The sequence below is a fragment of the Clarias gariepinus genome, chromosome 13 (assembly GCF_024256425.1).
Source record: "Clarias gariepinus isolate MV-2021 ecotype Netherlands chromosome 13, CGAR_prim_01v2, whole genome shotgun sequence".
In the NCBI taxonomy this organism is placed as follows: Eukaryota; Metazoa; Chordata; class Actinopteri; order Siluriformes; family Clariidae; genus Clarias; species Clarias gariepinus.
In genome coordinates this window covers 12,733,593-12,877,771 of record NC_071112.1, presented here as the reverse complement: position 1 = coordinate 12,877,771, position 144,179 = coordinate 12,733,593, and the positions used below count along the sequence as shown (strand labels likewise).

Sequence of the window (144,179 nt, the reverse complement as noted above, 5' to 3'; positions counted from 1 at the left end):
TATTATATATATAAAAAAGATTTTTAATACCAGCACCCTATGAGACCCCCCCCAATACTTAAATACATCCTTCTCATTTTCCAAAGTTTTATTTAAATTTGTGTTGTTTCTCTCTGGCCTATTCTCATATTTTATGTGCATTTTGTGTGCAGATGTCAAGAAGGACTGGTCAGACCATGCACTGTGGTGGGAGAAGAAGAAAACGTGGCTGCTGAAGACGCACTGGACCCTGGATAAGTACGGCATCCAGGCCGATGCCAGGCTACTCTTCACGCCCCAGCACAAGCTGCTGCGCCTGCAGCTGCCCAACATGAAGCACATGAAGGTCAAAGTGAACTTCTCAGACCGTGTCTTCAAGGCTGTGTCGGACATCTGCAAAACCTTCAGTAAGTGAAGTTGGTACTTTTTCTTTTTTATATATATATGTAGGTGGAAACATGTATGTGGAATCAGTCCTGTTCACTCCTCATTTATTTCTAACAATTTATACCTCCTGCTTTACAATCTTGTTCTTGTTTACGGACTGTCATGGGCCTCTGGTGTTGCATTAGTTTTGAAGGTTTGGTTTGCAGAAGTAGATATGTCCTTCAACAGCTGTTTAATGATGATCTAAGTTCGGTTTTGCAAAGAATGTCCGCATGCTATTGGTCTATATTACACTGTCCATATTTAGCCCATGCCTAGAGGTCAGAGGTTAAATGTAGGCTCTATCAATATCCATCTGTGTCAGAAATCTAAATCTGCTGGACATGGGGTCGAAGGTCAAATGCTAAATCTTGACTAGTAAGTTAAACTACCTTGCTTTACACAGGGTGTGTCCCCTAGTCAGTTTACAATTTTCTACTTCAGTTGTAGGTTAGTGTTAACAATAGTTATTATTTCATGTTAACGAGCACTTAAGTGATAATACACTTGCATTGACTACTAACTGAAGGGGTTAAGATGAAATTCACTCACTCGCTCTCAGTAACTGCTATATCCTGGTTGGAGACATGGTTGATACGAGCTCTATCCCAGGAGCACTGGGCATAAAGCAGGTGAAAATATGAACAACTACTTGTATGTAATAATTGCTAACATGTTTTTTCAAACAAGGCGTATACGTGTATATGTAATGTAAGCATAAGTAACTTTGGTATTTATGGTGTATTAATACTGGTTTGCCTACGTCAGTAAATCAATGTGTGTGTTTCAGGTGTGCAGAGTAGTATTAGAAATTCATTTTACTTTCTTTAAATTATTATAATTATTATTTACTCATTCATGTAGATAGATGTATGTCAAGATAGATAGCATGGGGATAATATTGGGTTGTCCATGTCCTTTTCCAAGTTTGGCATGCCTCTGTCTCTGCCATAACAAATCTTATTTTAGCCTCAGCGTGATTCAGGACAAATTGCTCTTGGCTGACTTTACACATGACTGAGTGACATGCTGTAACTTACAATGGCTAGTGAGGTTGTACATCTGTGCACTATAGATGGAGGTGCTTATACTCTTACCTTAAGTCTTTTTTTAGGATCATCTCCCTAAATGGCAGCAGTTTCATTCTTTTACAGGTCATTCTGCACAGTAAAAACTACAAGTTGTCGTTCTAACTGTTCTAGACTCCATTTAACAGTTTCCTGTTCTTTTGCCTGTTTCTTGCTGTGTTGCCCAGTTTTTTAAACGGGATGTGGACAGGAAGTTTACAGCCTCCAACTGGCTGCAGCTCCAGACAGACAGACAGACAGAATGGTGGATTCTTCTTGCAGCTGTGTATTAGACAGTCACCATTCAGTCTTGGGGTCTCTCAGGCTCCTCCTCCACACCTAGTGATGGATTTTTCTGAGAAATGTCTAGTGTTTTAAATCAGTTGGTCATGCAACAGCAGATTCCCAGAGTTCAGTCCCTTGTTGGAATTATTAATGGATCATTACAGAAGGTTGCAGTTTTGATTGAACGTGCCACATTTATTTTTTATAAAATAACCTTAATTCCGAGCTCTGGCACCCTCTCTGTTACACTGTCTGATTAGAACCTTTTGAATTGTGGGAAAGTGGAACATTATTTAAATGGGCACTTTTACAGCTGTTAGGAGTCGTCTTTTAGTAAATTATTAGGCTCCCAAGTGGTTAAAGAATTTGGTCTATTGTCAGGTTGTGAGCTTAAATCCCAATGATGCCACAGTCTTCAGCAGTCAGGCATCCAGGAGAACATAATTCAGTCTGCTCTCTGGGTGGGAAAGACGACATTCCTGGCTCTCTCATCAATCAGTATCGCGTCCCTTATTGTCTATACAAAAAAACGGTCAGAGGAATGTCATTTTAAAGGGTGTGGTATAGCTAGAAATCAGCATATTTATTGAAGTACAACTTTTTAAGCAGCCTCTATGTATTTTTTTTGGGGGGACACACAATTGTAAAAGGAAAAAAAATGGGAAAAGGTTAAAAGTAAAGACTGAAAGTATAACTCAGTGTCATGTTTGATTCAATGCTAGTTTCATTAGTGCTCGCTTGTTTGCTTATTTGTTTATCGGTGGTTGTGGAAACCTGACTTTAAGGCACTTTGGCTGCTTTTTGAGATGCTCAGTCACTCTTTCTTGCAGCTGTTTTTCTGTGTGAGGGCACTGTAAATTGGGGGCACTGCCGCAGCCAGTGACTTGTGCATGACTTGGTAGAGCTGGGAGCTACAAGCACACCACAACAGTGTCTTATTGTCCTCTTTCAAAGATATATTAGCTTACAGGATGTTTGTCCTTAATGTCGGTCATGCTGGTTTACTTAATGGCTCCGGGAGGTCCTGCTGTCTACTGACGATTATTGTATTTATTTTAATCATGCTGTTTAAAAAAAAAAAAAAAAAAAACTTGTTCGAGTGTTGCACACTCTGATGTTTTGGGATTTCAGTCGAGATGCCGTTCAGGTCAGAGTTCAGGCCTTAAATTATCCGATATGCTAAATCATGAACAGTATAAAAGAGTCTTGGACTAGTTTCGGTAGACTCATTGAGTTCCAAGAAGATTACAGTATGTTGGAACTTTCCAGTGATTATTTTGAACAAAGCGTTGAAAGAACCTAAACTGACAAAAAGTGGAATAAATTAATTTATTGGTATAAATGAGCAGTTTCCTTAATAATAATTATGTAGAGAGTGTAATTGGATCCGTGCGTTTGACTGGGATTTTTTTACACCATTGGGAATTCCAGCACAATAATACACATAGGAAGATGATGTCCAGCATTCTGTGATGCATCATTATTCCCTTTTTTTTTTTTTTGATTTTTTTTCCTAAATTTTCTCCCTAATTTAGTTGTTCAATACCTCCCCAACACTAGGGGGCTCCGACATTACGGCTACTACTACCACCACTCAGTCGGGAGGGCCGTAGACTATTAAATGTTACCTTCGAACTACGTGACACCAGCCGACTGCATCTTTTTTCGAACTGCTCGCTCACGCACCGTTGGGGGCGGCATAACGCACTCGGAGGAACAGCGCTATCCGCTCCTTCCGCATGCTTAAGCTCACAGACGCACCTGATTGGCTGTAATTAAGTCGTGATTTATGTGGGAGCACCAAGTACCTCTCATCCCTCCCCTCTGAGAGAGCTCGGCCAATCAGCTCACTCTAGACCTCCGGCTGCGAGAGGTTACAGCATCACCCGGGAATCGATCTCTCGATCTCCGGATGAGGTATCGTTATTCTTGTGTGTATTCCTGTATAGGCACACTAACTTTTATTTTTTGTTTTTAATGTTTGCGTTTAAATTGATATACCTGCAAGTGGTGCATTTTAAACTATTGACACATCGACAGGCAGCACAACATGCAGTTTGGTTGAAGAAAATTATTTGCCAAATCTGTTTATAATTATCAAAAAAAATTATAAATATCGAATCAGGATGTTTATAAAACGTGATACTAACAGAATACAGGCAATACAGATCAAATTAGCATCTAGATATCGGAATAATATTGTATCGGGGTGTTTTACCGAGGTCAAGTTCCAGAACACTTGACCTCAAAGTTTGGTTCATTTTGATCAGTGGGAAAAAAATCATTTCGCATTTGGGAACTGGCACGCCCAGTCTTCACATGACGACTAAAGACCTATCTGTTTTTTAAAAAATGCACACGCACAAAAAAACACACCTTCCAAACAGGGTTTGACTGATGGTTATGTCTAATGACATAAACTTACAAAAGTAAGTTGCTCTGGATAAGATTATCTGCCAAATGCAAAAATGTAACGAACGATGGAGAATAAATGATACAGATATGATGGCCAATCGTACCTGAGAACATAAGTAGATTGCTGTTTAGACGCAGCGTCATGTACAACGTCATCAGTAGGAAGCCACATGAGACTGTTGCTTTGACATTTTTTCCAAAATATTATTAGGCATTGAATGAAAGTTAACTTTCTTGTTTTGTCCCTCATGTGTGTTTAATGGTGGCTCAGAAACCAAATAGGTGTATACTGCTGTATCGACGGGTGAAAATACGCAAGTGTTAGGGAGAACATTCCTGAGCACGTTGCAAATGAAACTACCTTAAATGACTAATATCTTTTTACTCTAATCTTTTTAGGTGGTCATGAGCTTCACAAAGCTCTCTTTACCTCCATGAATATGCACTCCTGTGCAATAGTTTTCAACAGGAAAACAGTCCAGCTCTTGAACGTGGCGACACAACAAGGATTTCGGAGTATTACCGTTGGTGGTAAGCGCGTGTGGTCAGCCGTTTGCAACAGCAGCAGGACAGCTTGTTCCAGTGAAGGCATGTGGTTCATGGCCACCTTTAGTCCCTGTGGTTAAAAAATAGAAGTCTAGCTTGCAGGACTATAAAAGCTGACTTCAATTTATGACAATGAATCTTGGAGATGGAATAGATTGTCTACTTTCTATACTCTCTAGTCCAATGACCTGCCTGGCTTTAAAAACGTTGCATAACCTCAGTTTGTGAGTTACCAGGTGCTCCGGGCTGTGCTTTATTGTCAGACTGTTAAATTCTGCGTTCTTGTCATGACGGTTACTGTCTCCCCCCCATCATATGATAGATGAAAAGAATATCTTTCTGTGAATTATTTACCCCCTTAGTCTTCCAGAAGAGTGTGGAGAAAACTACTCCCATTGGACTGGCTGCTGCTCAAACAGGTACTTCTGCTTTGAATGCAAGAGGGTAGCCAGGAGGTTATTTGTTCTTCTCTTGAAGTGTGTACGTGTAATCAACTTGTACAATGTCACTACTGCTTTTTAATTCCGATGAAATTTTAAAAACTTTTACATGAGCTTTAATTGCCAGACACCAGCCTTAGCTGTGACCAAACCTCTTCCTCCCTCCTCCAGTCAGCATGCTTGTCACAGCCTTGCTTGCTCACATGGCTGTATAAGGCCAGAGTGAGTACAGCGTGAGAGAGAATACTACCATCTGGTAGTCCTTAAAACCTCTGGAATGCTTTTGCTTTAGTAACACAAACTAAACAAGCATTTCGCGCCAAGCCAAGACGTCTCTCCTCCCCCTGACACACAATCGTTCTCCTCCCTGGATGTCTGGCTGTGGAAAAGTGAGGGGGAGTTCAGGCCGTCTTGCAACAGTGCTTTTAACGCAAACTAATATAGAACAAAACATTTTAGAAGACAAAGGGCACCAGTCAAAAAAATTGTACTTCAAATACTCCAAATCTTTTCAAAGAATCTTTTAGCAGGACTTGTAGACAGTAGATTATTATTATTATTATTTTTTTAATCTTTGTTCTGCCCAACTTTAAAAGCTCACTAATATCTATTCTCCTGCTGGCTGAGCTGAAAGAAGGAGAGGATCCATCACATGGCAAGAGGAATGCTCGTTTTCTGTACTTCCGCTCGGATCTTTCAAAGAACCTTAGAGCTTAAAAAGAGGGTTTTTATGAAGACTTCATACACAACAAACTATGATTTAGGAGAGTCTAAAAAGGTTGTATTGCATGAGCAGGGATTTTTTGAGTTTTGTAATTGGTAATGGAGCCAGAGTATCCTCATAGGGTGGTGCCGTCGCGTTTTTATGTGGCCCAAATGTGCAGATTTCTGATGCAATAGGATTACGGATGGCCTGTAAATGTTCTCTTTCTGAAACAAGTATGTTTTAAGAAGATGCCATGTATATTGCAAATTATAGTTTTATAGGCTGTTTGTTTTACACAATGTGCTGCTGATTATAAAGCAATAATAAGGGAAAATTATAACATTAAGTAAAAATTAAAGCCGTTTACAGGCCTTAAAAAAGGAGTGCTGATCTTAATGTTTTTGTGCTGAGTTTTTAGCTTATGTTCTCAAACAGTTTTCTGCAAAAAAAAAAAAAAAAGAGGAAAAATCATACATTTATTAGCTATCCCACTGAGGAAATGACATTACTTGTTTGTTTTTGGTTACCCAGGTACTTATCACTCTATTGTACGAATAGTTAACCTAATATAATAAAACATGACAAACTAGTTAAGTGCATTTATACAAGTTAGTTCTGACCAAGCTATTTGTTTGGATGAGAGGCATCGTTGTATAAAACACAACAGGGATGTTCTGGTATGTTCAACTACTGTATATGCACCACTGCACATCATAGGTGTTCTAATAATCTTTAACCCCTAAACAAGGATGATGCTTAGTGGGTGGGACAATGAATTGTATACCCTATACTGTATACAGTAGTACACTAGTTTCCCATTTGATGTTATTTGCAATAACAATTTAAACTTGGAAAAGTTAGTTAGCTTAATGCAAGTTCCACCAGTTGTGAAAGGATGTGTGTTAGCAGAGCAAAATAATTTATCAACAGCTGACGATTAGTTTGTTGAACACACCTGGTATAATTCAGCAATATTACCCTCGAGGTCGCGCTGTTGTACTAAATATCAGCACGACTGTGTTATCAACGCTGATATTCAGTACTGGAGGGTCAGTGTCCGTGAATTACAAATTGAGGCAAACACTTGAACCTGGCATTTAACAAAAGAGAAGAAAAATCACCTTTCCTGGACACTGGCCCACAATGACTTGATTTAAATTTACCATGTGACATGAAATGGAAGCATCTTTTATTTTAGGAAGTTAATAAGGGCTAGGGTTTTTCTTTGTCTGGTTCTTAGATAGGAGAGAGAAAATGCCAGTCACCATTAGCCTGCTAAGCCTACTCGTCTGCTTAGTAGCTATCTGTTTTAAAAAAAAATACCCTGCACTTGTTCCAGCTATCTGGATTAGAGATTTGCCCAATCTTGAGCAGAATTCTGAAAGCTAATATTCTCTTAAGAGGTATTTTTAATATTCCCTTTTTTGGGCACAGTGCTTTGATTGATCTTCAAAAAATGTATTTTCATGACTTTTCTTTTCCCTTCACAGTAGGCTAAGCTTTATTGTGATTCTACCCATAACCATCTCAGTGTGCTGCCATTACACACAAGTGATACGCCTGCTGTACTGTAGATCAAGAGGGGGAAAAAATGAAGTTTCTGTTTTGTCTTGCAGATATCCGCCATCCTGAGGAACTTTCTCTGCTGCGTAAGCCCCGTGACCCCAAAAAGAAGAAGAAAAAGCTGGAGGACTTTGAAGAGGAGACCCTGGAGCTGGAAGGCCCTCTGCTTACTCCTGGATCAGGTACACGTTCACGCCAGTGTAATAGAATAGAGCATATTGAGACACCTGAAGCCTATTAGAAAGTTCTTATGCATATTCATGACATATTGGCATTTAGTTCCTCAGCCTGTAGAGCCCATGTCGCTCTCTTTACCCTGTTGTAGATGCTGTTGAACATGGTAATCTGTTGTCATTGAGCTTGGAATAGTTTTTTTTAACCAAACATGCATATAAAGCATTAAGATGATGATGATGATAAAGTTCAATGCTTTGTAATAATAAGAAATTCTTTAACAGTGCTAGGATTGCAATTTTCATAAAGTCTTCTTCTTTAGCATTGTATTGTCAAAAGGTTTTGGGTTTGGTTAATTTTTTTTTCCATTTAATGATTAACCTTGTTTTTCTGATATTTTTGACATATTTGAACCCCCTGCTTTTAACTTATGTTTTTACTTCTAAAGATTCTTTTAATGGGGACATTGAATTGCAGACACTACGTACATTCTGGTACCAAACCCGTAGGCTACATTCATGGTCTGCCCAAACTAGATTTGTCTTGGCTTAGTGATGTACTATGTAATATACAGTATTTTTTTAATTTTTTTTATTTATATATAGGTTAAGATGTTTTTAGTGTGCGTGGTTAAATTACAGTGGAACAAAAGCAATATTATTCTGAGAGTGCTGGAATAAAAACGTGGGCATGGAACAAGCATTTGATTTTTAATCATATTGCATGGGCTTTGGCTGTTGTGACCAAATGCTTAAGATTCCGCACATACTTGGTCACACTGCCATTTTGAAACAGACTGGGCAGCCATCATGCAACGGCCCATGGCGATGAAGTAAACCCACTTTGAGAGCCACTGTGGCAAGCCACTATCTCTAGACAGAGCTAGTTGCCAAGAATCTATGAATGGAGCTCATTGTCCCACCCATGCCCCACCCAGGGCCCCAGAACAGCAATCACCCACACAGATTCAGCCTACAGGCCTAGGACACGAAGCAGAGGGGTCGCAGAGGCCCAGTGTGCAGGGTTACTGTTTCTGATCTCAGACCTTCACTGTCAATCCTGTCCTTGTTCTTTTATTATTAGCATTTAACCCACGGCTGACCCTTATTAGAATAGAGCAGGGGTCCTGCATGGTGTGTATAAGAGATCTCCATGTTTCACACTACAAAAGCTCTTTTTGAGAACGAGTGGATGTAATTCTACCCTTTCATGCACAAGCTGCTGAGGGCCATTGCTCCACAACAGGAAACGAGTTCACTACTGTTTACCGCCCACCAGGAAGGGCTTGAGCAGATAAGGACAACTGCGTTGCAATCAAGATGGAGTGGGCTCTCTTCATTTATTAGCAGGACGATTTGCTTACACTACCTTTCTAATACACTGATGTCCTGGCAAAAGAAAAGTAAGGCTTTGCAAGTAAAGGTAACCTCTGCAAAACGAGGGGTAATGTATGGAATTCTGCAATGATGTACTTGGTCTGGTAGGATGAAGCTGGGAGTGGAGCACCACCCTAGTGCTGAGTGTGTTGGCAAAAATGACCAAGCTTAACCTAGTCTGGCTGATGTACTCTTCAAACTGAATCATTAACCGTAGAGGATGACTAGCACTGTGTACAATATACGTATTCGTACCACATCCTCTCTCTATCTTGCAGCCAGTCAAGGCCGAAATGAGTCACAATCTGACGTTTGATACTGATTTCCATCAGTGGGTTGTTCTCCTTCTTCTCCATGTATTTTAACATTTTCCTTTCTTCCTGCCTGTTAATCTCTTTATTCTGTCCAATCTTTTTCTCATTTCTCCCTTTCTTCTGCTTTGTCCTCATCCCTCTCCCTTAGCTTCTGAGGTAATATACATCGGACCGGTTAAAGGTAAGACTGTTTGTCTGTGCCTCTCTGCACCGCTTCTTCCACGTCTCCCCCATTATAGCACTGGAGCCTATGCCTGCAGGCTAGTGTGCAGACAAGCTCCCAGCTTGGGTCCTCAGAATCTCAGAAATTGATAATGGACAAGGGAGAAAAAAAAAATAATTCTCATAGTTCTTATAGTGCATTTTGTTTTTTGCTTTTCCCTTTCCTCCACTAATTCCCTTGGATATTCCTACAGAGTTCATTTCCCTGACTGTTATGAACTGCGAGGTCAGGATAACTGAGTGAGTGTTAAGAAATCGGAGGAGGTCCAGAGTTAGCTTGCCTCTTTTAATCATTTTATTTCTTTATTTTAAAGGAGCTTTTCATTCCCCTAGGTCATGACCTCCAAAATAATATTTACTCACCTGAACATAAAAAGCTTTGGTACACCGAAGAGGATTAAGACCCCTATATATTGAGTACATCTATTCAATGGCAAAGAAATCCCACCCATGTCTCAGTGTGTGTGGTGAGGATTTAAGATGTAAACATTCCTACAGCCAGAATGCGTTGACTATCTTCAAACCGTAAACTGGGTAAAATAAACACTTCGACCTGCTGCTCTCTCTCTAACAGAGCTGCCGTCCTTATCAGCTTTCTCTGCGAGTTTAGCATTCCTTTAGGGAGCGGAAAACCCTTGTGTGACCTCCTTCTTAGTTTATGAGAACCTCCACAAGCTCTCCCCATAGGCCCGAGGATGCATTGCCCCTTTGGATATCCCGGGTTTTTCTCATGACCTCTCCCCCCCTTTCCACAAGCCATTTCCTGCCTGTGGCTTCACACTGCTATGCTGGCAGCTTGGCGTGCCCGCATCTCAGTCAAATGGCTACGATGTTCCTGCTCCTTTAAGCAGTAAACTTAAAATTATAATACGGTGGGGTACGAAATTTGTAGTTCTTAATGATATTCATAGCAAATGAGTCACATGGGATGGTAAGGGGTTGCCCTGACCACACTTACATGCATGTTGTCATTTTGACCTATTTTGGTTCTGTTGATGAGATAACTACCAGTTCATTGTTTTAAGTGTAAATTCAGTGATTAAGTAAAATCATTCAGAATTAAATTTTAGTTTCAAGCTTTACATGCCAAACAATAAACCAAGAATGTTCAACAATAGGCTAATTTATTTATTTCTTGTTCAGAGCAAAACGTATCTTAAAGTGAATTTTATATTTGCTCTGCACAAATAATGCATAGAATATAAATTTGCATGTAAATGTGCTCACTTTGCAGTTTTTTTTAAATCATGCATAAGTTTTTGTTTGTTTGTTTGTTTGTTTTTTATCCAGAAGGAGGAGGGTCAAAAAACTTAAAATTTGCCTCCTTTTGGTAGCTTTCTGAACATTTATTAAATGTGGTGGAGGAAAATTAAGTTTTTGTAAAGTTGTAATTATCATAGAAATATATTAACATATATAAGGTTTGGGATAACCATTTATTTATTTAGTTATTTATTCCCATTTTCTCCTCCAACTTAACATGTTGGCACAATCGTTTTTTGTAGCATTTTTAAAAAATATTTTATTTTCTCCCACTGTGTTGTAAGCCATGCTGGCTGTCACAGCCTGAGCTCCAGAATCCCTCATGCTTCTGGTCGTGCTGTTTGCTGTGTTTTGCACCCATGTGTTGAAGAGTGTGTATTAATGTGCATCAGCATGTTGCCTTATATTGCCTAAGGTCGCCACGCATTTAAGGCGTTACATCAGTAATTGTGTGTGAAGTGTTTAAAAAGTTATTTTTTTCATTTATTCATGTATTTATTTTAAATTGTTACGTTGTCGTGTTCTACCACAATATGGAATTATGTTTCCTAAATACTGGTTAAGATTAGTCTTGGGCTTAAAAGTTCTTTATTTTGGGAAACATCTGTAGTCCTTGACTAATTTTAAACTGCAGCCACATCAAGTATAATAAAGGGCATGCACCAAAATCTTTGAAATTAAAATAAAGAATGAAAATTAATGAATTAAAAATCAAAATGCTGATGTACATCCTTAATTTCAGGGAGTATCTATTCGAGTCCTGGCCTCTACAGTAAGACAATGACTCCCACCTACGACTCTCGAGATGGCAGCCCCCTTTCCCCCACCTCAGCCTGGTTTGGAGACAGTCCGCTGTCTGAAGGTAATCCCAGCATCCTCGCTGTGAGTCAGCCCATCGCCTCGCCTGACATATTGGTTAAGCTCTACAAACCGCCCTCCCTCCTCGATAAAGCCAAAATAAATCAGGGGTAAGTCCAGAAACTCGTCTATAATGATTAGGGATTTTTTTTGTTTACGTTGATTTGGGTTGTAATTCAGCGTTCTTGTGTGTATGTTTTGAAGGTGGCTGGACTCCTCCAGGTCTCTAATGGAGCAGGACGTTAAAGAGAACGATGTTCTTCTTTTGCGGTTTAAATATCATAGCTTTTTTGATCTCAACCCCAAGGTTAGTATCTGTGGCTTAATTTTGTACTTTTACAGTATAAGCTGTTTTTCTAGAGTACACTGCTGTACCTGAATGTTTTTTTTTTGTATAATTTTAACTATGATGCAATGCTGAAAAGCTTTTTTTTTTTTTTTTTTTTTTTTTTTAAAACATTCTTGACACATGGATGTTCTGTAGTCTCCTGGGCTAAATTCTTTGCAGTCAGGTAGTTTCTGCAGCTGGCACAGTGGATGTTAGGTGGAGGAAGTGGCTTTCAGACATGTCCTGTTTGCTCAGCTGGGATGAACAAGCTGTGTTGTCTCTCCCTCCCCCCCACAGTACGATGCTATCCGGGTTAACCAGCTCTACGAGCAAGCCAAATGGGCCATCCTGCTGGAGGAAATCGAGTGTACTGAGGAAGAGATGATGATGTTTGCGGCTCTCCAGGTAAATAAGAGTGAAAGCTGGTGTGTGCTTGCTTGCTTGTGTGCATGTCAGTGGGAGGTGCATCTCCAAGGCCATATTAGGCAGCGGGATTGCTTACTAAGCCAGTGATGAGAGAGTGCATGCAGTGTTTATGTTGGGCTCTCTGCCCTCCTGCGCTGTTAATGGATTGACAAGGCTATGTGCCTGTAGTTGGCTAGGGTTAACGTCTGTCCATAGATGTGTGATAATACAGCTCCTTTTTGCTTTATCGTGATGTTCAAGGTTAGCTTTTCAAACTTTCTTAAAGCTTGAGTTTATATACGGTACATCTTAGAAGATATTTGCTTGCTCAAGCTTAAGACTGTGTACAGGCTTTAGATCCGAATGTGGATACACAGTTTACAATTCTGCGCATACAAACATTAACACAGACTCTCTGCTGAAAGTGGCAGTTTGTCTATTTGCTTGTCTCTATGTATTTGCATATCAGAATTTCAGGTGTGATTCGTTGAACCAGACAAGAAAGTTGTAAAATACTCATTTAACTTGCAAAGCTTCTAAGCTGCACTAAGCTCGTGCACCAGGGCAGTTTGGCCCAGGATGTAACAAGGAGACTTGAGAAGGTATTTAAAGTTCTAGGTGTGATATGAACCCCCTTTGGAAGTCTCTTAGCCTTTGGGTGCATTGCTATTTCAGACCATCGTTAAACTTGGGTGACAAGACCTGGGGACGCCAAACTGTCTTCACTCTCGTGTGTGTATATATAGAGTGGGTACCAGCTGAATGGGTTGTACGACCACCCAGCCTAACATTCATCCATCTCCAGCAGTCGTACTTAAGAGGTGTTAGTTTTTCACCATGGGATTTATTGAGTTGTATCCGGGGTCTAGTGTTTCCTGCCCAGAGATGCTAGCTGTGCCGAGTTTAAATTAGTCCAGACTGCCTCTACGTCAGAGCTGGGTTTGGTTGGCTGGTTATTATCGGGATTGGGTTTCAGGCTGGCATGGGAAGATTTCTTTAAATTTTAGTCTAAGTTCCTATAGCCCTTATCTTGAGTTATCACAGTGTGCGAGTGTAGTAAGATCTATTAATCTCAAGGTTTTTAAATGAAAAGAGAGAGCCGATGTGACTTTAAGAATCCACTTAACCTCTTAAACCAGCCTTGTATTTGCATGCAAGGGCAGCGGTGTGATCTTTTGTCAGCAAGTTTTATTTAGGGCTGAGTGTCCATTGTCATCTTTACCATAGCCTAATGACTATCAGGAAGCAATGTGGAAAATGATAAGTACTGAAAATTGTATTTTCTTATTCAAATATTCCTTGGTGTTGAACCTGCTCTGATTCTGAATTACTTGTTTCGTTTGCAGTATCACATCAACAAGCTGTCCATCATGTCTTCAGACAATCACATGAACAACAGTGAGAAGGAGGTGGATGAAGTTGATGCTGCACTCTCAGACCTGGAGATTACCCTGGAGGGTGGAAAGACCTCTAACACACTGGTAGCCTCACATCCGCGCGCGCACACACACATGTACACACTCGTGGGTCTCATGTCTCTGATGCATTGTTTCGCCTTTTGTGGTGTGTGTGCTTTGTTTATATACATGTATAAATGTGTGTTTATGCATGTGTATCTTGGTCATACAAATTTCATTTGTTCTTGAGGCGAGTTCATAAGGTGAAAAAAATGGCGATACAGATTTTACCATTAGAAATAATGTAAATGCAGAAAATCCATTCCTACTCACCCAAAAGTATTACCAATATCAACAATTTCCAACACTATAGTCAAGATATAAAATTTAGTAAAATATTAAATAAATAGAAATTAAACCTCACTTAACCTTAATTTATGATTCAGTAGGCACCGGCTACTTCTTTTTAACATTTTTTTCCCCTCCCTTTTCTTCTTGCTACCATCCATGCTACTTGCTTGGGATCCATGGTGCTGTAAATTCATTAAATCTGGAACAAAATGCAAAATGACAAAAAAAAAAAACTTTTTTTAATCCATTAAAATTTGTAAACTCACTTCACTTGGCTTTCCACTGGCGCAAACAAGTTTTCAAATTCAAATAAAATTCAAATTTTATTTGTCACATACACAGTCATACACAGTACGATATGCAGTGAAATGCTTATACGACCGCCGGTGACCTTAAAAAGAAAATAAAAAACTATATATAAGGAATAAATATTAATAAAGAAATAAAATACAAAGGAAAATAAATTAACAACTGTACAAATAACAGTTTCGGCTGGTGTTTGCTTTATTTGTATGTCATTAGTGTCTGTGTGTGTGTGTTTAAATTAACTCTTCAGCTAGTCCTCAGAAATGTTTTTGTTCCATCTTCATTCCCAGGGTGACATCACATCCATCCCTGAACTTGCTGATTATGTGAAAGTTTTCAAGTGAGTTACCCACAGCGCAGCTTCTCAATGTTCTGCCTTTATTCATTTTTTAGTTTATTTATTTATGTATAGATTTTATGAGCTTGATAATTTTATATTTTATACAAATGTTATGTTTGACATGTTCAGCAGAAGCTTTGTTTTTAGTGGGCTTGGGAACTGATGTAAGGCATAAATTCTCACATTGTTGGAAAACAAGCAGACAATAATAAAGGATACAAAATTGAGTAAATATTAACAAAAGATTTAACCGCTTTGGCTTGTCCCATGTAATCAATGTTCATAGTTTTGTGTATATCAGTTATGTGTTTGGTCATGTTAACTGTACTTAAAAACACCATACTGATAATTGCTTCCTTCTTAGGCCGAAGAAATTGACACTGAAAGGACCCAAGCAGTACTGGTGCACATTTAAGGACATCACAATCTCCTGCTACAAGAGTCGCGAGGAGGCCCATGGCATACCGGCCCACCAGATGAACCTGAGAGGTGAGGACTACCTTCGGATCAGTTTTCTAGAAATAATCAATGACGTATTAAAAGCTGACGTGGTCAACTCTTGTGCTTTTTTTTCCTCCCCATAGGCTGTGAGGTTACACCAGATGTAAATATTTCTGGTCAGAAATTTAACATCAAGTTGTTAATTCCAGTCGCGGATGGCATGAACGAGATCTGGCTGCGATGCGACACTGTGAGCAAATTACCACACATCCTGCCAACGGCTAAACAAATGTTCAGTAAATATAAATTTGAATCATACATCTCACTGCATACAATAGCTGACGTTTTTATTCGGCGTGTTTAGGAGAAGCAGTACGCACAGTGGATGGCTGCTTGTCGTCTGGCCTCCAAAGGGAAGACTATGGCAGATAGCTCCTATAACCTGGAGGTCCAGAACATTCTGTCCTTCTTAAAGATGCAGCACATGAACCCAGATCCCCAGATTATTGAACCAATCACCACAGATATTAACCCAGAGTGTCTCGTCTCACCAAGATATCTGAAGAAATACAAGAACAAGCAGGTAAATGGAGAAAAGGTGGTTCGAACACATTGCTGCCCAGAAAAAATAGTCGAAGATATGTGAAGATTACATGCTTAAACCTTCTAATCTACTTTTGCAATTCTTATTCATCTAGCTCATCCATGTTATGAAATGGGTTAGAGCCCTACGAAGACAGAAAGATACAGATAAAACCGAGATAAAGAATGTGTGTAACTGAGTGAAAGGGTTTCAAAGAGGGGGGAGTTGACGTCCGATATACTCGCCAGTGTACAGAGAGAGAGTCCTCCCAAATGGCCTCCTAGCACCAGTGTGCTTCCGAAGAATGCATGGATCTGATCCACTTATCTGTCTCACACTTCTTCCTTCAAGGCCTACTGCAGCGCAGTAAGACCCTGAAAACGATTTTCCCCATTGTTGTGCTGCTAAATCGGGCCTAGGACATGCCTAATAAAACGATAGGAAGTGAGTCAACAAGCTTTCCGTGCATATAATAAAAGCGGTAGTTTTTCTTCATTTGTCGCATGGCAATGTGGAAGATTTGGAAAGTTTGGATAGAGTTTTGGTACCAGCGTACTTCTACTCTTCAGGATGCTAACTGTTGGCAAGATAATTTTTTTTTTTTTTTTTTTTTCCCACTAATCTGACGGTATATTTAAAATGAAAGAACTAATTTATTTTTACATACAAATTGAGATTTAAATTATGTTTTGTCCAGTTAAATACATCAGCAATGCTCAGTGTATCAACTGGTCTCAGATAGCCAGAAAACTTTACAGAAGGCGGCAGAAGGACCTGCTTCACCATAACCATCAAGTATAAATGCGAAGACCCTATTTTGCCATACCACTGGGGATGGCTTATGCTCTATGATGGATCGTTGGATACTTTAATGATTCTGTAGGAAATTCCTTTTTAGAATAGAAACAGCTGGTTAGCTGCTAATACGCTTCATCAGTGCATTTTTGCCTGGCTGCTTTCCTCCTCACTGTTCAGTTCCTGTGTACTTCACAGTTCAGAAGTTCATTTCTCTCAATTGGGGCTGTTCAATGTGAGAATGTCCTGCTTCCCCACACTGATTAAAAACACAATCATTTTACATTGTTGGCAATTCTTGTCAATACCAGTAACTAATAGACTATATGACAAACATTGTGTGGACCTCTGACCATTACATCCATATATGATGCTTCCGCTAAAGTGTTGCCACTTAGTTGGAAGCTCACAATTGTATATTGTGTATTGTCTTTGGATGATGCAGCATTGCAGTTGTTTTTCACTTGAACTAAGATGACTGAACCGTTGGCATCGTTGGAGTGGTAGAACTCAAGTGGCCTAAACAAAAAGCCTTGACCATCAACTCCTCAAACACCTTTGGGGGTGACTATACCCCATTCCTCCTCGCTCATCGGCACCTGTTCTCAGAACTCCTTAACCCTGCACTGGGAAAGAGGCTTTGTGCCAATATAAGCCTGACATGTGGAACAAGGTGTAGCACTTCTGATTAGTGTAAACACGAGTATTCGTGTAGAGAAAGCTTTTGTGCTGAATCGTATAGCGGAGACTTGTGCATGGAACATCATGTGCTAGAGATTAAACTGTAGCGTAGCACATGTGGGTATATTTTGGCTGATATTGTGTGACTGTTGGAATGTACTTAGTGTGTAAGTGATTAGAAGGTGGGAGGGGGGGTTTGAATGAGGAGGTATAACTGCTTTAAATGATGAGTCAGAAATGTGCAGGGTATGGGAGTAAGCCAGATGTAGTGTGGTGTGTGTACTCCTAGTGGCCAGCTTCTCCGCACCCTGCTGAGAAGGCTGTAAATTAGCAGCGCAGGAAATGCCAGGAAATGCCTTATTAAAAAGGTAGGGCGTGCATCGTAGCAGTTTGATACAAGTGCGCAATACACACTCACAACCCCAGCTTCGGAAACGTTGAATGGAAAACCTAAGTGCACAGTGTTGTTGTTTAAATGATATTCAACATTATTTTAAAATCCATTAAGAAACAGGAAGATGGTTTAGGGCACACAGATGGCCATGAGTGAGGCCACTACAGCGTTATGTGTGTGTGGTGGTAGTAAGGGGCAATGGTTCTGGCTAAAGTTCAGAGATTGCAATGTTTGGAAGGGTAGTGGCTTGTAATATGACCAGGTCTTCCCAGCTGCTCTGCACCCTGTCGTCACTACATCAAAGCTCCAAGCCATCTGATCCCCCGAGTCTGTGTTTGGAATTAAGGGGGGTGGGGACGTACGAAACAGGCGGGAAAGCAGCAGGAAATGAGAGCCGCATGTGAACGTACTGTAGCTTAGGACAAACACAGCCAGTGGTCTCAGCTGTGCAGGAGATGCTGGGTTTACTTTTTGCCTATTCCAGCCTTTCTTTCACCAACAAGCACGGCATTTCCACACTTTTAACTTTAATAGGGAAATGTTTTAATTAGCAGAACGATGACTAGAAATTGACTATTTGCTTTTATTTATGCTGTGTGTGACATTATCCAACAAAACACATATTAGAATTACTTTGGGAGGTAGCTCCCTCTTGTGGAAATGGAGAGTATCTATTAGTTGAGAATAAGGGTAATTTCTATATACAGTACAGTATGAGTGTGTGGATATGCATGCATGTATACAGCATTATATATTATGTCATTTTCTGTATGACATTGTCTGTAGGTATTCCATTTTTTACATTTATCTAAGGTTCACTAAAAGCAACCTATCTGTATTATCAAATAATTTCAACTTCAGTCTTCAAGCAAGTAATGATTAAATTGGTGCATCTCCTTCTAAAATGTTTTTCTCACAGTTTTGTTTTTCTTAATATGCTACACACTGCGTGTCACACACCTCTCTTTTATCTTGTGCTTTCAGCTCGAGACTACAGCATGAGCTTCGCCTGTCATGCGCTAACCTTTTGTTTAGCATTATTTTGCACTGATTGATGAAGGCCAATTTGTTTTGTTTTGAACTTGTCTGCTTACTTGTTACACTCTCAGCTGCTTTATTTATGCATTTATTTATTTATTTTACATTTTTACCTGTTTTCCTTCTTTTGCTCTTCTCCTGCCCCTGACCTTCTCAGCCAGGCTATATCAGGGACCTGGTAAGTCAGTTGCTTTTGCAGTGATGTCTTTCAGTTTTTATTTTTTTCTTTCTAGATATACATTACTAGATATTTTCTAGTAAACTAATTTGGTGGTTTAAAGTAGGGCCCAACTGATTAAAAAAATACTAAAAAGGGAAATAAAATCAGTATAAATAATATATGAAATAAATGACATAACCCTTTTTATGATTCTTTGTGTACTTCAGTTTTTTGGAGCGTAGTGTGTTGATGAGCTAATACAGCTGGGAACTGACACATTACTGGCTATATAAAGAATATATAAAAATTCCTGTTTGGCTAAATAATAATGTTTGAGTAAACAAGTCAGGTAATGTCACAAAAAAAAATAAAAAAAATAATATATATATATATATATATATATATATATAATATTAAGTAGTGTTTAATTGGAATTTATCCAATTAAACACTACTTATTTTCAGCCCGAATTAGGAAAAGGGGAAGCTGTTTGTTTAGTATGCATTAGTATGGTGTTGTATGTAACAAACTCAGATTGAATGAAACTGTCTGCTTAAAAATCGCCCTGATTTTTATCTTAAGTAGTTCACCTAGCTGCAAAGTACCCAGTTTGCCTATGAAGTTTAGGAATCCCAATATGTTTGGATGTAGTTCAAATAATCTCCACTCATTTTTTGTTGCCGTAGGGAGATTTTGTTTGGGCCCTAATTTAAATCTCACTAGCTTGCTTGGTTGGTTGGTTTCTTGGCTTTCTTTGCTTTTTCCTACTAACCCATGTAAACATTTTTAGAAACGTAATGGTGGTGGTGTCAGTACTGTATGTTACAAATCTAAAATAGGAAAGAAAGGTTTTTAAAATGGGCAGATCTGGTTTCTTGCACTGTCTGGTCAGTCATGTTGTCTAAAGCAGCACTTTAGTGTGGTTAGGAGTGACTGAACCCCACCACTGAGCACTCTCACTGAGAACGAGAGCCTCTCTGCTTCATCTCCTCTCCCACTCGGCTGCATTCACTTCTTGTATCGTGACAGGGTTTTTTTTAACAGCATGACGATTCATGATCTCTATTTCTTAAAGTTGGTGTGCGTTGGTTTGTGTGCGCGCTGGGGAGGGTGAGACTAGACGAGCATTTGTGTTGAATATCTTTTGTGTTGGGTTTTTATTATTATTGATTTAAATCATTTTTTATTACTTTTTTTTTTAGATCTCTGCTCGTATCCTAGAGGCCCATCAGAATGTGGCGCAGATGAGTCTCATAGAGGCCAAGATGCGCTTCATCCAGGCCTGGCAGTCGCTGCCAGAGTTTGGGATCACTCACTTTTTGGCCAAGTGAGTGTGTTGTGCATAATCTTCTTAATAATTTTTCTTTCTAAACTCTTTGATTCCTGCAAATATTTCTGCAAAAGAGTTTAGGGATACCCATTTTATTATTTATGATTTTCCATTTTACATAAAATGTAAATTAAGTAAAGCATAAAAAGCTGCACTCAAAACATATATTAATGTTTTGTGTTCTGAATGAGTTTTGTTTATTTATTTGATGTTTTTCTAAGGTTCCAAGGCAGTAAGAGAGAGGAGTTGATTGGTATCACCTACAACAGATTGATCCGCATAGACGCCAGCAGCAGAGACGCCATTAAGACCTGGCGCTTCGCCAACATGAAACAGTGGAACGTCAACTGGGAGATCAAGATGGTAAGGTGTCCTACTTAACCTAAACCTGTGCGTTTTGTACACAGTAAATTGTATAGTGTATATGAAATACGACATGCATACTATAAATTAATTTATAGGACAGTTGAAAGCACCTTTTTTTCTTTTTTTTGTAGACATGGACAGCTTTTAATAGATAAAATAAAACAAGTATTATAATCCTGTAGGTATTAGAATAAGGTATTATGCATCAAAATGTGTTTAGGTAAACGTTCTGTATATATGCTGCAGCCTTGAGTGCCATCCAGAGGGTGGTTTCAGTGTAAACATAGGACGTCAAATTAGATATTAGACACTGCCCATTGGTTACCCATGCTTTTTTTAACTTCATTTTGATGTACATATTCCTAAAATCTTCTTAAAACAGGAATTATACAACTTTATCCTTTTTTTTGAGCAACCTTAAGCTTTGATTACGGCACTATGTATGTTGGCCAATTTATAAGTAAAACTAATTTCTCATGTTCTCAGGAGCCCTCTTTGACTATTTGAGCCTGACTAGTATTGTCATTATTACCTTGTAATATGCCTGTATCATCAAGGAATGAAAGAAACTATACATACAGTAGATGTGATAGCCTGATCATTCACTACATTCAGGTCGGCAGCTGACTTCATTTTATTGCCACATAATGTTGCTGTGTCTAGACCTGACCAACTAAAGGAATCCCAGATCATAACACTGCCTTTTTTTTGTTAGTCTCACTTTTTTTTTTTTCCTCAAGCCACACAGCTGTGAGATCTCTTCACATTACGTCTATAAAAATTTTTCTTATTTTTACTGTCCATTGTTTTAATGATGCAACTTCACCAAGGTCTTAAGTAACCTACAATCTGTTATTCGCGTTTTTTTTTTAATTATTATTATTTTATGACTTGTGCAGAGTTAATGGTTCAGCACTATCCCTCCAGGTAGTAATAATGTGTTGTATAGTTTCTTACCAAATTCCAGTAATTTTAATGTTTTCTTTATGCGGGTCAATAAATAAAAATGTATTGACCCATCATTTAAGAGGGTTTTTTTTGGTGCGTGCGTGTAGAAGATGGGATTACATTGAAAATGCGACAACATTTCTTCATGGAGATCCATACCAGTCATATTCTGAAAATCAGTTATCTATATTTTCTCCTCTAGGTTACAGTGGAGTTTGCTGATGAGCCCAGTCTGGCGTTCACCTGTGCCGAGGTGGACTGTAAGGTGGTGCATGAGTTCATTGGTGGCTACATTTTCCTGTCCACGAGGGCGAAGGACCAGAACGAGTCTCTTGATGAGGAAATGTTCTACAAACTCACCAGTGGCTGGGTTTGAGAGAACCTCTGGGCTTAGCAAAAACCGGGTGGGGAAGTAGGGCTGTCATGGGCTGCCTGGGATTTTTGTTCATTTACTCGTTTTCTTGTGGTGGTGTTTTTTTTTTTTTTGTTTTTTCAACCCTTCCATATGTCTGGCCACAGTGATTGTTTGAAAGCTGCCATCTTATATATATATTTTTTAATTTTGATTCTGCCTTAATGCTTATGAACACCTTTGTAACACTTATGAGCTGACTTTGAGGAACGTTGAAAATGTTCTTCCCTTTCGCCCAAAGCTTCACCTTTTAGCTGAGAATTAATTGTTTGCTGAAGGCGAGCAGCTACTTTCACAGAGACGGCTGCTTCTTGTTTCTTTCCCAGAGGTGCTTCATGTTTGTGGTTGCTGCAGTTTTGGAAGTTTGTCACCACTTCAGCATACTACAGGGGGGTTAGTGTGACATTTCACCCTTGCATGCTTATACTCAAGCTTGTCTTAAATGTCACTTTTAGTGTTCTGATCCGATTGTTTTGAGAGGTCTTGTCTTGGTGTGCATTTGCCTTTATTCTAATGCAGTTCTTGTACTGCTTCACTTATTTTATTATAATTTTTTTTTAATGTCATAACTTTAATTTATGCTCCGTTTATCGTCCCCATGTCGTTAACAATATGTTTGGCAACAGCTGCCATTTTATGAAGGACATATCCAGCACGAAGAGTGTCGTTCTACATGAGTTAGGGTCTTTCTGGATCAGTGTGAAGTCAACCAGAATACTCAGAACTACTTGCAAGTAGCTAAGACTAGGCTTTTGTTTTAGTGCGATCACTTGGCAAGATAGGAAGCACTTCTTTATTGAAGAAAAGATCTGTACATGAATAAGCTGTAGTTTACTTTTTTGCCTCACATCCTAAATCAGCATGAGATTGTGTATTGATCATCACTATAGCCATTAGTGGATGGATTTTAGGCTTCTTTTCCCACTAAACACAACACCTTTTCGGGTTTATTCTCACACCAAGCAGTTTGCAACGCACGTAAACAGGATGCTGAAAAGCTACACAATGAAGGAATGATTCCAGGGATCTCAACCTGCTAACTCTCTCCAGTAATGGCGTCTTGAAGAAAATGGTCTGTCTGCCAAGTGAGCACAGCCTTTACCCTCCTGTTCAGTATGAAGTCAGTGAAGATGACCTCAGATGTGCTCTGGAGCCTGCTTGCTCTCGGCTGAAAAAAAAAAAGTGTCGTGATGCGTTTGTTTAATATTTTTCTGTACAGCCTCCTCTTCTGTCGTTCACACTTTTGCCTAAACCATAAAGTATTATTCAAAGTTATATTGTTATGCACCAGCAGTAGGTTATTATGTTTTGAAGGCAGTACATGCAATGTTCATCTTTATTTCCATGAATATGAAGGAACTAAATGAAGTATTAGTTTTTGTAACTAATGTAAAAACAATTTTATAGAATTGTACAGGTATTTTTTTTTTTTTTTGCTCCTTTTCTCTCTTTTTTTAAATGCTTTTTTTTTTCCAGAAGAGAAGGAAAAAGCCATTTTTTTGAGCATTGCTTGGAATGATGTGTACCTGCCTATGTTAAGGTCTTATTAAGTTTTTAAGAGTAAAAATATATATAAGTATATCTAATGTGGTGAAGCATGTCTCAAGCTCCAGGTTTAGCTGCTGCACATTTCAGCACTCACGTGGAAGGGCTTGTTTCATTTTCTGTTACTTTTATCCAGTCTTTAAATTAAACACGGTATGTAAATTTGACTTCCTGTTTGATGCATTGGAGTATTTGATGTTTACGTTTTGTTTTTATGATTTTATTTGTTAGCACACAGGAATGAATTATCTTTTAGCAGCATTTTTTTGTCCTCGGTGTCATTTATAGCAAGTTGCAAGTAAAATAATAGACCCTGTTTTTTTTTTTTTTTATTAATACTGTATGAATGCTAATTTTAAGAGATGAATTATGAAGGAGAACTATCGCCCCCTGGAGTTTGAGACAAAATTGTCATAAAATGAAGTACAATAAAAGCTACTTTGGTATATCTTTTGCTAATTCTATTATTTTTATTATTATTGTATTTGTTTCAATATTTTTTTATTATTATTTTTGAGCAGGGAGAATAACTATGATGGTGGGGTGATGATCATAATCATTTGCTCTCACCAGCAGAGGTCGCTGGTGATGTACTGCAATCCTAAAAAAAGACTTTAAGGTTTATCAGGGAGAGAGCGAGAGAATAGTTTAACTCCAACTCTGCGGTGCTTTTCCTTGTATCTGCTCGTCTTTCCTACAGAGAAGGCGTGAACATGTGCTGGATGTGGAGCATGTTCTTAACCATCTGACCCCCCACCACACACATTCCATTAGGTACCATAGCACCTAATGAGAGTGGGTTTCAGGGTTTCAGATCAGTCGTGACCTGTGTGTCAACACACTTTTATTGTGCATGTGTATACAGTGAGTCAATTTATAAGTTGTGCTACATTTCACATAAGTACAAACTTTGTTCTTTTCTTAACACAAGTAGTGGTTTAAGTTAGTAAATTTCCTGAATCTGCCAGTTGCAAAGCTTAAACATTGACAAATGTTTCACAATGTAAAGGATGCTTTCACTACTCAGTTTTGTCAGTATGTACTAACATGCAGCTCAAAAATGATTTGTCCCAGTGCCAAGTGACCAGCATCAAATGATCTCAGTTTGTTTTGTGGTACACATTTTGATCACACTTGAGCTGTGCTTCTCTCTGCTTCTCCATATAAACTCCCATAGCCAGGACTTTACCTCCTCTTTTTATCTATTCAAAATAATTAATTTAAAGTAAACGTGTATCCATATGAATTATGTGTGCTGTGACATATTTAGACTGATGACATTAATAACTAGGGATGGGAATCACCACTGACCAATTGATACAATATTACGATAACTACTGTATGTGCCGATTGATTTTGTAAGTATCCTGATAATTTTTTAGGAAATTTGCTTTTGCCTCACAGGATGTTTTGCTGCCTGCCAATGTGTGGTTAGTTTAGAGTGCACCACCTGTAAAGGATTATAGAGTAATCAACACTTTACCACCTTAAATGCAGGCATAAATTAATTAATCTATTTTTGAGTCTGTGGGGCAATACATAAATTGCCACACAAAAGAATCACGATACATTACTGAAACGATGTTTCTCCCATCTCTAGTTATGATGTCTGAATGATGTTTGTCAACTATGTTACCCAGTAGCGTAACAATTTCTATATTTTGACCCATAATGTCAATGGCAGGGCTCATCTGGCAAAGCACCTCCCATTTTCATTAGCAGTTTAATAGAATATTTAAACAAATAATTTAGTTTAAATCATAAAGAAGCTATAAACCATAAAATTGAATAAAAAAACTTTGTTTTAGTATGTGTTATAGTTGTTAACTCTTATTCATTATTTTGAAATCTTCAAATGCAAAAGCAGAAATGGTTATTTGGTAGCATTATGATAAAGTGAAACAGAATGCATATAATGCTTGTGTAATAATGTACCTTCACTTAATAGGTGAAATGTTTTTGTTACACACTTAAATTATTATAAAATATGAGGTTTAAATAGAATATTTAGAATAGTAATAAAAAAACAATCTTTCAATTAAAACCTTCAAAAATATGACCTTGCTGTGACCTTGACCCTGTTAGGATCGATTCCAAACTCATTTCATATCCTGGTTTTCATAATTATTTCTATAAATAGGTTTTTACATACAGTACCAGTCAAAAATTTGAACACACCTTCTCATTTAGGGCTTTATTGTAATTAATTTCATCATTAATGCTGAAAACATCCAAGCTATGAAAGAACACACATGGAATTATGTGGTAACAAAAAAAGTGTTAACAACAGCTTGGGACGCTTATTGCATTATCTAATGAGATTCACAAGGTAGTCACCTGGAATAGTTGTTATTTATTTATTGGTGCTTTAGACAGTTGTCTCGTGCAGAGGAAGGATAGGAGTCGATAGCCCTATTAGTGTTACTACAGCTACTGTACAAATCCATATTATGGCTTGAAAAACATTATTACTGTTAGTTAATCAGAACAATCCCAAGAACTTTGATTGTTCTCCAAGTGCAGTCACCAAAACCATCAAATGCTATCATGAAACTGTCCTAAGCAAGGCAGACCAAGAGCTACCTCTGCTGCAGAGGATAAGTTTATTAGAATGACCAGCCTCAGAAACTGCTGATTTACATCTCCTCTGATTACAGCCCACACAAATACTTCTTGTAGGTCAAGTGACAGACATCCACTGTTTAAAGAAGACTGTTGAGTCAGACCTTCATGGTCTAACTGTGGCAAAAAATTACTTTGGAAGAACAACAAGCAGAAGAGACTTGCTCATTTGCAGTTGAGAACTTTCCTTTGGTTTAAGTCCAAATAAAAAAAATTTGGTTCTAATCATCATGTCTTTAGTAGACCTAGAGTGGATGAACAGAAGGTCTCTGCATTTTTGCTCTCTACTATGAAGCATAAGGGGTGATACCGTTTAACAGTGTGATACTGTTTGTGACTTAGGGCACACTTAACCAGTATATCTACCACTGCATTTTGCAGCGACATGCCATTCCGGTTTGCACTGACCCAAACATGTCTCTAGGTTACATAAGAACTATTTGTCCAAGAAGAAAAGTAACGGAGTGCTGCATCGCATGACCTGCCCTCCACAATCACCTATTCTAAACCTAACTGAGATGGTTTGGGATGAGTTAAAACATGGACTGAAGGGAAAACCAACAAGTACCCAACCCATTTGGGAACTGATGCTGAATGAGAGAATGCAAACAGTCGCCTGAATCTGTGAACCCACATGGGCTTGTAGCTACAGCCTGGGCTGTGTAGGAGGGCTATTTGAATAATTGGTAGGGCTGATGTAAGAACATTTATATTCACATCTTTTTTCAGAAACTGAATGCATATTTATTTGCTTTTTACATGAAAAATGTCTGTTTTTAAAAGCCTTTAATTAGGTTGTATGGCAGAGTGGCACATCTCTCACCAGCATACTGATGGCCCAAAGATTGGAGGAGTCTGTCACACCGCTGTGCGATCAATATCGGAGAAAAAAAAAACCCCTGATGTCTGTAGAATCCTCAGGCTCTGTCAAAATCAACAGAATGCAAGCAATAAGGGCAAAGAGGAAAACGTGCTTTTATTTGCAGTGTGTGTTCAGGAGTTTTGTAAAGCTTGGGGACTTCTAGTAAACAATGGGATCCCATTTAAATGGAATATTTACTTAGTGATCTTGGGTAAATTTATGTCAAGCTCGTAACTTTTAAACTCACACCACAGGCCCAAAAGCTTTACAACAATTTGAGAGATTGTTGTGCACAAAAAAAAAACCAGGATATCAGTGGTTTCTGAAACGGTGAAACACCAACCAACCTCACACAGAAAGTCACCGAGATAACATTTTCGCCATTCCAATATTGTCGGTGAAAACTCCAGCTGTTTTGGTTTGTTGTTTTTTTCTATTGGCCTGATTCCACATGGTTAATTGGCTGATGAATGAGCAGTGTTTTCCAAACTTGTCTAAAATCCCTGACACAAGGCCCATTCTTAGTGAACATGTTTAGGTTATAAGCTTATATAAGCCAAGCAACAGAATTTTGCTAATGATCAGAGGCCTGCAGTCCCGCAACTTGTTATATACAGTTGTGTGACCATGACAAAAAGCTTGCACTCCTTTCAGCACCACATGGCTTTAGTCTTCTTTTCTATCTCATTTCGTGCCTCAGCAGTAATGACCGCTTGCTCTGTCGGGATATTCGTGCATTCGCTGTTACAGTCTCCTCAAAACAAAGTAGGATCTTTACAACTCCCTTTGTGCTCCTGGTTAAAACCAGCTTCGTATGATGTCTTTTCAATTTGTGCTGAAATCTTCGGGCCAGCTGTAAAGGAGAGAAAACAGAGGCAGAGAGGTTTTGGACAGTGTAAAATAATAATAAAAAAGACATCTTGTATTGTAGGAAGATTTTGAAGAAAGGCGATATTTAATATTTTTATTTTTCTAATGCTCTGCAGTTTAAGGTCTAGCTTGGCTGTTAGAGCCAGTTTCATGAACTAACAAAATGTCTCGTGCTCTTTGTCTGATTGTTGCGCCTCTGCTAACACACTAACCTCCACCGATGATAAAGTCTCTGTCTGCTGACCTTGAAATGTTCTCAGATAGTAAGTATGTAATACAAATGGGAAGCAGCTGCTGTGCCGATAAGGTCATGACGTCCGGTTTAAAAGCATGGTCTCTGCCTCATTCATCAACCTGTTCTGTAAGAAACAACACCAAATGTGTTGTCTGGTTTGCTTTAAAACTGCACAGGGAAACGAACAAAAAAAAAAAGCTAATCTGCAATTTAGATGAGTTGCTTCTGTATTCTTATTGAATTTCAACTTCATAGCTGCTAACCTTGATTTAATCCAGCTTTGATTATCCTTGCATTTGCATTCCGGCCCAATTTTCTCCCCAAAGCTAGAGAGTGTAAAGCAGTACTTTGGTTTGGAATTAGTAGTCTTCTTGTTGGTGGCAGGAGAGCTTGAGCCGGTTTTGCTGAAAGCTCCTAAAGCCACAACGTTTCTGTTTCTCTTTTTGCCTACAACTGTTTGATGGAAACAAACAAAAAATAAATAAATTACACCAAATGCAGAAATTCATACATAAATACATACATAAATGTCAATTCTGGCCAAGATAGAAATGTACCAGAGCACTGCACCATGCCCAAAGACCAGCAGACAAACACTCCAGGGCCACCAACCAAGCACGATCCACAGAGGTCCCTGCAAACCAGACCACAAAAGGATCTGCATCCAGAGGAGGGTAGTGTAGCTAAAAATTGTACTCAAGTAAGAGTAGCTGTACTTTCAAATAATATTACTCAAGTAGAAGTAAAAAAAGTATTTAGTGAAAAGACTACTAAGACTAGTACTAAGTAACTGTTTCATCATAATTTTAGAAATTATGTAAGCAACCAGACAAAATGATGAAATAATATACAAATTCGGACATTTCCAAATAATACAATGAATGAAATAAATGTAATAAAAGAAATGAGTAAAACTAAATATATTTACAAAATAGAAAATTAAGGAACACAAATTTCCTGATCTTACTTTTTTCACAACATAAATCTTCAAAAATAAATACCTACTGTAGGGAACATACACTCACCTAAAGGATTATTAGGAACACCATACTAATACGGTGTTTGACCCCCTTTCGGCTTTAGAATTGCCCTAATTCTACTTAGCATTGATTCAACAAGGTGCTGAAAGCATTCTTTAGAAATGTTGGCCATATTGATTGCATAGTATCTTGCAGTTAATGGAGATTTGTGGGATGCACATCCAGGGCACGAAGCTCCTGTTCCACCACATACCAAGGATGCTTTATTAGGTTGAGATTTGGTGACTGTGGGGGTCATTTTAGTACAGTGAACTTATTGTCATGTTCAAGAAACCAATTTGAAATGATGTAATGAGTGGTTATTTCAGTCAAAGTCAAAGCTCTTCTATCAGCTTGAATCAGTCGGCCCATTCTCCTCTGACCTCTAGCATCAACAAGGCATTTTCGCCCACAGGACTGCCGCATACTGGATGTTTTTCCCTTTTCACACCATTTTTTTTTTGTAAACCCTACAAATGGTTGTGCGTGAAAATCCCAGTAACTGAGCAGATTGTGAAAAACTCAGACCAGCCCGTCTGGCACCAACAACCATGCCATGCTCAAAATTGCTTAAATCACCTTTCTTTCCCCTACTGACATTGAGTTTGGAGTTCAGGAGATTGTCTTGATCAGGACCACACCCCTAAATGCATTGAAGCAACTGCCATGTGATTGGTTGATTAGATAATTGCATTAATGAGAAATCGAACAGGTGTTCCTAATAAGCCTTTAGGTGAGTGTACTGTATGTTTAAACAGTGTAAACTATTTCCAGTGTACGATATACTGTACTGTATATACAATTGCCCTCCAAATGGATACGAACATTAGAATATACTGTATGTACAAGAAGTCTCACTTTACCATAAACTGTGTCCAGTAGAACAAATGTAAGAAACTTATATTTTTCATCCTCTAGCTTTTTGCTAATTATATATTTTAACATTACAACATTAAATAAAACAGCTAAACTAACCGTGACATGTTTCCTTCTCTGGCTAGCTACAAGAGCTAAAGTTTCTGTGTGGTCATGTGACTACATCTGGTTATTGTTGTTGGTCATTTGTCAAACGGAGTCATGTGATTATTATTGCTATGTCTGATTGGTGAATCACAGTCGCGTGGTAGCTCCACCAGCTGCTTTTCTCTGGCAAACATTAAGAATATCTAATGTATAGAATAAATGGTTAGAAAAGTAACGAGTCGAGTGTAGCCGAATATAGCGGAGTAAGAGTAGTGTTTCTTCTTCACAAATACACTCAAGTAAAAGTAAAAAGTATGGTGCATTAAGAATACTCATAGAAGAATTTTTTTTCTTTACTTACTTTTTCTTAAAATTTACCATGCCATAAAGTACCATGACCCTCTCAGTGATGCTTAAACATACAGTATGTAATAAAAGACAGTCATAGTCTGGGATCTGTACCAGTCATATTCAGTCACTGACATATAGGGATTGTTTCAAAACACTTTTATTTGCGCATTCATTTGTGCTCTCCTCTCTGCATTATTAATGCTGTCGGTGCTGTGTCAGAGCTTCCTTGCTATAACCTTTCAATTTAACTTTGGAAAACTGAATTGGAGCCTGTGCTGCTGCTAAAGACCATGGGCGACAGACCATTGATCGGATAAATTAGCGAGATTTGAAGGTTATCTGCCACACAATAAAGCAGTGAGACTGAGAGGTTACTGGCCATAAGGGACACATGTACACACCTTAGTGAGATAGAAGATCAGACCCATTTTTAAAAGGTTACTGCTACAAACTGAGTCTCCTTCAAATGATGCTGGGAGAATGATGGGAGATTTACTGTACAGTTTGGAAAATGGAGAAAGATGGAAATTCTCGGGATGTTAATGAAGGCTGTCAAAACAAAAAAACTTTTGCACTATTTGGGTTTCCATGAGTGAAAGTGTAATCCTCATCTGACCACGACTGAGATGAGAGGGGAGATAACATATTTATATTTTTTATCATTGCGCTTTCTTGCTCAGAATCTATTTGAATAAAATCTGACAGAATGCTCCACAGATTTCTTACTGACATGAACAGGTTGAATTAATCCGAGGGGGTTGGTTGCATTGAAACAATTCCATTGGTACTGTCCTAATTTCTTTCAGCAAAAAAATAAAAAATCCTCGTTTGAATTGTTAAAGCCTGAAACCATTCTTGTATTACTCTGTATTAAACTTAAACTAATTTAATTTTGGGCATCATTCCAGCCTAACAAAGACAAATGTCTGGTTCTACTCTTTTAAAGAACGGTTTCTTTCTGGTTTAACACCAAATGCTAAGCCTGTGTTTGTTTGCTCTTGTTGAGCATGACTGCTGGGTGTGTGTGTTTAGCCACTAGGAAGAGGAGCAAAGTGGTGTGTGTGTGTTTGTGAGAGTGAGTGAGTGTACAGATGGACATTGTTTACCTTGCTCTTCATACAGACCGGGGCTTGTTCCCCGTCTCTGTGCTGATGTCATGGGAAGAAAGCATATTTTCACATTTCAATGCCTGGTTTTATGTGTGGGTTATGTGTGCTGTATAACATTTCTCCCCAAGCCTAAATTTCTATTCACTGAACTATCGGTTTGTTCTTGTTTGACTGGTTCTGTAAATCTCAGTTTCGTTTTTCAGACCCCCTTGATCAATTTCCCAGATGGATGCAGCATGTAATTACTCCCTCACCTTACAAGCCAGCATTGTTCTTGCCACATAACTCCCTGGCATACTCACTGGCTCACTGACATTTGTTTTTAGGCTCCAGGTGGAACCTGCCCTCTCATGCCAACTCATAACCGCCCTCATTATCTCATATCTGCCACAGACAGGATCACAGACATATGCCTTTTGACATATGCTTAACTAACAAGCAGAGCAACTTTTTTTTTTTTTGCATTTAATCTTTAAATATCTATTTAAATAGATAATTTTTTTTAAATCCACTGGCAATACAATTTATCAAATTATCAGTTGAATAAATCTTGGAATCCTGTATAAAAACTGGATCAAACAAACACATTGGGTTAACACTTACATTAGAGATCAATGTGTTATTCTTCTATACAGTATGTGACCTCCATGTGTTCTCCTGCTATAGCAATACACTTAGATGCAGAGCACAGTGTAATGGTTAATATTTTATGATTTGTACTGCAAAAGCTAACAGCTGTCTCACAGCAAACATGCAAAAACAGGCATGGTTAAGCTCGCATTTCATTTAGTAAAGTTTAAACACATTATCAAGACAAGATGTTGGATTATAAAATGAGCTTTTGGATTTGGTAGAAGCATAAATTGTAATTGAGCTCTTCCTGGTTAGGATTTATTGACTATTAGGCAGCTTTTAAAACATAGACTTGACATCACCGCTGTTGTTATCAGCCATTTAATTAAAAAAAGATTGTGATGAATGCAGCAAGTCAATAGGATTGTGTATTTGCAAAAATCTCAAAAATCTCTTCTCAAAAATCACTTAAGATCCATGAATTTGTTATATACATTTAAAACAAGAAATCAAAATGATTGTGCATCGAAGGCTTTCCGTCCATTAACTGTAGTGCTTAGGATTGCAGGGATCCTGGAGCCTATCTAACGGCACAAGACAGGGCTCAAAACATGATGGCAAAACATCACAGGCCAAGGGCAATCACACATTATGGGCAATGTGGAAACATGAATCTGGCTACAATGCATGTCTTTATACTGTGGGAGGAAACTGGAGTAACTTGGAGAAATCCACTTAGCATTGGGAGAACTTGCAAGCTCCTCAAGTACACAGACCTGAGGTGAGATTCAAACCCCCTATTCTGGAGATGTGAGGTGGCAGCGGTCACCACTAAACCACATGCTGCCCATGCCTTCAGGAACTAATTTACAGGCAGTAGTGTTGAAGATACAAAACACTCTGCTGGAATTAAACATTTGTGACAGTAGCTTAATACACTAGCTAAATATAGAGAAGCCTATTTCAGCGTTGGAGGATTTCTTGACACAACCTTCACCTGCTGACTCCAATAAAGATAAGAAATATTATGTTGTTTTGTAGTTATGTTGTACATGTTTGAGCTAAGGTCAAATGGTCAGTGAAGACAATGGGTCATAATTATGAGGTATCTGAATGACATGTTAATAATTCATTTTGAACATTAAGCTAATTGATAAATTACTATTACTTGATACTAGAGACGAGAAATCACCTGGTACCCAGGTGCCAATTCGATTTGTATTGCGATTTTGTAAACAAAAAAAATTCTAAACAAACTTTGCAATTTATTTGGACTAACAGCTCTGGTGTGTGAATGGTTTAGAGTGTGCCATCTGCAGGATTATAGAGGAACAGCAACATTTCGCCACCTTAAAAGCAAAAATTTGTAAATTCAAAAACTATTTTAACAAAAATTTGGTATTGGTGGCTCAGTCCTAGGTTTCTCACTTGGGCTATATCTGGGCTTAATTCCCACCCAATGTCCAAACACCAGCCACTGTATGCAGTGCCGATCCCAATCCCGGATAAAATAGAAGGGTTACATCAGGAAGTAAAACCTATGCCAAAGTTGTGTGTAGATCGGATGGTTCGCCCTTGATTTTGGAGTCAGTGTGGCGATACATGAATTGACACACAAAAGAATCACTATAAGGTTAGGATTGAGTTCTTGATCAGGCGGTATTTGAAGGACATTCTGTCATTGAACAGTGCTAAGTACATAAACAAATAGTGCATGTCACATAAATGTGTATGTGACACACAGATTTTACCATCTACAAAAAAAATAGGTTTTGGGGTAAAGGGTGGCTCAGTGGTTAAGGCATTGGCCTAAGGTCCAGAAGGTACCAGGTTCAAACCCCAACACCATCAAGCTGCCCCTGTTGGGCCCTTAAGCAAGACCCTTAACTGCTTTAAAAATGTAACTCACTTTGGATAAGAGTGTCTGATGAAATGTGAATGACATTTGGGAAAGATATGTGTGAAGATTTACAGCTAAAACCACAAATATAAACCAGGCCTGTTATTAACACACTGCTAGACTCACCCCTGGAGGCAAGACATGCACATTCGTAAAGGAATTTACCTGGATGAACCTTAGATCAGTGCAGGTTGAATCATTTTTTTCAGATATCAATGCATTTATGTGCATAACACTAAGAGACAGGTGCTTTTGATTACAGAGGCACCTCCACAGTGAGCTTGATAAAAATGATTTTCCTAACAAACCATGTTCCTAATAGGTGTTTGATAAGTTGACCTGGCTGACATCAAACCCGGAAACAAAAAGAAGCACAGTTTCCTAAAACGTCAATATTTGCTTTTGTTGAAACGTGAAACCTCTTGGGTCGTGACGTAGTTTTTATCACAGCAAAAAAAAAAAAACTGCGATAGTGGTCGTGAGCCGGTCACGTGACTGACGTTTCCACGAAGCCCGCGCGCAGCTCTTCTCCAGCGGGACAGTAGCTACGGCACGGCACGGCGCGCGCGCTCACTCGCACAACTCAACCCGCATACAGTACACGCGCGTACAGAGTCAGCGGGGAGCTCGAGGCGCACGAGCAGCGCGTCGGCGGCGGGAAAAAAAAAGTCACGCTAAAAAGCCGCGAGAACCGAAATGCGAGTCTTTAATTCGACGAGATAACACAGCGTCCAGACTTTTGGAAGTCGGTGGACTTCATCCTGAGCGCGAACCTTGAGAGAAACGCCTGAAACTCCACGCCACGGTGAGTGTGTCGTCCTTGTTTTCTTCACTGGGCAACTCGTCGGACGTGTCCCAAACACACTTTTGTGCATTAAATATTGGACATGCCAATTCCCATGAATTAGAGAGGTACAGTGCGGTTTGGGACGCAGCCCTTCTGCCCTTAAATTAATGCTGTAATTAAGTATCAGCTTGCATTGCAAGTATACTGCCTTATTACCGACCTAACCTCAGTGTTATTTATGAAATGATGTAAATGTGTGTTTTTTCCCCAGCATTGACGCACACACGATGTAGACTTGAGTTCCTTTCATAATCCCCTCTCTTTCACAAACACCCTTTAAAACCCCCTCAATAGCTTCATAAAAAAGAATTAATAACTTAATAATATATTTTTTTCGAGCACAGTCCCTAATATTCGTGCTCATGGCCTTTGCAGTCGATGAGCACGAATATTAGATGCATTATTCAAATGCATGCAATGTCCTGACTATTTATTTGTGCACTTTTTTCCTGGATCTTTCACTGACGGAAGGTCTGAGTTAATGTCATTTATGGATAACCCGGTTTTCTGTTTGGATTAATCCCATGCACGTCAAGTAACCAGTCGAATAAAAGACAAGCAAGAACCCAGTAAATACAATAACTGTCAAAATGCTGGGTCCCACTGCTGTAGCAAGATAAAAATCCCAGAACCCCATTTGAAGAACCTTTGCCGTATCAGACAGTGCCTCAAACTGCATGCTGTCGCTTATAGCAGTAATAAGTTTTTCTCACCCAGGGTCCTTTTGGAATACTCGTGGCTGAGACATGGAGAAATGTTCCCTCTAGTTTCAGTGACCGAGTCTTGAAGAAATCGAGACAAGAGAAATATTTTCTTCTCGTGAGCATCAGTGCTTTCTCCATCAGCATACACTCTCATCACTTTCTTTTTTTCCTTTTTTCGAAAACCAGAAAAGTCTTTCATTATTTAGGACCCAATTTTAAATTTCCAGGTCCTGAAGCTCATAATTAAAATGCTACCCAATGTCATTAATCACTGCCACGTATCAAAACTGTTACTAATGACTTGAATTAATTTACCAGACCAAGATCTGTGCCTCAGCTTAACCTTTTAATAAGAAATAATGACTGAACCGGGTGAAAGTGTTGTAAACAAACAGCATCAGTCCAAGAAAGGGTTAAAACTTAAACTTCAATATCAGATGGATTTATTGCCACAGTGTTTGGTTTGTTTGTAGAAGGTGGACCATATGGATACCGAGGTCTTTTTTTGTGTGTGTTCCAGCTCAGTGAGTACACACTACTGACCGTTTGTAAATTGCATGTGTGGTATCTCAGTATATAAACTTTATATAATATATAAACAAAGCCTTTTCTTTGTTGATTTTTTAAGTTACCATTGATTATTTACAATCTTTAACTTGCATAAATCATTGCAATCAGTCACTATAATCAGGTCACTTGTAATTGGTCACTTAATTTGATGAACCGTCTTACTGAAAAAAAAATTTTTAAATAAACATTCTCTTTAACACGAGAAGTTTTCTCTCGTGCTGATTTGCATCTTGCGTAATATTTTCATTTGTAGGTTCAACATTGAGGCACAAAACACAAATGTTGGGAGTTTTGGCTCATATAGCAGGCATTTAGAGGAAAAAGGAGGACATTTGCAGTACTGGTTTTGTAGTAGGAACACCCTGTTAATTTTATGGAGCTTTTATTGCATTAATGACATTCTTATCAATGCATGAGTATAAAAACTGTCTTTACACAGTCTGTGAGCAGCACTGCAATTAAAACCTAAGTTTTTTTTTTTTTTTTTGCATTTCCTTCTCCCTACAGCTTCTGTAAAGCTCACCTGCAGCATGCTTACAGTTTTTCCTTTGGTTTTGTTATTTTGAGTGCTACCACCTTTTTACCACTCTAAAGTTCTTTGGATTTTCACAAAGCTCAGGGGAAAAAGAGAGAAAAAAGAGGATACATCCAGCTCATTGATTCATGCCTGCTGGATCTTTGGCATGAGCTCTTACCTACTGCTGACTCACCCAGTTTAGCAAATGGTTCCTTGTGTTGTGTTGCACTCTGTAAGCTGCCATTACAACATGTGCAACAACTGTTATGAACCATTATGACAACTAAATATTTGCCACATTAAGTCACATCAATGTTTTATCATAATTTACCACAAATTTTACTCATTTATTTTGTCATGTGTTGACACAAAATATTATTCTTGAAATATTCATGAACTAAAACGTGTTGTTTATCCAATACATGTAAAGCCAACACATCTTTTTGAACTACTTTAAGGAAAACTCTAAATGCCATCCTTGACATACAGTACAAGCTAACAGGAGCACATGATTGGCTACTGTCACTGTAATTAATACAGTGAGAGAGAGTAATGTCACCCCGCCATGCAGAGATGATGGCCAATCTTGTGTCATTGTATCACTACGATTTAAACTTGGAATCTCCTGATAATGGGGCAGATGCCTTTGTGTTGCGTCCCTCCAAAAGTATGAGTTTTAAATGTGTATGTTATCTTAGATGGCTTTTTGTGTATAGATTGGTATTTGAGTGCATTTTTTACACAAGGCTAACATTTTTTACTTTCCAAAAACATTTTCTTAAAAGTTTCCCAAAAAAACTCTATTATAGAGTGTTATGAATAAGGTCACAAAATCAAGCTCACTCACGGTTTATATTATGTAATCCTGTATTCAAGGTCACGGGGGTCTGGAGTCTATCCCAGGAGATTTGGGGCAAGAGGCGGGGTACACCCTGGACAGAGTGTCAAACCTTTGCAGAACCCACACACACACAGTACAGGCAATTTGGGAACACCAATTAGCTTAATCTGCATGTCTTTGGACTGTGGGAGGAACTCACCAAGCACTGGGGAATCAACCCAGACCCTGGCGTTTGCACCACTACACCACTGTGCTGCCTCAAAATCAAGCTGTTGAACTTATTATATCAGCGAATGATGTTCCTGATCCAGAGGTCTGGTGACAGTATTTTTCTTAAGATGCAAAGATCTCCTCAAAGATCTCAATGTTAAAGTTTTTTCAGGTTGTGAGGTTTCCTTCCTCTATTATAGAATATAACAGTAAGTGAAAAGACCGGTCATGTGTTTGTTCACGGAGCCATGTAATGGACTGGCATCTGAGTAAAGTCACTGGTCTTCTATATTGCAATGGGCTCCTGACCTACTTGTTGAGGTTAAATCAGGAATAGAAATAATTAACATTAAATAGGAATAATTACACATTAAATGAATAAATAGAGTATGATATTATATGATGGCTGAATAGCCACAAAAACTGCAACTAGATCAGTTAGCTGCGCATAATGAGAAATAAAGTTGCAATTGTGGATATAAAAGGATGTGGTCACCAAAACTTTGAAATCATATCTGATTGTTGAATGTCCCATTACAGCAGTAACATCGTCCACCCATTGGGGAATTCTTTACACTTTTTGGAACATTTCTGCTTGTTTAGCCACAAGAACGTTAGTAAAAATTGGGTACTAGTGCTGGCTGAGGAGTCCTGGCATACTGTTGGCATTTCAGCTTATCCCAAAAGTCTTGGTGGGGTCAGGGGGTTTGAGGTTAGGGCTCTGCATAGGTCATGTACAGTCTTTCACACAAGCCATGGCAAACTATTTCTTTTGGACATTGCTTTGTGCATGTAGAATCCGGTTCACACATAAAGCAGTATTATTTCTTGCTTTTTTAATTTTTTTTTGTTTTTGTTTACAGGAATTATTCATATATATTCATGGAACATTCATGGCATATTTATATATTTTTTTATTAGTCTAAAGCTGCAGAGATATTCATTAAAACATAGAATGCATTGTATTATTCAGTGTTGGCTTTAAAAACATGTGATGGTTTTAAATGAATTTAAGGATGCTTTTAGAGAGCTGTTATCTTTAGCTATTTAATCTTGTACTGTCACGTTGAAGGAGCTCTTCATGTGGTTGCCTGGTGAGTCTGGATCATCAGCACTACGGTAATTTTGGTGTCTGTAACCGCATTCTGTTCTCTAGAGTTCTGTGGTAATGATCATGATTCGCCAATTGTCATTGACAGCAGGCAGCTAGCAAAATGGACAGGACACTTCATTTATTATTTATCAAAGAAAACAAAACCATCTGTGTTGGTGTATGTTCAGTATTCATCAGCACTACGTTTTATTTTTTTAAATCGAGCCTGAATTCTATCATCACCAAACAATGCTAGAATGTTAACAAAAGAAAAGGGATCCAAGGCATTCTTCTGAGGAAAAAAGAAAGAAGCTTTCATTCATACAGCTATTTTAAAAGACATGGACAATACTAGTGTGTATAATTATTGATTATTGCCAAATGTTTGTGATTGAGGACATTTATTTGTGAGAGAAATGAACCAAAGAAGAAAAAATCTAAAACCGTTTTTTGTAGTCAGACAGGAAGAGCTTTAAATGGAGTCCCAAGCGAGCAGAAAAGATTCAGCATTGGCAGCAAAAGCATCTGCCTGGCTTTAAAACTACAGAAGCGTGTTCAGTGAAGTCCTTTGTTTTCTTTGACATTAAGGTCTATTTTTTTTTTTCAATGTTACTGTCTGTGAGTCTTCATGCTCTTATTTCTTTGAAGTAATCAGAAAAGATCTTTAAAAAGAGTTTGGATTGTGTTTTAGTAAATTTATTATTATTATTATTATTATTTTAGTTAAGGAAACCTCAATGCTTTTACTAATAATAAATGTATTAAATCAAATATCCCAGAAACATTTTTGTATTTACTGAAGATACAGTGTGGATGCTTTTGTTTCCGGCAAAGCTTTCCTCCCTTCACTTTCAGGACTGACTAGCTTTCTCCAAGTGTGATGAGTGGTCATTTGGGAAAAGGAGTGGCAGGTGACCTTCAGGAAAGTGAGCTTAGTTTTTTGTTTTTTTTCCTCCTAGCCTGTCATTTTTCTCTCTCTCTTTTGCCTGTCATTTTTCTCTCTCTTTCTTCTAAGCTGTATAAAATAAAATATCGTTATGATGACCTAAATCTTATGGTTTTCTGCATCAAAGACACTTTGAGATGTTTTTGGTTCGCATGTTGGAAATATGCATTCAATGCCACTGAAGCACTTGATTCAGTTTGCCAAGTGCTCTTTTGTCCCTGGCTCTAAAAGCCTGAAATTATTCCTAGCTTTAAAAGCATATGGTGTACAACGGGGTGGCTAGGGGCTGTTGGGTGAGCATAAAGAGCTGGCTTTACTTCTAATGCAGCCTTTTCTTGTTTTTTTTTTCTTTTCTTGCTGTTGTTTTTATGTGTCCTCTGTCTCCCAGAACAGTTTGCAGGCTGAACACATTTGATATTAACATAGTGGGCTGTGGGAGCTGCTGTTCCCCAGCCACCTCCTTCTCTCCCTCAGCCTACATTACATACGGTATTATCGGACTACAGTAGGTGGCCTGTGCTGTCACCAAGCCACTGTGTAGAGTAATACTCATGAAGCCCTCAGAGAAGAGAGGTCACGCTTCATTCATTGCCCTAAGGAGCCTCAACTCCCTGCTGTCTTCTGACAGCTTGGAGAAAGACAGGGGAGCTTTCCATCACAGTCAGAGAGGAGGGAAGAGTCCAGCTTAACACAGTCTGTGCTGAACACCGATGGAGAAACCCTGATGTTCACCTCCATATCTTGGCAAGCACCCATGAAGGCCACCGAATGTGTGACATTTCACGGCATTATAACAGTTCCTCTTGGAGTGTGGTGCTGCAGCTTGGAGTCCACGTTTGTTTTTTTTTTTTCTTTAAACTGAGAATCTGTCCTTTTGTTCTGTAAGAGGCTGGGGTAATTGAATAGATGCCAGCGTAGCAGGCAACAGCTTGCCTGAAAGACAGGGTGACTGTTGGGCTAATCAGGGTGTCAGTGGTTTCGTCATTCCATCAGTATTACAGGCATGCATTACAACATTATGAAGAAAGGGTAAACGGTTAGGAGAAAGATCATCTCATCTGCTGTACGCCAGGACTTTAATGACTGTTGTTGTAATGTATGATGTAAAGATTTTTATCTGCCTTATCTTCCTTTCTGCTTGTATTCAGATTTTATCAGCCTGTGTATGTGTGTTTATTAAAGCTGTAGGTACATAAGGATAGAGTTGCATTTCTGTCCAGTAAGAGGTACTTTTTTGTGGTGTAGTCATTAGCACTGTGGCCTCGCATCTCCAGGGATGAGGGTTCAAGTCAGTGCTTGGATGTGTGTGTGTGTAGTTTGCATGTTTTTCAGTGCTTGCTGGGTTTCCTCCGGGTACTCCAGTTTTTTTCCCCACAGTTAAAAGACATGCAGAGTATATTAATGGGCATTTCTAGTTCCTCATATCAGTGTGTGGATGCTTGTGCCCTGTGATGGATTGGCATCCCATCCAGTATGTATCCTTTCTCGTTCCCCCGAGTCCCCCGGTATACTCCCTAGGCTACCTGTGACCCTGTACAGGATAATCGGTATGGAGAATGTGTGAGTGAAAGAACAGTGGAACCTTGGATTGCGACCATAACTCAAATATACAAGGAAGTGGACTTCGACGATTCGTTCCACAACCCAAAAAATATTCATATAAAAATAATTAATACAAAATATAAAGTAAAAATAAAACAAATTAACCTGCACTTTACCTTTGAAAAGAACAGAGCAGTGTTTCCGTGAAGTAAGAAGAGAAAAGGGAGGGGACTACTGTGTAGAATGACTCCCTCCCTCTCCCCGTCTTCCGTCCTCTTTTATACTCTGTCGGGAAACTTCTTTAACAAGAAACCTCTCTAATGACATGCGTGCATGTGCACTTGCACTACTGTAAAGTAAAAATAAAACAAATTATCCTGTACTTTACAGAGCAGTGTTTCCAGTGTTTAGTGTGTGTAAGCGAAGGCGAGAGGAGGGGGGAGGAGGCTACTGTGTAGACTACTTTTGCTGTATGCGCCCATGTTTATAAAAAACAGTACATGCGTGCACAGATGTTAACTATACGAGTGACGCACGCACACTGAGACTGAGCATGGGAGACGATTACCCATAATCCTGTAGCGCACATGAGAGAGAGAATAGTAATTGGCTTAGTGATCACATGATACTGGGCAGACAAATTAGCCTTTGCTACAGTATATGCCCCATGTACGCAGCATAGGTTGTATGTGTGCAACAATGATTAGTGTGCGGTCCCTGATTAAACAAACAAATAACAATAAATATCAAAACCTTGCTTGTTTAGTAAGTTAAAATTATGCTTGTTTTGCAAAACGCTCGAAGACCAAGTTACTTGCAATCCAAGGCTGGGTAGCACTGTACTTGTTTTGACAGCTTGGATGTGGTCCAGTGTTGCAGTATTTTGCAAGGCAACTTGACTTTCTTTCAGCCTGTGTACCTGTATGTAATGTATTGCTTTGATAAGATCTAATGATGATGTTGCAGGTTTTTCCTGCCTTGTCTAAGTGTATTTGCTTTTATCACGGCCATGTTGTTTCTTTTGGTGAGAAGATTCGAGTAAGACTAATGACTCTCTCATTACTTCAAAAATTTATTTGCTCCCATTTCTGAGCAATGAGGAAATTTTCAGTGAAATTATTCCCAGTTACATTTTATAAGGAAGGATCTTGTCTACATCAGGCTCGACTAGTTTCCATTTCAGGATTTGTTGCTATAGTTGGAGACAATTAGTAAAAGGACATTAAAAAGTTAAACCAACCAGTAGAACAAGAATCGCAGCAATTCACCCTGATGTTGTCTTTCCCAGCATGCCGGATAGCAGAGCATTTTTTTATTTTTTTTTTTATTTTTTGTCTCAGTGTGATAGATCACTGCATGACATTGAGAACGGCTTACTCTCTTCTGATGCCTGGAATGCCTGCTATGAGGATGGATAAGATATGAGCCATACTGTACCTAATCACTTTTAAAATGACTGGTTGATAAAATGCTTTGCCTTGTTGAGTGCTTACTGCATTTGTTTTGATCGCGTTGCTTCTGTTTTGACAGCCATAATCACACAAACATGCTGGCCCTCTTTTCTCAAACATGGTGCTTTTTAACATTATGTAAACTGCCTTAGATGCTAGGCTCCATACGTGGAAATACAAGCTGAAATGCTTCATGATTTGTATTTTGATTACTTTGTTCTTTTAAATTGTATCCTCTACATTTTGAAGAACTGATAAGGATTTCTGTTTTAGTATTTGAATTAGGGATGTTAATTATTCATTGGCATTAAAAATGTAACCGATAAAAAATGTATTGACCAATAATGTTTTGCATATTATTTCTCCATAGCGCACATTGCTATTAACTTATATACCACAAGAGGTGCATCACCTGGAGTACACTCTTTATTTTTAGCAGTCTCATTTTTAAATGAGCACAGAGACAGCAGTAACTTTATTGTATTTTTTTCATTATTATTCAGTTTAGGTAAACTATTTGTGTTTCATTAATTTGCATCACATTATTAATTTGTTGGGGTTGTGCTGCTAAATAAAATTAAACTGTTCAACTATTGCAACCTCTTTAACCTGAGCCTGTAGCTGCTTCGTATTAAAGCCAGTCACACCCTTCGTACACGTCCTACAGCACTTCACAAAGCCATAAAGCAGTTATTAAGTCTGTCTTACTTTTCTTGTCAGGGTGAAGAGCTCGGAACCATCTTTCCAAGTTTTTAACTGAATTTGGCAACAATGACTGCCAGGTCAGCCATCAACAAAGAGATCTTTATCCCACACAACGAGAGGATGTTGGCAGCCGTGCAAGTGAGGAGGAGGACGAAGAAGAAGATTCCATTCCTGGCCACAGGTGGTCAGGGCGACTACATGACTTTCATCTGTCTATCAGGTAACTCTCCTGGCTTATCGCGATGCTGCTCGATTTGAATTCCCCAGCCAGGACCTTGAGCCACCAAAATCTTGTAGAACGTCACAAACCACTTCATGTCATTTGTGAGAAGTTGTTTGTAAAAACACAAGTTCTGCCTGAATGTTGCAAATTGTTACATCATAATTTATGTAAGCCGGTAGTTCTCATATATAAAACTTTTGATAGATGCCTTTGATTTTCTGCTCATGTTTCGAGTACAGTTCCTTGTAAACGAACCTGGTTACTCCTATTGAATACCAAGCCTGAACATTATGACTGCCACGCTTCCTCAGGGTGTGCTCGGTGCTCATAATAATGCAATCACTCAGCACATCCTATCAGGCGGCCATTGAATAATGGGTGGAGGACAACTCTTATTTCTACGTCAGACACAGTTCTTTAATTATTTGTGCCCGATTAGTGTGGTTGATTCATTGCCACTGGAATGATGGTCTGTTTAAGCCTAATCTTGTTAAGCAGATGTTGGAAATACATTAAATTTATTAAAAACAAAAAAAATCTGGCTCTGTTATAAACGATGACTAATTTGCACACTGAATTGCACACAGATGTCAAAATGCATATTAGTTGGAGTGAGAATTGCAGGATTAGACCCCACTCTCCTTTTATAAGGACACTACATTTTCTCCTACTTACATTGTGTGTAACACCTTTTAAGATTCTCATATGAAGACTGGGTTTGGTATTAGCTAAATGTCCTGTTTAAAGAAATTGATCTTGCAGAACTTAAAAAGCATTGGAGCTTGGGACTTTTAGGGTTAAGAAAATAGAAGAAAATTAACAGTATATCTTGGAAAACTGTCCATTACATATATAGTTGACATCAGGGTTATTGCTGCGGGGTTCTTGTGTTTCACATCGGCATGTTCATCTGCCGCAACCTGAAGCTTGCCGTCTGGTTTAATAGAAAGCTATAAATTGCGGGTTGACTGGTACGTAAAAGGTCCAAGATCAAGCCTGAGTTGTTGCATTTTCAACCATTTCATTGTCTAACCTTATCGTCCAACTCTGTAAAGAGATTTTATGTAAGGTTTAAAGCTTTCAGCTAACTGATTGCCTGCCCACAAATATAGTGTGGATGACTCAGGTGGGTATCTTTAGACCACGCAGAGATAAGATTAATGCCTTAGATGGAAGATGCCTTCTGTGAGTTGTGTCCTCTGTGTCCCAGCTGTTTGTTTAGTGGGTTGAGGTTTTGAAAGGTACATACTTTCTTTGTTTCTAAAGAATAAATAATTAATCACGGTGCCCATCTGTTCATGCACAGCTTCCATGGAAGGGTTTAGAGAAACCAGTGTATGAATGTTTTCATTGTATTCACGCTTGTTTCAGGATGAGCCATATTACTTCAAATGGATGCAGGTGCAAGTGACACATTGCTGAATGGTACAGTCAGAAGATGAAGCGCAGAGACCTGAAACAAACACAAAGAAATATGACAACATGAAAATGCAGTGCCCTGTACAATAATTAACTGTGGTTATGTATTTACTTTGTGCTAAGGGAGCACAAATTATTTGCTCTAAAGTTTAATCCCTTCCATGTTTGTTTTTATAAGAGTTATGTTTTGCAATTCGCTGAATTACTGTATAAGCAAAACTACATTATTAGTCTTTAACTGGTGATCTGAGAAGTGCGAACTACCGGATGTGTCATGAAGAAAACCCAGAGCTCTGTCACATGCATGAAACCACATGCTGAGGTGGCTAGCACCCAGAATGCATGTCAGGAATCAGTCAGCCTATTGTAGACAACAGTGAGAGCCCCGAGCAAATTGGCAGTCTTGTGCAACAACACAAGCGAGCAGCAGATTGAGGGCAGCATTTGGGCTCTACTTTGGCCCTGCTGTGCCTTCTAGCTTGAGTTGATTAGCTTGGCCTCCACCACTGTATGAAAGTCAGTGTGAGACGTGTACCATGCTTTACAACACCAGCACTTTATTAGCTGGAGGAGCAGTTTTGCTCTGTAAGCACAGCAGCACTGTACGTGGCTATGCCTGACTGTTTCCATCTGGTCTAAAATTCGGACTTTTCCATCTTCTGTTTCAGTACATCTGTAAAAAACTTAGAAACTAGTGAAGAGGCTGGTGAGTTGTACAACTTTTAATTGCTATAGTGCTGACATGTCTGAGTAGAATCTCAGTCATCCAGGTGAGGTTACAGTATCTGGAAGTTGTGTCATGTCAACTGGACTAATTTAAACTTGAACAAGAAATTGCTCAGTGGACATGACTCAACTTCCAGATATAGTCGTGACACTTACTCAAGTATCTTAAGATTATATAAGATTATACTTGTACCATCTGTCCCCGCGACTTTGTTGTGTGAAATACTAAAAGGTACTCAAAATCCAAGTCACAAAACGAATTCCCTGGAAATCTGCATTTCAATCCTAGTCAAACAAGAGCAACAAAAACAGCAATATTATCCAAATCACAAAGCAAATTCTATAGATCAGATTTTTGCAAACCAAGTCAATTAAGTAAAGATTTGTTCGAACGTTGTTTTTACACCTCGCTATAGAGAACGTGGAGTAAAGGTGTGAGATCATGTTTATTAAGTAGATTTCAATTGGCAGATTTCATAAGCACATATTTTAAAATGTACAGTGCCATCAATTGAATTTTGTATTAAGCAGTGTTTGGTATAACGTACTTGGATTACTTTTTTGATGTTCTGAGTTATTTAACGCGTTGGGTCCGCCATTTAAATACTCAGTTATTTAGTTATATTTTCAAAACTGTAATCCGTTATTCAGACAATTTGTTATCCGTAAGCCAGACAGCAGTGATTCCGTTAGTGTGTGTGTGTGTGTGTGTGTGTGTGTGTGTGTGAAGGGCATCCTACAAGCCCCGCCCCCCCTCTGTTATTCCTGCTGTTATACCCATATCTTACCTATGTGGTTTGACTCGCGGTGAGAAGCAGTGTTAGGCCCCGAGTGACCATCTGACGTTCCGCAAAGTTCTGCAAGGTCTATGAGGACCAACGCGCGAAAAGATGGAAACGTAATTGCAGCGCCAAAACTCGCAGTGAATCCTGGTAAACCGCTTTTTTGGCCACCGGGCGAAACCGCGTAGGTAAGATAGGGATATTAGTAGTTAACAGATTATGGGCCAAACTTCGCTGAGTGATGATGGTAGAATAAATATAAAGGTCTTGACTAAAACAACATGCATAAGGAATCGGAAAGGAGTTTTCATTTTCTCTAATGGAAAAGTTACTTTTATCAGAAAGTAACGCTGTAATGTAACTGCGGTAAAAAGTAACATCTCACAACGCTGACTAATAACTTTTTGGTTGTTTTTCTTTTTTTTTAATTTCTTTTTCTGTATCTGTTATTAACAAGTTTACAATACAGTACATCCCTCTTATGTCCTAAACATTTTTATGCCCCGAATAATTTTTTTGCAAATATCTTCAATGTACAGACATGCCAAATTCAGTTTTATTATATGTATAGATTTAATAAGTATAAGATGGAAGATTTATCTTTTATTTTTAAGAAGTATAAAATTGTAAAGATTTTTTTTTTCTAGTGAGTGACTAAACAAAGACCTGAGCATATCAGCAGTCAGTCTTGTGTTTGGGGTATTTGTGTCACTAAACATTAACAGTCCCACACAGGAATACATTTTACCAAAAAATGTGCTTTATCTTATAAAAAATCCATACCATGCAGAAAAGAATTATGTAATTGAACAATTTTATTTTCGCTAATTGTTTTATCTCCCACAAACAAAATGAATTGAGACTGACCTCACTCCAGGTTACAACCGACCCCACTTATGCGCAGCGCAGGTGGTAATATTTTATTCCTTTCATTTAACGTGGTTTATCCGTTGATGTTGCCATGAAAATTATAGTTAATTATAATGAATAGCTTATAGACAAAGATACCCATCACAAACTGAGCTTTAGAATATTTTGCTCACAGGATTTATAAAAATGCAAAATGTGACGTAATACAACTCTCACCAATCTCTGTTATATTGTATCTCTTTATTTATTAATTTTTTTTTATTTATGACTTTACTTCCACTGTACTCAAGTTGAATTGAATCACATCTAATATATACTGCACATCAGAATTTAATTTTGATGAAATGTCTGGCTGCCTTTCTTTTAGCAGACGTTTCGATATTAACAACGTGCTTGGTTATTCAATCAAGGGAATGAGTAGAGCTGGACAGCCTCAGCACTGATTATTCTACCAGACAAATTAATTTTGTCAAATACTGTTTTGTCTTAAAGTGTGAGATCAAGGGAGGTCATCTTGTAGCAGTACACTAGAAGAAGAAATTATCAAACTCAGCGTCTGATCGTCAGCGTCTGATCTCAGAGTACACTCATATTGCTCGTCATTCAACCAATCAATTTTTTTAGCATTGAAGTGAAACTTTTGTGGACCCTATGAAGGAACAGGCGTAATTAGTATTACTAATGGAATGGAATAAAATGTGCTTTTTATACACAGTTGTGGGGAAAATTATTGTAAAATTTAGATTTTAATTCAGAATGTGAAATTGTTTTCAATTCTTGAGAAACTGTACTAGAATCAGTTGTCTGACAATGTTAGAATAGTGTGGATTCCTTTCATTTTCTAAGCAGTACAGATTGTTGTTTTGCTTTAATCTTGACATGCACAGAAGCAGAAGTATCATAAATGGCATAGGTCATTTCCAAATCCTTCAACTTCAAAGGACCACAATGCACTTTCACTTTGATCATAATATTAACGCAGTGGCCGAGGGCTCGGGGTGAAATGCCAAAGTCTGTCGGAGCTTTTACCGAGGTGGGGAAAAATCCATCTTAGTCTGAAATGCCATCAGCTGCCCAAATACAACCCTGAGCTTGTCAAGCTGGTAAACAAGCTGGCGAAAATACCGCAACATGGGCAGATCATCTTGGTCAAACAAGCTCAGAAATAAGGTGCAAAGTAACTTTGCAGAACATGGTCTAACAGTTTGAGCAGCTTAATCTTTACCATGTTTGTACCCGTTTGTTTTATTTAAAAGCGTATACAGTGATCCTTAAACATGGATACAGGGATTTTATGTGCTCTTTATTCTTTTTGCAGTTCACAAATTCCGTATAGTCTTCATTCAAAACACAGACTGGATCCAGAGTAGCCTGGCTTAGCTGAGATAACCCAGAGGAAATTAGGAGCAGATTGCCTGACGGTGCTCAGCATTCTCCTGCCCTGAAGTGCAGCCAAATCAACGAGGAGCAGTCCTGTCTCCAAGTGCACCTTCAACCCTCTCTCTCTTTTTTCCAGCAGTATCTCCAGCCGTGACAGGAGACTGCATTAATGTACTCCTAGACATTGACCCAGACACTTTCTATGAGGCATGGCAGCTGTGGGTCACGGGTGTGCACCTATATCACTACTTTTAATAAGAGGGTAATGAAGGAGGTGGCAGTTGGCAAAGTCTTGTTCCCCAGTGGCCCAAACCGTTGATTAATTAACAGTCAAGGCAAAATTAGCCGGTCTGTTTCACACGCACATATTTAACAAGGATGAAAGACTGATATGATTTGATACAACTGTGAATATTGACCTTTTTTTAAAATATCGATATCTTTGGCGTCACAAAGCCTGGCATATACGTGATGATGGATATGAACAAGTATGGACTGCATGTAACTGCGTTTCTGCTTGTGGTTCCACACTACAGTATTGATTGATGTGGCAGCACTGAGATGGACTGTTCTGCGATGTCGAGTGTGCTGTTGAATTAATCTGCTTAACATTACAGAAAGTGAGAGGAGTGATGACCTTGAGGGCTGGTGTAGATAAATGCTTTTTATTATTAACATTCTCTCACATTCAAAGGTTGCCCCTGGCCCACACAGCACAGATGGATGGGCAATACATGGATATTTATGGAGATTATAAAATACTTACCAGGGAGGCCAGATCACTTCGATAAGGCACTGTACAGTCGAGCTGAATAGTCTTTGGCCCTGTTTAGACTCTGTATTAGCATCCATCTGGTTCATCGCATCAGAAGTGAACAACTGAGACGGATCTCCCACTTGAAATTTTTATGTGTCTTGTATGTTGCTCGTTTGCGCTTGTGATAGAATTTTGTGTGTAGCAGGGTTGCCAAGTCTACCAAACGGACCCACTTGAAAAACCAAAGATACTACACAATGACAAAAGAAAAAATTAAGTGTTTGTATTTTCTCCAAATTCATATAGTGTTAACCGTGTTGAGAATTATATAATTTGTATTTATTTGCTTTTAACCAAAACATTTTCCTAAAATGTATTAAATTAGCTTATGAGCCACAAGGCAGACAGTTCAGCTTTAAAACTGCAAATTTCCCAGCTTCCTCAGTGGTGGTCCGGGTATGGGTGATACTGTGTCTGACGGATAGAAGGGGATTTGTATGCATCAGGCGGTCTGCCTCAGCTTGATCCACCTAGCTGTGCTTATGCTGTTCCTCTGAGACTTTTTACTGACGTCTTTGCTATCTGCAGTCACCATCTCCCACTCAAACCAGCAGAAGAAAATAGCAGGGTGAGCCTGAAACAAAAGCTCAGACTGAGACTCTGGGTGGAATGTTGTGTCAGACATAATGATAATCTCGCCAGCTATAAGAAAGCATGATCCTGCTAGTGTCACTTCTAATTTCCTTAGATTTAGCCAGAAAACAGTGCGAACTCTCATATTTATGCAGGTTTACTGGTGGAGACCTGTGGCATGTATAAGTCACGATTTTGGCTGAGTACCAGCTCACTGTATCTTAAAAGTGGTGGGTGAGTGTGTATGTGCATTGCTTTTACATCACACCTACTCATGATGACAGGACCAAGAGCGTGTTTTGACATCAAACTGTCTGAGAAACCTTGCAAATTTAACCTTGTTAAATGAAAGTGAAGGATTTCAACAAAATTTTTGTTCACGCAGTGTTATAAAAAAAAAAATCACTATTATTCATGCCATCCATTAATGTCATTCTATTATGGTTTTACTATCTACGTTGTCATTCCCATTTATTTTCCCCAGTGTCAGCTTGTACATCACTTGTGCTAAATTTCTACTTGCCTATTTGGGACTGAAGTGATAGTTTGCACCACAACAGTTATCTTTCAGTCCTGCCAGGCTTTCATATGCAAGAGACGTTAAAGTCAAACCAGGAAAAAAAAGAAAAAAACCTACTCTTATTTATATAATCCTCTGCTACATTTATGCCGAATGCTCGCTGGGACGGTGGATGTACAGCCTTTAAAACATTTGCACCATTCACATGCTAAGAGTCTCATCACCACTCTGTGCTTGAAGTCTTTTGTTAATGTCAGTCGGTTTTGAATCTTCATTCACAAGAAATTTCATCACCAGCTCCGGTTTGACTTAAACGTATGCTGCTATGAAAAAAATGGAAACCAATTATCATATGAATATGGAATGATTACCAATTGTGTAGTTGCTTTGAACTTCACACTGAGAGTCTGCCTAAAAGATGCACTGATGTGCCGTCCTCATTTTCTGTCAAGGTAAATGGAGAATGTTTTGCCTTCCATAATGTGGAATAAATTTAATCACTAAATGTCTGACATGATGACGATAATATATTATGTTTATTTGAGAAATTAAAAATTAAAAAGGTTGGGTTTTTTTTTTGTACAACAAAATGTCAAATCTAACAATTAGCAATTTATTAAATGGCAGTGATAATTAGAAAGTAATGAATTGTGCTGCTTGTTGTCCTGCACCACTCGGAATGCCCACGCTCAAATTGTGTCGCGTGTGTGTGCATATACAGGGATAAAAAGCGGACCAATTATGCAAAATTCACTTTTTGATCTTTTTTTTTTTTTTATCAAAAACATTGTTTTTTAAATGAGCTTTTTTTTGTTTCTTTTTCTGTCTTTAAATCCCGTCCTTCAGGATTGTCTTTTTTACTCATGGCGTTCACAAAAGGTCCCTGAGAAAAAGGCAGTAAGGCACTCCGCCTCTGCCTTGGGGCTCAGCTCCACTCAGGAAGCACCAGTTTAGTTTTTTTCTGAGTAACATGGCAGAAGTGCATTTGTTATTTATTGTGGAAAAGCTCAGACAGCCCTCCTGAAACTTGTGTACATGTGTATGTGAGAAACATTTTACATCAAACCATTTTCTCAGTAAATATCGAAGCTCAGAGGTGGAGCCCGTGCCTCTATGTGTTACTGTTTTTAAGTTATTGTTTGTTAAGCCTGTATTGGCTACCTGTATTTATTAGCAGTAGATCCATTGTATTTGTATATTTAAAGAGTTATTTTACCATGATATCTTCAATTTTACCTGTTTAGCAAAATGCATTTTAATACAGGACGTCTCTGGTCCCCCTGTTTCTTACTTTGTGTCCACAAAGCTGTTGATGGGGACAATTTATTAAAAACTACAGACAATAAATCTATGATCCGAGATGTATTTAAGCTTTAACATTACACACATTTTATAGACCTTATTTTATAGATATAAGTTTACATCAACTTGTTTAAAAAGTTTGTTTAAACCATGGAGGTCTGATGTGTTGATGTTCCAGATATTTTTGGGGATTTAACAGCAACTGGCAGGTGTTTGAGTGAAAGAAGATGTTCGTATGTTTTACTAGCTGAAGTATTTGTTATTGAGGTGTAAAGAGTTTGTTGACGTAGTTAAAAGCTAAAAATATGTTGATCATGTAATCAGTGAGATTATTTCATGTTGAAACCCATGTACACGCCTGCCTGCCTTTTTGTACTGCAGAACTCTTAACTTCTTAAACTTTAATTAAACAGTACCACTTTAGCGGTCCTTTTATTTAAAATATTATAGCTTTATAAAAAAGATACTAATAAAGATCAGCTTTTATAATTCATATATATTGGTGCACATTGAGCAAGTAGCTTATTAGTAACTCATTGTAAACTTCACTTCTACCCAACATTTTTGAGTAGAAAAACAATTAAATTTATGGTGCAAGTTTAACTTCAGGTAAATACAGTACTCAAGTATTGCTAATGTTTCATTATATTCTGTCCAGACAGTTTTGGCTGGACAGACAGACAGACATACAGAAATATTTTCTGAGACTGGTTTCGGGTCCTCCAATGTGTTCAGCATTGAAAGAGCGATCTCTGACCAATGTACAGACAAAACCTTTCTTTTATATTCAGTAGAATGTACTAACCTAGAGATATATACAGCACAGTTTCTAATTTATATCTGGATAATGCAATAACATTTTATTTAAATTGTCTGTGTTAGCTTTTATTCAACATTTTAACTCGGACAGCTTATTTCACCCCATGCACCTCGTGGCTACTGTAAAGCCCTGAATATGTGCATTCTCCGGTTTCTACCTTTGACAAACAATCTGTGACTATATTAAAACGTCCTTTTTTGTTGTTGTTTGACTGTGTAAGAATTCGTGCACATCGGCTTGGTGTTCTAATGGTGTGGGGGGAGTGAAATAACACAGCATCCAAGTTTCTGTTATGCCTGTGTCCTTCAGACAACCCTCTCACTCAAATCATTTTCACTCCCTGCTGCTTCGTTCTCCTGCTGCCTCCATGTGTCTGAACATAGCTCATTTCTCAGGTTACCATCTCAATGAGCCAGATAGAGGTTTTAATATGCAGAGAGCTGTCATTTCTGCTATTCCAGGGAATTGACATTCACCTAGAAGATTGATGATATAAATGGTGGTAGGTGCAAGGATAATTAAGGTGTCTTTTTGGGCTTGCCATTTGTCAGTCTACTATCCCTCGTAACCTTGATTTGACCATAATAAAGTTTGTTTTAATCTTTTCTTGAATGCCTTTAATGATAATCGTGCCTAAATAATGTTGTTGTTTTTTTAAGTAACAATATCATATATTTCTTGCACAATGAACTAGTTCAAGACAGGCAGAATGTTTTAAATACATGTCTCAGGCTACTACATAGATCTGTGTTTTTCCCAGGGATTTGTTACAGGAGCATTGCTAATGTGTTTAATGTGTGCACCATGTCTGTGATTAAGTGCTCTCTAGCTGGTCTGTTGAATGACCAGTACAGAGCTGCACAGCAATAAAAAGGTTTGCTTTGCTTTGAGCAGCCAGTGATCACACCTCCAGTCTTTTGTAGAAAGAGAGTGTGCAGAAGTGATCAAGCCAAGAAGGCAGCGTGAGAAGGTGAGCTATGAATTACTCACACTTCCCTTACTGCACCATAGTTCGTTTCCATTCCTTTTTCCAGCTTCTCTTTTCAGTTCCCTCCTTCCGCATCACTGACACCAAGCCTCCAAAAAGCAGCTGAGCCATGACTCTGTCGCAAACTGGCGCTTGCAGCGTAGCGTTTGTCAAACACAACAAACTGAAAGAGTGAGACGAGAATATGTATAGAAGGTTGGTTCTTTAGAAATTAGTTTCTTTTGGACTGAGTGCAATCTTCCGATGGAATTCAGTCTTGATGAAACACTGAGCGTAACACAGTTAATACACACATGTATATGTACATGAAACAGATGAGACGTTTGTGCTTGTACTTATATCCCATTATTTTGGGATACGGGATATGACATATTTTCTTTGGTAAATACTCCAGCATCAGTTGAGTTTTAAATTCTGATTACCTGGATGTGGACTCCTGGCACGTTGTAAGCATCAGAAATCTTCAAAGATGGACGTGCAGATCCCCTACACTTCAGTTCTCCTGTGCATAACTACAGGCATCCCTTGTTCTCAAGCATATGCTTTCCAGATACACGCTCCCACATCTGCACTGGTGTGAATGTTCTTTTTAAAAACCCTTCTTAGCATATTCTTTGAGGATTTATTTTTTTATATACAGATTTTTTTCATTCTGCATGAGTATTGCATTCATTTTCCAGTGGGTTTCTGATTGACAGATGAAAGCATTTTTTTTGTTAGCACGCTTTATGTAAATAAGCTTTTTAGAATGAAGCTTCCTAACTCAGGTTAACTCTGAATGCATTTTTTCAGCATAATAATTTGAACAAGTGCTAAAGAAAGTACACATCATGTTGAATTTACAGTAGTTTCCAGGAACTGCTCATTTTACATAAAAGGTTGGCTGCCAGGGTTATTAAAAGTTACTCTTTGTAATTTCTTCTTTGTTCTGTCTTAAACACACCAGGCAATCTTAATAGAAGAACACTGCTTTGGAAGCCGACCAGTTTCCATCATTTTACTATGGTATATCGACTAAGTGCTCTGCAGCTCAAACTAAATGGGCTAAAAAGACCAATAAAGTCTCTCCAATTTGATTTACAGATGTCAGCTACAGGGAGAGGATTTAAAAAATCTTTAACAATTACTTACGTTGCTTGTTTAAGAGATTTTAAAGTACTGGAATTGGGTTTAGAAACCTCTAACACATTATTAAAACCTGGATAGATAGTAGTAAAAAAAAAAAAGTGCTTAGAATAGAACTATAAATGCACATCATTTAAACACTAAAGTTGCATCATTAAAAATCAACAAATCTACAGAATGTGAAAGTAAGAGAATTTCCATGCATACAATGTGACTAGAACTAAACTTCTGTTTAGCAGTAAGAAAACCACCTGTAAGAAAACCACAGGTCAAAAGGCGTCACTTTGTGGAAAAACGGCATGTGACCCGATGAGTCCAGATTGACCAGTCAGGGCCAGAAGGAAAGCGCATGAAGCGATGAACCCATCATGCATAGTGCTCTCGTACAATGTTATGATCTAGGGTTGCTTTAGTTGATCAGGTCTGGACTCAGCAACATTATGTGGTAATAAAACATCAGCTGTTTACAATGTACAGAATGACAGAATTGATGCGAGGTTATCGCATCAAGTGAGATTCTCATCCCTGATGGCACAGGTATATTCCAGGACACAAACTGTAAAGGAGTGGTTCTGGGAGCATGATGAATCATTTTCACATATGAACTAGCCAACATTATGTGCTGTAATCAATCCGTAAGGTGACTGAAATTAAATCTTATGGTGCACATTTATTAATTTTTTTTTTTTTGGCAGTATATTTACCACAAGAAACAAGAAATACTGTAAATCTTTTGCTTGTGCTTTCATTGTAATTAATCAAGTTTCTCATGTCACATTGGTAAGATTTCTTGTTGTTATACTAAATTAAACTGGAAAATCTGTGTAGACACGGTTTGTAATAGCATGACTAATTTAGTCAGTTCCATTAATAATAATAAGTAGACTGGTTCAACAAAATAACTGGTAAGTTTGTATAATAGCTTAGTCTTAACCAAAACTTAATCATTGGGCTGGACTGCTTTTAATATAATTTGGGCAGCCTGACTCAATCTCTTGAAAATTTAAAGTTCTTCTTTTTCTGTTTAATTCGGCCTCACAGATACGAATATAACACCAGAAGTGCGCATAAGTTATATCGCTTAAGATTTGCATCTATACTGATACCAACTCTGTTTCTTTAATAATGATTAAAAAACTGAATTTCAGCATCTTGTACAAATTCCCAGCTCCCACCTGAGCACCCTGAAAATTGAGTCTGTTCTGCAGAGGGGAACGGCTGCAGCGAGATTCTTCTTACATGGAGCCGTAGATGGATATGCCGAGCTGCGTAATTAATTCCGCTGCTGCCTTTCAGAGAGAAGTCCATCTAGCCTTGGTGCTCTATTGATTTCGCAGTGCTGAGCAAGTAGAGAATGCCAATTGAATTTTCTTTAGACTTAACTCCATTATACTAAATAAGCACCTGATCTGAGCATGTTTTTGGCTCCCTATCTGGTCTGTTTATTTGTGTTACTTCAGTCTGAAATGTCTTTGCTTCATTACTTTTTTCTGTTCCAGAGTGGAGTTTTGCATATCTGTCTGCATTTTGCTGTAGGTAAGTTCAAGGGCACTTCTGTCAGGTTATTAAGTTGTGTTGAATTTGTTTAGGAAAGCGTGTTGCTTTGTAATCCCTTAGAAATATCAGCCAGTGAGTTTCTTTGGTTAGCTCTGAAGTTAGCTGTAGAATCCCATTATGACTGATTAATTAAACAGATTCTTTTGATCTTTCTTGAAGGTTCCCTGAGAGAACTTGTATTCTTTACACTGTTTGATTTGTTAAACATTCTCTTTTTATTTGCATTGTAGTCCACTGCAGTGTAAATGTAATTAGCGTAGCTAGGTGCTACGACTGTGCCTTTTGCTAAATCTAAATGCCTGGGTATTTGTAAAAGTTAAAAAAAAAGTGGATATTTACTTAACCGTTAAGAGAGTATGGAGATATAGGTTGATCAAATAGACTATCCAACTGCAGCAAACATTACTCCTAAACACATTAAAACACCCAACAAAATCTTTCCTGATTTCAGGCCTGAAGTAACAGCCTGAGCTCGGACTTTGTGCACAATTTAAACATTTAAAAGTTTTAAAAGTCTTTAACCACTGTTTTATTTATAGACACGATTTTAAAAAATACTGAATTAACAATTTTTTTATAATAACACTGTCAAAGTCTTTTGCATAATAGTGCTCATGTTCAGTGCTGAAGTGAATAGGATGTAATCTGCAAGCACATGGTGTATGATTTGTATTCACTGTCATTTAAGATTTTTAATGGAGTTGTACTGAATGTTATTGGAAGTAAGGACTCTCATAAAAGACTTACAACTTTTATGAATAATTTATGATTAACTTGATCAGCATGAATGAGCATGGTACCGTTGCAGTTTGCTGGCTGTTTGCACTTCCGTGTGTAAAGTCTAATGGGAAAGCAAACCTTTAAACCTTGTGACACAACGAGCTTTTGGAGCAAGAGAGCCTCGGGATGAAATAAAACTCACAGTAGCTGGTTAAGTTATTCCAGAGTCATGAAACAATTAGTGGTGAGTAAATATGGTATTTTTGCATGCTTGCCAACAGGCTCCAGAAAAGATATGTGGTTAGTCATCTGCAAACAGTTTATTTCTGTGAAAGCTGGTTCTGTGCCACATTAATTGAGGGAAAGTGCCAGACCTCCAGAGAGAAAAACACTTTCAAGGCCAAGTTTGCTTTACTTTTTGACATTTATGACTTGATACACTTGGACAAAACTGTTCATTTCTGGAACAAAAACAGGGGACCCAAAAACTACACACACAAGCTCAATTTTATCATGCACCTTTGCTGCCATTGAGATAAAAAAAAATGAGGCAATCAATATAGCTGTCCTGCCTACAGATTTCTTTGTAGGTGCTAGATCTGAGACCTGTTTGGCTCCTGATTGCTCTCATCTCACTGGAGTATCATTTAGGTATCATCTAGGTATTACATTTTGAGGAGCACTTGCTCTGCTTCCTTAAAAAATCTGCAGCTAATTTGTTCATCATAGACCTACAGTATGTGAGAGGAATTTAAAACCTGGGAGTCTGGAATACTGAGGGAGTTGTTGAACAAGTGAAAACGTTTGAATAGAATAACTGGCAATTTGTTAGTGAGACAAAAATGTTTTATGTTGAATAAAGAAGATGCATGACAACAAAGAAAGACATGCTGTTTTTTCTCTGAGGTTTTTGCATGTTGTATGATTATGGGCCTTAGTGAGAAGTGGAAGACTATATCACAGGTCTACAGTACTGTAAATGGTGGTCTGTAGCCCAACATGAAGCACCTTGGAAACGTACACATATTTAAAAAGGTTTTCCAGTCCTTCAAGGTGCATGAAGTAAAATGTAATTTTTTGTACAAGCACAAAGTTTCGTAAACATTACATTAAATTTAATAACTAGCTATTAATCCTAAACAGACGTTATAAGAGTGTGTAATGCCAACACGTTCATGATCCTAAAAAGATTTCCGATGCACAATATGTATCGCAGTATACATTGCTTCATTAAATACGATGCAAATAATATTGCCTGTTTTATTATTGGCAAACCAATTCATAATAAATGTATTTGTAAATGGGGGAAAAAAGGGTTTTAACCTCAGCTTCTTCCAGTCTATATTTACTATATTTCAGAAAAGTGTTTTGTGATGATCTTGATATATATTAAACTGTCCATTCAATCTCTGTTTTAGCCTTGCCACTCATGGGAAATGAAAGCCTTGCCAGGCACTGGGAAAATGAAATTTGATGGTCTGTTACAGTAAAACAGTGTCCCACATATTCCACTTACCGTCCGTCCACAAGGAGAAACTGTACAGTATATCTGTCTTTGTGCTGTAAAGGAAACGACTTACAAATAAAAATACCCAACAGCTGCAGAAAGTCAAAAAGTAATAGTGCATAATGGGTAACCTTTAAAATGCAAATTGTTATGCACAATTTCTTTTTTTGATCATTGCTGGACTTTCTCACAAGTCAGCCCCGGCCAGCGATGATGTAAAAAAAAGTCATTTGTATAAACTCACCTCTACATCAGTGCCACCAAAGAATGTCTAACAGAACTGATTCCTTTGGCGTTTTCACATTAGGGCCCCGGAATCGTTTTCAAGAACACTTTAATTTAAAGTGAGGTTTTTTTTTTTTAGGCACACCAGAATGCATAATCTGAGTTTTATTTCATCTGCAAAATTTACACACCTATATTGGAGACCTCTGAGCCCCATGTTAACCAACAGTATGTATGATCTATGTGAACTTTTTAGAGTCCCCATCTAAATAGTAACCATTAAAAAAAAATAAAAAAAAAAAAAGATTGTCTAATTGAATACGACATCTGTTTCTGATTTTTTACGCAAATGTATGTCTCCACACTGACTCCAAAATAATTTTTTAGGGGTAGGACTACTATTACACACAGTAATGGAATGACCGCTGACTGGCTCGCAGATTACATAAATTATCTGAATAACGGGTTACATCTTTGAAATTATAACTAAATAACTGAGTACTTAAATGGCGGACCTAACGCGTTAGATTACTCATAACATCAAAAACGTAACGTGTTACACCCAGTAGGAGTGGATAGGAGTGAATAATTTGTAAAGTTTGTAGAATTGTATTGAAATCTGGAAAAAAATTATCCAATTGGGATATTTATAAAATTATGATGCCTATAGAATTGCAATACAATTTGAATCATCACCTAGGTATTGTAATATTGTATCGGGTGGTCCCTAGTGATTCTCGTCCAGAGTGAAACGCTTCTAAAATTTCAGACGTTTGTGTATAGAAAGTGGGCATGATCACAGTTCATGAGCATCAGATGACAGCAACAGCTGCTTGTTGGAAACTAATGAGCTTCAGTCAGATATGAAACTGAATTCAGTGAGGTGAGAATGCATGCAGAGGTCTGCTCCTAGATTACTTCTACCGAAATAAACACAACATTATGCAAACCCCCAGTGAGTCCAAGTGATTCCTTATGATTCTCAAGAACTACACAAGCGTGTACACCTTTTTTCAGTTGTTTAACCACTGATTGATCCATTACTAATCAGTGATTACAACTGTGTGTGTGTTTGTGTGTGTGTGTGTGTGTGTGTGTGTTTATATATATATATACATGTATGTATATATATTCTGCAGCTTCTCTTCTGTTTTGGGCTGTACAGACTGTCTGTAAAAACTCAGTTTTCTCCACTCTTTTCTTTCACCCTTATTAAATAACAGTAGTTAAAACTTACATAGAGAGTAAGATAAATGTTAGCAAATGGTCACATGATATGACAATATGTTGATTTTGAACTGTATGTGTTTTTTCCTGGATGTTGTTACTATATTATTCATCACTGTTATAATCTCATGCAAATAATAGCCCTAGCTGTCCAGCCTGTGGGCAGTGCAACGTGCTTGCTGTTGTGATGCATTAATGAAGTGTTGGCATCTTTTCTAATTTCAATTTTCAACACCCTGCTGAATGAAAAGGTGAGAAGTGCTTCTTTTCACACTGTCCTAAAATGATGAATTACCAGTGTGGGGAGAGATGAAGACTAATGTTAGATGAATGTTATCTCCATTAGAGCAGATGTGCTTCCTAGGACCATGAGTGAAACGTACAATTTGAATTCAGAGAGGGAAATTTTCTTTGAGCTAAATTTCCTTAACATGTTCTTACCTGAAGATCTTTATTTTGGGTAACCGATTAAGTAAATTGATATAATTTATTTAATCAATTTATATGATTGGTCTAACTATTACATTTTTAAACTTCATATATACATTTTCTTTTCTTAAATAGGTCTTTTTGAGAGGAGTTTTTGAGAGAAATTGAAAAAATTAAATTGGTTCAAAACGTCAGATGTTGCTTTTATTGTGATTTAAAGATTGATTTTCTTTGAGAAACCTATTTTTAAAAGCAGGTATATAAGTGTTTTGTTGCTCCAGATTCTTTTGATCATCTTTTGTTTAATTTAGGGATACAGCAATCAATCAGCCCGTGACCTGAATCGCTAGTGCTTTGTGTATGTGTGCCTGTGTGTATGTGTATATATATATATATATATATATATATATATATATATATATATATATGGGTGATTCCATCTCAAATGAACCAGTGGAAGAGAAATTTTCCACCATCACCTCTCAGATTTTGCTGATTTTTTCACCAATTGTTGATATTGCCATGAAAATAAAAACCCCCAATTTTTTTGTCCCAACTCCCACTCGTTAAAAAATGGCAGCCATCTTAATTTTTGGCCTCAAAGTGCTTTAAGACGTGACACGCCCCTTTTTGAAGTCCTCTTTTCCTAGATAACTCACTTGCTGTATGTCATATGGAGGTTAAACTGGGTATATTTATGTAATTTTTTATGTAGATTCAGATTCTGTAATCAGAATCTGTTTTATAGAAATCATCAAAAATGAATTGTCCAGGTTTTGCAAATGTTTTACGATTTGATACACATTTTATATACAGAGAATGTACATGGATCTACACAATAGGCCTTATCTACCAGTAAATGTGTTATTTTATGGTGGTACATGTAAGATACACTGTCGAACAGTATCCTGTAACTGAACCATTCAGGTTCATACTGATCAGAAAGTTAATTATCTCCAACCAACTCCATGAGTGACCTCGCACTCAAGGAACTTGGTGATTGCATCATCTTTTTCTTCGTACTAATTGAGTGTGTTTCATTTATGTTAATTCTTTTACTGAATCTTTCCAATGTAGTTTGTTGTCTTAATCACAATCTGATTACAAAGACTTGATGGCAAAGCTTGTCTGTTCTTTGGATTCTCGTGACTATATGTTGCACAGGCGTGAGCAGTGGCCCCCAATCAAAACTATCTGATTATCCTAATTAGGGAAGGGCAATATGGCCAAAAATATTTATCACGATATATATTTGAACATTTGCGATAACGATATAATTGACGATATGATTGACACGAGACAAAATACTTTACAATTCCAAAACTTTATTAGTGCAAAAAAAAACCCATCAACTTATTTTCTATTAACTAGCAGCTGTTTGTATGTGCATTAAAGCTATATAAAATTTTAACAGTGCAAATGCAAATTCCTTGCTGACAATTTAACCAAAAGGCATTTCCAGTGGAAATGGGCTGACATATCCTGAGCATAACCATGTATAATATACACAAAACTTAAAAAGAGTTGCTTTGCAACATAAAACTGCAGTGTGGTAAATAAATAGGTCAAATAATAAAACTCAAAACTCCTGAGTAAAAACAAAACAAGCAAACAAAAAACATGGATAAATTATGCTACGGCTTATGGAAGTTTTTCACGTACTTTAACAGCTTTGTTGTACTCAAACAAGTGCTTCTGCTTTAAATTATAAAAAAGGTTTGTGGTGTTTCCTCCCTTCGCCACGACGACCCGCTTGCATGTTATGTTCTAAAAAAAAATGGGCTTCGTTGGGTATCTGACGGGCGAAAACCAAACCAGTTCCACACTACTGAAGTTGCACCATTTTTACAAACCAATTCTGGTTCATCTGGTTAATATATAATATTAATTGAGTATTGTGAATTAATTTGCAAATATTATATATTTTTATTAAATAAATCACTATTTCTTCAATAGCTTTTTGGTCATATCACCTGGTGACCCCAAACTAGTACCAATATAATCTCATTAGAGCCCCACACAAGGTACACCTGATTTTATCAGGTGTCTTCATTCATTTTTATTTTATTTTCTATTTAAAAAAAAGCTATTTCTTCAATAGCTTCTAGGTCATATGACCTGGTGACCCCAAACTGGTACCAAAATAATCAGATCTGAGACCCCCAAAAGGTACACCTCAATTAGGTACAGAAATGTCCTCAATTATTTAATTTAATTTTTTATAAAAAAATAAATAAATAAACGCTGTTTCTTCAAGCTACAGATGCGTTGAAATTAATGAGATCCCTCTTTTTCAACCCAGACATTCTGTAAATGCCACGACGACCCGCTTGCTTGTTATGTTCTACAAAAAATTGTGCTTTGTTGGGTATCTGACGGGCGAAAACCAAACCAGTTCCACACTACTGAAGTTGCACCATTTTTACAAACCAATTCTGGTTCATCAACGATCCGCTTTCGTCATTCTCCGCGGCCGCCATGCTTTTTCCCCCATAAAAATGTATGAAAACAAAGGCACTGCGCATGTGCGTTTTACCCCTATTCAATCGCGATATTTCATTTTCTTATTATTGCCTAACATTGTACTGGTATTACCGTGAAAGGTATAATATGGCCCAGCCCTAATCTTGATGGTATATTTGAAAATGCTGATTTGGACCCAGATGACACTGTTCAGTTCAAGCAGTGGAATCATGAAAGCCATGGCAAAATTTCTGACATGTCTTTGTGTCTGATTTTATTATGAGACTTTGTGAAAAATGTGACTCCTGCACAGCTCATCACTATACAGCCAAGGCCCAAGCTGTTTATTTAAAAGAACTCCAAGAGAAACAGTCTTTGACTAGATATGCATTACAGAAGAATTTAAGGTTACTTTTACTTTGAAAGGAGCAGAGTATGCATTAAGTATTCTACAGATATTGCAGTACATTTCTGTGTGTCAAATCATAAAATGTTGCAAAACCTGGACAATTCATTTTTAAAGATTTCTATAAAACAGGGCATAACACAACCCTTGTTTTTTATTTATTTTCAAGATAAGGTGATGTGAAGTAACCCCTATTTTTTCGAGTGACATATATACATGCAGACCTTGGGTTCTGGGGGGTCGAAAAGGGGTACCCCCAAAAAATGGTTTTTCAGAAATATCTCCATATCCACAGCAGATAGCCAAATTCTGATTGCAGAATCTGAATCTACATGAAAAATTACATAAATATACACAGTTTCATCTCCATATGACATACAGCAAGTGAGTTATCTAGAAAAAGAGGATTTCAAAAAGGGGCGTGGCACGTCTCGAAGCGCGTCGAGGTCAAAAATCAAGATGGCTGCCATTTTTTAACGAGCGGGAGTTGGGACAAAAAAATTGGGGGTTTTTATTTTCATGCCAATACCAACAATTGGTGAAAAAATCAGCAAAATCTGTGATCATGTGGTGGAACCCACTGGTTGATTTGAGATGGAATCACCCATATATATATGTATGTGTGTGTGTATATACTCTGTGTGTAGTGCGTTTCGTATTTTCTGTCATTGTCAAAATGACTAATTGTTATCAAATAAATTACTTCTGGTTTGAGGTGGTGCTAAGATCAGTAATTATAAGTATTTAATAATAAAAGAAAATGATCTGTATACATGTAGGATTGCATTTTTTGTCAGTGACAGAGATGATGTGTTCTGTTGAAGGAGCATTGGGTAACAGTAGTTTAACTACTAACTTCTTTACAAAACCAATAATTGCTTTTTTACACCATTATCATCATCTAATACAATAACTGCATGGTCAGGGATTTGAAAAGCACTAAGTAACTCCCACAGTAATAACAAGCTATTAAATGCATTGATGTGTCAGGGGCCTTTTGCACGGCTCTGCTGGCAGTGCCAGCGCTTTGGTAAAGATTGCAGTGTCTGGCTGTGACTGGTTCTAGTGTTTATTGTGTTAATGAAGGTCACCCAGAGCAACAGCTGGACTTATTCATACTGTTCCCACACAAACGCAGCAGGAAGGCAGGGACTCGGGCTGCTGCCCACCAGGGCCATGGAAATGCCATATGCTCCCACTCTACCCACGTAACGCCTCGCTTCTAGTCTGGTTATGAATTGCCTCTGCATTCGGGGGGTTGTATTGTTGCCTTCAAACTCTTATTTTTCTGGCGTGATGTGCGATAACTAGATATAAAGCTAGACAATACACAAGGTTGGAGCTGTCAGTAAAACCATACGTCTTGGAGGAGATTTTCCTTTTTAACAAATGCAGTGGCAGTTTATTTACTCCACGATGTCATATCTGGGATGGCTGCTAGCAAAATACAAATTATCTATGCATTCACAATTGTATTTTTAGACTCTTCGAGATTCTTCTTTTTCTCTTCTTATACCTTGGGATCATTTGTTCAGTTTGTTACTACTGGCATGTAGGGTGCACATAGTACACATAACTGTTGTGTACAAAGTAAATTGACTCGCAGTCAATTTACACAGATGAGAATTGACCTTACAGTGAACAAACACAAAGGGCACATAATGGCCTCTGGAGGTGGAGTCCACAGGACAATGACGTGAGTATGGCATCCATGCTCCTGCCCACATGCTTGTGATACTCAAATGAGCTGTTGAAATAAAGCCCTGTATCTCCCCAGCGCCTGCGCTATTGCCAGCAGGGCTCTGGCTACTGTTGACAGGCTGTACTTGGGTTACGACTCTCTTAAAGGTTAGACAGTACTATAACAGGCATTTCTCTCTGCGAAGTTCTGGCATTGAGCTGAAGCTACAGACAAGGCACTGCATGCCTCCGAGAGCCTCCTGCTCTTGTGGGCCGCCTGGTGCCACGACATTTATGAGTTTGGTATTTCTGTTGAAGGGCACTGATGGAAACCCTCCCTGACAGCTTGGACACTGGTACTGGTAGATAATTGGATTGGTCTCTGGTCTAAGATGGAAGGGTATACTCAAATGATGACCTTTTTAAAATTAATAATATCGCCTTTAAAAAATATTCGCTCGTCTGCCTTCACATGCATATGAACTTAACATCAGAGTAACATCTAATTCTTAATGCATAAGGTTAAATATGATGTTGGCCCCATCCTTTGCAACTATAACAGCTGCAACTGCAACTTTTCTGGGAAGGCTTTCCACAAGGCCATTGTGTTTTATGTTTATAGTAATGTATGAACAGGAAGGGGACATCAATAAAGTTGGGAGCATGAAATTGCATTCCTGTGCAAAATTATTGTTGTTTTGACCTCACAAATGTGCTTCTGGAAGAATGGTCAAGAATTTCCAAAAATACACTCTTGTGGAAAGCCTTTCCAGAAGAGTTGAAGCTGTTCTAGCTGCAAAGGGTGGGCCAACATCATCATAAACCCCATGGATTAAGAATTGGATGTTACTCAAGATTATTTGCGTGTGAAGGCAGGCGAGTGAATACTTTTGGCAATATAGTACTGTATATGTGGAGGACTCTTAAGATGCTTGTGTTTTAGGTTTTAAGTCTTTTAATGTCTTCTTTTTTCTTTAACAACATTTATTTATTTTCTATAAGCATGTTATGGTCAGAGTTGAGCCTACTCTGGGAACTCGGTGTGAATACACCCTGAATGGGAGGCCATTTTGAAAGTGCACCATGTAAATGCATGTTCACAGCTTGGTGCTGTTTATTACAGCCAGGTCAACCCTCAGCATTCTCATTCTTGAGAGGTATGAGGAAAATCCACATAAACACAGCTAGAACATGTAAAATTACACACCGGCAGTAACCTGGGCTATGGATCAAATCTGGGAGCTGGAATCTGTAGAGCTGCACACAGCTTCTTATTTTATTACTCATGCGTCAGTTCAGCTCAGAATGCCAAACTTCTTTTTTTCTTTTTTTTTTTTTTTTTAATCTGAAGACTTACTTTTCCAGCTCCTTCAGTAATATTTTCCAGATGGAAAGATTCCACAAGCCCATCCTTTACTTCTGCTTTACTTCATTTAAGGACTCTATTTGTTGCTGTAACACAGAGGAAATGCTTTTATAAAGGGAAGCTAGAGGGGAAAAAAAAAATCATTTCACTTTCTCCACATCATGATCGTCTTGTGACCCCACTCAAGGGCGCTGTCTGTCTGGTCATGTGTTAGCTCAACGTGTTTTTTTTAGTTTTATCCGTGCTGCCAAGCATTCCAGTTGTCAGACTGAAAAACTAAGTCTGATATGCACTTCCTTAATGAGGATTTTGGAAAGAATTTAGAAAGATTTGTTTTTGGTAGTGATGTGAATTTTCTGGAGATGAAAAGCCATCAGTCATATTTTGATATTAGTATATCTAGGGCACTATGAAAAACCTGTGCTAAAAAGAATAGATTTGGTTGGAGGCTTTGTGTGTGAGCGTGTGTAAGCGCCTCCTTACTATTCATTGCTTTCCAATGAGTCTTTTGTTCCACAGTTTCTTATTCCTAAATAATTATGGCATTTCATTTACAAGCAGTTTTAAAAAGCATTCATGAATAAGAAAGTAAACATGTATTGGAAAAAATAAAAAAACATTGTAGTGCAAATAATGATTTGTGCGCTTTATCAGTCGAAGCAAATTTGCAGAAAGCCTAAGCCCGAAAATGCTAATATGTGGTTTGGCTCAACCATGAGCTGTTCAGAATCTCAGCCTCCATGTTGGGAATACCAGATGTCTGTCTTTCGCTTGGAGATGTGACAACTGGTTCCTGTCATATACTGTAGTTCACTGGATGATGGACTATATTCTTACTATGCAAATGTTATTCAGATCCTCCTGTAGTTTCACTTGACTGTTAGGTCTGCAGGGCATATATATAGAAGGTTTGAGCGGTTATTTTTATTTTGGTTATTGCTAGATTTGTGACTTTGCCAAATCTCTGTAAAGAGCCCAAAGTTTGCTTAAATAAAACCAGATGGCCAAGCAGTGATCTGAGCCACGTGAAACACTCTCTTCATGTTATGTGACGTTTTCTGCATTCCATCAGGGAATCATTTAAGGATATGTCTACACCCATGGAATACAGAACCCAAGATTATTGATCTTGTTGTGTACATGTGTGTTTATCTGTCGTAGGGAATTGGCTATTTATGTTGCCTTTGTGTACACACCCTGATTATAATTCCTTTCTCTTAATTACTCACGCATGCTTGCCCGCACCTGTATACAATGTTTATACAGATTGCTCATTGTCATGTCTCAGAAAATAATGATACAGAGACTATAAAGGTAAGCTGTTTAATGAAAAACATTTGAAGGCTTGTCTCACATTCTTAGACCTGCTTAAACGTTAACATATTTGAGATCTTTCCAAACACATCTGGACCTGTATGCTGAAACGGTACAGGCAGAGGAGGAGGGAAGGAGCTCAGAGACATCACGACACATTATCTGTTTTTTTTTATCTTGTATATTTGAAGTGCCTCAGATTTCATCATGACTAATATAACAACAGTCTAAGCGTCTTCATTAGAATGTGTTCAGAAGTAGTGGATCATTTCCACTTTATAAAGAGAGCAGCATGAGGAGGTTGTAATACGAGAGAATTTTCAGCTCTCGTACTGTGTGTGTTTGTGTGTATGTTTTGAGATATTGATGCCTGGAGTATAAGATTGCAGTGAATACAGCAGGTGTAGATGTTTGATTAATTTATTTAAAAAATATATATATTATTAACTGCTTTGGGGTAACGTTGGATGTTTTTTTTTTGTTTGTTTGTTTGTTTTTTTCATTAAAAAAACTGCATAAATTTGCATCTGTGACCTTTCTTTCTTTCTTTCTAACAATTTTATTTCATGTTATGCTGTTGTTGCTTTTCATATATACCACATCACTTCTGTTTGCTTTACCGGGGGAAATCATATCTATTTGCTCTTCTGTTTTTTCTGATTTAGACCCCCCCCCCCCCCCCCAGCAGTTAATGAAAGTGTTAAAACAACTTTGTCTTTTTCCATTAAACCCAAAGCTCTAGGGGTCTCTTGCAATTCCTGATTCCCCAGGTCCAGCTATATGATTTCTCTGTCCATTTGTAACATGCTTCTGCCGCAATGAATGATTCTCTCCAGCACTCTGGTTCTTTATTCTCCTGGTCAGTGTCTAGAGCTTTTAATTAGCTTCTTCTGCTAGACTGCAAGGGTGGCTTTAAAAGTCTTTTCAGCAGTACCTCAGTAAAACATTGGTTGGGGAAACGCTCTGACCTTGATGAGCGCCACACTGGAAAAAAGTCTGGATATTCGTTTACTGATGGAGCCCCCCACCCCCTCCCCACAACCTTCTGTCTTTAATAGCTTTGCTACCTCATTTTCAACTCTAAATGGATACAGTTATGCACAATTTAACAGATTTTGACATTAAGCAATATTTGTGATGTGCCGTTTTGTATGCCAGTTTTTCTTTAATCTTTAATGTATCTTCAAGCCATTAGCTTCTTTTGTTTAACAGTGTTTTGTAGGAGCTAATGAGGCAGAAAGCCTTTAGTGCAGCACAGTAGGGTGGGTGATGGGGTGGGCACCTGTGCATTAGCTAACACACACAGGAGGCCATTATTTTCCCCACTCTGCCAACAAAGCTGTCAAACTGTCACTGAGTTTTGTTGCAGAAGTTTTAACCAACAATATACACCAGTCAGAACATAACATTCTTGTTGTGTTCGCCCAGATGAGATTTTGCCCCTACTGTGACACAGGTTTGATTTTTTTGTTTTTTAGATCGGATCTGAGTCACTTTTATATGTAGTTTTAGATTGGATATCTGTTTTGCTTTTGGACATGCATAGGGCGCTCGCTGACGTCATCAGTCAGCGCTGACAGCTCAGTGCTTTCATAGCAGTGCTTGTAATAGCTAAAGAAACAGCTAAAGCGAGGTGTTTAGCTTTCTTCCTTTTTTTGGTCCTCAACAAATACAGCCGACTAACTGCTCATCACCCTACAGAGCAAAACTGCATCCTAAAAAAAACTGTATGTTAAAATTGCATCCAATGTTCGAAGTGAATGAGTACTTTACAAATATGATGTTTTAACCCATATCATGCGAGCAAAGACACACCAATGCATGCTGTTTCAGAGAAAAGACGCTTGTAATTATGAATGTGGACCATCACAACATGCAAATCCAGTCTGAATCGAACAAGTCTAAATCTTAAACTTGTGATTGTGTTTCTCAAACCGTTCTTGAACCATTTTTGCAGTGTGGGTGGGCGTGTTATCAGAGAATACTGTTCATGGCAATGAATGGCAAGACCCAAGGTTTCACAGCAGAATTTTGTCCAGAGCATCATACTGTCTCTGGCAGCTTTCTTTCTGTCCATAGTTCATTCTCGTGTCATATCTTCCCCAGGTAAGCAATATGCACACACATTTTATTGATATTATATCAATAGAAATATAAAAGGTAGTATGCTGAATTCAAACAAAAGGAGGAAGCCAGAGCAAAATTTGTTTTATTGATCATTCAGTGCCCGGAGTCCAGGGCACAGACACTCGGGCAGTGTGGCACGTGCTAAATTTATGGTCACAAATGCTCTCCAGCTTCTTACTCTGATTTCCGATGATCATCCTGTAGCCAGCCTCTTGAATCACCATCTCCAAATTACTATTTCACAAAAACTCCCTGTTTGCCTGTCCTTTCATTGCTTTGTGTTCCTTATCTTCTGTGGCAATGTCCTTTCATTTGAAAAGTTGGCTGACTCTTTGTAGTTATCACTACATACTCGCTAGCTACGGTACTTACTGTAGTTAGCTTGAGGCTAAAACTAGCTAGCACCAGACAAGTTGCAGCCAGATCATTTCCCCCGTTAAGCAAATCGAAGTGATTTGGTGGCTGCATGTGTTACTTGAAGTCTAGTGTGTGTGTTTCCTTCAGTGTACGCTTGTGTGTCGACTCGCCCCCGCAAAGCTTAGACATGCAGACAGCAGAGGAGGAAGAGAAAGAGGCTGCTTCACCTAAAGGATGCCTTAATAAACTTAATTACATGATTATTTTGGTACAAACATTTACCCGCCATGTGGTGGAGAACCCTCTAAGAATTACTTGCCAAATGGAAAATCTACCCGCATTTTGCTCTTGGCACTTTGGCAGCTTGGCGGGTATTAATTTCAGAACCTTCATCCATCCACCCATCAATTTATATTCAGAATGCTAGGTTTAATATATTATACTGTATAAACTTTTTCTTTGAGGTGAAAATGCATCCCTGATTTTAAAAAATGAATACAAAGTCTAAAAGTGGTGCATGGTGCAGAAGTTGTGAACTATGTATAAGCATCTTTTAGGCATACAGTATATTCAAGATTTAAAGAATTTTATTAATCCCGGAGAGAAATTGCTTATACTTGGTTACAGTTGCTTACAGTCATATCTTCCTCAGAAGGCTTAGTAGGTATCGAGGGTTCATGGACCCATGTAAGAATATAGTCTACTGGTCATCCATTTTAACCACCAATCATGGTGAGAATCAGCTAGATGAACAGAAAGTGCCGCCAGTATGGACATACTGTAATTAATCTTGGAGTTTGAAGGTGCATGTTGTTGTCAAGGCACCGATGTTGCTTTTTGAGGAGTGGCATGTTACAGTGGGGACCTGGCATCCATCTTGCCCAGTTGGTCTGAGCATTGTATGACCACAGGTCAGTCAAAGTATAGTTGCAGGGCATGCATTAGACTAAACAGTAGACTATAGATTTTTTTTTTTTAAATGATTGTTTGCAAAGCCAAATAATTAAGTTACAGAGCTTGGTACTGTGATCTTGTGCCCGAGTTTTTGTTTAACCATAAGTCATCTGGCCACCAAAAGATGCAAGGGAGGTTTATCACGAAAGCATGCACTTCTCATGTGTTTTTTTTTTTTTTTCATTAATTTTAGTTTGGCATCTTGCATAGGATTATAAGGTGGGACATTAGGGTGCTCCAGCACAGGAAAGAGACCCCAAGCTGGACTCTTTGAGACTTATGGTGGATTGAGTTTCCTTGCTTCTATCAAAGTCTACAAAAACATGCTAACTGAGGTGGTGTTGTATGTGCACTTGATTTTAGATGAAAAGTTACCAGTTCCAAACCTGATGTTGGGACAAAACATACATTTCCTTTAATAATCATTGGGATCAAGTCATTTATACATAATGCAGAATAGGACATTCAAAAGCTACAAACAAATTTTTACTATCAAGAGAAAAATTTACCACAGTGTTCATCATGTAAAACCCTTCTGTCTATGAAACGTATTTAATTTGACTGTATTAACATTGTAACTGAGGTGGTGTTACTGTACATGTGCACTTTATTTTAGATGAAGAAATGCCAGTGTCCATTTTGCAATTTGGAAACTGGCCAGTGCACTAGATTCTGTCAGTGAAATGCATACCGTTATTGGAACAGCTTTCATCCAAGAGCATGCAAGTACATTGATATATTTCACAAATACTGTCCTCATACAGTATATCACCTCAAGACTCTGTTGGAAGCTTTTTGCACATGAACTAGAGAAATTTTTCTGCAGAAACATGCATGCATTACCACTATACAGTACTACAGTTATACTAAAAAGTCTTATGGCTGACATCCAAAACTTTTCAAATACTTTTGTTTCAACAGCAGTGATAGATGACCAGGAAAAATGACAAACAGGCTATTTATTTGCTGTCTCTCTGTGATATGCAATGGTCTCATTGAGTTGTGTTATTAGTATTTATCATTGTGTCAGGCAGATGAAATAGTATGTTACTGATCTAAATGGATTGCTAATACTCAGTTCATTCTTTTAATTTTTCCTTTTTTTCTTGCTGGAAGGTGTAGCAAAAAAAAAAAAAAAGGGATTCAACCAAGGTCATGCTTCTTGAGTGGTGGCAGTTTCATGCTGCAGAGTCACAAACTATTCCTACACTATCAAAGGAAAAGACAGGGCCTGTAATTAACGGTCTATTTTAAATGACTCTGCAAATGGCTTGCCCTTTGAAAAAGCCCTTGCAACTAATAACACCTTAGTAAGCACCTAGGTTCCTGAAACACAGAGACACAGGGCCAATGATCCCCATGTATCTTGATCAGAAGAGCCTGTTTCTTTGTGTAGTTCTGTATTTGTATGTATATCAAAAAGCATCCACATTGACTTCACATCTTTTATATGTAGTTCCGAACAAGATATTTAATATTACAAGACATTATTTTAATTAGTATTAAAATAATAAAAGACATAAAAATAGTCTTTGAAGATATTATTCCAAGGATGTCCTTCCTGTTTACTTGTACATTTATAGCTGTATCTACCTCAGCGCCAAAATATACAGTACTGAAATAAAAAGATGAAGAATATTAGCTTTTAGTCGTCTGAGTTTATTTGTTCTGAAAGAAACTAACATGCACATTATTAGCGTATTGATTTACCACGGGACGCGTAATGTAGGTGTTTGAAGTGTGTATGCACCACCTCGCTGTAGAGAGTATCCATATCATTCACACAGATTCTTAAACGTACTGTATCTCGGAACAAAGGTTTCTGCAGACTCCTGCAAAAGGAGACGATTTGCTAGCGTAATGTTAACACAGTACACTACCAGAACAGTTTGATTTTGTAAAAATAGACAGCATAAACGTGTTTCTTGGTGCCTTCCTATTAAATCTTGGTCCCCATTCACGGCCACTTCCATATGAGCGGAAATAACACTTTACTGTGAATACTTTTTCCTCCGTCTAGAGACCCTTTTCCAACAACTACTGTACGACACAACTTCCCTTTCACTACTGGGAACACGTGTGTCTGGAGCTCTGCTCCGTTGGCAAATGCGCATGTTTCAGTACTGTATACAGTATTTTGGCACATACTGTACATTGGAAAATGAGTTATTAGTTTGATTCAGCATTCACATTAGACTCTGTTTCATCACCGGAGGTTAAAGCTACTTGTGGCATGAACGTCTCTTAACTAATCACTAAAACGCACACAATTTCTACAATAATATACGGTATGTACAGTGCATCTGGAAAGTATTTACAGCGCATCACCTTTTCCACATTTTATGTCATGTCACAGCCTTATTCTAAAATGGATTAAATTCTTTTTTTTTTTTTTAGAATTCTACACACAACACCCCATAATGACAACATGAAAAAAGTTTACTTGAGACTTTTGCGAATTTATAAAAATAAAAAATAAAATTTAGAAAGCACATGTACATAAGTAGTCACAGCTTTTGAAATGTTTCTGCAGCTTAATTGGAGTCCACCTGTGGTAAATTCAGTTGATTGGACATGATCTGAAAAGGCACACACCTGTCTATATAAGGTCACACAGTTGACAGTTCATGTCAGAGCACAAACCAAGCATGAAGTCAAAGGAATTGTCTGTAGACCCCCGAGACAGGATTGTCTCCAGGCACGAATACAGAGTGCCCAAGTGGTCAGTCCAGAGGTGTCCCAGTTACGGACCCCAGCTCAGCAAACACAAATAACTCCATGCTCACCCTGCCAGGGCCTGCTCCACGTCCAGCCACGTCAGCAGAGGCATCATCCAGTGAGAGCCGTGGGTGGCGCAAAAACCCGAAAATACCCCAGTATCAGCCTGGTGAGGACATCGAGAATTATCTTCTTTGCTTTGAACGAAATACAGTACCAGTAACAGTACCAGGTAAGGACCTGGGTAGAAGAACATGAACCTGCAGATGGGCTTACAGCAGCAAAGGTGGCACAGCAGTACACCAACACCCGCCAGAAACTGTCAGCATGGCGCCAAGTAAACCCCAGCACAGCAAGGTAAGCTGGTGGAGTCTGAGACGAGTAAATCAGAAAAAGACTTGCCAAAGAAATACTTTGTATGTTTTAACTTCCAGCAGCCTGGCCATAAAGCCTCTGTATGCTGGTGTGTAAGCCTAAGTTAGCAGGAGTATGCTATGTGCCTAGGGACTTGGACATTGATAATATAAACAAGGCGGAGGATGGGATGGTGTGTAATGTCTTGGTGAATGGTATACTGTTACATGCTCTGCCTGATGTTTTTCTTGGTGCTTCTTTGTGCTGCTTTTAAGTGACATCTATTCCTCAGTGAAAAAGACTTGCGCTGTAATGCTGTTTTGGAAGAGCAGATTGTTTCAGGCTGTTGCAGGCATGTTATTGTGTTTGTAGATAAAGCCTCTGGGGTATTCACGAGTACAGCGTCAGCCTTCACGTCTATGCTGACAATACATAATTGCAGTTGTGTATGTACAGTATCTATTGCAGCAGATATTTGCTGATGCTCTGAACTCATTTACTGTTTGTGTAGACAGCAAAATGAATGCATGGTAATTTCCTTTGTTATGCGCATTTAACAAACAAATGTTTTTATTTTATTTTTTTAAATGTTCAAGGATCTGGGAACATCAGGGGTTGTGCTCTGCGTGTCAACCCAGATATGAACATATTTGATGACCACTGTGACAGTAAATAGTATTTCCTACATATCAGTATGATGGATGGATGAGTGACCATATCTTAATAGAAATATTATCAGACACATATCCAAAAAAATCTTGCTCATATCCAGAAGAAACTAAAAAATAAAAGGTTTTAATTTGACGACATGCTTTTTGAAAACACTGCTGTAGTCTTAAAAGAGATCACTATTTTGTGGACAAGCCTACATAAAAAAAATGGTTGAGAAATGATTGATAACAAAAAGCATGCCTCTATTAGAACCTTAGGTTCCATTTCTCCAAGGTTTTGTGTAAAACGGGATGAATTATGATTGCTTTGATTCAACAGATTTACTTTTGAGTACTTAAAGCATTTAACTAATGAATGGTATGGACTACGTGTTGTGTACGAAACACGATTATGGTTTCAAATCTTTCTTCTACAAGGAGAGTTAAACCAGCTTGACAAAAATATATTGGTCAAACTTGCTTACATAAATCCATAATGATTGATTGATTCATTAATTATTAATGGAGACTGAACGTTAACACATTTTTAATATACTCTTAATTGAAATGGTGGTATTAAAACATAAAATCCTTATGAAGATCTTCAGTTATTGTATTTTTAAAAGTATTGTATTTTGTATTTTAAGAGTACATGTGTGAGAATCAAAACTCAGCAAGTTACAAGGTATCCCTCGTTTCCCTACATACGGGAAATTAACATAATTAAGCTATTACAGTATATGCATAACGCCAGATGTGTTAACACAAGTTTATAACGAGTAGCAGTGATGAATCTGGAGTTGTCTACAAAGCAACGGCAATTATTTTAAAAAATGTTTTGTAATTAAAGTTACATTTGATTAAAAAAAATCTTTAATTTCCCCATGTACGGAGATGTTTAAGGCACACTGTATCTGATGGTGTACTTCCCTTCATGTTCATATTAGTTTGTCTGTGGTAAACAAGAATATACTAGTAGTACACCTAAATATTTACATTTAATTGTCAAAAAACAAGAAGAGCACATTAAATATACTGCATATGATTCTAGTTAAATCCACTTAGTTTTCTAAAAGATCACAGATCTCTGCAGTTATAGAGCTGAATAATTGTCTGGTGTCATATTCGTGTTGAAGTTCAGGGTACATTCACATTTTTCTACTTTTGTTTTTCTTTTATTTCCAGGAAATAATGAACCACAAATTAAACTTGTTTTTCCTTTATTCGCCAGACTGTATGTTATGCTCCATTTAACATTTTTTTTTATGCTAGAGTTATTTTTGCAGTAACGTATCCTCTGAAATTCATTATATTTCTTCCACTTTCAATCTTACATATTCTGATTGGTTTCTCACAGTGAGGAGTTCTAGTCATTACACAGTGGTTTTGTGATGAGATTTTACATTTGCTTGTAGAAGACTGTTTCAGCATTCAGAATTTGAATGCGCAATGTTTTAATTTATACAGTACTGTGCAAAAGTCAAATTACTGCTGTTATTTAATAACATTTACTGTATAGAAAAGAACTAATTTGCAGCTTGGTTATAAATCAGTAAAATTAGCAATTTAAAATTGATGGCTCCAAATTTAACACAAATGGCCCCTTTAATTTTGGGTGTACACCTAGACTTTCTAGATGTGTGTTAATGGAAGGAGTAAGGGGAATAGGCCAAAATCTCTCATTTGTATTATTATTATTTTATTTTTTTTACAGAGATGGTGCCAAATTGATATTGGTTTCTAGGGTTTGGTACCAATTTGGCACAGGTATTGTAAAAAGCCCAAATGAAGCCTATACATTGTTTGCTTCAGTAAAGTACTGAAGATGTTTTTCACCAAGGGGTTAAATAATTTTGATATAGTAGTGTAATCATAAAAATGTTGTCTTTGGAGAAACTTTTTATAGTAGTTTTGTTAAGCTGTTTAAATTAAGTTGCATGTAGCAATTTTAGCCAAAAAAACAAATTTTCAAGATTGGTTGAATAATTTTGAGTGCCACTGTGTATGTACAATGTGTGTATATATAATATATACATACATGCATACATGCATGCATGCATGCATACATACACACACACACACACACACACACACACACACACACACACACACACACACACACACACACACACACACACACATACATACATACATATGCATGCCCACACAGTTGTTACAAAGTTAGTACCCCTTTTTTAATTCAATGTGTTTTTGTGTAAAATGTAATAAAATTAGTATTAGGCAAATACAACCTCACGAATAACATAATTTTTTTTTCCACTGTGTCATTATTCATTAGACAAAAACAGAAGAAAAACAAAAACATTCGGATAACATGTGGCCCCATGATTTCAATAGCTTAGTAGATCCACCTTTTAGCAGCAATAACCTAAAGTAATCGTTTCCTGTATGACTTGTGTAAAGAACTGCATCCTCCTTAACAGACATCGTAATAGCTATATTTATTCCTGACCAGTTCCCACCTTCTCACAGAAGATCCAACATTTATAGAACTCCTGGGTGTGATCTAGGTTTTAAAATACATTCCACTGTGTACCAAGCACTGCTCTGCTTAAATCAGACCACTTTCGTCTGTCTCACCAGGAACACAGATACTCCCCATGAATGATAAACAGCAGAGCAGACTTGGAATCAAAAGGAGAAATTGAGCAAAGCTCTCTATCTTGAATGGGGCTGTGATGGAGTTTCTCATCAGCAAGCAGTTAACTCTCTTCTAAACAATAGCTGTGGTAAAGTACTTTAAGCTGACTTGCTGTTCTTTTTGAGCTTTCTGAATTTCTGTTCACATGAGAACAAAAAGATTTTAAGTGGCCTGTAATTTCTAGCTCTGTAACCGCTGTATCTTAACCTATTCTCACATCTGCACACTAAGGCCAGGTTACTGTATGTCTTTTGTTTATGTCATGATCAGGAGTATAGCAGATTGATGGTAGATTTTAACTGATGGTAGATTTTGATGGTGATTCGTTGTGATAATTGTTAGATCCACTTTGATGTTACAGTAACACAGACTGAAACTCTACCTGTCCAGGAGTCTAGAAGTAGCGGCTCAAGAGAATGGATCGTTTTTGTGTAATAAGTGTGTTGCTCTGCCTTTACTCAGATATTCAGTTGAGATTGCTACTGTAGCATATTTTCAAGCACACCTTCATGCCCCGTTTGTTTCTGCTCCTGAGCCTCCGAGACACACAAGCTTTACTGACTGCTAAACATAACCATCCTGTCTTTATGTAAAGCGCTATACAAATAAAATTGAATTGAATTATGTATGGTAGTTTAATTTAAGAATCATCATTTATCATTTTAAAATCAGAATTTCACTACAAAATAGTTAACCATGAACCATGTATGTAAATGTATGTGTGTGTATATATATATATATATATATATATATATACACATTTATATACACATTTCTATATTTTTTAGTAATATAAAAATAACTGATTGCTTAATCCTTTCTTTTTACCCTTGCTCCTAATTGCTCCATAAATTACTTAGCCAATTATGAAGTAGGCCAGTATACCGCCTGGCTAAAGAAGTCATTATTTGGATTTAAATAAGCAAATACCTAAAAACCTTTGCATAATTACTTTAGTAATTTAACATGTTTTGCTTGGCAACAATTCTTTTAACAATTGTTTTTCAGCAGACATGTCCCATGGTTGCAGAAAAGATGTTACTACAGTATGTTGCAGAAGGGTTATTAGAAAACAACTAATGAAATTTTGGATATTCCTGGAATTGGACAACTCTCCAGTGCAGTAGTGAAACCTGGAAGGGACAGTGGAACGTCAACTTTGTGGAAGGAAAGTGGTAAAAAAAAAAAAAATCTTTTTTGACCGGAGATCATTTCAACCTTTGGTAAAATTGCATCAATAATAATGAAAACAAAGCTATGTTTGCCACAATGGTGCCACAAAAACACTAAACACGATACTAAACAGCGGTGCACCATATGAAAACCACTTGTTGACTAATCTGAATAAGAAATGTCTACAAAAAAGGGGCAAAAGATAAGTCATATTGTCCAGATTTGCCCTGTTCCATAGCTATGAATGTGTGGTGATGTTCCAGTTTGTGAGGGCTAAATTCTGCAGTGTTATGTGGCAATAAAATGAACATCTATGGATTTGTTCTTCCCTGATGGCACAGGCATATTCCAGGATGAAGAGTGACAATTTTCAAGTTCAAATTCATGAAAGTATTTTTTGGAGCATGAGAAATTCTCTCACATGGCCACTACAAAACCTTTTGGAATGTTTTTGGGATATGTTGGAGAAGACTTTACAGAGTGGTTTGACTCGAGACTCATCAATACAAGATCTCAGGCAAAATTAATGCAACGGACAGAAATAAATGTTATAACGTTGCATAAGGTTGTCGAACAATGTTGCACTGAATGTGCACTTTAAAAAAAAAGTGTAGACATAATGACTATTAAAATCTGAAAACGTATGTAACCTTTCAGTAATATAGAAGTTCTGTCTGGTCCATGATTGTGCATCACACTGTGCCAAAGTGAGAGCAGCTGTTGGACACAGAGTGTTACTTGGCAGGCTTGTAGTTGGGTAATGTAATAGTTATACAACAGTTAGTCAAAACTTCTGGCGTACCTTCACATGGAAGCCCCAGCACTTACAGTAAACCAGCTTTATCTGTAATGGCTCTTGTTTTGGATGCTGGTATGTGCTATACATTTAGAGGGTGTATTTTCATCCAGTAACTGACTATGCAAACATTTATTTATTTTAAGGTAACAAAAAAAATCGTCTGCTTATACTTAAAAGACAAATGAAGATGTGATGTTTAAAGCATTATAAGAGGAGACAGCTGCATGACTCATCTGTTTAAGTGTTTTCAAGAAATGTTAACCTAAACCCAGCTGTTCTTCAGCAATCTCATGAGCGTTGGAAAATGATAGACTCTGTTCGAATATTCAATCAAATGTTGTTCCAGTTTTAAAGTCAGATCTCTCGTGGATATTAAAAGATGGTTTGAATAATACCTCCCATGTTATTTAGCCGTTACGTAACTGGCTTTTGGATATTGGCAGCAGATTACATTAAAACTGTGCTGGCCACAAAAATCTGTGATTAACAGAAAATCTGTGAAATATGGTAATAACACATTTGTCAGTCAAAGCTGTTGAAGGTGAGAACAGAATGTCTGCACTTCTTGAATGATACACAACATATTTTTATTCAATCTCTCTTTTTTTTTTTTTTTTTTTTGTAAAAGTCAAAATGTTTCTTTCTTCGCAACTGGATTTGATCCAAAGGAGTTGTGGTTTTTGCGAAGCTTTGTACATGTACAATAGGTTTTGGTGCTCCAGAAAACTGCTCAAATTTACCCAATTAAAGAGAATTTTTTAATTGCAGTGTTTCACAAAGAATAATTTCCTCAGTTATGGTATGATGAAAATGCCTTTTTCTTATTATTCCAACATTCTCTCACTGTAGCTGTGTTAAAAAGAACGATTAAGTTGGAACATTTATAAAATTGAGCGAATCCACAAAACAAAGCGTGGGTTATCCTGCACTATGACCCCAGCCCCTAAATCTAGGATATGTGAAGAAAATAATTTCATTGTACAGTAATGTATAAGTGACAAATAATTTTCTTACAGTACCTCAAGTCTTTATCAGAGCACCACAGTCTAGTGTGTATGGGACGGGGCTTAGCAGACAGTTAAAGATTGTCGTTCCCAGATCTCGGTCTGATCGAATATCTGTGGAATGTGCCAGACAAACAAAGTCTAATCTGCACACAAATGTCTCGGTGCCAGACACCACAGCACACTGCTGAATTTCTTGCCCAGTAGGTTTGCCCAGAGCTGCTCCAGGGGCACCTACACAATATTGGGCTTAATGTTTTGTGTTTTAATGTAATTGGTAGTCAGTGCACACACACACACACCCACATGCAAACATACTGTACATACACACATGCACACATACTGTGTACATAAAATACATGTATACATAAGTACATACTGTAGATGCATGCACGCACTCGCACATGCATACATACATACATACACACACACATACAAAAACAAACAACCTGAACCACTGTTTTGAGTTATTGCGGGTCGATCTGTAGGTATCTGTAGATCCTCACATGTATGAGGATCCCGTATGGCTGTTTTGTAAATAATTTGTGTTATCTGTGCCCGTATACTGAATTGTTGGAGTATCTGTGACTTTATGTACTGCTGCCATTTTTTACTTTAGTGGTTTTTTGCTACGCAGTAGCTAATGATATCAAGGGGACACTGAGCCATGGAGGGCTGCAATTCTAAACCCATAGCAAAAACATGAAAGGGGAAATTGGGCTTATTTAACTAAATGATTTTAATCAACATTTAATCAACCTTAATGTAAGGAATAATCATTAGCAACTCTGGAAATTGGTAATTTCTCTAGAAAGTGCTTTTCTGCTGTTCTTACAAATAGAGCACTTTACTGAGTAATCTGCTGTGTGCTGTTCTAAGCTGTATGTTTCTGATTAATGATCTTCACAACCTCTTATTCACTTCCAGTTTAGTTGGAAATTCCATACGTCTTCATTAGCTACTCTGACACTTTTATTAAATGAGCAAATTAATATTTATCAAGCATATGGGACTCATGCAAGGCGTGTTATTGAATATAAATGTATTTGGGTCAAATTGCAGAACTTTTAAAAATGTAATATTATATTCAGACGTATAAGTATCTAAATTGAAATTTATCGTATGCTGCCTTTATTTATAAAGCTGCATTTACTGTACATAGTCTGTGTAGTTATAATTCAACTTTTCATTTGGAATACTTCTAAAACTCTTCCTTCAGCAGTGTGAGGGCTGAGGTTGGGCTTGGTCATGTAGATGAAATCAATCCCTTGAGGTCCCAGTAACCATAAACAACAAAACTCTCTTCCAGATGCCAGTTTAAAGGTGAAACTGAGATGAAGGCGGGGAGTCGACCTGCACAACAGGGTGGGAGTGGGAAGTGGAAAAATGTGGATGAGAAAAGATATTAAGGAGGGAAAAGAAGACATCAAGGACGCGGATGTTTCTGTGAACAGTAGAGAAGCAGAACCTCGTGTGAAGTTTGCTGTGGGTTGGATCATAGTGTGACCTGAGAGGGCAGAATGAGCTCGTAAACTCCTCTGAACGTGCTGGAATTGTGATTTCATCATCTCATCCGACATCACAATGCAGTGATGGTATTTACATCACCTCAGATCACAAGCCTGTGTCACATGTAAGAGTTTTTGTAGGTTGTTGAAGTGTTGAACACACTGTCAGTGGTAGCATGCAAGTTAGATGGAAAACTTTCCTCAATACCGATCAGGTGAATGGCACAATTTATCAGATCTCCCACACGGCAATTTCATCTGCAATATCTGAGAAGAATCATGATACGGATATTTCATATTTATTGACCACCTACTCTATGTTGTCTTCATTGAGAGCTGAGTAAATATTCTGGTCCTATAACCTGAGTTTCCAACTGTTCCACACTTAAACATACCGTGTAACATCCATTTCCTTTATTCTCTATTCAGTGACCAATAAGAAGCCAGCAGAGATTTCTATCACAAAAGTAAAGCAGTTTGAGGGCTCTTCCGCTTTTGTCCGGAGATCCCAGTGGAGTCTTGACCAGCTGCGGCAGGTGAACGGAATTGACCCTAACAGGGTGAGTCACATAATCATTTAAAGTCCCTGTGGGTGGCATCGGGCATCTTCATTCTTATTTTTATCTTCCTATTCTTGTCATACTTTCTATCTCTCACTCTTTTTCTCTCTTCCTGTCACGTCACAGGATTGTCCAGAGTTTGACCTGACATTTGAGAACGCGTTTGACCAGTGGGTAGCCGGCTCAGCTGGGGACAAGTGCGTGTTCGTGCAGGTCCTACATAACACGTGTCAGCGCTACAGTGCAGAAAGGAAGCCAGAATTTGTCAATTGCCAATCCAAACTGCTGGGAGGTGAGCTTGAGCAACGTGCAGTCACGATGCCATACATTCCTAGAGATCTGTAGCTCATGTTGTACAGTATCACAGATCTGTTGCATGGCATTTTTCTTACATTATACCAGACTGCTTTTTCTGATGTTTATTTATTTTTTCTTTAGCTTTAAGCAAAAAAAAACAAAAAAAACATTTGTGCTGAATATGATCCAAAAATGTGCTTAAATGCCTTTTTCCTCCCATAAATGTTTTTAGAGATTGATGAAATTGAGCCCTTTGGAGTAATTACCTCCACAATATTTCATACTTTAGCTTAAGAAGAGTAATGACTTCGAAGACACACTAATGTTTTTGCAATTTAAGCTGTCAGAAAAAGCAGTCTGATTAAAATTAACCCAAATAATACACTGATAAATATGTTAATGTTCATGTGAATATCCTGTATTATTGCACAACTCTTGATGGTTATTCCCCTGAGAGTCACACTGAAGATGTTGGCTCGTAAACCTTTAAAATCATTGCTCAGCTATTCACCTTCAGGACCTACTATAAATAATTTATAATAAACAGTGAAGATAATAGGCTATATGTGTAGTTACAGAAGGAGGAACGAGTTTGAGTAGTTAACGTAAACTGGTGTTCTCTGGAGTCCTCCTCCCTAAAGTTCCTCTTTACTCCATAAAGTGCAGCTGGAAATCAGCTTTTACATCTTTGCTAAACCCATGGAAGCTCTGGTATACTGAGGGGACTGTTTAGTGTGGACAGCAGTGTGAGGCAGGCCACGGGAGAGTAGGGACTCACAGCTATATCAGACACATGCCTGGCACTACATCAGCACCAAAGAGACTGTTGAAAATCGAGACAGTTATAGTTCTGTCTTTTAAAATGACAATGATTAATGGTTTCAGAGGGTCAGTACACTGCGTTAAAATTAGAAGAAAGTTAGACAGATGAAGACAAGACGTTTGGCTTCAAGGCAGTAATAAAGGAGGAACCATTCTGTCTCTTACAGTCTAAGTCTCACACCAGTGCAAAACAAATATCATGAAGCTGCTCAGGTGTGGGACAATAACTGTGGGGGATACATCATCTGAAGCTTATAATGTACCTGAAGTATTACACATTGGATGTTGTAGTGCTTTTGGACATAATTGCTGCTCAAGGATTCTGACGTGACTCCAATACAAATTAATACCCATATGGACCATTACACAGCATTCATTCTTGGCTGATATACAGCATTCTGCCTCAAAGCTGTAGGTCTATATTAACAAATAGACATAAACATTTAAATAAGCAACCACGATGTCAATTTTACTGGTTTTTATTATTAAGGCTTTAAAAATTATTTCTGGATCCCTCTTATGTTTGTTGTTCTAAATACAGTGCAGATTCATTCATTACTGTCTATTGCATGATACATGCATCTTATTTTTTAAAAACTCCTCTTAGGCTATTTTCTTAGGGAAAATTAGGGTGCAAAGTAAAAATACGTCTACTGACTTTCTGCATTTGTTTAAACAGTAAATCAATTATTCTCTCTTTTGGACAAGATTGCTGGTCAGCTGTCTGACTTTTCATCAGCATGCGTAATGTCTGTTTAATCATTTTTGTATTGTATGAGTAAACTTTGGATAAATATTTTAAAACGATGAGTGTGCAAGATTAAGATCTATGAGTGTTTCATGTTTTTGTCTTGTTCCTGCCAGTTTATAGCTGCACCTTTTTCTTGTGATTAGAAACATGTTTACTTTAATCAGAGAAAACCCCACACTGCATGTTTAGTAAGCAGAAATTTCCACAATTTTTTTTCCCCACAATTCAGGTTATGAAGCATTTAAAAAAACAAAACAAAAAAATAACAAGTAAAATTTTGTAAGCTATCTGCATCCATTTCTGCATTTGTAATAAATGATAACATAATGTTATGTGTTTTAAGCTTTCGTTTCATATAAGTAGCACTTATTTCCCCTGGTTTCTACCTTAAAAATCTTTCGCATCCTTTGCTGTTATATTAGAGGAGAGATGAAACATAGTGGAATAATTAGATAATCATCATCTGGAACTTTGACATGTTGAATAGGCATCACTGCTAGGAGTCAGCAGTAGATCTCAATTTGTTGTTGCTAGTTGCTTTGTTTGGCTGATTGCAGTCTTAATAATTAATAGATAGTGTTGAAGCACTCCTTTTATAGCTGGGAACTTTGAGGCATAAAGTAGATGTTGACTTTAAAACTTTTCTTCCTTAAACCTGTATTTAAAGCAAAGCCACTGGAAAATAAATCACAGAAAAAAAAATGAATAAAAAAAACCAAACCCATCAGTCAGAGTTCTGCCACTAATTTCTATAATGTTACCAAAAACATATTTAGGCAGCACGGTGGTGTAGTGGTTAGCACTGTCGCCTTGCACGTTGCATGTTCTCCCCATGCGGAGTACCTGGGTTTCCTCTGGGTACTTCGGTTTCCTCCCACAGTCCACAGATATGCAGGTTATGTGAATGAGTGTGTGAGTGTGCATGTGTGTGTGCCCTGCGATGGATTGGCACCCTGTCCAGGCTGTACTCCTGCCTCGTGCTCTAAGTCTCCTGGGATAGGCTCCAGGTCCCCACGACCCTGAATACAGGATAAATCGGTATAGAAGATGAAAGAGAGTAAGTGAGTAAAACATATTTTTTTATGGAAAACTATATGCGCTTTTTCTGGTAATACATTGGGCCAAATTTGCCAAGTCAAACATTTGTTAATCTAAGATCTTAATAAACATATTGACATGAGAAGAGTGTTTCCCAGTTTTTGTAGGGGTGTATCTACAGTATATAACATTGAAAAGGATTTAAAGCTTTTAGGGATAAGTCATTTTGGCCACATTCTCATTACCAGCCTGGAGTGACTACTTTCCAGGTTTTTTTTTTTTTTTTTAAACTCTGTGACTTTTTTAGGGTCTCTAATCAAATCTGAGTCCCTTTCATGTGGTCCCAGATCAAATATACACTATACTGCCAAAAGTTTTCACTTGCCTGCCTTAACATTCATATGAACTTGAGTAACATCCAATTCTTAATCCCCGGGTTTTATCAGATAGGTAATAAGATGTTGACCCACCCTTTGCAGCTATAACGGCTTTAACTCTTCTGGGAAGGCTTTTCACGAAGTTTGAGAAATTTTTGACCATACAGTACTTCTAAAAGTGCATTTGTGAGGTCAGGCACTGATGTCGGACCAGAGGGTCTGGCTCACAGGCTCCACCCTAATTGCCATGCAACCGAAGGCAGGCGAGCAAATACTTTTGGCAATGTAGTGTATATCCGATATGTGTTGACACAACTCGAATGAGAACGGTCAGATCAGAATTCATTCCAATTTCATTGGAATGCTAGCAAAATCTGTTAAAACAGCTAAAGAGAGGCTAAGAGATGTAATGTGTTTATAGCCTTCAGGGTCAGTGGTTCAACTTTCACCAAACTGAAAGTAAAAAAGAACAACAATACAGAAAAAGAGAATGCAAGAGGCAGCTCAGTGGTTAAGATCCAAAATTGTTTAGAAGGCCACAGGTTTGCATAAATTATATATGCTATATATATATATATATATATATATATATATATATATATATATATATATATATATACACACACACACACACACACACACACACACACACACACACACACACACACACACACACACACACACACACACACACTGTGTATATAGCCCAAATTAGGTTAACTGGATTAAAATGGAAGAGAATTTACAAAGCTAACATTAGTGAGTAAGATTAATAGAAGGTTGTTCAAATAAGCCATCAAGCCACCAGCCATTTTCTTTGTTGTTTTCTGTAGCACAGGAACAATCAGTAAATTCAGTCATTTACCGTTGCAAGATCTTTTTGAACAGAATGAGGAAGACAGTTATGTCAGACCCAGGTGTGCTACTTCAAGCAGGCAAGCAGAATGACTCTAAGATTTGCCCTTGAATTTCAGTTAGACATCGACAGGTGTGAGATGTTTATTTTTATTCTGTAAAAAAGTATCTTTTCATAGCTATTGCTGCCAGCGTTGTGCTCTATTTCCATCAGATTGTCAAATAGAGTGTATTTCTATAGGGGAGAATTAATAAATAATTGTGACAAAATGGAAATGTGTTTCTCTGTTACCTGTCTTGCATAATCAAAAACAATAAACACATTGTTCAAAAAAAAAAAAAGATTGTCAAATAGAACTGTTCCCATCTTTAGTCTTCTTGCATCTGAGTTATGTCCCTAAACTAGAACAACATAACATTTTTAGAGAGAAAACCTAAACCTATATTTAAATAGTAGAGATTATTGAATAGCAGCCTTTTGGGGGCAGGTAATCATTCGCCAAAATTTAAAGTATAATCTGTGTAAAGAGTAATCCTGTTTGTCAGTCTGGAGCTTGGCATTAATGCTGGGCTATAGTCACCTCTCTGCACCATGAACCTGCTGCTTTGCGTGCTTCAGTTCACTGAGCATTCACCGTGTCAGGATCTTCGAAACTCTCCGAAACTCGCTGTGTCAGGAGCTGTAACCAGGTTAATTTGCACAAGTGTTTTGCAAATGACTTTGCTTAGATTGTTGTACAGTAGAGCTGCACAATTAATTGCACAAAAATCTAAATGACTTAATGGTCCTCTGCAATTATTTAATCGCAGAAGTCTGGAATTTATTTCAGGTAATATATGCACGGTCAGGAATATATGTAGAGTTTGTTAATAATTTAATGATTTGTTCATTAAAAAAATAATTTTAAGGTGATAAATAAATAATGAATAATATATGAAATTATGTATATATTATAAACATCCTCTTAATGAGAGAATTTGTTTAATTATTCATTAGCCTTGCTAAAAATATTTGGATAAAGGCTTATACATTTAATAGTTACATATTATAGTTTAAATTACAATGTGTTAACATAATTACAATTTTAATCTTACTGTACATCTGCTCAAAAAAACATGTTTTGTCTATGAGCAATATACCAATGAGTCTTTATAGACAAATTGTAACCAACAGGCAACTGTAGTTTATCATAAAATGTCAATTATTACAGTTTGCTAAAGTGAAAAAGTCCATCTGTGATGTGTTAAGCCCACATTATACTGATATCTGAAGTTTCCACCCACAGCAGATCCTGTTATCTGTGGGATGCATAGCAAAAAGGTCAGAATATTCAGCTGGAGCAATCATAAACACATTTGAGTGTGCACAATAGCAACATTAGCATGGAAAATGTCAGATTAATGTCTGATTTTAAACATGCCTTGGCCGTTTGGAATGAATACAGAGAATAAAGGCATGGGGAAAATACGCTCTCCGTCCATTTTATGTTTATATCAGGGCCAAAATCTCAATTGTTTGGTCCTAACTAACTTTTTATTTACATTTACAGTATGTCATTTGGCAGACGCTCTTATCCAGAGTGACTTAATTTTTTATCTCATTAAACATCAAAGCAGTTGAGAGTTAAGGGCCTTGCTCAAAGGTCCAACATCGGAAACTGTGTCAGAGTTGGGACCTAGGACCTTCTGATCTATCGCCTTGACCACTAAGCTACCTTTGCCCCTATGAGCAAACAAATGACCTCAGTTTAACAAAAGAATTATAACATGTCAGTATGAAGTCATTTTTTCCTACAGTAATAATAAATCAACACTCAAACCAGGTGGAAAAGAAATAATGACCACCTTCATACTTCCATAATCATTAAGAGAATAATCAGCAGTCATGTGTTACTAATGAAACACACAAGATTAATTCACAAGCAAGGAGTGTGACTACCTCTGTAAAAGCAGACCTTTTAAAAGATTTAGAAATAAAGAAACTCAAAGGGGGCATGTTCAGCAAATTTAGTCCGCAAAAGATTTAGTGAGTTCAAATCTTTAACGCTCTAACATAAAAAAAAAAACGCAAGAGCTACATCATGGAACCATCAGGCCTCTATGAGCACATTGTTCATGTTCATGACAGCACAACCTGTAAAAAAACAAACAGTATACTGTAGCATCCATTGAAAGGTGGCTAGGGAAAAGCCTGTTTTCTCCAAAAGTAATTTGGGCACGCGAAAGGGTTTCAAAATTGTGACCGAACAAACCACAAAAGCTGTGCAACAATATCCTTTGCAACAACGGCAAAAAAAAGTGTAGTCGGTGGCTTCACATGAAAAAGCATGTGCTAGTCTGTGCCCTGCCTGGTTGCTCACTGTCATTGATGGGGGAATGCCCTAAGATACGGGCACAAAATTAGACACTACTAAATTAGGGAGAAAACTGTAGAAAATCCCACAGGTGGGCGGCTAACTGTCTGACTAACTAGGACAACATAATTGTTATTTAGGCCCCTAAAAGTAAAACCACAGAATTGACGGAGGGTGTGCTTTTTCCTTGTGACTGTAGTTTTAGAAGGCCGTCTTACTGAGAGAACCATGTAAAAACATTGCATAGATCCACTGGGTGGCCAAAAAAAAAGTTGAACACAGTTTATTTTATTCAGTGACATTTAGCTTTGATTACAGCACACAATTTATGTGTGAAAATGATTCCAGAATCACTTTTTCACAATTTGAGTCCGATAATATGGCCATGTCACCAGGGAAGCAAAACTGTTCATTCAGTACATCAGCTGACTTTTTATTGCCAGAGAACCATATCTTACATTGCCAGAGAACATTGCTGAACAAACCCAGATCATAACAAAGTGTACAATGGACACTATGTGTGATGGGTGCATCGCTTCATGCACTTTTCTTCTTACTCTGACACATCATCAACATGACCTTTTTCCATTGCTCCAATGTCAAATCTTTATGCTCCCTAGCAAAAAGAAATTAAAAGTAGTTTTCTTATGGCCACTGTTTAGACCTAATCCTGTGAGATTTTATCACTTTGTGTGCATATAAAATGCTCTTCCTTTCACTATTAAACATAACCATACCATGTTTTTAAAGTAGTTTTTATTTTGTTTTTTTTTACATGCACATACATTTATTCCACAAAATTGACATACTCATTTCCCTAATTTACTTTTAATTCTCTGAGTGGTATAGAATCAAAAGTAAATTAGGGAAATGATTATGAAAAGTGTATGTAGAAAATATGCGTAGAAAATATATCTGTAAATGGATACAGGAAGAAACCTTAAGAGGAACAGACTTAACAAGGAACACGTCTTTATTTGGGTGATATCAGAAAGCAGGGATTAATTTGCAGTTGTACTGTGTGTTAGGACGCTGGCTCTATTTTTTATTAATTTTTTATGCAGAACAATATTTTAGCCTGTCTGTGTGTGTGATTTAAATGTCAAATTGCACATATATTTAATAGAACAAATATTTTATAGATTAAGTCAGTAAATAGAAGTTTTTGTGTTGAAAAACCACCTGACATCACCATGACAGCAAATGAAACCTTTGTGTTTTCAGCTGTCTGATCCGTCCCATCTGCTGCCTTCCGACATTTACATTGTTCTCTGAACTGATCTGAAGCCGCTTTTTGTTTTCAAAGTCTCCTCTATTGTCCTGACTTGTGTTCTGCTTCTGTGAAGAACCATTTGTTTTCAACTATGAACCAGGAAGAAAGAGTCCTTTTTGTTCATGGAGCGGGAGAGTGTTTGGTCAAGCTGCAATGTGTCTACAAAAACAAACAAACCAACACAAAAAAAATCACCACTCTTACACATATAAGCGCTGATGTATGGCTCTAAAGTGAGGACATGTGGAGGACTATTTCTTTCATGGACTACTTTGTTAGTATAATAACAGTGGCAGTCTGGAAGCAGCCCAAATTATATAGCTTGTCAGTGGGAACATCTGCAGGGTTGGGCTTGTCAGAGGGGACCGCATAGCCTCCCCTGATCTCTACGGCTCTGTTGATATGGCGCAGAGACATCCTCCCTCTGTTGATATGGCGCAGAGACATCCTCCCGTTTCCATTACCAGCTCATTCTCTGAAAGGAGGGGAAATGGGGAAAGGGCTACAGAGCTAAGAACAAAACACTGTCTTCTGTGGCAGAGAGCCAAATTTCTGTTACCGAGGCTTACAGTAGAAGCCAAATGTTGGAATATTCCACTTTGTTATGCAATACTAAAAGCTAAAATGTTTTTTCAACCTCACCTGGGTAAAATATTTAAGATAATCCTTGAATGTGCTTATAGTCAAAAATGACTTTGTCCTTGGTTGAGATGCAGCCTTAAGCACAGTCTGTTTTAAACATTCATATACACTGATTAGCCAGAACATTTAAAAACATTCAGACCCCCTAGGTTTTAGGTTCCTCTTGTGCCACCAAACCAGCTCTGCACCCTCGAGGCATGACCACTCACAAGGAGGTATGCTGTGGTGTCCGGTACCACTGTATGTTGCAAGGAGTGGCCTCTATAGCTCAGCCTCGTTTGTTCAGCACATCCCACAGATGCTTGGTCAGGTTAAGATCTGGAGAATTTGGAGGCCAGACCAGCAATCGTGAACTCTTTGCCTTGAACCTGGATACTCAGCAAGCTTAGTGTTCTGATACATTTCTGTCTTAGCCAGCATCGATTTCTTTCCTCTATTTTATTCTACATTAGCTTTTCTGTAGAATCGGACAAGACTGGCGATCCTTTACTCCTCACAGACATGAATGAGACCTGAGTACCCATGATCCAGTTATCTGTTTACTGGGACATAATTGATCCCCAATGTACTGTAATTCAGTTCATCAGTAAATCAGCTGAATTTCATCTTCTCTTTATTCTGTATGTTAAATTAATAATGATCAATGATGATTATTACATCTTGGTTTATGTCTGATGCATTTTTTTTCTTTTAAGAAATTGTGATCTAACTTTCTGTCTCTTAGGTTATCCTACTGCTGTGTGTTTGTGTGTACAGGTAACAGCATCCTGCACTCTGCAGCTGACAGTGTGACTAGTGCAGTGCAGAAGGCCAGTCAGGCACTGAACGAGCGTGGAGAGAGACTGGGCCGTGTGGAGGAGAAAACTGGAGACATGATGAACAGTGCTCAGCAGTTTGCAGATACTGCACATAAGGTATACCGCTTGCACTCTTGCACTAATATAAAGCATGAGATCTTGACATTATTTGGCATCCTCAAGAAACTACAGTCCAACTCCTAAATTTTGATGGACACATATAGATAGAAGATATAATTTAAAAAAAGATTTAATGAGAAATAAGTAATGAGTAAGCATTAAACACACTTTCTTCAGCTCTCATGTTCTTATTCCATAGCCTGGCACCAAAGTACTGTTTGCTCTAAAAGCCCTCCCATGTCACACATCTTTCTCACTCAAGCGTACCCATCCATTCTAATTACATACCAGCGGAAACACATTAGCTTAATTTGGTTTTGCATGTCTAACGGGATTAAATGTCCTCCTGCTAACGTTGTCAATGCATGTTTCATCTATTTTAACTAATAATATTGTCACTCCCTTGGGTGTCTTTTTAGAAATAATCAGTCTCTACCTGCTTTCCTGCTATAAAAAGACATGCTCGCGACAACATGGGAGCCTAAGTAATGTATTTATAAACCTGTCCATGTTCTTGTTTTATAGCAAAGGAGCACATAAATGAAATGGATGTCAGTGTAATAGTGGGGTAAATGAATAGTGTATGTTTTAGTGCATCTAATCTTCCCCCATATGAATCCTGTCAGGTGAAGCTGAGGGGCAGGGAGTGAGGAAGATTGCTTTTTGCCATGAAATAAGAAGACCTATAAAACCCCCTTCTAACTGCTATCAATTTTTCTTTGGGTTGTTTCTATTCTGGTTGCCATCTTTAAAAAATGAATGAATAAATATTGAATTAGTTTTAATGTCTTTGGACCAACGTCTTGCAAGAACCAAACAGTATTGGACCGAGATAATGCAACTGCATAATTTAATTTAAAGAATTTATTACCCAAGTAGTTTTGAGAGAAATATTGTTGTAGTAATTGTATTTTAAGAGATCAATAAACAAAATCTTAGTCATATTAGTCCATTGAAGGTACTATTTAAGAATAATATTGTGCCCTTTAAATTTATAGTGTTATTTTCCTATCAGGCTTTTCCTCCTAGATCTTCGTTAGTTGGATGCAGTTATTGTGCGTCTGTGTATGCACGTATGTATGGCTCTGCTGCCCCCGATTGTTCATTATGTGCATGGCAGCTCATGCAGCTCATTGCATGTGCAGGCCGTCCAGCTGCGAATGAGATTGGTGCTCGTGCCCTTTCTAAAATGAGCTTCCCACTGAGCCAGTTCGAGCTCTCATTAATAAGATTAATGAACTCCTAGATGAATGAGACACAATAAAAATGGAGGTCTCCAGAGGTTTTGGAAAGTTTTGCATGCCGATCATTGTAGACCTCGAGGACACTGAAAAGCCAAATTGAACAATGTTTATGTGCCAGTAATGTTACTACAGTAGATGTACGCTTCCTGTTGGAGAATGCTGCCCTGTTCTGATGGACAGTCTGTGATCACTTAGCAATTAGAAGTCATTCAGTTTGCATTTGCGGGGGCTGAGAAATCTCTGCTCCATCTTCATCACTCACAGATACTTCCTGGAGTCTGATTTTTAGAGTGACTTTATTTTCTCTCTCTTTCTTTTTTTTGTTCTCTTTTTATTTCTTTGTCTCACCCCCCTCCCCATCTACACCCCTTTCTGTCTCTATTACAGCTGGCCATGAAGCACAAATGTTAAACTGTGCCAAATCACAGAGGGTTCTGCCAATGACGCCTGGAAATACATAGAGTGGACAGATTTTAGATGATCGTAACACAGGAAATATTTAACACTAGTATTATGTCTATGGAGTTCAAGCTGGGGCAAAAATTTCTGCCTCTCAACTGGGTATTGTTCAAAAAAAGCACCTAGTGAGTTTTATCTTTTTAGGCGCTTCTCTACTGGTTCCTTACACAGATGGGAACAAGTGCCAATATTACCGGGGTCCTGAAGCAGGATTATCTTACAGATGGATTTAGGGCAGTGTGTTACATTTAGGGCCAATTAAACCTGATATACAGAAGACACACTAGTTCTAAGCAGTTGCCTAAGGTTATAATTTATTTATCTTTAAACCCATAATGCATTTCATATACTCACTGAAAGCTAGCTAGGCCTATTTTGGAGAGAAATGAAAGTGAGGTGTGATGTTACCCTTTCCGTAAACTTTTTTTAATACATGTTGTGATAAAGTCACAAAAACAGAACCAGTTGTTTGCATTTAAAAACAAATGTTCGTGTATTTGGTCAAAGATTTCATACATTTTAATCATGAAAATAGACTAATATAATATACAGTTTGCTATCAAGCTGAAATAAATGCTTAGCTGTTTATGTAGTTGCATATCTAAACTTACTGTTAAATAAACTTTGTGGGCAAATCTCTACAAAAAGCAGTGCTCTATATACAGTAGCTTTCGCTTTGGTTTAGACCGTGTTCTTCAGATATATATATATATATATATATATATATAAACTGTTTATGTTAACCTAGTTTAAATTGATCATTGTCAAATGTGCTATAGGTACAGATTTCACTTTACACCTTACGAAGGGGAATTTGTTATTAAGTAAGAATGGTAGGTGTGAAATGATTGTGAGGAGAAAAAAAAATCCTTATTGATCCTTAAAACTCCACACCACAGTTGCCATTAATGATATTCTACTTTACAACATTTGTAACATATTAAGTGTAGACATTACCTGTTAGATCAGTTCTGAACCAAGTTGTTACATACTAACCCCAGTGTACTGCCTTTATCAATGAGCTTTTAATGGTGTAAGTGACTTTCTTCATTAAGTATAGCAGCACTTGTTTACACATGATTCATTCGTATGCGTGAATTGAGGTTTACATTCGATTATTTCAGGATCAGACTACATAATTATAAGTGGATCATTGTGTAAAGCTAATTAGATTAGACATTTTTAAGAATTTGTATAACAGGTGAACCACAGAGCACCTCAAACTGTTTTATTGGTAGCAATACTTTGCGTTTTAAATAGTTCTTAGAACATGTCGATGTCTACATAGTAGTGGATATCATTACAGACAGCAGCTTACTGAGTCTGGGGTGCTCGTTCAACTCATCTGGGTTTTCAGTTGTTGTTTCTTCTTTCTGTTCAGCATGCAGTTATGGTGCACCGAAGTTTTTATGATCACCCTTCCAAAGGAATATTTAATATATCAGTCAATAGATGAATATAGATAAATAAATAAAAAAGAAAAATATAAATTGTTTTGTCACATTAACTGCACAGCATTTTCACATGCGTGATTATAAATTTTTTTAAGGTACCATATTTTATTAGTGTTTTACACAATTTATTTTCAGGCACATGTTTATTGCAAATTCATACTGCATACTTATTTTAAACCCACCATGTGAGCAGAACCTACTTTTTAATCCCTGTGAATGTACAGTTTGTTCATCTGATTCACGTTTGATTAAAATTTAATATTAGTTAAACATTGATTTTAATTGTCATGTACAGCAGAGTTCTCTCCTGTCAGTGCTGGAGGGCAAAAATTGTGAAGATGCTCAGCCTTGAGTTCAGTTTTTAAAAGTGGATAAATGTTTAAATGCTCTATATAGAGAAGTCAGATTGCACAATCAAAGTCAATTTTTGACTGTTAACTTTATAGGTGAAAGAAAGGGAGATATTTTATTAAAATATGTATTTGCGCTACATTCCTTAACTTCTGACGAGGAAGAACGTGATAGTCAGGCTTGTTATGTTAGAGATCCAGCACAACCTGTTGCTTATTGCTTGTCACAATAGTAGTGCCTTTGTCAAATGTATTTTTAATTTCTTTTATAAATTTAACCATTGTTGTTTTCTTTAGAATATTACTTTAAATGTCTAAAATTTTATCCATGTAATCTGTATTTAATTAACTATTCCAAACTGATTGCCTCATTAATATCGCTTAAAACAGCATAGTATTGTTTATGTATGTAGATTATTGTTATTTTTTATCTAAATCAAATTCATAGTGAATGTGCACATGTTGACATTATAACTGTAAGGAATGTGGTTTCTCATTTATTTTTTTTATTAACTTAAAGTATCTCTCTAAATAAAGTGCAAATAATTTGCAAATTAAAAATCTTAATTTTTTTTCTTGTAATTTCCCCCACAAAGCATCATCCGCCATGTAATTTACTTTATATAACAAAAATAATCGAAAGTTTGAAGTAATCAGGGATTTTTGCATAATACTTGCTATTTATATTGTTTTTAATTGATTTTTTATTTGCATTGTTTTGTTTGTGTCCTAACATGTATGTAGGTTAAGTGTCTGTATGTCTGAGCATCCTACTGTCTGTTTCTGTACAATTTCCGCTGTGATGTACGAGTGTTATCACGTTACCATCCATGACTTTATGTTCTTGTTAAGGGCTGTTATTGTATTATGTTCCGAGTTTCTTTTACATTTTAAAGAACGGTTGCTTCATGTGAGTAACCCAGAGCCCAGTTCTACTGATTCTGTAACAATATTATAAAGTGCTTATTTGCAGCCTTAATACTTTAAGAACTGCACAAACAGCATAAATCCTTTTCACCTAAATATGTAGTTTTTTCATGACATACGTATATGCTCTCTTAACAAATGTTCATTCCATCTACAGTAAATTCCCTCCAAAAGGTTTCTGTTCTAAAATTAAATGCCCAAGTATATAGCGTATATCAAAGGAGCAACCTGCAAAATGTAATGCTCACGTTATAAAATTATGCGAATAGTAAATTGAGCTAAAATTATTCAGTTTTGAAGGTCCATACCATTTATTTAACAGATAAGAGTACAGATATGTCAGATAAAAGTCTCTGTGAAAGGGGTTTCAGTATCCTCAGTAAAGGATCATCCCCAGTTGGGTACTTGGTGGTGATTAAATTTATTTTGGATCCCTAAATACCTTTTAATGTAAAGGTTGTGCCAAGGTTTAAAACATGTCTTTGAATGATTTAAAAATACTAAAACTAACTGAAATCTCATTAATATCAATGTCCATATTCTTTGCTGTTTAATTCCTAGCAGGAGCAATACATGATGGTGGGAATATTAAGCCTGAGTGCCAGGGTGTGCTATGTGGATGTCTTACTGATTATTAATCATCTTAGTAACACTAGTGCGTTATGTGTTTTATTTCACATGATTTCACATCGCTTTTCCATGAATTAAATAAATGTACTTTTCCATATATTTAGTTGCTTTGTACTGTACTAAAATCAACTCCTTCACTTTTGTTTATGCTTTTTAATAAGGATAATATAAAAAAAAATCAGTTTTACTATTTAGTTTAATCATGTTTCTATTTTCTTTCTGTTGAATATAATTAAAAATGTCAAATATTCTAAACTGGCTTGAATTTGTTATTGCCTTTAAGAGTGTAAGTTTTTGTGCAGTGTGCGGCTTGTATCAGCCTGTGCTCTGGCAGACACGGCTGTGTCTAAATGACTTCTCGGCAGTGCATCTCTACCAGGTCTGTGGTTTTGCGCACTCTAATAGTAGTTTAATGCAATAATTAATAGCATAGTTTGTTTGACAACTGTGAGCAGGGAAGTGTGTGGGATATTAGTGAAGTCTATGATCTAGCTGCACCATCTCAGCTGGGTACCTAAGTGCCTCGTAAAATACCTCAGGCATAACAGTGGTAGATCATCTCTCATCCCCCTAGCAAGTTTCTCCCTCTCTCTCTCTCTCTCTCTCTCTCTCTCTCTCTCTCCTCCTTTTTCCCCTATTTATAATCTCCACAATAAGCAGTGCTATCAAGTTTTAGGACAGAATCTGTAGTGTGTGAATATGGTTGTACTTGCAGACCATTGCCTACAGGGTGGATCAGGGTCTAGGTGTGACCCAAAACACTGCTGTGTTGAGGCTACAGACTGCCACTAGAAGGAGCCAAAGGTCTAGTGTTTCAGCTTTGTTTCTTTTTTTTTTTTTTTTTTGCCGGAAGTGAATCAGTGGGTTAGGTGGGCCTACAGTTTACTTAGATAACAATGCAGAATGCTAAATCATTGTTTTAGGAGAAATCTTACAGCTGCTCAAAGTCAGTGCTTTAATGCAGCAACATCATTTTTCCTTTATCTGTCCCAAGCCTAGTTCTGTAGGAAATCTGATGCCACACACCGTTAGAAACGTTTTTTTATTTTATTGACACATTTAAGCCATTGCTGAGTGCAAGTACTTTTAAATATACTGTATATACGTTTTTGCTCAAGCAGGTATGCCTAAGGAATACGAGATAAATGAACTGACTGTACTGTGCGCCTTAATATTTAGTGGATTATCCCATAACTATTTTCACCTCCTACAGCAACAGAAACCTCTCACCTTCAGCAGAGAAGAAGGGAGTCTGCAGAGACTAGAGACACGGGGCATCTAATGTATTCTCTCACTTTCACTTGCTATTTCCACACATCTGTGATTACAGGTAACACCTCCGAGTGTGAGACTGGTAGGGCAGGAGCTCCGTGCCTCGGTTCTCACTTCCTGTAAGCACTGCAGCAGTGCTTTCCTCAAAGGTGATTAATCCAGCTTATGCTTTCCGCCCCTATTTTACATTCCCTGGCAGGATGATGAATAGGTCAGTGCAACGAAAAATGGCAACCGTTTCATACGTTTTCTGTTTCTTCCCTATATTCTTTTATATAAATTATTCTGACCTACATGGAAATGCAGGATTTGACACAGGGTTTGTGGTTGTGGTTTTATTCATGTACATGTCTGACATTTCATATGTCACTCTCTTTCTAGCATGCTACCAAAATAGAGGAATGTATTACCAATTTGGGAATGATGCACCCATGGAAACAGTAGCACATACTGTAACAGTTTTGACATTGAAGGGAACATTCGGATGACCTCCATAAGAGAGTACATTTTTGTTCAATTTTTTTTTTTTTTTTTTTTACAACAGCAAAAGAAAAAAAATAGATTTTCTGAGATTTTTCTAATGTTTATTGTAATTGTAGCAGTATTTGGATAAAGCAGGATGGAAATATTCCACATAGTTACACAAGATGTGTGTGTGGGTGGGTAAATTGTGGCAGCATTGGTGCATGGACTCACCTCCGAGTCATACCCAGGGTGACTTGGCAGATGCATGGGGAGGTGCGGGGCTGCGCAGCTGCTGGCTCTAAATCTGGCACTGGATCCTCCTCATTGCCTTTGGCTTCCCATGGTGAGCAATGTCAGCTACACTAAACTAATCAGTCAGAATCCACTGAGCTTCTCGTTTTTGCTGCACACATCAGCTCAATGTCTTAATGTAATAAAGTGGATGCAGTGCGTTATTATTGTTATTATTATTAAAAATAATCCTAGATAGCGACAAATAACTTGGGTTGCTTTAAGACCTGCTACCCTTATTGCACAACCTTTTTTTAATTAGTATCTCTTAGAGATGGTGCATGATCTTTTACTAAAATTCTAGACATTTAATGTTGCTGATATCTTTTAGAAACCTTGCTTCCCTCATTATTACTCTACTTGGTATAACTTAAATATAAGCATGATAATGGAAATTGGTGGACTGTATATACTGTACCGTATAAGAGCCAAAACAAATGTCACCACCTTGATTTAACTAAATAAATAAGATAAGATAATTACTGCAGTAATTGTTTCAGCTGTTAACCAATTATTTACCCCTATCTAGTAAAATAAGTAGCTTCTTATTTCTTAAACAAGCATGTCAGAAGACATATCCTTTAAGTCTGGCAAAGATGTTATTCTGTTTCAGAAGGGTCAAATTATTGTCCGACATCAAGCAAAAAAACAACTAAAGAGATCAATTAAACAATTAGTGAAATAAAACGCACACTCACACACAGTGGAACTGTTTAATAGTAAAAGTAAGAGCATTTCCACACACATTATGTGAAGAGAACCCAAGGGACTGAGTTCAAGGGCCTGGGACTAAACAGCTGTGTAGCCCTTCACTTATCAGGGAGGCTAATCCTAAAAAAACCACGACTTCAGTTTGTCAGGAAGTATAAATAATGGACTGTGGAGCACTGAAAAAGTGTAATGTGGTCTAATGAGTTTTCATTTACCCTGTTCCAGAGTGATGGCCACATCAGGGTAGGAAGCGAGGCAGATGAGGTGGTGTACCCATCATGCCTAATGCCTACTGTACAAGCCTGTGGAGGCAGTGTGGGCTGATGTTGCTGCTGTTTGTCAGGTCTAGGTTTAGCAACATTATGGGCCCAACAATGAGGTCAGCTGATGAGCTAAATATACTGAATGACCAGGTTTTTCTATTAATGGATTTATTTTTTTTTCTCTGATGGCCCGGGCATATTCCTGGATGATGATGCCAGGATTCGTGAAATTGTGTTCAAATTGTGAAAGAGTGGTTCAGGGAGCATGAGACATAATTTTCACACATGGATTAGCCAGATATTTCAGACCTTATACACACTGAGATGTGCTGGAGAAGACTTTATATAGTGGTTTAACTCTCCCATCCCAAGAATAAAAGACCTTGGGGAGAAATGGATGCAACTCTGTTGAGATATTGCATAAGTTTATCGAAACAATGCCACAGCCATAATTGAGGCAAAAGGGCGGTTCAATGAAACATAAGTGTGTGTGTGTGTGTGTGTGTGACTTTTCTTATTGTTGGCAGTGTTGCATAGTAGCATACTGTGCATATATAGTAGTGTATAAAAAATGTTTAGTACTGTTATCCAATCAATATTATGGCGTTCCTTCAAGTCACTATGAAGCAATATCACATTCACAGATGTGGTAAGACTGTCCTTAATAAATGATAAACTAAAACCCACCGGCATATTGCCTGGCTTTGTCCTCCTTTCACTCTATTTTTTCCCCACGACACCTTTTCACTTTTCTCCAGAGTTAAGAATGAGGGCATATATATTTGCTATGTCTGAGGATAAACAGACTGCTTGAAACTAAAACATCACACGCATGCAGTCCATACAGGAGTCATTTTAGACACCATGGTGACTTCATGGCTGATGTGTACAGTAGATAACCATGATAGCTGCTGGCCATCTTGAGCTTGATGAAGATATAATGCTCAAGTGCTGATGCTGCAGAAGTGCTTTTTTTTATAGCTGGGTCATGGCCGTGATCTAGACCAAAATAGCTGGAGCACGTAGGTGGATGTATTAGTGCTGTCACATAGAAGGAGGCATGTGGAGCTGTGGCTCTGGCTATAATGATGTCTTGGCTCAGCTCTCAATTCACCATCCTGCTGTCTGATGAATGAAAGAGGAAGCCAACCAGGGTTTGCATTCATCTCTGGACAAAGAATGGAGGTGCTGATTAAGACTTGTGTTCATTAGATAGAGATGGATGGATTGGGCGGTAAAGAGTATGTGTTTATGTACAGTATGAGAGTAATGCTCAGTCAGCTGAAACAGTCTTTAGACAAGGTTATGCTTAAGTGTTTTTTTTATTGAAAAATGGAAACCAATGTCAGGAATGAACAAAATGAAAGAGTTAGGGCTGTCGAATATCAATTAATTAAAAGATTAAATATTGAAATATAATAGATAGAAATATTGAACAATTAAAATACAGAGTGAACCTTAGCAGTAATGTTTGGTAGGAAATAAGAGAAATAGTGTATACATTCACGTCAATTGAGATTAAGTTTTCCAGTTACTTACTTTTGCAAATCAACTGCTTACATTATTGTAATATAAATCTGTAATAAAATGCCAAGGAATTTCTCTCATACATAAATAATGACAAGATAGTATTTATAGATGAGAAACAACCTGGACAGAATAACATTTTTTTAAACTAATATTAAGGTTGTATTTTTTATTGTGAAAACAGGATTGTGGGATGTTTTTATGAAATACAGTGTGTGAAAGGATGTTAATTTACTGCCTTGCTCATTCAAGTTCTTGTCAATCTGTAACACCTTTTCTTTTTCTTTCTTTTTTTTACAGCAACTGTCTGTCCACAACTAATTTGATGCGCATGAGTGACAGCACTACCCCATGGAGATGACGAATGTGATCTTTCTGTCAGGATAAAGTTGTGTAATATATCTGGTGTGTCACTCCAGTAATATTTTTATGCCACATAATGACAGGAATATGAAAGCTGGAAACATGATTAAAAGAAAAGATTTCCTTCGATTATTTAGCAACAGTAACACATTATTATATTGATGATGATGATGATGATGATGATGAGCATGTGTTTTGAGGAGCAGATGAGCAGGATTACTGCCTGTGGGTGAGACCCTGCAGAAGATGTCTGAGTATCAGCAGTAGTGTATCCTTACTGCAGTACTCTTTTGGGCCTTAAACACAATTGATCACATTGATTAAGCCCAACCCTGCTCTGCACCTCGTATACATCTAAGATGCATTCCTCTGACCTTGAGCTAAAGAGCATTACATAATCATTACTGTCATGCTTGCATTTTATTCTGCTTGTGTTACATTAATCTCTTTGGTAATAAAGTTACATTTTTTCCATCTGTAACATTTATATCCTGGCGGTTCCAGTGTTACATGGCGTAGCTTATCTTCTCTTGCACTTCCGCGGTTCACCACCGCAGGGCAGTAGTGCTCAAGCAAGGCATGCTGGAGCGTTGGCTTTGCTTTGTAGCAGCTGGCAGTGGCTCTGGATGCCAGTGTGGAACTGTTCACAGGGTGCAAAAACGAGCTGAGCTGTCTGCTTTGGCTCTGCTGGTATCATTTCCAGCCCACTCTCTTACATCTTTCTCCTCTAGCACACCTTTTCTCCTCTACATCACTTGACGAGATCAGCGTCTTTCAAGTCTCACACTAATTTAGTCTTCTTTTCAGTTCAATATACATTAACGCTTAATTCGTCATAGTCCCTGTGGATGTACTCTTGAGAAGGAATGCAGAATTTTGCTTTCTCATTTTTCTGTTTTTTGGGGTGTTTTTTAAATCAGGTTGCGTCTGCGGTTCATTTTCAACAAAATTAATGAATCTTTCCTTTGGGAGGCTTACCCTTTCTGCAGTTTTTATTTCTATTCTCTCTCTCGCACGCGCTCTCTTTCTCGGATTAGTCATGATGCCCTGGTGGAGGGAAATGTCTGTCTCTCTCTCTCTCTCTCTCTCTCTCTCTCTCTTACAGAAGTCAGGTCTCTCTGCTTGCGTATGTTAGTTGTAGGAAAATCTGCAGTAGCTGCACTGAGCTGCCAATGGTCTGCTGATGAGGGGCCACTGCAATGCAGATCTTCTTTAGATTCTCCTTAAACAATATGCAGTGTAACTTTAGGCTGTAGCTGAATTTTTTTTTGTATGAGTGTGTGTGAGAGCGAGAGAGAGAGAAAAATGTCGTGTTACATACAAGGCCTACCTTTGATCCCTGCCGCACTGACAGCTCTTCACAGCCTGTGTGATTGTGCTTCAACATCGGGGCCCATTAAAAGCATAATTACTTTTACAAACCATGCTCTGAGGAAAAGGGGGGGTTGGATCATAGCACTTTCGCTAATATGTCTTTTGTAATGCTCCTTTCTGTTCTGAATGAAGAGGAAATATGAATGATAGAGGGCTTTGGCTTAACTGCTGAAGCTGTATTCTGGATCGTGTGCATGACTGAGAGGGCACATATTTAATGCCAGACATCCTATCCGACTTCCTGTGTGTGCCAGTCAGCAGGGAATAGGAGAACGAGGACGAAGCTATTGTGATGGACCGTAATAGGAGACATAAAGAGCGAAGGATGACAGAGCTGGGAACAGACGAGAGAAATGCCTGACAGACACATTTTAAATAACCACATGCAGACTCAGCCCATTGACTTAATCTGACCAGTATAAGACTTACAACATATAACTGTTTTTGTTTTAACTGATGATAAAACAGATGATCAAAGCACATGTATATCTGGGCCCGTATTCACAAAGATTCTTAAGCCTAAAAGTTGCTCCTAGTGATGAAATTCTAAGAAAATTCTTAGAATTATGACTTTTTTTTCTTCTTTTTTTCCCCTTAAATTTAGGACTAAATCTTAGTAAAGATAAAAATGATTCACGAAACATCTTGGCTCTAAAAACAGCTCCTAAAGTAAAAATTGTTAAGAGTAGAGAGGAGGACTTTTAAGAGGCTTAAGTGAGAACTTTGCATAAAGTAGCCTGTAGTCATGATTATACAATTTCTCATATACAAACATTACGATTACACCGTCTGTTCTATTATCATGTATTCTGTTTTCACAGACCTTTACAGAGGTTATTTTTCATCAGCCAATCACAGTCCTTGAATTGCTGCACCATCCCTAGCAATGGGGTCGACCACACCTCCTCACTAAGATAAAGGTTTTTGTACTTACCGTACTCAGAATTGCTCTGAGAAGTTTCCTAAATCACTTTTAGTCTAGGACTCCCAGCTAGGACTTTTTAAACTAAGATATGAGCTCTCTAAGAGATTTCTAAGAAGCTTTGTGAAAATGGGCCCTGATGTTTGATTAAGATGCACAAGTTCATTTCTGTAGTCACATCTAATTGTGTTTATATCTAACCAATTGATAAGGAATCTTGTCTAATATACTGTATATGTGTAGTCTGTGCAGAATTTAGCATGTTGTCCATCTCATGTCGATGTGGGTCTTCTCTCGGTCCTCTGAAGAAATTCTCAGGATTTTCACCACCAAAAAAAACAGTACGCTCACATGCTGCAGTAAAATGAAGTGTGTTTAGACTGATTTGTCAGTATGGTGATTGTCTGAGGGGTCAGTGAAAGCTGTGACGTAGTCTCTCTCGTACACATCGTGATTGTGCCATAAGCACGAGATCCACCACCTGCTTAGATAATCAAGCCTCACTGTCGCACCATGCAGGTGGAAAAACTGATTGTGCTGCCATGAATGAACCGGCACCCTAAAGAAATATGCTGTGTTACAGATGGAGAGAGAGAGAGTGTGTTGGAGAAAGAGTGCAGCAGTTTGCATGTTTATTACCTGTGTGCCTTTGTGTGACACTTCACACTCACAGTGAGATGAGGAGAAAAAACCCAGCATGTCGTCCACTTAGGGAGGGAACCTTCTGTAGCAGCTGGAGGTATCCTGTGTGTGGCAGAGTGTATGACTCACTCCTATAAAGATTGACTTTGGTATGACACTGTAACTGCTCTCCTATGTATTCCTTCTAAGCGACAGGTCTTGAATTCTTCTTTTTTTTTTTTTTATAAAATGCCATTCTAGTCATTAATTGTCCAAGTACACAGTGCAAGTGTGGAGCACAGTTAAAAAAATATATTTTAACTTGTATAGACTCTTCTCATAGTTTCATTTAAGGTTAGCATATTTCATATCTATTTCGAATCTATCATTTTGTAAAATGAAGCTGTGAAATGAAAGTTTTTATTGGTATATCTGGATCCCGTTACATGCAGGAATATCATTTTCATGCCTAATCCCTGACTAATTTCTATATTCTCAAATTGTGAGGTACATTAACTAGGTGAAGCAAAGAACTCTTTCTGAGCGAAATTTATGAAATTACTGGAATTTGAAAACTAGGGGCACTGGTGGCTCAGGAATAGATGTTTCACCTACCATGCAGAAGGCCCAGGTTCAATTCCCAGCCAGTGCCCAAACCCCAGCCACTGGATGCATTCCCGGTCCCAAGCCCGGATAAAATGGGAAGGTTGTATCAGGAAGGGCATCCGGCATAAAACCTGTGCCAAGATTGTATGTGTAGATCAGATAGTCCGCTGTGGCGACCCCTGATACCATGGGTATATTTCAGGACTCAAATTGTAAAAGAGTGTTTCTGGGAGCATTTTAACACATTAATTATGCACTGTTAGGAGTTTTTTGATGTAATTATTATGATGTTGCATAAGGTTTTTTTCGAACCAATGCCATACCAAACGAAAATATACAGTAATCAAAGCTAAAGGTGATCCAATTAAATATTAAAGTATAGGAAACGTTATGCTGTTGCTATGACAACTGCTTAGTGAATTCACATTCCTCATAGGGTGTATATGTTGATGCCACACATATTATCACAACACCCTTGGTTTTTAGAATGCTATAAAAATGCTTTATATTTTTTCAATAGTCATAAAAATCAGCTGCAGTATGGATACACTAAGCCACTGTGCATAATAGACTTTTTAAAAATCGTAAATGTTCAGCTGTAGAAATATCGCCATTCCAAGAACTGATGGATGGGAAATGTTTGTTTTTGTGGTACATCATGTATTCAGAGACGAGACTTCCTGACATCTGTTATTCATGAATCAGGCAGTTGTAAAAAATATAGCTACATGCATGGAAATTGCACTACTAGTACTGTTATTACCAACCAGGGCTGTGATGATCCTGCCTAGAAGCGGCTGCAATACAAATGTATTTTTGTGGCGATGCACAGTGAGGAGGATGAGGTAAAAAGTGCTCCACATCTGGAGATTTGCAATATCTACCATTACAATAAGACACCATTCAATATATATATATATATATATAGGAATGAATAGAAGAATAAATATAATTTTAGCATATATAGTACTTTGGTACACCCTGGGTGTATGAGACTTTGGGTACACCCTGGGTGTATGTATGTTTTCCTCCCACAGTCTAACTGGCTCCTCCCAAAGGGTCATTGGCGTTCCCAAAGTTTGCATGTCTTACCTTATGCTTGGTGGGTTTTCTCCCGGTACTCCACATACAGACCCCAAGGCAGGAATCAAACCCGGGCACAAGTGCAACCCCAGAGGTGCCAGGCGACAGTGCTAACCACTAAGTTATGGTTAAAACAATTACAGTTAAAATAATTAATTAGATTTAACCATGTATTAAAATAAGAAAGCTTTTGTTTTGAATCCTAGTACAAGCAATTAAACGTAAAGCAGGACAAAAGAAAAGCCCGAATAATACTAGAGGGAAAACAGATACAGCAGGAGAGACGTAGAAACACAGCTGTAGTTGCACAGAGATCACTAACCTCTTGACTCAGTTCCAAGTATTGACCCATTTTAGTGTTTGGCTCATCGATGCCTCATTCCTAAAGGTTACTTTCACTAGTCTACTAATTGGATGATTTTGAAATCAATAGGGAATCTTTTCTGCTCAATTTCTCTCGTTTAACATTTGTCCTTGGTGATGACCACAAAGTTGACCATAATCAGTCTAAACGCTTTAAACAAATGAACAAAACACTTTAAGTTCCATTAGGTTGCCTGCTACAGCATGTACTGTACACTACTGACAAATTGGAGCACGTCACAATTTCTATTCAGTTGATTTTAGAGAGAGTTAAAACACGACAAAGAAACTTTTAATTGAGTAGATATTGAAAATCTATTCGCTGTTTTTTTTTTCCATTTTGATGATCTGTATTCCAAGTTGTTTTTACTACTGCTCACTTTTTCTACTAAGAGTCATGAGTGTTACAGTTCATGTGTTTCTGTATTCTACAAAGACGTGTACTCTACAGAGCTTAAGTGTGTTTATGGCATTATAATTCTTTTCGTTAGCTTGATGGCTAATTCATCAATCTCTTGGACAGCTCCATTAACTACCATTAGCCTTCTCAAAAGTTGTCTTAAGTTGTCTTCACATTATTTAAGGGCGCTGTCCTTCAAATGCAGATGAACGAAGCGAACATAAAAGTTTAATGTATTTAAAAGCCGGTAATAGGTAGTAGTGGTTTAAGACTGCTAAATGGACATTTTTATTAGTCTATATGGACGCGACCACCTGCTAGAACATGAGGTGAATCCCATGACTGAGTAAGAGTCTTATCTTCTGATTAGATTGGTCTTATATCTAATCATTAGCTGGATCTCCAACTGGCTACAGCATCAGGCTACATGCAGTCATTTTCTCCGCCTACTTTTTATGTCCTTGGGTTTCGCCCCCTCTTGGATTCTGGGAAGATCATTGATTAATTGCTTTGTGGTTTTGTTTCTTTTTTAATGTGTTCATTTTATGAAACCTGATGAGAAGTGAGCCTACTGGCACCTCATCTGCTCACCTTAGCTGTCAGCTCTTACACCGACTGCACACACACACACACATCGTGCCAAATCATCAGCATTTCTTCTGTCTTTATTAACATCTTTCTCACTTGCTCACCCCCATCCAGGTTGTACAGCATTACTGCTGATGATGCACGGCCCAGGATAATTAGTTTAAATGACAGATTAGGAGACTAACTCGATATGTGGCCAATATACTATGTAGTGTGTGTGTGTGTGTGTAGGTTGGAGCTGAATGTGATGTAACCCTACACTATGTAGCTATAGGGGGTTTGAGTGGAGGAGGGGCTCTCATACTAAGTTTGTGTAATAGACTCCCAGCCGGGGACAGGAGAGCCCGACTCTAATTGAATTCTGCCTCTGGTAAGCTGATATGTTTCGCTAGGCGCTCACTGACTCATTGATCGGCAGGGACAGGGCTCAGAAATACGCTCGGTAGTGTGACCAATCAATCAAACAATTAAACCGCTCTGTGCAGCCTCCTTTACTCTATTAAAGTCCAGCCTTCAAATGGCAGCTCTTAAAAATTAATAGCAGCTCACGACAGCCTGCGGAGCACAGAGAGCACACCTGACTCCCTCGCCTCTTACATCACAATGCTGTGCGGCGATGAAGAAGAAGAAGGTATATGCATGCAACATGCCATGATGTCCTGCTTATTTCTTGATTAACGTGATGTGAGCCGAATTCGATGTTGTAGTTTAGTGATGTCACATTAAAAGTGTACTTCTAGGTGGGCTGTTTGAATATGCAGACTTTCATATGTGTCACTGTAATCCCATGAAAAAAAGAAAAGGCAAACGGAACTAAACTAAAGCATGAATTAACATGTAGGGTCAGGGATGTTCATGCTCCACCTATTGATTAGGTACTTGGTCATATTTCACTTGTCCTTGTCCTTTGCTTCACAGTGTCCTGTTTAAATCCTGAGCTGTGGCGTGAGCAGCACGTTTCTAATCTCTCACTGGAGAAGGAAATATGCCACGCGAAAAAGTACAGTGACATGATGATGATGATGATGATGATGATGATGAGATTTGGTGATTCATAGAGGCCTGATTTGTGGCCTTGACAGACAGCTGAGATCCTGCTTTCTACCTTTCTATGGTACTGTGTGATGAGCAAACTATTGAATGCATTAAAGTCTGTGTTAAGCCCCAGTGATGCTGATTGTGCCCAGTTGTTCGTGACTGAGGAGAGTTCATGCACAGTCCTTCATCACAGTACTGATGATTTATTATAGAGGTTTCTGATACTAGCTGCACTTTTTGGTTTCTTTAAAACATATTTTTTTATCTTCTTAACTTCAAGAGCCTGTTGCCTTGCACCTCCAGGGTCCGGGTTCGATTCCTGTCTATGTGCATGGAGTTTGCATGTTCTCCCCGTGCTTCGTGGGTTTTCTCCCAGAGTCCAACCACGTGCAGATTAGGCTCATTGCCATTCCCAAATGAGGTTGTGAGTGTGTGTATACAGTATGTGTGTGCCCTGTGATGGATTGGCACCCTGTCCAGGGTGTACCCTGCCTCATGCATATTTCACCTGCTACATTAATGCACTTATCCCAGTATTTCACTAATACCTGGATATCATCAAATAAGATAGTTTTCCCATGACTTGCTTCATGTCTGAAAGCCTGGCCTCCCAGGAACTCTTTAATGGCCCACACATGTTTAAATCACTTGGAGAGAGGTCAGGACTGTACAGTGGTTGTGGTACAGTAACACCAAACCAAGTTCCTGTAAAGTGCAAGTGGTTTTTATTAATGATAGTGTGTACATTTCACAGCAACAAGAAGGTGACAAGTTCTCCTTGGATTTTTAAGGATCAGTTGTTCCAGTTCACGGGAGCGACTGCAGTGGGCTCCGAGCCACCTCGGCCAGGATCGTCATTCACGGTTGTACAGAACTTAAAAATGTTAGTTTGCACCATTTAAATTTGTTACTGTAAAGAAAAGTCTCATCACCATACTTTGCTTGAAGTCTCACAGCTTTAATTGTAAGTCCTGTACAAGTCTTGAACACCCCTCATATGGGGTTCACTAATAAAAAGGTGTTGTATTAAGATGGTTATGCATCCTTTGGATATGATGCTATTGGAAAATATTCCTTACAGTATGTAGTTCACGCTGGTCACTGAAGGATTAGTGGCAGACTATAATGTGTCAAGTGGAAGAACATTTCAATATTTAAAAAATAAAATGAATTACAAGAAGTCCCCAAGGTTTTTCTAAATGTGTTTTGGTTTTACATTTGTGTATAAAAAAGAAATGTATTAAGGCGAGCAATTTGCAACCAGTCACGTTTACAAGCACTAAGAACATATATATATATATATATATATATACACACACACACACACAATATATATACACACATACGGGTTATATATATAAAATAACACACATATGAATATAATTTGTGTGTGTGTGTGTGCGTGTGCATGCATTTCTAAATAGCTGTATAAATAGCTGCTCGGCTGCTGCAATATGTGTGCGTAGTCTCTTGATTTTCACAGCTTGGTTCTCACTGCTGACAGTATGCAGGCTCAGTGTATGGTGTTGCTGAGAAACCCAGCTGGGATCTTATTAAGGGCACGTATACGTGGATGTTCACACAACAGCCACTGGCGGATTATGAATAGACTCTTTCCCCTCTTTTCTTCCTACATACTATTTAAGGAACAAGGCCAGGCAGGTCATCGGAAAGGTAGATTTAAACCGAGTGCTTTAAAAAAAACTGACTTTAGGTCAAAGAAACAGCTTAATAAAGCAGTTAATATTGCTACGACTGCTTGACTTTAAATATGGCCCATAGTCACGAAATGACATTAGATAGATTTTGCTAAACATATCTGTTTTGTAAGTTTAAGGTGAACATTGTGTACACATGTCTGTTTAATCTCACCAGGACTGTGTGTGTTCTCTGCCCGGTATGTGCACTGGGAGAAGATCACTGTCACATCCTTGGAACTTTGACTTTAGCAGTGTTTGTAATGTAGTGTCTGTTGTTCATCAGTAAAGAAAAGAGCCTTTCAGGTACAGTACATCACCACTGTGACTGAGTGTGTGTGTATGTGGCTGTCAGGCTGAACTCAATCAGGGTCACACGTTCACAGTAATCTCACATGGAGCAATAAATAACAGGAGCTGTGTCCGACTGGAGAGCTGATTGGGTCCTTGAGACTGATGAAAGAATTACAACAGGAAGAAATACCGCCAAACACCGAGCTGTCAGTGGTGTGACATGTATGCGTGTATACACACCTATGCACCGGACTGTACAAAGTATTGTCTATCATGGTTAACGTTAAATAATAAAAAGGCATTTACAATGTTAATTAAGAAATACAGGGTTAGGATGCCACAGGAGTTTATCACACAAACACACATCCTGTTTTTCTGATTGTCATACAAATCCGTAATCAAATCATTACATCACAGTGTTGGTGCTTTGACGTGCACTGTAGCAGAAACATGTGTGTTCATGGGTGATACATAGTTGAAAAAACTCCTCTTGAAAAGTTTTTTAAGTGACATTTTGTTTCACAGTGATACTGTACATGATCAGATATGCCTTACAAATGCCAATATCTTAGCAGTACGTACTGTATAACCTTACAAAATGACATATTCGCATTTTTCTGGCATATCAGCGGTCACGTTAAAACAACCTATATACTTTTGTGTACAGTAGGTGTCCATGGTGCTGCCAAGCAGCTCAAGGCAAAACCTCTGAATGTGTGCTGTTATACATTATATGGACAAAAGTATTTGGATAAACCTGCGAAGAAATTGCATTTAAATACATACACTTCAATATCTTGGATGTTGTATGAGAAGGCCTGGCTTGTAATCTGTGTTCCAGTTCATCCCAAAGGTGCTTGATGGGGTTGAAGTCACTGGGCTCTGTTTGGGCCAGTCAAGTTCTTCCACACTCACACTCAAGCTCATCAAACCATGTCTTTATAGTCCTTGCTTTGTGCACTGGGACACAGTCATGTTGGAATAGAAAAGGGCCTTTGCCAAACTATTGCCACAAAGTGGAACCATAGCATCGTCCAGGATGTCTTGGTATGCTGAAGCATTAAGATTGCCATTCACTGGGAATAAAGGGCCTGATTGAAAAACCTGAATTCAATAAGTAACAGAGTTGGCTGTAGATTTGATCAGTGCATAAGTTCTTACTTTGCTGATCAAAGCATCATAAAAACAACAACCGTACCCAATACACCCCTCATGAATAAGATGTGTATAAATAAATATGCATGCATATATTTGCATACGTGTATTAGGGATAGTGCATAGACTATAATGGAAAATTAAACTGTTCTTGCCAAGGTGGAGTACATTGTGTGATGAGATTAAGAAAATCTTTTCACTCACTCTTCTAGTCTATGCAGTTCACCTGCTCTATATGACTGACAAAACAGGTTTGGGCTTCTCTGCACGTCAAAGCTGTAGAGCTCACTTTAATTTAATTAAATAAATAAATAAATAAATATGATAAATGTAAATAAATATTTATTGTTGGGAAATTTCCTTTCGCTATATATATTACCCACCCACTAGAGATGCATGGCATCCTCAGTGTCTAAGTGTGGCCCTTAAGCCAGACCCTTAACCCTATCTGCTTCAGGGGTGCTGTATCATGGCTGACCCTGCGCCCTGATCCTAGTTACACTGGGATATACTGTATGAAGAAGGAATTTCACTGTGCTGTGATGTATATGTGACAAATAAAGCCTTAATAAACTTAAAAATCAGCTCTGAATGTAACACAGCCATCCACGCGAAAGGCAAATCTGCGGACAACTATGCAGATTTATAGGCAGGCAGATGAGTTGACAGCCATGGTTGCTAGGCAACTCCGCCATGTTGCCAATCAATGCAAATGCGCTACACCTGTCCGGCAGGTTATTTAAACCCCCAGAAACCAGCACACTATGTGCGAACATTAGATAGCACCAGGTATGAGAGCGTTGCTCTGTATAGGAGAAAGAAAAGTGAAAAGATAAAGAAAAGAGAAAACTGAAAAGAGGCCTGAAAGATTAACAATAATATGGTCATAAAATATAAAAATAAAGGTTTGGAGACAAATAAATAAATAAATAATTATTTTTCCTTTATATATTTAGGTTTACATGCATGGTTCACAAGACACTCCATTAGCACTGCAAGGTGGTTGGTCTAATCGATTAATCCCCGCCAAAGTACACATAATCACCCCACGTCTCAACGCTCCTCTCTAATTCCTGTGGTGGGGCTCCCACTCTTAACAACATATTCAGTGGCGCCATATTGGAGTGCCCCCTCATAACAGATGGCAGAGAACATCTTTTTAGTTTATTTTTGACTTATTCTGGGGTTCTTTCAGATTTGTCTCATGATAAGAATACAGCCACCTTGATTTAAAGTAAAAAAACCTTCAGTACACTTTTCCCCTCGAGGTGGGTGTGGCTATACGCATCACTCAACACAGCCAATCAACAAGATATTTTACTGTGTATCGTATGTGTTACACAGAAACGATGGTAATGCACCTAAAACACGCTCAAATGAAAGCGTGACACCGGATGAGGTTCTCCATAAAAAAAGGGAAGTAGACTATGAAAACCGAACCTTCAAAGATGAATGGACAGATCCATTTATGTTTAACCTTTGACAACAGTTTGCCTCATATGCTCAAAAACCGTGGCGCTAATAACAAACAATAATGTTTTAATATTATAATACAGTATATCTATAAGATAAAACACAGTTCTTACGAGCAAACATATTTGCAGCAGTCTGAAGTGAGGGCGTGTAGAACACCTGAGAGCCCAGTGTTGGGAGCTTAAATTCAAATATTTATGAGATAAGAAAGTTATGAGCAGTTACTGTATAAGCTGCTTGCCCAATGTAAACAAACACATTACAATAGATATTAATTATAAAAGCTGGACAGAATATTTTTACTGGGAATTTTCTCTCCGCTAAAATAACAGCGCTAAAGTGGTATACAGTAAGTGGATTTCAACACACTGGAGTTATTTTAAGACAAAGTTTCATCTTTATGTGATCTACTTTTTCAATTCCTCATCTGTGACTCACTGTCTGATTACCGAACAGGTAAGAGTGTAATCAAGCCGAGCAGCTTACAGTATTTTTATTTTTTAACTTATAACTTTTTCTATAAACTCTTCACCAGTTAACGTCAGGTCCCTGAGTTAGTATTTAATAAAACTTTCTTGTCTTGTTGATTTTGTTTACTTGACCTTGTGTAACACTGTCACTGCTTCTCTATGGTGGCATGGCGAGCTTCTCATCTGACTGAAAGCCAGTGAGAGTGTGCCAATCATCCATGCATGAGTACCCAGTTTTTTTTTATGTTACCAGAAGGGATGAGAAAGCATTCTGATTCATGTCTTAAGTAAATGGACTTCTATGGCTCTGGCCTGACGAACTGTACAGACAGTGTTCTTGCGACTTGAGTGTTTCACACTTCTACCTACTAAAGGTTATGCACCCAAGTCTTTGTTTTAGTCATAGTCTACATATTTGGTGCCAAATTCAATTTTCAGGTCATATTTTCTTTCTAAATCTAGGTAGAGTGAGCTTTATAAGATCTAAGTCTCTCTCCATATTATCACATTGTTTCTGGCAGGATGAGGCTTGACCGCATTTTCTTAAGCGTTTTTTTTTTTTTGTTGGAACTCCCCAGAATTACCTGTCACTAAACAGAGCAGTCTGTGCTGAAATTTTAATTGCTTTCTCCGCTTGGTGAAAAAGCGAAGGGAATGAGGGATAGAGTGTGCAGCCGAGCATATCAGGTCCCAGTCGCCTAACAAGACAGCCCGACATTGCACTGGTTTGGTGATTCCTAATGAGATGCCCAAAGCTAGACTACTGCCACAAATCTGGATTAGCTGGGCTGTGCCTCATTGCTTGCACACGAGAGATTACTAATGCGCTTTTCAAACGGGACGAGGCCACACATACACTACAGCGTAAGGACAGAGAACGTGACAGGTTTATGGAATTATCAAGGAGTGGAGTGTGACTGACAAGCATGGTGAAGACATCATATTTCAGTAAATTGGCTGCTGTAAGTTGTGTTGTCATTCTAGTAAATCTACAGTACGTTTGCATGACTTATTTGACCAGGTAACAATCTTACAGCTTGCTCGAATCTTTGCCAGATTAACCCATTAAATCAGTATTTCATATTGCAAACCTTAAGCCACAGTCAACCTTAATTCTCCAAAGGTATCAAATCAGCATTTAATCCTGCTGCTTAATTCAGAGCTGCATGGAGCTGCTGCGGTGTCGTGTTTCACCCCACCGACCGTCAGCAGAGTGACAGGTGAAGGCTCATGGGAAGGTTTCTCAGGTCCTGCCTGAGGAAGGGCAGCATCCGCTCATTGCGCATTCATGTAAAAGTTATTGATTTTTCGTTCTTGTACGAATCAATTCATGTCCAGGACGGTGCACGGGACACCGAATAGGAGGAAATAAACTAACAAGACTCTTTGTGTCTTCTTTGGCACCTTTTAAATTCTTGGAGGTTCTGGTTTGCTGAAGAATTTTGCCTGGTGCAATTAGGACTGAAATGTAGAAGGAGTAGCTTTTAGTTAGAGTGATGCACATAACATGTAAATATTGTAGTGTATTTTTTTTTACTACAAATGTACTGTACATGCATTTTACTGATAGATTCAGCATATAAATAAAAATAACAATAAATAAATCTATTGAATAAAAAAATATTATTTCTACATTTTGTGATAAAGTCCGTAATATATTGTAGATTTAGATTTTTGATGCTAAACTAAAGCATTACTATTAGTGCCTTTTATTTATTTTATCCTCTTGACAGCAATAATCCAGGGACATACTGCCCTTGCTTTTAATACTTTATAAATAGCTCAGATAATGCACAATATTCCCCCCCACCCCCCCATGCTGTTTGATTTTTGTATATTAACCTTAAAGGTATTTTATAAATGATGTAGAAGATGGTAATTAATAGTACTTTCCCGAGTTTGATATGTCTATCCATAACTATCCATTGTATGGCATATAATGCCCTGCTCTGACCGAAACATCCATATTTTAAAAAAGTATTTTTTTAAAAGCTTTATTTGTTGTAAGGACTACACTGGCATAAAGATATTGGCATATAAATATAAACCATGTTAATTGGAAGGTGATATTTTCCAGTGCTGAAGCAGGTGACTTCTCTCCAGTGTTAGAGAAGGTCTGGATTTAATGCAGATGTTGATGAAGCTTGAGAGCAGGGTTGGAGATCAGCATGTGAAAATGCCAGTAGACAGCATGGACTTCAGCTCGAATATCACTTGCAGGAAATGCAAAGGCCACTGTCACCACAACTAGTCCACAACGACACTCTCACTGTCACTGCTACTATATGCAAACACATAAGGTACAGAGCAAAGCAGCCATGCTCTATGCTTTAATACATAGAGTTGTAGAAAACTCACACATCATGATTCTTTTGTTATGGCAATCCAAAATCATGATTTTAAATATATTTTTAACTTAAATACAGTATGCTTGCATTGGGCAACAAGGTGGCATAGTGGTTAGCACTGTCTCCTTGCACCTCCAGGGCTGGGGGTTTGATTCCCAGCTTGGGTTTGTGTGTGTGGAGTGTGCAATTTCCCCTGGTGGGTTTCCTCCCACAGTCCAAAATGGTGGTCATGGAACACTATGATTGGTGTTCCCAATTTGTCCATAGAGTATGTGTGTGTGCTCTGCCATAGAGTGGCACCATGATTATGTATACCCTGCATCATGCCCTGTCTCTGGGATAAGCTCATAATATGGGAGAGACTGATTGCATGGATGAACCTTTTTTGAGATGTAAGGAGACATTTGCAGAGTAGATCAATGTTTTTTTGTATTTGAACGATGTCTTTTAAAAATAACACATGACATCTTGGTTTTGGGGATAAGTATGATGTGTCTACTGGTGGCAAAATAGTGACCTGGAATGTTCTACCACATGTACAGTAGGACACACAGGGGATGATTGTATGTTGTTGGAGGTTGATGCTCAGGTCTTGTGCATGCCTTGCTCCTCTGTGTGTCACCATTCAGCAGCTGCCTTTGTTTATATCATGTTTATAGGCCATCATACTTTGGCGGAACCTTCTGCATGATGGTGTGGATACCAGTGATACCAGTACACCTCAAAACTTGCTATTGAATGAGTAGACTTCTGCAGTCAGACCACGTGGAAGTGATTGAGCTGCTTGTCATGCCACACAGTACTGTAGGTCTATAACTGTAAACTGCTTTGAGGTTTTGTCATGTGACTGTAATATGTGGCTTCTGGTCTCATTGTGTAATGGCATTAATTCTGAAATCAAAATTTTTTCTTTGTTTTGTTTTGAATCACCAAGAGGTTGCAAAATGATGTGCAGATTGTTTCTCTCATTATTGGAAATGTTATTAGTAGGCTAATGAATATAAATGAAACCGGAGTCTTATGAGGTAGGTGGTACATTGTATTTTAAATATGTAGGCATGATTTTCTAAAGTAACCATCAGTTGAGCAAAAATTGTACAAGATTCGCCAGAAATCTATAGGACTTATAGTAACACTGGGGTCATGAGGAAAACAGTCTCTAATTAAACGATAGTACGTTGGATTCCACATTTCCTGCATCAATGCCATGAGACGTAGCACATGTAATGTAAACAAGGATGGCCGACTGCTTGACTGTTCAGGAGCGAGCTAAGATCGCAGCATGCTATGAAGTGTGGAATTCTATTATCCTTGTGCAGAGATGCAACACTACGTCCGGAGGCAATAAACTGTGCATCAGACTGTGCATTTTATCCCCGGCCGCTTGAGGAAACTGGTTGACGCCACCGGTGCCTGCGTGGAAATTTTATGATTTTCCTATGTAATAAAGTACATGAACAATTTGTTACAATCAATGTTTATTAGAAATATGAACTTCATTAACAATTTTTCATGCTAAATTACTTTTTATCCATCCTGTATAAATTACATTTAATATAATGAGAATGTGAAAGAATCAATCTAAAGTTTTTCGCTAATGTCCAAAAGAATATTTCAATAGTTTGCCAAGTCAATTTATTTCAGCTAGATTAAGGAGAGGCCTACAAACTTGAGTGTCTAGATTGGTTAAGGAAAGGCAATAGAAAAGTACTTGCACTCCCAAACCACATTAGTTGCCGGACAAGACGATCTGCCAGCAGCAACTCAGCAGCCTGAGTCTGAGCCTATACTCAATAATTAAACCCTGAGGGAAATCTTCTATACTGCAGCATCATAACAGCTGCTTATTTCAGGATGGCAAGAGCAATATATTCGAGCCTTAGAGCTCATGAGGATGTTGACACATTTTCCCATATAAACACATATTACACATAGACATTATTCATATTTGTACAGTATACTCTAGTATAATATACTATAATATACATTACATTCTAGTTCCAGACATGACTATGGAGTCATCAAAAAATGTCCCTAAAAGTAACCGTCTGGTTTATTACCCAGTAAAAGAGCTTTATTAATCATGCTGGGTGTAATTAACTGTAGCAGGAAAACACGTTATGGTAATGAGAATGTGAGGTTTTATGGTTTATTGGGTGTGTAGGGGGCAGGCCAGTCCAATTGTTTCATACACATCTCATCATTTATTCAGCAGTGCAGCTAGCTTGCTTCTCCCACTGCCATGTTACTCCTGCGCTAGCCATATCTCATGTCTAATGGCCATCCGGTCGCCTTGCAATGTCACACTGGTCATTTTATTCCCATCAGCAGTGCTGTGATGGCTATCAATTACGGGTAATCAGATGCAGTACCCAGGTGCGAAACTTAAAACATGCACCATCTCATTTAATAATAAAAGCAAGTTTTTATAAATAAAAATAATTAATCGGATTATTGCAAGTGTTTAGCATTTATGCAGTCTTTAAAATAGGTCCTGAATTCAGGATATTTTATAAATCATAACTTTGATATAAGCAAGCTGTAATCAAGAAAGTTTACATTTCTGACGCTTGCACAATTAAAATTAAGTAAGTTTAGATCAATAACCTGCCACGCTAAGCTTAAATGTAAGTGCTGTGTCTCCGTTCATTGATTGAGTGGCCTCCTTGACCGAGATGTTTATTATCATGTTCAATCTTATCAACTTAACTGTAATGCCATTAAATAGTTCTATAGACAGTGCTTTAGCAGCATGTAAAACAGGACAGCTAAGCAATCTGGTAATGACCTGACACCAGATAAGCATTATTATCAGTGCTGAGATCTTGCTTTGCCTCGTTCTCATCAAGGGGAAATGGAGCACACCCTTGAGAATATACCACGGTCATGGACCAGAAAGTCACCCGGTTTGAAAGTCTTGTATCCATGTACAGTATGACTCAAAAACAAACACTAAAGGAAATACATAAAGACATGATGTTGGCTTTAAAAAGCTTTCACTCTGCATTAAGTAACATGGCAGAGACATAGTTTAAGGCATTATGACTTCTGAATTAGTCATTACTGCATTATGTATGTCTGTGGGTGCATTCGTATGTTTGGATTACTTTTTTTTATCATGTTGCAGAAATGCAAGGACCATGCATTGAAACAAACAAACAAACATATGTATATATATTCTTGGTAATATTCATACCAAGATTTATATATATATATATATATATATATATATATATATATATATTATATATATTCGTCAATTTCAACATTATCAGAAGGTAAAAATTTAAACTCATGACTGTCTTTCTAAGGAGTTGTGTATCAATGAGGAGAGAAATAAAATTTTCTTTTGAAGGATAAATTTCAGCAGCATGCAATATATATATTTCCTTGAAAAATACAAAATAATTTTATCCTGTTGTATGCAGTTCAATTAATAATTTGCATTTTTTTTTATTCAAACCTTTTGTTTAATACGTTTTAAAGTGTTGCTTTAAAAGAAACAATGATAATGCATAGCATTCACCAAATTATACCTGCCTTTTATAGGACTGGGTCTTTTCTGCTGCATAACAAAACAGGCCTCCCCTGGGTAAGTGTGGAATTTTACACAAATAAGAATTTCACTGCTTTATTGTTTTTAGGAAAGAATAATGACTAATCCTTGTGCTTCATATTGAAGAATCTTGGAGTCAGTGCAACCCCCTTGTGTCATAAATCAGTCTAAATATTAGATTTAACAAATTGAAGGTGTGGGTGTGAGTGAAATTTTAAAACAGCTTAGTTCCCTTCTAGTTCCCTTAATTCAGGAGTTAATTCAGTAGTAATATTACTAGCAAATAAGTCACAAGTCCCAGGCTTACAGTATGTTTGAAGAGACACACCAGGAAAGTCATATGAACAAACCTCTAGGAGCGTGTGCCAATGTCAGTTAGGTTCATTGAATTAGAGCCAGGAGATGTCCCAGTGCAAGGTGACTAAGGCCAGTCACAGCTATGCTGAAGTCTGATTTAGTCACAGCTGAACTTTTCCAAAAAGGCACAGACTCCTGGGGCCAACGGGACAGCATGATGAAGACAGGCCAGATATGTGTCACAGCTTCTGGGCATCGCTTCTCCGTCCTGCCCTTCCTAAAATCCTTCACGTTGACCATGACGCATCGTCTTCAAGATGTTCTTTAACATGCTTCTGTGTGCTGATTTACCAGGGTGCGAGTATTCAGTTTGTGTATAAAAGTAGGACATGTATAGGAAGACAGGAATGAATGTTCAGCAGTGAAATCTGAGTCACCGCACTGCAGCTGCAATGAACCTGCAGAGCACAAAGTCATACATGTGTACATACTATACACAGGAGAGGGATTGCATCACCTTTATATCATGCTGTTAAGAAGAAGAAGAAGAAGTATGCATTTTAATAATAATGGCAGACTTTTGTTTGATTTTCTGGGTCACAAGCTGTAGGATTGAGGAGTTGAACATGTAAGAGGTTTAAGATGCATTGAGTTAAACCATTAAAATGCATTTAGAGCAACTTGGGGAAGAAGGCAAAGGAGGTTTTGTACACTATACTACAATACAAGATACTACTATCTAGTATGTTTATTTTAGGGTGTAAATTATCATGCATGCTATACTGTATAAATTATTCTACTAATTGATGAAATAAAAAGAAATTATAGTTTTATAATTATAAGTTTATAATATTAAAAAAATAAATTTTAAAAAGTTATAGCAAATATTTTATATTCAAAAAATAATAAAACTAAGTGTCTATAAGTGCTATTAGTTTAATTGATGTTTATTCAGTGTTTAATTACACTGTGATTCACATACTGTATGAATTCCACTCCACATCTCCCAAAAACAAATTTTACTTATGCAATAATAAATAATAATAACAATAATACATATCCAAAATAAATACTCCTAATAAAAATAAGTAGTTAAATAAATTCCTTAGATAAAAGCCTTTTTTATTTAAAAACCCGCACTTTGAGAAGTTAGCTTTTGAGAAGAGACTGTGTCACATTAAAACATAAACATTTGTACATAATAACAATAATAATAATAATTTATTTAGTGTTTAGTTTCTGTTGTGTACAATATATACAGGCCTGTAGATAAATTACCTTAAGTCGTTTTAAAGTGCGGCTTAAGTGAGCGAGGACTTTTCAATTAGCAAATACATTCATCATTGACATTTAGCTCAATTTCACGTTAATGTCTTTGAATTTATGTTCTCTTGCCCATTTCTTTGTATGTAAATCTCCATATTAATGCACATCTCCAGGCATAAAAAAGCATTGTGTGCCAGATTAGCACTGAAACACAAGGGTGATGCTTGTTGTCTTATTGTGTTTGTGTCTTCATCAAGGAAAAGGGGACCCCCTGTTTGATGGTTATGTCCTGTTGTCTTTAACAAATCCTTGTTTTTGAAGCAATTTATCAAATGATTAAGTTTCAGGTTAAGCATCGGCTGTTTCTTGAACAGGCACTGATTGTTGCTAACTCTAGATATCTAGTGTACAGTTACATGTTCCTCTCTGAGCTGTGTCTCTTCTCTGACCTTGAGCGATCAATGCCTTGGTGTGTGGCAGCAGGGGCGGAAGCTCATAAATAAGAATGAAGCATGGTCCCAAGGGTCCTAGAAGAGTGGCAGTGTGAGACTAAGCTCAGACACACAGCCCACCTCCTCACCCACCTAGAGATTAATTACAACCCCTGCCACATTACCATCTGATCCTTTAGCCGCTTTGTTCCCATGCAATTCCCCCCCAATCTTCTTTTCTTATTTGCTTCTCCATCATTGTTCTCCTTAGAGACATGGTGCATAAAAGCCCATTTTGGCAGAGAAAGAAGGGGGAAATGGGCGGCACGATGGTGTAGTGGTTAGCACTGTTGCCTTGCACCTCCAGGGTCTGGGTTTGATTCGATACCTGATAGAAGATGAGTGAAGAAGGGAAAAAAAAACAATACCTCTCCCTTACCCCTTTATAGCATTTCTCAGCATGGGGGTTAGACAAGCACTTGACTGTAAGAAGGAGTTTCATTTTCACTTAAATAAATTATTTTTTGAATAATTGTGTTATTTGTGGTGTGAAAGTATGCCTCCGCTAGGCAATTAGCATCCATGATGGCCATGCTGAATTAATTCCATCATTTGCCATCATTCCCCTTAAGCTAGTAGAATCATTAGATATCGACTGACACAATTGAAGGCAAAGGAAAAAGAAACAAAGGCATTAAAGCCGCTGAAGGCTGTGCATTAATATGTAATGACACCTAATGTCTGTGGAGTATGGTTAGATATCAGTCACCAAGTGGTTTTTGGAAAACAGACATTTTAAAAAGATGTTTCGTGGACTCTCTGTCTTTGCGCACACTGCAGAGAAGGAGACGGACGGCAAGGCACAGGGCTGCTGTAAAACAGCAAGCAGATGGAGCTGTAAAACAAGGAGCAGCCATGTGCAGTGACATGCCAGGTAACCTTGTAATAAAGGGCGAAGAGATGACAGCCAAATGGCAGAACATCCATCTCCCTATTTAATAATGACCAGCAGTGCAGATTGCAGTAGGGAGTGAGACCAGATCAGGGTGTGTTGTACTGTATCCCTAATGCTGTTATCCCCTATTCGGGCCAATACGAACAAGTGCAGAGCTGTGATTTTGTGGCATAGAGAGGGAGAATGTCAGAGGGTCAGAGTAACACTATTCTGTCTGTCTGCAATACAGTACATTTACATTTCCTTTCCTCTTATATAGAAAGCACATAGAGGACAGAGAGGAGGAAACATCATATCACACCACAGCAGCATACTAAGGAAAAAAACTCTGGGATATGGAGAGATCTGCAGAAAGGATATATGGTTTCTTTTACCTAGACCCCTGTGTTCCTCCCAGTGCTATGCCTTAAAAACCATCTTTCTTTGTAACTGAGTAAAGTGTGAAGCCTCCAGCTGTGCCAAATGTGCAGGGTTATTTTGGCTGTCCTTCAAAACATAATCACTGGACAAAGGATAATGTGTCTTATCTTTCTTTGAGTTTTTCAGCTTTCTCTTGGTAGTAGGCAGATTTTTGCAGTAAGTACTATATGGTTACAATTACTAATGCAATGCAAGTCTAAAGAATGTTTGGAGTTTAATACCCCTTAACGCTCAAGCAGCACAGATCCGTGCAACACAGCATAGGTCAGTAATGATTAAATACTAATATATGTGCATATATGGAAGCCTTAATGGTGTGTGTGTGTGTTAAGAAGGAGGCTTCAAACTTCAAACTGTGCATTTGGGTTTTCAAACATGCCAAACAATGGTAAAACAAAAGTTATCATTACTGTTATAATGTGTAAATGTAGAACTCTCAAAATGAGCATATTATTATTTTTTATTTTCGATCATAGAAATGAAATGAAATTAAATGAAGTTCATCTTATTGCCTTTTTTGTGCTGGTACAAAGGATATACAGTATATAATAAGGATCATATATATATAAATAAATTATAAAAAACAGCTAAACAAAAAAAATGTCTAAAATGCTCTAGGCTTCAAGAGCATGGATGAATAAATGTATGTGTGTTAAAGGAAGCTGCAACAAGCTCACTTTAATTCACATTCATACTTTTCAGTGATTCACTCTCAGTAGTTTGGGAACAGGGGAGCTGTGGAGTATAGTGAAGATGGTTGGTTCTTGGTTTTCTGCTTTTTTTCTCTCGCCGCACTGCAGTGGAAGGTGAAGGCGAGCATCATGTTCTATCTGGGCATATTGATCTGGCTAAAGCTGCCGTACCTGAAATAGCACAGAAACACGCACACTGCTGATTAGACACAGAGCTATGACACAGCATACCTCTTCCATGGCCTACGACTGACATTCACATACTGTATATCTAAAGAAATGAATGGTGCAATTACCAGCGTTTTGTTCTTAACAAAAGACAAAAATAACCTTATGATAATACCCTATGATCTGGAGATATGCACGAACTAACATTTCTGCCACTGACTTAAGTCTTTGTTCTTCCTCAGAACTGATGCAAAGAAGCTGCTTTTTGGGTGTAGGCTGCGACAGAGCAGTGCTTTTATTAATGAAGTGTTGGATATTTAAAGAAAAAAAAAAAAACCCTGAGGTTAGAAAGCCAAGTGGCCATGGTGTTTCCTGCTCGAGCTGAGAAGCATGGCCTGGCTTCTATCTAATCCTGCCCTCCCTCTTTCTGAATCATTCTCTCATTTTCATGTCTCCTAAAACCCCTGGCCTACTTCCCCTGGAAACAATGCAAATCCTATAATCCACATATTATCAGCATGCTATGATTAAATTGGGAGAATGAGCTCTGCTTTAAGGAATAGGCTGTCTGAGCGGGGTAGGGGAGGTCAGGGCCAGTTTTTCCTCTTTTATTTTAGACATTGTGGAATGCATTAAAGGGACAAAAGGGCACATCACCAAAAATATTCATGATGTAGTCATGCACATAAATAGATTGTTATATTCTAAATATAAAATGACTGTGTATGTTAGCTTTGTTAGTGTTTTCAACCCCAGTAAATGGTCTTTACTTTAGCAAATTTATATCTGATCCAGTAAATTATGCTGTATAAACCTTAATGCCATGGATTTATACCACTAGATCTGCAGAAAACTTAATAATAATAATAATAATAATAATAATAATAATAATAATAGTATCATTCATTCTATGCATTCATATAAAATGAGAAATCTGTTTTACTAACATTTTGGATACAGTGGTCTACAGATGTGTACTTTTGTGATTAAAAATAAAACAGCAATAGATTGTGTCAGCTCTTTGTGCACTTATGTTTGTGGAGGACATGGGGCAGTCTCTATTGTGGAGGGATTTTGGCCCATTCTTTTTTACATCATTTCTCCAGTTCATTGAGGTTTTTGGCCATTCGCTTATACACAGCTCTCTTAAGGTCCCGCCATTTAAATTGGGTAGGCCATTCCAAAACCTTCATTCTTTTATTTTTTTATGATATAAAGCCATTTTCTATTAAAATTTTACATATACACACTCAGTATATACATAAAGTACATTTCACACTCAGTATATACTGTACATAAACACACTAATTAGAAACTGGATAACTGCATGAATGTAAAGGTTCCTGCATAAATGTATTCCTGTTGAAGTGACCAGTAAATAGGTATACACCGTATAATGTACATATTTTGCATTAAATTTTTTTTTATAGAATTGTCACATTTTTCCCACCTAAAACCATGCTGTAAAAGCCCTCTGACTGTTACTGTGCTAAAAACAGCATACTCCTACTGAAAATGCTTTGATTAATAGCATTAACCACTTTCCCTCTTGGCATATTGGTAAATAATCAGAATGTTGTAAGAAGGCTTGCGTATGCTATTTGAATCGATTTAGCATAGTGCAAGAGTAGCATGTTTCCAGCCCCTCACATAGTTATGCGTCATGATGAATGATTTGAAATAAACAGGTGGTAGCGGAGCATAGTGTCAGGGTAACATATTTAAATGTGTGTGAGTGTGTTCTTAAAGTCCAGCCCTCTGACATTCTCCCAGGTGAAGATGTGCATCCGGGAGAAGTTTTGCACATCAGCACATTTTTTAATGGAATTACCCTTTTTATGTGTATAATTTCACATCAGGAATAGATGTAAAGTGTGTATTCAGTGCTGTCGCAGGACTAACATCTAAAACTTTAGCATCAGCAGGATTACCTCTCACAGCCTACATCCTGTCTGTTAGCCTACACTCCACAAATCAGCACTTCAGCACTCACACTGCTCTAAAATGGCTAAGAGGTGCTTCTGTAGAAAGAGCAGTTAAGTAGTGTTGAAGCTCATGTCTGCAAATCAACAGAAAGATGTAATGTCTCTTACTATACAGTATATATAAATCAGACTATACACTATATTGTCAAAAGTATTCACACAGTACTGTTGGAACAGGAAGGGGCCATCCCTAATAAGCACAAAGTGGGAGCATGAAATTGTCCAAAATGATATTCTGAAACATTAAGAGTTCCTTAAACTGGAATAAATGGGCCAAGCCCAACTCCTGAGAAACAACTCCACACCAGTTCCAACATGACTGCATACCAGTTCACAAGACAAGGTCCATGTCACCCATGTTACTCCAGTTCATACTGTATGCGTGTGAAGGCAGGCGGGCGAATACTTTTGCCAATATAATATATATAAAAATAAATTACAGATTTCTATACATAAAGGCACTATAGGGTAAAATCTACCAATCTCACATTTTGCATGATGTGACCATGCAAATTATTTTGTAACTTTTTTACTTTGTAACCGTCAAACCTTGATTGTGAGCATAATTCGTTCACAAAGCACTTGTAGATCAAAGCTCTTATATATCAAAGATAATTTTCCCATAAGAAATAATGAAAACTTTGATTTGCACAACCCAAAAATATTCATATAAAAAATTTAAGGTAAAAATAAAACCAATAACACAAATTATTGCAGGAGGCATTATATAGCAGGGGTGGGGCTATTGTGTCGGACGACTTTTACACACACTTGCACGCGCACACACACTACCAGAATTATTCCTCTAAACAGATTTATCTCCCACCCCGCCTTTTAACTTTTTTTATTTCCGTGGCTGGTGTTGCAGTACAGTTATTAAAGAACAGTCACTACGTTTGGACACAAAATTCTTTAAAAAGCTTTACGCGCAAATACACGTGGTCACAATGTTATAGTAAACAGTACACACACAAATGGATGTTAACTATACGAGTGACGCACATGCACTGAGACTGAGCTTAGGAGACGATTACCCATAATCGCACAGTGCAAGACAGAAGAACGCAGTTGTTCTCTGAACTCATTGGCTCAGTTCTGATCATGTGATGCTTAGCAGACAAATCGCATAAATACTACAGTACTCGTATATATTAAGACCTCGCTTGTTCAACAAGTCGCAATTTGTTCAAAAAATTTTGCTCGTCTTGCAAAACTCTGACCAAGTTACTTGCAATCCAAGGTTCCACTGTATACGCTTACTAAGCACTGGTAGGAAATCTATACTTATAATGGGTTGGGTCTCCCTTTGCTCTCAAAACAGCTTCTATTATTCATGGCATGGATTCCACAAGATGTTGGAAAAATTCTTTAAAGGTATTGGTCTATATTGACATGAGTGCAGATTTTTCAGGTGCCTTTTTGTTCTAAGATGTTCTATTGGATTTAGACCTGGTGACTGGGAAGGCCATGAACTTGTGTACAGGTCCTGAAACCAGTTTAAGAAAACTTTTGCTTTATTACATGGTGCATTGTCATGCAGAAAGTAATCATTAGAAGATGTAAATCGTGGCCATCAAGGGATGCACATGGTCAGCAACAATACTCAAACCACAACTAAGGTTAGATGTAGGTGATTGATTGGCATTAATGTGTCAATAAAGTGTTACAAAAACCATTTTCCCACAAAATTGGTGTTGGTGCGAAATTCTGTTGGTTCAGAATTTATATACCCTGAGTAACCTCCAGAGAAATACTCAGAGTGGTGTGTCTGGCACCAAGAATCATGACACAGTAAAAGTAACAGATCACATTTTTATCCATATTCTTGATGATTACTGTAGATAGCTGCCATGAATAGACATGGGTACATGTTTTTCTATTGAAGTGCTCAGTAGGTCTGTATACCTTTTTTCGTATACCCACAACAATTCAATTAGACAGTATTTATGAAAGTGCAGAAATATGTTCTATCTCCGATACCTCGGTTTGCATACATGCGTGTGTTTGTGGGTTTAATTGTCTGGGCATGTACAGTTTTTGATGGTTTTTAAGCTCAATTGCTGAGTTTAATGAGCTTTCAGGACAGATGTTTTTATTCCTGTGGGTTGGGGCTGTGATACTTTACTTGCTATACTGTATGTGTGGTTTGTGTTTGGTGGGCAGGTGTAGGTTGGGGGAAGTGATTAACTCTTGCAACTCTTACAGACAGTATGTAGCTCATTAGTGTTCCTCATTACAGTTGAGAAACACATTAGTCTTGGGGTTTTTTTGCTTGCAAGAATGTGCTTTTAATTATTGCAGCCATTATGGAGCCTCATCCTTTGAGCAGAGACCTCGCTCACTGTGTAAAGACGCTGATTCGAATGCAGAGGTGTTCAGGACTCTCTCAGCACTTTCCTGGGTGTTAGTGCAGCTCAGAATGGATGCAGCTTAGGGAACCTTCTGCACTGCAGTGTTGGGGTGTATCATACATCAGCTACGTGTCCTATACCATTCGCCCCAGGGATTGAACTACTTGTCTTCATGGAGAGGAATGCAATAGTCCTGTTTCTTTCTGTCCAACCTCTTTTCTTCATTATCACTGGTGGAAGATTGAACACCATCCTGCAGGCATGTAGAGACCAGGCATGTGAAAGAATGAATTGTTGTCAGTGCAAATCAAGGAGAAATCTAACACTGACACATGCTGAAGACCAATACGACACTGTATCACCTTGCATCACAGTATTTTAGTTGCTTTCTTCTTTGTTTGTTTCCACCCTGCACCTGCGTGGCGTTTTCATTAGGAAACTGGTTAGAAAATTTTACTTTGGTAAGTCTTTAACATTCAGAAGTCATATTCCACAGCCTTCAAACAGTCAATTTAGATAATGATGTATGAGAGCTGGAGTGCCAGGGGCCAGAACACTACAGCCACCAGTGCTCACTCAAGCATCTCAGCATCATCAATTGATAATCCGTTTATGGGGCTGATTATGGATGATAAAAATGAAAATTGCTCTAGAGTGCATCGTTTTGGAGTGATGTGTGTGTGTGTGTGTTTGTATGGACCTATTTCAATACATATATTCAGGAGTTTGAATGTGAGGAATTAGCAAAAAAAATTATGCGGGCCAGGGGTAGCTCAGTGGTTAAGGCGTTGAACTACGGTTCGGAAGATCCCAGGTTCAAACCCCACACTAAGTTGCACTGTTGGCAACTGTTGCCCTCAACTGCTCAGATGTGTAATGAGATAAAAATGTAAGTCGCTCTGGATAAGAGCGTCTGCCAAATGTAAAATTAATTAAAGGCATTATGAGGGCATGAATTTCCCCCTACAGCAGTAAAGTCCACAGAGACCTGATCCTAAAACGCTTTGTTTTGCTTTTAATTAATTTCACTTTAATTGCCTAACACGCAACTTTTTCTCTGAACCAATATTACTTCTTTATTTGTAGACTGTTACATAGCTTACACTATATGGGCAAAAGTGTTTTACACTTTACATCATGAGCATTTCCCCAAACTGTTTCCCCAAAGTTGGAAGGATACAAATGCATAGAATGTCTTTGTATGCTGTAGCATTATGATTTAACTTCACTGCAACAAAGAGGCCCAAGCAAGTGAGGTCCAAGAAGATGTGCTATACCAAGATGGGGAGGGGACTGGGAGAACCCAAACGGCCTGCACAAAGCTCTAACCTCAACCCTAGTGGACACCTTTGAGATGAATTGGAACTTAACATGCACAGTACCCTGAGTCTCCTCTCCCAACATCAGTTCCTTACTAACTACAGCTATGCTCCAAAATCAATGGAAGCAGTTCCTTAATGTACCTACAAACAGGAAGGAAAAATAGAGAAATGGCACACAGAATGAATAATGCGATAAACCACACAGGAGTTTCCCATAGCCAATGCGAATCAAGTCACTAAACAACCCCAACGACCACACATCATAAGTTTATACCTACAACAGAATATTAGAAAGGTGCTGATGTGCTATGACTTTATCAGTGCCCATGCAGTTGGATTTAATGCAGCTATGAAATTGAACTGTGTGAACAGTATGGACTCTGGTAATATATACGATCGGGTTTAGCCTGCCATGTTTATGTGTATGAGGGTGACTGCTACTATAAGAAGCAGCTTTCCACACATTTCCGCACATGATGAGCACCTTCTGTCAGACACAACAGGATGAGACTGCCCTCCCCTGACTCATAGACAGTAGGCTTTAAATCCTACTTTTCCAGTTATTTTCCTTTCCATCCTCTTATTGATCTCAGATTTTCATCAGGCAAAGGCTGTGAGGAATCCCAAGCAGAATCCCAGTCAGTAGATAAATCGCCGCACAAGTCTAGTCGTGGTCATAATTTAGATGTGCTCGGCTTCTCGGGGTTCCAGTCTTCCTCCGGTAAAGCATCCTGTTGATCCATAAATCCAGCAGCATGATGTGATGGATGGAGTTTAATGGTGTTACAAATGCTGGACTGACCACTTAATCACCTTGTGCAGTTTATGCAATCTACCACCTCATTCCTGTACAAAACACACCTCTATGCTCCATCAGCTTAACCCTGGCCTCTGTTAAAATCGAAACCAACAAAAAGCAGGAGATATTATAAGAAATGCTAATTGGTTATACTGTATGAACACCTTGTGTATGGCTTAGTGCAGTGATGTAGAGTATGAACATTACCTGACACAATTAAGTTTGTCTATGCACGTCTACTGTACTGTATGTTCATGTCCCTTGACAGTGCTGACATACAGTACAGTATGGGTATGTAAGAGTTGCTTACTGAAGAAAATGTCTTTCCTCATAGACCATTATGCAGAACGGATGTGCTAAACTGACAGATGTTATGCATACGAAAAAATAAAACTATTGTCATGTTGCCCTGTACAGGGAGCTCACAGAAGTGTTAAAACCATTATCCAGCTCTGTGTTGTATAAAAAGACTTTATTAGATGCAAGACATTATCCATCTCCCCGAGAGGTTGGCGTGTATCAGCCCATCACAGATAAGGGCAAAAACACACTCGAAAGCAGCAGTCGTGCATTAAACAATAACCTTCAGGATCATTTTAGCTTGATTTATTGTTTGAGACTAATCCACATAGACAAATCTGAAATAGAGACTGACGTGAGCATTGAGGTGTGAATTAGGGAAATCAACTCTTGGCTTCACTATGAATTCATAATAAGTTTCCAATTAACATCCACCCGTTAGCAATGAAAGACTAATCATCGCCGCAGTATCAGTCAGGAGAAACTGTTGAAAACAATCTAATAATAACCGACCTTGTTTTCCCATGCAATGTAGATTTGAATGTTTTTTCTCACTAACAAGCTCCTCATGAGCAACCAGATGAAGGAAATACAAAGGGAAAAACTTTATCTGGTGCATGTTCTTCAGATAAGGTGATCGGGAACCCTGTGGAAACAAAAGGCTTGTTAAATTCAAATGATATGCACAAATTTGTGTAGTCATTTTGATAATATTCCATCTATTAATGGATTATGCAATCTTTACTTACATAAAGATTCTTTACAAGCTACTGTATGTCATGTCAGCAGACATCATATCTTTATACTTATAAGACATAAATTCAGTTTAAATACATTTAAAAAGCTCTTTTTGATATAGCTTCAGATTTGCAGTTTTTGTGCAGCAAGCTGCTGTCAAGTTTCCTGCTCAGTTGATTTGATCAGTTTAACTGGTGTGTCTTTGTGAATGCTAAATACCTGCTGCAGTATTGCGTTATTCATACTCTCAGACTAATGTTTAATCTGAGCTGAATGAGTGCTTTCCAATTTAAAATACAACACATTAAGAGGGTGAGTGCTGAATTAGTGCAGATGAAGTACTTCTGTGTGAGGGCATGATGTTTTTGCATTTTAAACACAGATGGCTCTGATTTCATGCAGAGAAAAGCATAATTTGCTGATATACTGTAATATCATAACAGGGACGTGTTACTAATTTTGTTGAGTCATAAGCCAATTTTTTTTTTTTTAATCATTTTTGCCCATTTGCTGCAAATGTACTGTAGACGGTCTGCTTAAAAATATTACTTTTACTGTGCATGGTTTAGGGCTTGGAAGTGAGCAAAAATATGGGAACGAATACATTAATTTAAGTTGTTCTGTCATCTGCTTGCCACATCAGATCATTCGATCAACATACTTTGATTTGGACACACTTTTAATGTCGAAACCCTCCTACCTTAACCCTACTAAGGGTGCCCTGCAACTTCATTGGTTGTATCTGGGGCATTGGCTGGGTGTAATGCATTGGCTGGGATGCAACCTTCTGCTTTCCTCATGGCACGTGAGAAGCCTACATTTGAGCCACCAATACCATTCAAAGTAAATTATAGTAAATTACACTTAATATTTGGTTTCACACCCCTCGCTTGTTTAATGGCTCTGAGGCACTAAAATGTTATCCACCAGCCATAGCATGTCACATCACTGATCACTTTTACTCGTGTCTCATTATTTTCTGTTTATCAATTTGTTGTATTTGCTATGTTCAATACTTGTGCAATGGATATGATTTTTCCCTCTTTTCTCAATTTACAGGACACATCTGGACAACAAAAAACAGCTGTCAGACAGTTGTTTCATTCTTTTTGATCACTGGAAAAATGGGGGTGGTAAACAAATGGTGAATTAGTTAATACATTTAAATAAAAAAATATAAGGAGACGAAAAAATCTGCTCTGTTGTCGAATAATTATTTTTTGATTGCAATTCAAAATGCCAAAAAAGCTAAATAACTGGTCATTGTAACACTTAAAAATAATATGCATAATTTTATAACAGATAATTTCTTACAAACCAGTTTTTTGGATATACTGTAGATACAATGATAATAAATTTGAGCAGGTTACTTCACACAACTAGTATGCTCAAAATGAAAAAATGTGATTTATCCAGGTCATACTACAATACTTCCTAGCCACATCACTGTAAGGTTCTCCACACGTCTGTCATGTTGTCACATATTTCCTATCACACGCATGATCATGCATTCACCACGTTCATTGAGATCTAAGCGAGTTACTGCATTACTATGTTCTATCAAATCTTTCTAGGACGTACTGTGTTGCCACTGCAAGTGATTATGTGAGGAATTGAATCCAGTATTTATACTAAATTCTTTGAACATGACATAGATGCTTCCCTATTAAGTTGTTCTTGTGTCTTGCTTTGACCACATCCTCACCAGGTTTAAAAAAAATGCCAAGCCATCTTCAAATTATGATGCCTTACTATTGTATTTGCAATATGGTCATAGAAATGTGTGTCATTGCGATTTTTCTTTCTGTAGGTGAAGGAGGTGATTCCTGAGGTCAGCACTGTATTTCTATATAGCTTTGTTCTGTTGTGTTTGTTTTCTGTACTGTAGTGTGTGTGTGTGTGTGTGCAGGTGTAGGACATTATATATTAGTTGTGTTTCTCTGTGTACAAGCATGAATTGTGTGAGTGAGAAAGTTGCCTTAGTAGAAGCCTCTCTGTGTGATTTACTGACAGTGTGACAAGTATGCTGATGTGCAAACATGCCTATGATAAATGCACGCGTCATTCGGGACCCAAGGGAATCGTCTCTCATCTATAGTACGCTGAAACGTCTCAATTTACACGTCTGGGAGGCTGGACTTCAACTCGTGCACTCGTGCACATGCTAATTCTACAGTACTGTATTTAGTATTGTTACATGGTATTAGATAATCCTGATAAAGATGTTTATTATAACAAGATTTTTGTGCTTTTATTGAAATAAGTCATTGTTATACCTATAACATAAGTCATGTTGACCTTTTTGTCAGTTGACATGTGCGTTCTGAATGTGCTGTTGTGCATCTCATCAACTGGTGCGTCAGCTCTCTCTCTCTCACACACACACACACACACACCACAGTCCTGAGAGGTCGGCCTGGTTGAAACCTAAGTCTTTTGCTTTATAAATACATTGTGCTGGGGGAACTGCAGAGGTCAGGGGTTTTAAGCATGCTTTTTGCTTTCACAAGTGACAGGTAATACTCCACTAGGAATCTGGTTCCACACCTTTGAATGTAGATGACAGTGCGTTGTGTGGCAGTGTAACACTCCGGTCAGCTTTTTAAAGGCACTGGCAGGTGCAGTACTCATAGAAAAAGTACCAGAGCATGTCCTACCGTCTCCTCTCCTCTCCTCCCTTCTACTCTTCTCATTTTTTTTTCTGGGCTTCAATCCCTAGAGAGCTGAGTGTGGGGAGATAGCAGGACAGGATGTAGACAAAGTGTCTTATCCACCCTCTAAGGACCGTCCTTATCTATCATAAATTAACATTAACCCCATTAGTTGTTGCCCTTGTGGTCTGTGCTCTTTGCTCAGAACTGGATATGGGGTGGAATAATAGTGATCCAAGGGTCATGTATGTTACAGATAATAAAGCAGCCAAAAGAGCAACTCTGTCTTTGTCCTCCTCCTGTCTCCTGCCTTTTCAGTCCAAGCTGTATCATAATGAGAGGGGAAAGAGAGAAGGTCAGCATTCCTCATTAACAGCCAATGAATTCTTAATAAGGGTACCAAATGGCTCCAGAGTAATGGCTGCATCTTTCACTTGGAATGTGAGGCAGAAATTGCCTGAGTTTGCAAAAAGAAAAAAAGTACCTCGTCTAGCACCCTCAGTAGTAATATCAGTCACATTTCCCATGCTGATGCTTAGTGCTCTATGGTGCATTTCTATGTGTCTCGTGTAAAAACCAGAGACATGTTTGTTTAGGACTAGCGTTAGTACCCATCGGTGATGGAAAAAGAGTTTATAGACATAGTTCAAAATAAGCTGAACAGCTTTGATGTAATTATTATTTAAGGTTAAAGCCCATGGACGTGTCTGCTTGGCTTTCTGTAAGATTAAGTATCTTGTGTCTTTTTAACGTACTTGTACGTAGTTGTTTTGTCGTCAGCCATATACACTCCTTGTTCGGTAATCAGAGAGTGAATCATTAAAGTAGATGGGATAAATATTAAGGTTTATCTTAAAATGACCTCAGTGCGTTAACATTCACTTATACAGTACCACCTCAGTGCTGCTATTTCACCTGGGAAAATATTAAGTAATTCCAGTAAAAATATTTAGTTTAAATTTTCTCAATTAATATCTATTGATGCATGCTTTTATTTACAAGTAGCTTATTTAATGCTGATTAAATCTGGCACATAACTGATCGCTTTTGCTTAACATTTTGATTTGAGCGTGTAACACTGGGCTCTCAGTTCAGGTATTTTACACGCTCTCACCTCGGACTGCTGCGGATATGTTTGCTCTAACAACCCGTGATTTATCTCAGAGTGTCGCTTCACATTACTGCATGTTATCAGCACTGCAGTTACCCAACATAAGAGACAAACTGGTCTTAAACTTCCTGCAGGAATAATAAACAGACATAGATCTGTCCATTCATTTTGAAGGTTTAGTTTTCATAGTCTACTTTCCTCTTTTTTTTTGTAAACCATGCCATGGTTTTGTTTGTGTTTAATGAGGACTTGGGTGCTTTGTAGATGCATTACGGTTATTTCTATGTCTTCCAAATATTTGCTGTATTTACGGTAAACTATCACGTTAATTGGTTCGAGGGAAAAGGTGCTACATTTATCCAAAAAGGCACCGGATGCTGTGACACAATCTGGGACATTACTACTCATAAGTCCCTTATAATTAGATTTTGAGTTCATTTGTGGTGCAGAGTTACTGTAACTTTAGGCAAATATCGAAGGAAGGGAAAAGTTTGTGATTTTGTGACAAAATCTGGCTCGATAGACATACAGACAGACAGACATATTTTTTTGAGACTGGTTTTTGGTCCTCCAATGTATGAAACAAAGATATTATTAAAATACTGAGTTCAAACTAATACAGTATACAGACAAAACCTTTTTAAATATAGATTTAGCTTTAATCTCACCAGATAAATACCATCAGTATCCACATTTGCAGTGTACCACATACCTGCAGTTCAATGTGATCAACTCTGTGTGTTTATATGTGCATGAATAGAGATTTTAAGTCAGATAATGACGACACACCACTTATGAGATACTGGATCTGATTCAGCCTGGTTAAGTTCAAGCCAAATTTTTGGTGATAATTTATCAAAAGATCTGTATTACAGGTTTAAATCAGGATCAGAAATGACGGCTGTATCATTAAAATTTTCATGTTATAAATACATTTTGACAGGAAATAGATATGAATAAGAAGTTTAAATTTAATCGAGGTTTGAACTTCAGACACATGCAGTACCTAGGTTTATTGGAAATTATTATATATCTTTGCATACTTAAGCGTCCGCAAATCAGTATAGTACATTTACTAACCTCAATATGCCAAAGATCTTTGGGCTGAAACCATTATAATCATAATAGTTAGCATTAGCATGGTATCATGCACTAGTGATTCTGTCCAGCTGAGCAATACTTCTTACAATGATCTACTGGAAGTACAAACAGGAGAAACTGTTCAATCTCACTCAAGTCAAATCTTGCAACCCCACCAGCAACTTTCTGATAAACTTTCTTGATAATTTATTTATGTATTTATTTAAATTAACAAAATCAGGATTGTTTTGGAAAGATGGTGAATCAGTAGGTTATTAGTAGGTTATAATAGATATTTACCATCCTCAAACCAGTAGAGATTTTAATACATATTGTTCTTTAAATAATAAAAAAGTACATTCATTTTACTTCATTTCAATTTGTTTTAATGTAGTATTTTGTTTCGGACTCGTAATCATGTTTCTCTGCTATAATATTGAATTTTATTGGAGTTACCTAACACTGTTTCATATTACGTATGATTTTGTTCCCAAATAATTTTTTTAAATCAAAATCCGAAGATTATTACTCCATCCTTTTCATAAATGTCTACCAGAATTAAAAATGGAACTAATCTTTTTATTCATATTTAAAGAAATATCTACCCCATTAAACCATTTAAGTGAAGTCTGATAGATTTAGTGGTGAAATCACCCTGGAACACTGGCTCTTGAAACGGCCTTTTCTTCTCTCATGTTCATTAAGTGCACATTAATAATGTGATCCTGGGATGGCTGGCGCCAAAGGCAATAACACTTTCTTAAAAGATGTTGAGGGTTCAGAACGGTTCCGTTGGAGCTGTGCTTATACAGTACTGAAGATAAGAAGAATGCTCAAGTCTGGTTGGTTCTCTTTTTTAGTCCATCAGTGATGATTTATTTTGTGACTGCATCAGCATTGTCTCCAATTATCTACAGAAATGCTACAGTCTCCAGTTTAGCTATAGCGTTTTACAACTACCCCTTATTACACTAATATCCAAGTCACCAGAAAAGCAGAGAGCAAACACTGAAAAGCTCTTATTCACTCTTACTCACTCATTCTTTATACCACAGATGGGATACCTATCCAACTGGACTCTGGGCATTACTCTGAGGAAACACACCAAGCACAGGGGGAACATGCGAACTCCACGCACAGACCAATGAGGTGGGCTGAAACCCTCAAGGTGCAAGGTTACAGTAAAAAACCACTACGCCTCCATGCCACCTACTGAAAAGCCAGTACATTGAAAGAACACAGGATGTGAAAGACATGGTGCTCTTTGAATTATTAATTTGCAAATTGGGTTTTGTGAACCAGTAGAAAACAGGGCAGGGTTGTGACCTTCAGGTAGTAAAAACTCAGCGTTATGCTTTTAGCTTCCACTGATGTATACTAGTACTTTTGTGCAATTTTTTTTGTTCCTCCATGTGTATTTGTGTGCTAGAATATTTTATTAGAAATGGTGCCTGTTATGTTTAAATTTAAGGGTGCTTTGTCGTGCACCTCGATACACGCTGACATGCATGCCGACCAGGACATCATTCACATGATGGTGTCTGATTGGACTCTTGTGTATTCACAGAAAAGATGGTATTTTAAGATGGCTGTGAACCCAACGTCCTGAGTCAACATCCATCACGTACATCAAAGAACTAGAGCTGTTAAACAAAGAGAGGAAAAAGAGGAAGTACACGGGAAGAGATGGGTCTAAAGGCTGAGATACTATATTATTGATGATAAATGTTTACATGAATATCAGAGTATTTGGTATGCGCCTTTTTTCGTTTTAATGACAGTGTACACTCACGCTGGTACTGTATGGTGCATTTTAGCCTAAATCCATCCATGTGTAACTAAACACATTCTTCAGTAGAAAAGATTAAGTATGAAAGAAATCTGACCTTTTCTACAAAGCAGCTAACATTCTCAATATCACTCATTTACATCCATTTAAATAGGAACAGACTCTTGATTATTAAATATTCAGGATTTACTTTGTTTCAATTTTTTCTAAATTCTAAAACCTTCTGTTTTTTTCTAACTTTAAATATCAGATGGAGTTCCTGACATTTCGAACCCACTGTACAGGATGTACAGCAGTGTCCTAAATCAGCTCTTCAACATAGTTTATTATCAGATCATTTGGATATCAGGTGACAGAACGTGATCTGCTGTGCCATCGTCTGCCCACCAGCTGCTCAGAAGGACAGCGTCATGAGAATTGGCTGAAGACAGCATGATTGGAAATTAAAGGAGAGACTGACATCTCTCAGCGTATATGCATGTGTGTTTAATCATCTGGTTGATGTGTGCCTTTGGACTCGTTCTGTATTTTTTTGATGGAGGATGGATGTGTGCAGGCAGCCGTACATGTCTGGGAGTGTGTGTGTGTGCAATATGTAATATGATTATGACACAACACGGGCAAAGCTAACCAAAATGAATGTAATATGTCTTGGCTTTTCAGCTACACAGCATGCTTTTTCTTTTGCACAGACAATCAATGCTAAGCAAACAGTCAAATGATTTTATCTATTATTTGTTACCCTCTCTTTGTAGTTCAGCAGGTGGAAGGAAAAGTAGCTGAAATGGAAGAAGAGCCTCATTTGTATGCAGGGTTCAGTTGGAGGTGAACATGTTGGCGGTGCCAATATGAAAGGAAGCTTTTGATTGGTCAGATGTGAGGATGGACAGAGCAGGAGAATGATTGATGTCAGGTCCTGAGGATTTAACTTCTCTGGTAAACAGTGTTAGATTAAAGGGTTTATTTGTGCAGGCTGCTGGAAATGAAAGCAGAATGGTTTAGGATGATGGTGCCCCATCCTCCTTGTGTAACCTGGGTACATGCTCCAGCACACACTGATTTATTTTTTCCAGAGAGCCATGCGGATGACGCTACAGTTCTTTTCTCATATATACATCAATAATTGAAGCGTCGGTTTTAAAGTCTTGTTCTGTCCTTCAAGAAGAGTGGCCAAAGACTTTACATCTATCTGTCTGTCAAACTAAATAGAAATAAATGGCATAACAATAGATTAAGATTATCATTCAGGATTTAAAACAATAAAGCATAAATAATATCATCGTTTCTTGTCTCTCCATACACTCCACTCTCCAGTAAGCACAATGTACTGATTAGGTACAAAATGTGTCACGCTTCCCGTGGTCTTAAATGTTGCGTGTTAGCTGTGTATTTATGACCGACCTGCTGTGTGACTGAGTATCGTCCTTCATCTCGGAGCACATCCTCGCTTACACGTACAAGCTATCTGACAGTGTGGACAGTGCTGATAAGATGGAGTACACAGCAGAGTTTAGAGGAGCTCAGGGTGTGATGGTGAGATGCTTGCAGGACAGTGATGCTGGACTGGCCTTTGATTCCACTCCTCATTATGCATCCACACTCTCTCATGCTGTCAGCCTCAAAGGCGGCCTGCAGTGCCATAGCAACTGGCCTGAATGAAGAGAGAGGAGGGGGAACACAGTATGTTGTCTGGCAGTGGAACACAGCTGGACCACGCTCAGATGGGCATCTGACTTATCATGCATTGTTTGGCCACATTGTTTGACCACATTGTTTAGTCGTGCAGTGTGTTTGTGGATGGAGGATTCTGGGTGTAAAAAATGTGACCCGTTATACTGAGTCAGGTATTTAGCAGCACTGGTTAGGCTTGTGCTTTTGCAGTAGGTGAAATGCATTAAATTGATAAATAATGTATCTTTATTGTAATATACTGTATCTATATTGAAAAAAAGAGAAGATTCCAAACATTTTTTTTTCATTATAAAACAGCCCTGCTGGCAAAGATATTTTTTGGGCTATCAGGGACATCCTGGTGTCAAAAAGAGCCTCACAGTTCCTTCTTTCTTAGTACAGAATGCTCATTTAAATTACCTAAATAACATTTTATTACAACATTTTAATAACATTTTGTTGTTTTTTTAAGGCCGTCCTTGTACTGGTCAGATCTCAGCAACGGCACATGACACTTGGTATCAAAAATGGAGCTTATTGAAGCAGGAATCTGAAAATATGCGTAACTTAAATTACCCAAAATACATTTTAATACCTGATTTGATGTGACGGATCACAAAAAGAGAAGTGATTTCTTTTTCTTCCTTGTAGCATATACCTTATCATGTGACTGTGTGGATCATTTCCGCTTCAAGTACAATGTGTTTTCATCTCTGGTGCTATAGTGAAGGCTTGGTGGAGAGCAGACAGCCAGCTGCAGTGTGGATGCTGATGAGACTACTGTATATCCACTTTTTACAATTTGCAATTTTGAAACATGATTCTTGACCTCACCTCGCACCATTTCAAATTTTTTTGGCAACGAATAATAATTTTTTAAAATGCTGCCAAACACCCTTCATATGCTGTTCAACAATTTTCACTTGGAAATGAGCCATTAATCATGAGCTGTAGAGTTAATTCCACTGAGACTTAGATTCCAGCTTCAACGGAATTTAATGATGCTTATTGTCTTTTATGAAAACATGGGTGTGTATCATGCTGCACATGAATGGCTAAAGAGGAAAGCGTTACATGTCTGTGCAAAGTCAGCAAACAGGAAGGTGAAAAAGGTCGATTGTGTGTGTGTGTGTGTGTGTGTGTGTGGGTGTGTGTGTGTGATAGAGAGAGCGCACAGGGAATTGCTGTGTAATTGATCATTGTTATGGATAGGCTCATGAATAAAGCTGCTCTTTATTTCGACATGTCTGTGTTAGAATGGCAGGATGCTACTAGAGCGCAGGAGTTTGTTCTTGAACACGTCTTTGTGCACCTTTGCATGTTCAGTGTTTTCCTGTGCACCTTTTTTTATCTATTTTTGGTCCAGGAATAAAGAATTGAGGTGGTTTAAAGAACTGTTCGATTTAAGAGGCCTACTGAGAAGTTCTTCAAAGCGCTGTTATAATCACACATGCACTGGGAATAAAACATGGAATCCTATTAATATAGTGATGCCATAAAGCCTGCTCTGTTTACTTACAGTGTGAGATTACTGCGAGTTTGGGGGGGACATGGAGCCGCAGTTACTAATATTTGGAGTTAAATCAGATTCTTAACAAATGATACCTGAAACACAATTTAATGTAAAACAAATTCAGAGCTTTAAATAGGTACTTTTTATAGCTCACATTGTCAAAATATTTACTTAATATTTAAGTTAAGAGTAAAAAAAAATAGCTTACTGACATTTTAGGTAAGATTTACCACAGCTGACATTCATCAAAACAAACAGTTTTACTATTGATGTCATTTGGTGAATTACAACTTCCAGTAATTACAATCATGTCTTATTCTCCGTGTACAGATCATGGCTGGATAGGTCGGGAAAAACTGCATTTGTACTTCTTTTGTGAAACTGCATTCTGGGATGGGAATCAAATTATCTAAAGCATTAGCTTACTAATGTAACACTTAACCCATGACCAACAAGAGAAACTATAAATAGCTCCTCAAAACACTGCTGGATGTTAGCTATGGAATATTATGTAAAACTTCTAACAAAAGCATATGAAGAATTTGGAAGTCTGAATGGTAGAATGCTGAAGTAGCTTAATCCGCACATCTTTGGGCTGTGGAAGGAAACCGAAGAATGTGGTGGAAACCCACCAAGCATGCGAAAAACATGCAAACTCCTTGCATCCAGACCTAAGGCGGGAAATGAACCCTCGACCATGGTGGTGCGGGGCCATTACTCGACTCTAACGATAGGGGTCGTCACGAGGGGCAGAGTAGCGCAAAAATATATACAGGAAACAGAAATGAGAAGTTACCTTCCAGTGTTTTGGTTCGAATCTTCGTTCTTTTGTCACGTGACTCTCATCAACGCATTGCAGTGCAATAGATTCAAAAGATTTGGACCAGAAGATATGAGAGGTGAGCTGCTCATTTTGTTTCTTACAATATGTCCTTAACTGCATTGTAATATTTTCATTACTGGAACTATAGCTAAAATTTGTCTATATAGACGTACTGGGGGGGGGGGGTGGTCTGCTTATTGAACATGTAACATTTTATTTTATTTCTGATCAAATGAACTAAATAACTCAAAAAAGATTCGTTAATTTTGAAGGATGAGATTCAATGAACCGAGTCACTAAAATGATTCAAACTTTCCCATCACTGATACTCTGCACGGTTCAGAACGGGCAGATCGGCAGGCTTCTACCCCGCGGAGTTCCGAACAGGCAAAGACTTGGCCTTTTATACACGCGGTTGCCAGGCAACGCCGCAGCAAGGCAATTAGCCCGGATACGTCGCACCTGGCGGCGTGTCTATTTAAGGGTCCTGATACCTCCGTACTTAGTGTGATCATTAGGTAGCACCGGTAAGGTATCAGGGCCGAGACAAAGACAAAGAAAGCGCGCAGCAAGCAAAAGCGAAGACGCAAGTCTCTGTCTTCTTACGACATCGTTTAGCACGTGCTCTCAGGTTAAGTATAAAGGTGTACACAAAAAACACAAACTCTCCCTCCCATGAATCCTCTGTAAGGGTGAACGCACCGACACGATAAAAGTTTCTTTTAGTTTTCAGAGCCCTGTCTGTTCTCGCACTGTTTATTTTGTGTTCTCAGTTTTCTTTTATTTCCTTTTGAGGACATTCTCCACGCCATCTCCAAACAGAAAGGTTTCCCGGGCTTATCATAAACACTCTCACAAACCCCATGTTTTATTGACCGCCTCTGAAACCCTGCGTTTCGGCTCTTCAGTAAACATTTTTACCACATCTCGTGGTGTGGCTCTCATTACTGCACCGCATAACACTCGACCATGATGTTTTGATACATAACATTTTTTTTTTTCCAGCATATTACTGACTGAAATTTTTCTTTTTTTTTTCTTTTCTTTTCTTTTTTTGTATATATTTCAAAGCCACCTAAAAATAAAATCACTCTAATTTTATTACTCAGTTTAATTTCATTTCTCCATCAATGCAACATTAATGTCAGTTATTTTTAAATGTTGCACACATATGAGTATAGATATTTACATATTCTTTGAGCTTGAATAAATCTGGGCTTATTTGCTATTTTTTTGTAGTCTATAATTCAAGCGTTATGGATTCAGGTTGTGGTGAATCTGGTTTAACTCCATACTAATCAGAACAGAGATTAACCACAGCAAAAGCTTTGATTCTATTTTTAGCTCTGCTGAGAATGTAAAGTACCCCGCTTAAGCCATCAGACCAAGTGGGTCACGTCCTTATTTTAACCCCCCCACCCCAAAAAGCACAACCATGCATATATACTGTAAGATTTTCTTTTATCATGCAATGTATAAATGATGATGCCGATGTGTGTAAATGTATGATTTGAATATTCAGTTTATATGAATGTCAATATGTTTATATCTACATGGTGTCCATTTTCTTCTGCCATTTTGTCCTGGATATCAGTGGCTCTTATAGCCAATAGTCATTCCAAGGTCACACTGGTGAGAGAATTAGATCATTAAGTTTGCACACTGGTCATTGTAACATGTTATACTTATAAATAACAATGCTTTACCTACAAGTACTCACTTATATAAGCTGGGTGTACTTATTTATGTCAGGAGAGAACATGCTGTCATGCTTTCTTGGTGATCTGACACTTTCATTCATCCACTGATGGATTAAGCTGCACACTCGTTTTTTACTGCACCCTTGATTTATATCTCT

The 144,179-nt window shown here is 38.0% G+C and overlaps 2 protein-coding genes across 5 annotated transcripts in view; both read left to right on the top strand.

The window, feature by feature from the left end:
- Window positions 1-23,900, top strand: part of fermt2 (FERM domain containing kindlin 2) — a 39,767-nt gene extending 15,867 nt beyond the window's left edge. The window contains exons 3-17 of one of the 4 annotated variants that reach the window (XM_053509183.1): window positions 153-386; window positions 7,481-7,609; window positions 9,440-9,472; window positions 11,519-11,744; window positions 11,839-11,941; window positions 12,260-12,367; window positions 13,714-13,848; window positions 14,712-14,761; window positions 15,126-15,250; window positions 15,346-15,452; window positions 15,567-15,785; window positions 18,851-18,871; window positions 20,056-20,180; window positions 20,405-20,546; window positions 21,700-23,900. In XM_053509183.1, the coding sequence (XP_053365158.1) occupies window positions 153-386; window positions 7,481-7,609; window positions 9,440-9,472; window positions 11,519-11,744; window positions 11,839-11,941; window positions 12,260-12,367; window positions 13,714-13,848; window positions 14,712-14,761; window positions 15,126-15,250; window positions 15,346-15,452; window positions 15,567-15,785; window positions 18,851-18,871; window positions 20,056-20,180; window positions 20,405-20,546; window positions 21,700-21,873 (1,931 nt within the window). In that variant the 3' untranslated portion in view covers window positions 21,874-23,900. The remainder of the gene's footprint in view (window positions 1-152; window positions 387-7,480; window positions 7,610-9,439; window positions 9,473-11,518; window positions 11,745-11,838; window positions 11,942-12,259; window positions 12,368-13,713; window positions 13,849-14,711; window positions 14,762-15,125; window positions 15,251-15,345; window positions 15,453-15,566; window positions 15,786-18,850; window positions 18,872-20,055; window positions 20,181-20,404; window positions 20,547-21,699) is intronic. The other 3 variants (XM_053509185.1, XM_053509184.1, XM_053509186.1) reach the window with 3 other exon arrangements.
- A 10,578-nt stretch (window positions 23,901-34,478) lies between these two features.
- On the top strand, window positions 34,479-94,434 carry stxbp6 (syntaxin binding protein 6 (amisyn)). The gene is made up of 6 exons (XM_053509856.1): window positions 34,479-34,763; window positions 43,400-43,604; window positions 82,559-82,689; window positions 82,816-82,981; window positions 91,855-92,012; window positions 93,647-94,434. The coding sequence occupies exons 2-6, from the start codon at window positions 43,451-43,453 to the stop codon at window positions 93,668-93,670; spliced, it is 633 nt and encodes a 210-aa protein (XP_053365831.1). The 5' UTR covers window positions 34,479-34,763; window positions 43,400-43,450; the 3' UTR covers window positions 93,671-94,434.
- Window positions 94,435-144,179: the final 49,745 nt, after the last annotated feature.

Excerpts from the sequence above, each read along its gene's own strand:
- stxbp6 (XM_053509856.1), top strand. The coding sequence starts at position 43,451 with ATGACTGCCAGGTCAGCCATCAACAAAGAGATCTTTATCCCACACAAC. Across the intron at positions 82,690-82,815 it reads ACGGAATTGACCCTAACAGG|GATTGTCCAGAGTTTGACCT; the intron begins GTGAGTCACATA and ends GTCACGTCACAG. Across the intron at positions 92,013-93,646 it reads TTGCAGATACTGCACATAAG|CTGGCCATGAAGCACAAATG; the intron begins GTATACCGCTTG and ends TCTCTATTACAG.